This window comes from Lissotriton helveticus, chromosome 11 (assembly GCF_964261635.1).
Source record: "Lissotriton helveticus chromosome 11, aLisHel1.1, whole genome shotgun sequence".
Classification (NCBI taxonomy): domain Eukaryota; kingdom Metazoa; phylum Chordata; class Amphibia; order Caudata; family Salamandridae; genus Lissotriton; species Lissotriton helveticus.
In genome coordinates this window covers 253800810-253944988 of record NC_136072.1, presented here as the reverse complement: position 1 = coordinate 253944988, position 144179 = coordinate 253800810, and positions in this window count along the sequence as shown.

Here is a 144179-nt window from a genome sequence, read left to right as displayed (position 1 = left end):
CTACACATTACTTTTAAGTGAAAGGCTATCGGCCATATTAATCTGGGCACGTTGCGTATTATAATGGTTCTTACATGAAAGAAAATAAAAAAAGGGATGTTAATATACACACACTATCCTTAAAAAAAGTTCTAGCGATTATAGTTCCATTTCATTCACAGCTCATTTGAGATGTCATGAGTGATGTCATGAGTGATATAACTGATTATGTCATGAATGATGACATGTCTGAGGTCATTAGCAGTACATTGCGGGGGCGTAAGTTATAATTAGCTCAGGTAACTATAACCGCTGAATTTCACTGGTTGTGTATGAGTGAAATCTGATTCTAACAATACCGTCCCTGTAATCTTTGTTTTTTTCAGCAAATTTCAATTTTTTTTATAACGATAAGTAAGATGCATTTCACAATGGATGGTGGGGGGTTGGAAGCAGGGCCTGGGGTTGTGCTGCCCCCACCCACGCTTGCTGCTCCTGCCTTCGCTCCTCCTAGCCATCCATTGTCCAAGTCCATGTCCCTGCTCCCTTATTACAGCCCTGTGTGGCTAATGTTCTGCCACTGGCCTTCCCGCCTTCTCTGAACAGTTAGCTTGCTGCCCCATCCACCTCTTCAGAATCCTCTGTTGTCTGAATCCATGGACCAGCCTCCTCCCTCCTGCCATGCATGGTCTGTTGTGCTGTCACTGCCTTCCATTTAGCATGATGTACCAGTCCACTCCTCCTGCCCTCCATTGCCCAATTCTTTGCCCCATCATTGACCTTCTGCTTAACCTCTGTGCTTAGCTTGCTGCCCCTATTCTCCTTCCCCCTGCCCGCCGATGTCTGTGTGCATGCCCCTGCTCCATCCTTTTTGCCCCCCATGTTCCTTGGACCTGTCACTCCTATCTACTCTGAGTGTTCTGTTGAGCTGCCACTTCCCTCCCACCTGCTTAGCATTGTCAGATGACTGTAACCTGTCCTTGCCACCTCCACCCTGCCTGTCCACATTCTATGCCCCTATCCCCTTACTCCTGTCCCCCATGGTCCATTTTACTGCCACACCCTTCTACCCTCCCAGGTCTGTTGTGCTGCACCTTCTCCTCCTGCCTGCCCTGCGTGGTCTGTTGTGAGGCCCCTTCCCCTGAACTCTCTTGTCTGTGCCCAGGTCCTGACCCTCCCTTCTATCCTCCATGATCCTTTGTGCATGCCCCTGCACCCTCCTTCTTGCCCATCATAGCCATTGTGCTGCCACTAACCCTCCCGCTTGCCATGCATGGTCTTCTGTGCTGCCATGACCCCTCCCACCTTCCCTCCATGGTCTGTGGGTATGCCGTTATAGTCTCACTGTTGCTCTCCATGGTGTGTATTGCTTCTCGTGACCATCCTGCCTGACCTCCATGGTCATCTTTCTGCTCCTGCCCTGCCCCCTTGACCCCAGCCCTCTGTTTTCATGTGCAGACCCCTGATGCCCCTGATCCATCCCTCCTGCCCTTTATGGTCCGTTATGCTGCAGCCTTCTCGCCTGTCTGTCCATTATGGTCAGCTAGTTACCAGTGCCCCTTTCCCCTCTTTCTCTGTTGTCCATGTGCATGTCCTGTCCCCTACCTATTCCTTTTGTCATGGATTGTTGTGCTGCACTCCTGTCCCACATGCCCTGTGTGCTGTATTGTGCTGCTGCAAACACTGGTGCCTGCCCTGTAGGGTCAGTTTGGTGCACCTCTCCATGTCCCTCCTGTCCTCTGTTATCCGAGTCCATGTCCCTAACCCAATTCCTCCTGCCTTCCATTATCCAATGTACCATACTTGCTAACATTTTGAACTTGGTAAGAGGGAGATTTTGAAAAAAAACTGGGGTATTGATTTTCCCTTTTGACTTACATTGAAAATGAGGAGGAGATTGTAGACAGGAGACAGATCAAATAAAGCCCATTTGGGCTTAAAAACATTGGATGTTTCCTAGCTGAATTGGGTCTGTTGGCATGTACGGTTGTACTACCACTGCCTCTTCCTTCTGTCCACAATGGTCTATTATATTGCCACAGCTTCTCTTGCCACTCCTGTATTGTTGGTTTGTTGCCCCTGCCCCCCTTCCCACTGCCCTCCATAGTCTGTTGTGCTGCCACTGCCCTTCCTGCCTGCCCAGTGTGGTCAAAGTGTTTCCTCTGTACCCTCCTACCTGCCTTCAATTTTCAGAGTTCGTTCCCCAGGCCTCTGCCTCTCATTAGTATCCTAATGAACAACTAGATTGCTAACATTCTATATTTATTACAAAAGTGTGGAACGCCTGACGTCATCTTGATGTAATCAAAACTGTATTACCTAGATCATTTCCTTTAGAAATTACATAAATGAGAGGGTATCATTTGCATCAAAATTATGGTTAGTGCTCTAAAAAACTAAAATGAGGACATATTTTCTGAGTTTTCCAATAGCAACAAAGCACTTCTAAATTATTTGTTATCTTTATGTTTTTTATTCAGTTGACCACTTGATTAAATGATGCACTTAGGGGAGAGGATGTGGTGTTACTTCCAGAGCTGCACACTTTGCAACTGGGGAACCAGGTTGGAGTTTCTGCTTCAGCTCGACATTTTGTGATTCTGGTCAAATCACTTAATCTCCCCATGTCTAAAACCAAAATAAATTTGTATTTGTGCGATGTAACCAATGCTCATGTAAATCACTCCAATACCTGACAAGTCTGCACTATACAAACCTGCAAAAACACAAAAAATAAAAAATGTTTTGCACACTTCTGTCATTGGGCTACATCTGGGCTACATCTGGGTGATATTTGTGCTGCAGTTGGGCTCTTTTGTCTCTCGTGGCCATCTTGGGAGATTTATTTGTTATGAAGTTTCCTAATTTCCTCATTTACTGCAGTCTCCTTGTTAGGAAAGGCTTTCAGTTGTTTACTTTGATTCCATCAAGAGGGTATTCAGATATGTCCCACATTTGCCATAAATTCTGAATGTTAGCACTCTAGTTGCTCATTAGATCACTGTAGTAAAGCTACTGCTCACCACGGAAGTCTGCTGCTGGTATTAAAAGTGCATGTTTCAGTTTGCATGTCCGAATCTTTTAATGAAATAGAAGAGGATTTGAGAAGTCACTCAAAATGTGCCCTCATTTTTGTTTCTTCAGCACTAATCATAATTTCTATGTCAAAATGAACCCCCTCGTTGTTTTCCTTTTTAAATTAAATGTTTGACGTGTTACCAGTTTATTCCAATTAAGATGGCTTCAGGTGTACCATACTTTTGTCATATGAAAGACAGTAAGCGCTCTGGTTGTTCTTAAGAACACTCTGGGACATTCTGTCATTGAGCTATACTTGGGCTACATCGGGGTGATATTTGTGCTACATTTGGGCTCTTTTGTCTCTGGTGGCCATCTTGGGAGACTTATTTGTTATGAAGTTTCGTAATTTCCTCATTTACTACAGTCTCCTTAGTAGGAAATACTTTCAGTTTTTTACATTGAGTCCATTAAGAAGGCATTCAGATGTGTCACACATTTGCCATAAATTCGGAATGCTAGCACTCTAGTTGCCTATTAGATAACTGTAGTAAAGCTACTGCTCACCAGGGAAGTCTGCTGCTGGTATTGAAAATGCATGTTTTAGTCTGCATGTCAGAATTTTTTATGAAATAGAAGAGGATTTGAGACGTCCCTTAAAATGTGCCCTAACTTTTCTTTCTGCAGCACTAATCATACTTTCTATGGCAAAATGAACCCCCTAATTTTGTTCATTTTTAAATTAAATGTTTTAAGAGTCACCACTTCATTTCAATCAAGATGGCTTCAGGTGTGCAATACGTTTGTCATAAGTAGGACTGTTAGCGCTCTAGTTGCTCTGGGAAGCTGCAGTACAACACAACGGAATCAACTGACGGTCTCTGCCCTTGTTGGATGTGCATGTTTTACTGAGAATGTCAGACTTCATTCTCACATGACTGAGAAAGATAATGTGAATTTACAGAAAATATGCTCTCAGTTTAGCTTATAGGTAACCTTCCTAACTTCTGTGGGAAAAGCATGAGAAAGTAGTTTTCTCTCAAACATGATTCATGATATCCCAGCAGAAGGCTTTTTCATATGGTAAAATCACCTCAGAACACACCACAATTCATAAAATGAGTATGGTACCATCAACAAATGATTTATAATGTGACTAAAGTCTTAAAACCTTCTATAAAATGCAATGCTTTTTAATGAGGTGCTATCATGTATATTGGTCCCAAGATGGCTGCCAACACTTCTTGGATGAAGTGCTGACAGCCAATCAGATCTCACAATGAGATGTGTGGTTAGGCTCCGCCCATATATATATATATATATTTCTTTTTCCATTATTTTTTTTAAAACTACTGAACGGATTTAAACCATTTAACAATAAGGGCTCTTTCTGAACCAAGGGCAACCTTTTGCCAAATTTGGTGTAATTCCGTTCAGCAGTTCAGGCTGTAGCCGTGTCTAAAGTTTCCTATGGAAAATTGCATGGAGAAAACATGTTTTAGGATCCCCCTTTTTTCTCGGCCCCCGCTTGCCAAATCACCCCAAAACTTTTAAGATGGGAGCAGACCGAGCGGTCCATATGTTTTGAAAATTTCGTGAAAATTTGTCAATCGGCGCCAAAGTTATTGGGAATAGAATGTTGTGATTTTCTTATGGTAACTAGGTCCTAACTATAACTACCTACTGGCGACCGCCAGTAGCTAATATGTATATATGATGCATTTCGGCTACTGTTACACTGTTTCGTGCCAAAGACGACATTTTTAAACAAGTCCTCAAAAAGTTACATGATGCGCAAAAGCAAAAAATCAAAGAGGGACCCTTAAACTTTATCATGGGTCCATCTTGGAGCATTTCTCATACAGTTCAATGCTTTATATAATCTGCATTATCGCAGCCTCCTCTCTCATATCGAGTGAAAAGGATTGTGTGTCTGACAATATCAGAAACGTGATAGAACTAGCTCAGCAACATAGTTATCAAGCCGTATATCGGCTTCAGCCGACATTTCATATCCAATAAGCAATTCCTCCATATAAAGAACTTGCCGTATATTTGCCTTGCCCTGATTTCTAAATTGCGCTTAAGTGACCACAAAGCTTTAAAAAATCTCAGATCTAGCATGGAATGTTACGAGAATTACACAAAACTTGTAAATTCATCCATTGTACAAATATTTCAATGTTTCATATGTAGATTAGTCTCCCAGATGTATTGACAGTTCCTCTCCTATATTCTTCCCCTTCGGGGTCCTTGTCTCTAGATCAATAATGTACCTAGATTCAAGTCTGCGCAGCTTTCTGACCCTATCCCTAACCCCTTATACTGGGTGGAATTGTGTCAATTCCATAATACCTTAAAAGTTCCCTGTTACGGCCATGTTTCTCAGCATAGTGCCTCGCCACTGGGTAAGTTGGATCATTCTTGGCGATTGCCCTCATGTGTTCAAGCACCCGCATCTTAATGGAATTAATGGTGCTTCCTATATACTTAAGTCCACAGGGACACACCAGGGACTACTCCACATAAGTGGTGGTACATGTGATGAACTTCTTTATGGTTCTGCGTTGTTTAAGTCCTGTCACTCATATGTACAGGCCTTGCACTTACCGCAAGGATAAAACCCCCTAAGCTCCCTTAGGCCTGTGCTGGTAATAGTGTGAAAGTGACTCTGTACTAGGTTGTCTCTCAAAGATCTTGCTTTTCTATATGTCAGCGTGGGAACAGATGGTATGTCAGGACCTATGACTTAATCAGATTTCAAAATGTTCCAATGCTTTTTCATGATCCGTCTTATGTCATTGGCCTCATTAGAAAAGGTGGTTATCAGCCTGAATTTACTATCACCTTTTTTAGACTTAATATTCTTGTTTTCATCTTTAAGAAGGGTTTCCCTTGAAATATTTTCTACGCTATCAAGGGTTACTTCAAGGAAATCCCCACTATAATCTCGGTTGACAAATCTCTGTAGGCTGGCTAAAGCAGCTACTCTAAAGTCAGAGTTCTGCGTGCTGCGTGCTGTTACGTTTCAGTCTTAAAAATTCCCCATGTGGGATACTTTAAACTAACCTTGTAGGATGGTTACTGGCCGCATGTAGTACCAAATTTCCGGCTGTGGGTTTTCGGTACAGAGACACAATTGGTCTATTATCAATCACACTTATCTTCAGGTCTAAAAAGTTCACCGAACTAGGACAGACTTCACCACTAAATTCTAAACTGACGACGTTGCTATTGAGGTTTTTTATGAACTCATGTGCTGAGTCCTCCGTTCCATTCCAAACAATACACAAGTCATGAATATAGCGGTACCAGGAGACAAACTTACTCATATCAGTACCCCCCTGTGCTGTGGACACCTGCTCCTCCCACCAGCCCACGAACAAGTTCGCGTAACTGGGGGCGAAGCAGGTGCCCATCGCAGTACAAGAGATCTGCCAGTAATAGTCATCTCCATACACAAATATGTTGTTCGTTAAACAAAACTCAGTAAATTGCAGTATCATTTTATTGTTTTCCGTGAACTTCAAAGGTCTTTTATTCAGAAAATGTGCGATTGCTTCCAGTCCATGTTCATGATTAATCCGAGTATAAAGACTCGTGATGTCCAAGACAATTAATTTATACTCATGTTCCCATGTTAACTTCTCAATCCGGTTAAAAAAATCTCGAGAGTCTTTGATGTATGCAGGTAGGTCTTTAAGCAATGGAAAAAGGAAAAAATCAACAAAAATGGATAAATGTTCTGTAAGTCCCCCTTGCGAGGAGACTATAGGTCGCCCTGGTGGTTTTCCACAGTCCTTGTGGATCTTTGGAATGTGGTAAAAAGTAGGTACCATTGGATTCAAACACAGAAGGAACAAAAACAAGCGTTTGCCAACATATATATATATATATATATATCATAACTGATGCATACATTTGTTGAGCAGAACCAAGGAATATCTATGTATGTCTATACCATAAGTAGCATATATATTTGTACAAAAAAATACACATATCTGATTACATACTTATATTCAATTATACACAGGCATATGCTGTACATTTGTGTGGCAGTCATGTAGGAAAGGGCCAACTCTTGAGAAGTATTCTGAATATAAGATAGTTAGTCATGGCTCCCATGTTTGGGGGTAATGAATTCCATATTCTGACAGAGAAAGATGTACCACCAATGGATTTTTTCTTGTATGCTGGGGTTTAGACGCAAGGTGTCAATCTTGAGTGGAGGTTCCTTTGTTTTATGTATTTGGTGATTTTATTCATGATGAAAACTGGTCCTGTTTCATTTATTGCTTTATGGGTGATACAAAGCAGCTTGAAGGTGGATCTTCTGGCAACTGGTAACCAATGTAGGGTCCCCAAGGCAGGTGAGATGTGGGCTTGTGGCTTTATATGTAGGAGTAGTCTGGCAGCACAGTTCTCAATTCATTTTAGTTTTCTCACTATTGCTAAAGATGATACATAGTAGAGGCCATTGGTTTAATCAAGTTTAGACAGTGCAAAAGATAATGTAGCTTGGACCTTGTATGGGCATCCTATGTGCGGGAAGGTGCAGCACAGAGTTTTCATTGTAATGACACTGGATCTTGCTAATATATCCACTTGGGCATTCATTGCTAGTTTGGAGTCCATGGTAACTACAAGGTTTCATACTTCCTTTGATACTTTAGGAGGTGGTCCCAGATGCAGGCCTGGCATGGAGTGGGTCAAATTTGTTCCAGTCACCACATGAGTATTTAATTTTCTTCAAAGCATTCACTTTGAGGTGGCTCCCTGTCCTCCACTGATCAATGGCTCTAAGGCAACCGAAGATTTTTGAATTTCCAATGTCTTTGGGGTTTTCTAGTTTAAGAAGTATTTGTGTGCCATTTGCATAGTTATAGCATGTGAGCTGAAATTCACTGATCATTGCAGGCAATGACTTCATGTAGATGTTGAAATGCATGGGTGAGATGATAGAACCTAGAGGGACCACTGCCCTTTTGAAGTTTAGTTTGAATGAGAAAGGTGGAGTATGGATGACATTTGTCCTGTTTTGAAGGTCGTATGTGATCCAGTCAAGAGCAGTCCCCTCTATGCCGGCTTTGGATTAAAGTGTCATGGTCAACTGTGTCAAAGGCAGCTGAAAGGTTCAAGAGAAGTAGTGCAGCAACTCCTGTTCCAGTCTACTGTGTTTTTAACATCATCCACCATTGCGATGAGGGTAGATTCTGTGTCTCTCCCTGGACGAAATCCTGTTTGGAAGTCAGAAAGAATGAAGTTAACTTCAATTCATTGTGACATCTGAGCGAATGCTGCTCTTTCTACCAGGTTGCCCAGGAAAGGTCCATTTCTAATCGGTCTGTAGTTGTTCGGGTCATGCAGGTCCAGGCTTGTTTTCTTTAATAGGGGTCATCTGTATGCCTTTTTTGCAGTCTCCTGGAAAAATTCCTGTAGTTAAAGAATTATTGAGGATTTTTCATACAGGTGTGGCAGCAGAGGTAGTTAAAAGAATGTTGTTGAAGATTTGTTGTGGACAAGGGTCAGATTGATGGCCATCTAGCCTGCTTGCTTTGACCTGATCCATAAATTCACTTTGTGATAGTTGTTTGAAGAAATGTAGAGGTTGGGTTAACCTACCCTCAGAGGGGATTGTTACAAATGGGCTGGTGCCAGTGGTTTTTCTTAGTTTTAAATAGGAGTCAAACATGTCTGCTTTAGTTGTTTAATAATTTGCCAGTTTGGTAGTAAATTCTTGAGTCATGGGATGAGTTCCTTACAGGTATTTTAGCATTTTGATTTTTTTAATGTTGAGTTATATTGTGTCAAATTTGTGTAGAAGAATTATTTTTGATTATTATTTCATTTGTGACAGATACATTGCCGCTTTTAAATTTGTTGTTTTATCTTTTTAGTTCAACATTCCTCCAAGGTGCTTGTTTTTTGTCTTGTTTTGTTGTTCTTAGTGTTATTGGATGGCCTCCTTTCTTAATGGTCATAGTTTCTATGTTGTGCAGCATCTGCACATCTCCAAAAGCCTTCCACTCTCACAAGGGGTCCTACAGGGCTTAATTCTGAGCCCTACTCTTTTTAATCTTTATATATCAGACCATTGGTAGGGATTGTTGAAAAACATAATGTCACCATTGTTTCCTATGCGGATGATACGCAGCCTATTGTCATCTTATCCCAGAATTCCGAGGAAGCTGCTAACCAGTTCTCCTCCTGTCTGAGTGAACTGGCCACCTGGATTATGAATAACTCCCTTAAATTGAATGATGGCAGCAAGACCGAGGTACTGATCGTGGGAAAGACTCCCTCTATCTGGTCCTCGGCTTTGTGGCCTCAGACTTTGGGTCCTACTCCAACCCCAAAGGAGGAAATGCAAAATCTGGGAGACTGGATTGACCCCAAATTATTCAACGAGACACATATTAGAAAGGACACAGGAAAATGTTTCAAAACCCTGAAAGTTCTTAGAAAAACCCTGCCACTCTCCCTGTATCAGTGAGAAAAACCCTAGTCCACGCCCTCGTAACATCTCAGCTGGAAAACGGAAATTGTCTCAACCTTGGAGTAGCTAAGAAAGGCCTCATAAAGCTGCAACACATCCAGAATGCAGCTGCACATCTGGTCCTCAATCTGCCCAGAAGAGCCTCTTCTGCCAGAGCTCTATCTACTCTTCACAGGCTTCCAGTGGAAAAGGGAATACTCTACAAAGCACTGTGCTACTGTCAGCACAATTTGCAGGGTAAAGGTCCTAGCTATCTCCACCACTAACTCACTCCTCATTATCCAGCCTGCAATTTGAGATCAACCAGAGCTCATCTGGTCAGGATCCCTAAAGTGCAAAGAGCCAGATTGGGTGCACTCTCTTTTGGCTACCTGGCAGCCAGAAAATTGAATTGTCTTCCTTTTTCCCTACGTGCCAAGCCCTCAGAAAGTATTTTCTGTAAGAAACTAAAGGCTTGGCTTTTTTGCCTGTGAATCCTCACTTGACCATGTACTGTCTAGCTTTTTAGGTTTCCCTTTTCTTGTCCTCCAACACGTATTTGGTTTCCAGCGCAGGGATACACCGGTTGGTGTAACAAGGCACTTTATAAATGGAATTATTATTATTAGGATATCTAACACTTCCTAGAAGCACTCAAAGTTTTTCAATGAAATGTATTGTGTCTAGATCTGTGGTGAAAGTTTGTTGTTTTTCCTAGTGTTCAAAATTGAATTTGTTCCACAGTCGACAAGAGGATGCATGTAAGATGGCCTTATTTGTGGTTTTGTGTGTGTTATCAGAAGATGGTCTGACCATGTGACTGGAATATTCCTTTGAAATGAAACTAGTTTTGGATTTTCAACGATTACATCTAGGATGTGTAAAGTGATGTGTGTGGGTTTTTGGATGATCAGATGTAGGTTCAGTGTGTCTAGGCCAGTGATGGTAGTTCTTGGATACAGTATATTGGGTTTGTTAAGCCATGTGTTTATGTGACCAAGGATGCACAGGGTCAAGTGTTGTGTCTTAAGGTTTGAAACAGCATCTAGAATTTGTCTGGGAATGTTGTATTGCTAGGTGGTGGTCAGTAAAGAAGGAGATAGTGGTAAGAGGAAATTGGTGTAGGATTGCATCTGGTCATGAGGTCATGAGGGCCTTACAACCTTGTATTGAAATGTCACAAGTTTTGTTGAGATTTAATCTTTCCTTGAACATAGAAGCTAGTCCACCTCCTCTTTTTTGCCAATGTAATTTTGCGTGACAGCTTGATGGATTGGAGGAATGCCTTGATGCAATACAGGAACCATGCTATCCTCCAACCATGATTCAGATATGATGAGTAAATAAGGTTGTGTGTGATAGAGTAGGTCATACATGTAGTGTTTGGTTTTAGAGAGTGAGCAAGCATTTATTAGTATACAGTCTAGAGTTTGTGTTTCAGTGGTGGTGTGACTTTGTATACTAGAAGAGTAGTACTGGTACTCTTTGAAATTGAAGCAGGTATACTATTAGTGTTGGTATTAACTGCATGAAGATAGGTGTAATGTTGTTTGTCCATATCATAATCCTCGATCAACATGCTTACAAGGCATTTTGTTGGGTATGTGTGTGTAGGTAGAGGAGATGGTGGCTGAGGGTGATTTGGTGGGCTCTGCTGTTTTTCTAGAGTCCCCTTGTGTGATAGACATGGCTGTGCGAGGTCGTGAAGATTCACATGTTGTTTTATTGTTTGCGCCTGTTTCGGGTGGAAGGTGTATGAGTGTATGGGCGGTGGAGCATGTTGGACTTTTTTTAAGGCTGTATATTGTGCAATAGATGAGAGGCAAAGAGAATGAGTGTTGTTGTATTGGGGTTTTTTATGCTTGGTATTGTTGAAGACAAAAGATTTGGGAGTAAAGATGGCTTAGGATCAGCACTATTTGTGTAGTCATGAGGGTGCAAGTGGTTTGTTTCTATTTTGTGACAGAATATAGTATGAAGTTCTATATGTTTGAGATTGTGAGGTACTGCCGTGTGTGTGAGTGTGTGTGTGTGTTATGTTTCCTTTTTGTGTAGAAGTGAGATGAGATATTGATGAAGTGAATTTCTGTGAATGATTTGAATGTAAAGAAGGTGATGAGGTCATTGGAGGAGATCTTATGTGGTGTGTAAGAGAGGATGGAGAGGAGTTAGGAGTTTGTGTTAGATTTGGCAGCAGCAAGAGGCAATATGTGTGTTAGAGTGGAGTGTAAGGATTGTTTGGTTGTCTGTTTTTGGTAGAGAGAGGTGGAAGGTGTTGTTGGAAGATGATATGAGAGAGGTTTGAGTATAGTTTTGGTGATGATAGAAAGAGGTCTGTTAGGAGTAAGTAGAGGATGGAGCAGGGACAGGAAGTGTGTGATTGAATGGATTATGATTATGTATATTGTGAGTCTGTGTTATGTTGGTAATATTTGGATTTGATACTGGTATAGGACAGAGTGGTGTTTTGTGTGAGAGTGAAGATGCCATTGTGTTGCAGTTGGGATAAAAAGGTGTATAACTGAGCTTTGTAGGGATTTGTCGTGGCTGTTGAGACAAGAAAGTGTAGGTAGGGTTTGTTTGTTGTAGATGAGTAGTGTGCAACTGCTGAGAGTGTGTTATTATGTTTGTGTATGTAGATGGGTTCACGTGGTGGCTGGTGAATGGAAAAAAGTGCTTAATTTCTTTCCCTACCCTAAACAGGGCCAAACAGGCAACGTCCCTTCTCTGCTCCACCCCTTAGCCTCAAAGCTCAGGCTGAGATGCCCTGAGCCTTAGAGTTAAATAGCTCTAGGTCAGGTGACCTATTAGAACCGTAGCCCTAAACACTAGGACCAATCGTAGACCTGACCATTTCAACCAATCACAGCCCTAGCAGCCAATTATGACCCAATCACTTAGCACTAGGTCTAATGGAAACCCCAAACCTAAAAAGTAATCAGGACCGTAGCCCTGTAAGCCAATCAGAACTCTAACCTTAAATCCTAAATCCAATAGAAACCACTAGCCCCAAGAAGCAATTCAAACCCTAGACTATCATCCAATCAGAACTCTAAGCATAATCCCTAGGTCAAATAGAAACCCTAACCCTAGGACCAGTTAGAGCACAGATACAACAACCAGTTAGAAATGCATATTAGGGATATTTTCCTTTAAACAAAAAACGATAGGTACAATTAAGATGACAAAAGCTTCAAAATAATGGTAAGTGGAAAGTGGCACCGTTTAAAGAGTAACATACCAGAAAATATTTGTAGTTTTATACCTTACTAAAGACTTGAAAGTATTCTACAAAAAAAATTGCTAGACAAGTGGTAAGTCCCTGGAAAATGTTTTGGTAGCAGTAAGTAGGATTTAACCTTACTCAACCCAGCTCTAGAGGGTGTGTCAGTCCTTGTTCATATATTAAAATGTCTGGAGTTAATTGGTGATAGACCTAACAAATGTCTTCCAAAATGATGATGCAAAAGATGAAGGCATATATTAAAATTGTTTTAATCATGAGGGAAGTAACTGTTAATATTTTATTTGGACATGTCCACATTTATTTTTTAAGTCTGATTTTCAGTCACAAAGAAATATTGGGGGATGCATGTTATGACGTCAAAGTTCAGATTCAAAGTACAGCTGCAGAAGGAATTTTGGATGAGAGTGGACTATCTTTGTCATTCACATACTCTTAAGTGTGCTATACAGTGACGTCATATTAGACCATTCTATTTCAAAACAATAGGACATGTCCTACGTAGAGTAGTGCTAATATGTAAATATATCCATTATGTGTACCTTCCTGGCTTGCCATAAAAATGAGATTCTAAAGATTAGAGAAAATAAATCAAGATGTTCTCAAAGCTGTGAAAGTGCTACCTGATCTTCCTATTACATCTTTAGGATTCAAGAGCCAAAATTCCTGTATTCCTGGCAAGCAGATAGCATTAATGTCTTCCTGACGCTATTTCCTTGCTTGACTTGCTCTATCACTTATCCTTTAGACCTATGTAATAGAGGTATATTAAAATATATCTTATATATATGGGCTCTAGATAGTGCTCTTCTCATTCCATAAATGTGTGGGTTTTGACAGCACAATTGGCAAATTGCCCTATCCATACAAATATATTCATAGAGTGAACTTTTGTGTGGCTGCTTTCTTCCACTGGGTTTATTTACCAAGTCTCTTTCAGCCATGGGCTTGAGACCTTGTCAGTTGCATTTTGGTTTCCCTTTTGGAGCCCTTAACCTTTGTGAATGTTCAAGAAAGTTTGTTGTGGAGAACATCGTTGTCCTTAGGACTACTGCAAAATTTCAAACAAACTTTTAAAAAAATAGTCAACTTTCCTTTATCAACACAGTCCAATATCCTTTAAAAAAATGGTTTATTGTTTCAGAAATCAACCACGCACATGGTGGCCTGTTGGCCCTTTCGGACCGCCATTTCTTAGATTGTGGCCAATCACATTTGGGACCTACCTAGTGATGCGATGCAGCTTAAAAGCTGTATGAAACTATATGACATAAACTGATTTTGAGACATTTCAGATAACACATGAATAAACATTCACAATCTATACGTTAAAGAAACATGAGAAATACATGTAAGAAGAGTTAGTTACTGCGTCATACAAGTTTGCAGATGATTGTGGGATAGAGTAAATCATATTCATTTAAATATTATAGGTTTATATTTTATTAATCAAGCCTTAGCATGATTTCGGCATGTAACAGAATGGTAAAGTGATGTACTCATGTGATATAATGTTCATAAACATCCTTATGGAAATAGTAAATTGTGTGAAGAATTAATTAAATCAAACGTAAATTAAATACTTTGTATGTGATATTGAGGTTTCCGTTCTGAATTTCATCTTCTGACTATGTGAAACTGTGCACAACACCAAATGACAAAAGCCAAAAGTGGTGCTACGCAATCATATTGATGTAAACATCATGAAACCTTTAGATAAAAAACTTCATGTTAGTGCTAATATAGAACACTTGAAACGAGATTGCTATTTTATAATTTGAAATAGTTTTACATGTTGGTACTTTGAAATTGCAGTAAAATGGTATAGCTACATGAAATCTTTCCAAAGAGATTATTAACATCTCTGAATGCTTATAAGTTGAATGACTATTAGAATATTGCTTTACATTTATGAAATGTGTATTTCACTACTTCTATCCTGTATATTCTTAAACTGACTATATTCTAGGCCTGTCTTTTACTATTTTGTATTGTCTTATACTCTTGAGAAGCTTTCTCAAACTTACATTGTGAAGCAAAACTGTTGCCTCCTAGAAGGAGTTCTCACTCGCTCAGAAATAACTTTTGCATCAAAATTGATACTTTTGGAACTTTTGCTATGGCAAACTGACCTCTTGAACTCACTGTTGTGCCTGTTGCTAAAGGATCATTGTTTTACATGTACAGGATGACCTACAGATTACGTGATCAGTACCACCTCTTTTTATAATATGTTTCCGACTTTTTCCCTCTGATGATCATCTTATACGAACTGACCAATAGACTCAGGGGTCTGACATGATGGGGTTACCAAAGAGGTATCACCCCAGAACTAGAGACTATATTATACATAGATCGGGTGAATGATGGAACTCTGAGTCTTACCCTTAGAATTAATTGAATTTCAGTGGTTCTGTCAGTCGGAAGGATCTAGAGAGACTTCTTTTGAATTTCCTACAACTCTCTCTGTTCATACTCATCCCAAACAGGCTCAGCTCGCTCCCGCCTTTTGGACTGATGCATACGCTGTGTGCATATGCCTCTTGTACTCCTTCACCATGTGATACTGCCTATGAACTATTGTGGCTCATGTCTTTTCTGTACCTTCCTGAAACCTTTGTCACCTTATGGCAAGCCCAAGTTAGCTAGACTATTCTGTACTCTTTAGGCAAAGAAATGTTTATTAATAATGTAATGCCTTTTAATTGAAATCCTTTGATAAACTAATTTTAAAGCAGAAACCTGTGTCTAGGGTTTATCATGACATTTCCATTTAAATTTGATTGTGCATTGCTTATTAATGCCAAGGAGTGACCAGCTTAGAGAAATCTCCTAGCATCAAGTACTAATGTATGTTTTTTTGTAGTAGAATTGTTGATTTGCACGATTTTGGTCCAGCTAAACTTGTCAGAAGGTTTAAACTTGCTGTGACAATTCTTTACTTGTATAGTCTGATTTTGAGAGTCATATACATGAACTTAATTATTAGCTTGTAAATAAAACATCCAATTCCTGGTCCTCATTGGATATCTAGAAAATTAATCCCTTATATCCAACTGCTCTTTAGCACAAAACAAGATCCATCGGAGGATCAAGTGAGTCACAATAAATAGATCAGATATGAAAAATTGCCCAGTTCTCGCTGGAATAATAATTTGGTAGCAAGTCTTATAGTTTTGTCCACTGACGTTAGGATCTAGGGAGATCTCTACTGGGATCTCTGTCAAGATCCCCATTTAAAAATTTCCCACCCCAGCGCACGTCCAATGCTCTATGTTCAGCTGAAGAAGATCGAGTATCAGTGGAGTGGAGTCAAGACGATTGTAGCAGTGGTGTGAGTATCAATTGGGTTGCACTTTGCAAATGATTGAGCTTAGATTGCGGTGTTGTGAAATGGTTGTATGATGTTCTGCGAAGTGGCGAAAGTCCATGTTTGAGTGATGAACTTTATGCAAAGAAGTTGGTATAGAGTCCATCATGATCTAAGATCCTAGGATATTCACTTATGGGTGGTCTCAGTGTGGCATTCACTGAGTCACTGAGTAAGTTGTCTGCTGTGTTTTGAAGGTGCTGTTTGTGACGGATCTATGACGTTACGACGCATACTTTTACAACGCCTACCTTTACAGCGCAATTTTTACAACGCAGGATCCTTTACAACGAATGTCTTTACAACGCATGATATTACATCGCAGATGCCTTTACAACGCATGCCATTACAATGTAAGTATGGGTAAGTATATAATATTTTTTAAAAATGTAATTAATTAAATTAAATTTAATTTAATTTAATTTAATTTAATTTTTATTTTGCTTTTATTTTCTTTTTTTTAAATATATTTATATTTTTTTAAAATAATGTAGGTGTTATAAAATAATGGGTGTAATAGTAGGGTAAGTGCTGGATAGTGTAGGGGTAAAAACTACTATTCTAACTCCAGGGGGGTGAAATAGTAAGGTAAGTGCTGGATAGTGTAGGGGTAAAAATTACCCTTCTAACTCCTGGGGGGTGTAATAGTAGGGTAAGTGCTGGATAGTGTAGGGGTAAAAATTACTATTCTAACTCCAGGGGGGTGTAATATTAGGGTAAGTGCTGGATAGTGTAGGGGTAAAAATTACTATTCTAACTCCAGGGGGGTGTAATAGTAGGGTTAGTGCTGGATAGTGTAGGGGTAAAAATTACTATTCTAACTCCAGGGGGGTGAAATAGTAGGGTAAGTGCTGGATAGTGTAGGGGTAAATATTACTATTCTAACTCCAGGGGGGTGTAATAGTAGGGTAAGTGCTGGATAGTGTAGGGGTAAAAATTACTATTCTAACTCCAGGGGGGTGTAATAGTAGGGTAAGTGCTGGATAGTGTAGGGGTAAAATTTACGATTATAACTCCAGGGGGGTGTAATAGTAGGGTAAGTGCTGGATAGTGTAGGGGTAAAAATTTTAATTAATAATAAAATTACGTAATTTTTTTTTAATGATTTTTTTAAACATTTATTAAATAATTAATATTTAAATATATTTTTTTAAAATAATTAAATACATTTTTTATTATAATTATATACTTACCTATACTTACGTTGTAATGGCATGCGTTGTAAAGGCATCTGCGATGTAATATCATGCGTTGTAAAGACATTCGTTGTAAAAGATCCTGCGTTGTAAAAAATGCGTTTTAAAGGTAGTTCGTGGTAAAAGTTGCGTTGAAACCGATGTTTCCCGTTCGTGACACGCGGACAGTACCACCAAGATAAGGGAATGTTTATTTGTGACATTGAGGGTTACGGTTATTACAATTGCTCTCAGTTCATGGGGTGCATTTGGTTCAGCCTGTGTGAGATCACGCTGGTCGAGATTTTCACTTGAAGTGTATGTTGAGATAGATTAGAATATTGTGTGTGACCATATTTTGTTGTGTAAAAGGATCTATAATTTTTTAGTGGAGCAGGCAGAGTTTATTGAAAATAGCTTGCATTGGGTGAGGATTTTGCTTAGAGAAAAAGTGTGCCTGTTGTATTGTAAAGGAGGGACAGCCCAGGAGTGAAATCAATGTTAATGTGTGTCGCAGTGGTATTGGTCGGTTGGTGTAACACCGCGCTGAGATAAGTTGCCTACGTCACAGTCACAAGTAACTATGTTGCCATGCTCTAATAACTGTGTGACCTTTGTAACAATGTAACCTGTAACTATGATCCGATGCTCATGTAAAGCGCTCTGATACCTCCCGGTCTAGCCAGCGCTATATAAAACCTTTAAAATAAATCAATAAAAAATAAGTGTGCAGTGCTGGCATTGGTTGTGAAGGCTGAACAGGGAAGTGTAGGAGAAATTGGATTAGCTGAGAATCATATGAGAAAGACAAAAGAAATCAAGCAAAAATGAAAATCCTGCAGAATTTGAGAAGCTTGATACAGGGAGATGTGCCGTACCTATTAGAGTAGGAATACTGATACCACCTGAGGGTACACCAGCATTGTATTTGATGCAAGAGATAGGATGTCATACATGTACTTGGCTTGAAAATAGGATGAAATACACTGAAAATGATGGTCCCACCGCTATTCCACAGTATGGAGCATTTAATCTCGGAATTCTTGAAACTTTGAGGAGACAATTGTCTGAGATGAAACTGCCAACAAGACCTATGCTATTTGATGCACTTAGTGAGTGGAAGCGCATAGTTTACCAAAAAGAAAAACAGAAATATCAGGGGAGGTATGAGCATAATGTAAATTAATATGAAGAGGCCAGATGGGGCGCACAACAGAAATCCTGGAGAACAGATATAGCAGAGGGAACTAAAATGCACTTAGTGAGTGGAAGCGCATAGTTTACCAAAAAGAAAAACAGAAATATCAGGGGAGGTATGAGCATAATGTAAATTAATCTGCAGAGGCCAGATGGGGCGCACAACAGAAATCTTGGAGAACAGATATAGCAGAGGGAACTAAAATGTATCCTGTAATAATTGCAGAGAAAGAAGTTGGCGGGAAATTAAACGAAAAAACACATTGAGAAGATGAAGGCACAAATTCTAGTCGGAGATAGCGTTAGTACATTTGATGATGAGTTCCTAAATGAGTTACTGTTGAACTGTCCACCACCTTATAACACATTAATATATTGGGAAAATTCCTGATGCACCTGCTATGTCTGTAGATCCAATTCTACATACACCTGTCATTCCAATGGAGGAAATCTGGAAATTCAAATTGGTGCTAATCAGACTGTTCAAAATGCAAAAATGCTTTAACAGTTCTGGTGACTATAGGTCCTGTACTTCCTTTATATCAGCCTGGTAATAGAGGGAGCTATGTACATATGATGGCTGTCCCTACTGGGATTGAAGGTTCAACTTCTACTCCTGCCGAATTTAGATTTAGTCAACCTATGCAGATGCCTTTGGTCCCAACTCCAGTCAATGTTCCTTATGGAGCAAGTGCTGGTTCAGTTATGCGTTCGACACAACAAAATTCCTCAAATAGAAGGTAAGGGCAAACCCAACCTTTCTAAACATCTGGGACTGATGTTGTATCACCATCACAAGTGCCAAGGGAAACACTCTTCACTCGGAAACACCAGATTCTGATGTGTCTCTTTTGCATTCACCACCCCCTTTAGCAAGAGAGGGTCATTATGGAGACTTACATTTGAATACTTCAAAAAAACAAATAGGTCTACTTCTCAGGAATTCGATGACTGGCTCAAGGGTAGAGATACTTCAGTAGATAACAAAGGTGCTGGAATAAGTGAAATGAATGCCCCAAGAATGAACAAAACGAGGTTCCTTGATGTAGCAAGACTCAAAGTGGAGGTGGAAGAAATGATTATAGGAACAATACGTTCGGCTAGAATAGTTGACTATCAGGACAATGAATTATTGTTCATTTGCAAAGACATTACCAAATGTGCTCGAAGCACTCGAGAAATTGTCTGAATTGGCTCAGAAATATAGAGTAGATGTACAAAAGCCAAGAAACATTGCAGAAACCTTACAGAGTAGATTTTTAGGGAGAGAGATATTGAAACCATGACACCTTCAGGAATGAGATTGCAAATAAAAAATGTCTAGCTATCCTTAGGAAATGGGGAAAGCTGAAAATGTGGGAAGGCCGGTGGGCTAAAAAGAAGGAAACAAGAGGGCTGCAATGCATATGCTTCCAGCCATTGGGTGAGGAAGTGAGGATGCTCCCCATTGGGGAAGTACCTGAAAGAGGATACGTCCATGTGCCCTGGACTAGGACAGCCATATCGTCTTTTACAAATGACTTTCCGAAATTGGGAGAAAATCCAGTTGAATGGCACAAACTGGTTGAAAGGTTTGTGAAAGTTTCTAAGATTTTGCTGAAGGATTTAGATACCTTATTTGGCATTGAGGAGGTAGACTTTCCTTCACATGCAGACAGTGCGACGGCTCGTAGTAATTTGTTAATACAGCGGAGCACTGGAAAGTCTACTTCTGTGAAGGAGAGGAGGCTATACCTCATGCGGAGGACACATATAAATGTGATATTGACGGGACCAATGAGTTCGTTCGACCAGTGTATGCATTGATTGTTCACACCATTGCCCTTGTCCTGAAGAGGCCTGAAGAACATCTAAAGCTGAAACGCATCAGCGTCAACACCTATTTAGAAGGAATCTGGAGCATATTAAGAGTGATTCTAATATTGTTTTTTGACACAACAAGAACAAAAAGAAAATAATCTCTCCTGTTTTGCCTTGAATGTCAACTTAGACTACCTCTCTGTGTATCATCCAGAGCAAATGGGGGACACAAGAAAAAATAATTGTTTGGATATTGGAAACGTTAGTTTATTTATTTATTTATTTTTAGAGTTTTCTATAGCGCGAACTTGAACCGATTAGGTTATCAGAGCGCTTTACATAGCACATGTTACATTTATCACCGTTACATGTTATCACAGCAGTTTACATAGAATCAGTTACGTTGCACATTTCAGTAACTTGAACCGATTAGGTTATCAAAGCGCTTTAAATAAGACAGCATTCGATGTCCAGTGCCCTCCTCCGCCGTGTAGCGGGGGACCACTTCCAGCCCTCCGAAGTCGTCGAGCTGTCAAGACTAGGCTCCTGGAGTGTCCAGTGCCCTCCTCCGCCGTGTAGCGGGGGACCTCTTCCAGCCCTTCGAAGTCGTCGAACTGTCGGGACTAGGCTCCTGGAATTTCAGCTGTCCCTTTACAACTACTTTGTTTGAAGTCATGACGGTGGTCTCAATCCCAGCAGCAACCAAGTGAGCTCTCTGTCTCCAAGTTTCTCTCCGCGCTTGGTGATAGTTCCTCAAGGCCATAAATACCCCCAACACAGTTTTTTTTTTTCCATCTTAGTTCTTATGCGTGGAAATAACAGGAAACTGCAGTTCATACGAAATAAACGTCCGGATAGTCCGGCACTGGCAGTGGCCCCAAGCTGGCAACAGGTCGGGAGGCAGGCCACTAGATCAAGAGAGGGCCACAGGATTAGCAGGAGGCCGGGGAAAAGTTGGGGCGAGCCAGTGGAAGCGGCGATCGCCATCAGCAGTCGCCTCCGGCCGCCATCTTAGAGTCAGGCAGGCGCTGGGAGGATTCCCTCGGTGGTGGTCTCCACCGATATAAGGGTAGAGGCAATTATGCCAGTAGCTGCGGCGAGAGTCTCAGCAAGCCGGGGTAGCGCAGGACGCGATCCTACCTCCCAGCGGCGGCCGCAGTCAGCAGAGTCCACGGCGCCGTGCCGCCCGCCATCTTGAGCGCCTCTGCCCTCTCCTCCTTCACCTCGGGAGAACGAGCCTGTCTGCCAACCCCGGAGCGATCTCTGCTGCTCCGCTCCTGCCCCACTCGCTCTGCTTCGTGCTGGACAGAAGAGCGGTCAAAAAGACGGGCTGTAACTGCCCAGGGCCGGGACAGAGCATTTCGTGGACCGGGAGCCGAGACGATCAGCGTCCGCCCGGCTCCCGGCTCCGCCCATAGTTGTTTATAGTTTTTTATTATTTGATTTTGTTTTGACTCACATGTTCTTATTATATGTTGGTATTTGACTAGGTGCCATTGTATATGTGTATCTGTATTAATTAAATCATATGTGTTGAAAAAAACTTGGAGAGGGTAATTAAGTGTGCTCTACTCAAAAATAAAGAATATGTTATCAATTCCTCCCTACCAATTCTTGTTTATATAGATATTATGAGAGATTTGTCCAGGTATTTAAGCAATACAGTGGAATGGAGAGTGTGTAAGAGAAAGATATTGGACACTTCATTTAGCAATTTGTGTATGAACTGAGGCCAAAGATTAGCAGCATGATTCAGCAGGATTTGATTTGTTGGCAAAGCAAACCTGTTGATGAGATTCTTTGCTATGCAAATAAGTGTGAGGATGAAATTGAATTAAAGCACAAGAAACGTAAGGAGAAATTAACAGTTACACAAATGAAAGCTGGTCAGTAAAATCAGAATGGGCGAGGGATTGACAATATGCTTGTTGTACAGGGAGGTTATCAGCAAACTCATATGATGCGAGCTGTGAATGGAGTTCAACAAAAGGGTATGCAACTCCAAGGTAGAGGATGAAGTATTTCAAGTGATGCACTAAAATAGACCAATCTGTGTCACATTTGAGTCAAGCTCTGCATTGAAAGAGCAGATGTCGATATAATCTAGTAGATCAGGGGAATGGAGAGAAAATTCGGAATGTTAGACATGCACAATCACAGGAAAATGGCATGATACCTACCCAATAGGTACACTGACAAATAAATCAAATTCAGAATGCACCCAAAGCGCCAACACCTCAAGCGACTGGCCAAGATCAAAAATATCATTTGAACAAGGATTTAATGCGCATGCAGAATCTTTCATAATCCAGAATCTGACCCAAAAGTATTTTTGGATTCAGCTAGATGATGCAGACTCAGACCTGTCATAAGAAAGGTGCCTGAGACGGGAGAAGGAATGCATGCTTGGAGCATCCTCAGAGGCAGATCAGAGTGGTCCTTATGTGGGTGGCAAGGTAAATGGGAGTCCTATCTCACTCCTTGTTGGCATTGGTGCTACCAGCTCTACTGTGAGAACAGTGGAGGTCCCAAACCTACCCCTCCCAGGAGAGAAAATCCAAGTTGCAGGAGTTGCAAACAGACAAATGTATAGCCAAGTAGCAGAACCCATATCTGTCAAAATAGGTTCATTTGAAGATTTACACAAATGTGTTGTGTGTGATACAAGTCCATTTCATTTACTGGGATGTAATTTGTTGTGTAAACTTAATTGTTCCATCTACTGTAAACCAAATGGAATTGAGTTTCATACAAATGATGAGGATGTTATTTTTAAATTTGCTAAACAAAAATTAGGAACCGAAAGGTTGTTTCCATTACTAACCAGAGATGACTTGTCTCTAAATTGAGGGAAACTGTGTACCCAGATGTCTGGGACTTTACAGGAAAATACATTGTTCCTATTAAGGGAGTTGCTCCAATTAAGATCCCTGTGAATCCTAATGCTGAATTTCCATGAATCCCACAATATAATTTGCTTCCTGAAACCATTGAAGGGATTACTCCCTTGATAAATTTGATGGCAGAGCAAGGAATCCTGAAAGAAATTAAGGGAACTCAGTATAACTATCCTATACCTTATTGTTTGGGATTTACAAAAGGTTAATCAAATTGTGGTTACATGCTGGCCTGTGGTACTTAATTCTTCTGTGATACTATTTCAAAGTCCATGTGAGACTTAGTGGTTATCTGACATTGATTTATGCCAAGCCTTCTTTTCCATTCCCTTGCAAGAAGATAGCCAATTTCTTTTCGCTTTACGATTTGACAGTCTTGTCTTGACATGATGCCAAGTCCCACAAGGGTATATGGAAAGCCCCTCTACATTTAATCAGATTCTGAAGAAAAAATTGGACTCTTTTGTGATGGCAAATCATTCAGTCCTTCTCCAGTACATTGGCAACCTGCTGGTAGCTTCAAAGCTTCAAGTACAATACCTTTGCCTTGCTGAACCATGTAGCTGAGATTGGACATGAAGTGTCCCTGTCTAAGTTGAAATTTTGCAAAAGAGACGTTCTGTATAGCGAACATCACATTGAGAAATGAACAAGTAAAGTGTCCCAACATAGAATAACAACAATTCTAAATATGAGTCCACCCATTACAAAGAAGAAAGGCTGCATGTTTCTGATATTGGTTGGCTACTGTTGTCAATGGATTCCCAACTTTTCTGTGACAGCAAAACCTCTCCAGAGGTTGACACACAAAGATGTGCATGATCTGGTTCCTTGGGATGCCAATTGCATGCACTCTTTTACTGAACTGTGGAAGAGACATGTATAGAGTTCCTGCCTCGGGAATGCCCGATTATAACAAGAGCTTTGCTCTGTTCTGCAGTGAGTGTGAAGGTTACACATTGTCAGTTCTAGATCAAATGCATGGTACTGTGCATAGACCGGTAGTATATTTTTGACTACTCTTGATTCTGGATTTTTGAAAGCTGTTACTGCAACATATGTGAGTTTGGAGCAGAGTGAGAGAATTGTCATTGGACCTCATTGAAACTTCATGTGCTACATTCGGTCAAGGTGGTACTTGCATTCAAACCCAACATTTTACCAGTAGCAGCCTCACCAAGTTTGAACAGATTATTTTGGTAGCAGAGAATGTTACTCTTATGAGATGTACAAGTCTGAATTCTGCAACCTTAATGCCCCTTCCTGGAAATGAGATTGTGATTTTAACAATGTCATTTTTTAATTCAGAATACTTGCATCATTCTTGTAAAATCGTTTTGTTACAGCACATTGTATGCTACAGCCGCAGATCCTCTTAAATTGAAAGGATCTAAATAACACCTTCTGTGATGTCTTAAGGACACCTTAGAATTTGCGTGGACAAATTAAAAAAAAAGAATAAAACTACATACAACTGTATTCCTCTACACCAAGCCAAATGTCAAGAGTGACAAAACAAATGTGCAGGTGCTGCTCACCTTCAGAAAGGCTTCTATACTACCCCAATTTCAAACCAAGCTCATATCAGCAAGAAGAGACACAGACTCATTTTAGTTTGCCTAAGCTTAGCTCAATTGCAATGGATGCATTTACTATCTTGTGGCAGCTGTAAAACCAGTCAAGTGACAAATAAACAGTATGGTTTTAGGAGGGGATGGGAATGGCAGAACAATGTCTTAACTTGTCCCTAATTGTCAGCAAGCACATGAGGTCCAGGAAGAACTCTATCCACTTGGCCTTTATGGACTTATCTAGTGCTTTTGATACTGTTAATTGGAATAAATTGTGGTTGATGATGGAAGACATGGGTGTGGAAAAAGCACTAGTAACCTTTCTGCGTAGACCTCATACAAATACAAAAGTTGCCATACGATTTGGCAGTAAGGGGGAACAACCCAGCCAATTATCTCCACACAGGGGGTTTACCAAGTATGTATTATAGCCAAGTTTTTGTTTTTAATTTATACAAATGGGCTGGAGGCTTTTTGATTAAATAAGGTGATTGACTGCCCCAAAATAGTTAATCAACCTGTCCCACCGCTTTCATACGCAGGCGACACAGTATCTAGATCACAGCAGACAAGCAGGGCTGGAGATGGGTTGTTTTGGTTTGCCTGTAAACTGGGGCACAAACTGGTGAAGGAATTAATAAGTATTTACTGAGCTAAATGCATCCCTATTGCTATATATGGGGCAGGGGATTTGTAGGGTCAATAGAAGCCAAGAGCATCAACTGGTAGAGAATAAATTAGTCAAAAGACTACTAATGGTACCAAAAGGTTCCCCACATTAATTTGCCATGCAGAATTGGGCTAAAAGTTTATAGTAAATCACATTGGCTTTGCCCCTTTGTATTTATGGGCAAAGATTTGGCTCTCAGAAGATCCAGAGTTTTCAAGAGAAGTTATGAAGTGCATTTGCCCTTTGCCCCCTCACAATTTAATTGATCTTTTACTACTAATTCCCAGATTAGATTGTACCTAACTAGGTTCCGACTATGCACAGTGCACTTTTTGTTAGCGTTTCCTCGTCAAGAAGGCTGGAAGGTCAAACTTATGCCTTTCCCATGTGATAATTCTTCTAGGCAAAGCACGTTGCACTTTCATTTATTTTGCACATTATATAAGTCGATGAGAACCAGATTTCTGCTTCCATTATTAAGGAATATTTGTCCTTGCTCATATAATAATGGTTTTAATTAGTAGCATACATTGCCCATCTCTGAAATCTGTGTCGCTGTAGCAAACTTTATAAGGGGCTCCATCTTGATTAGGAAGCGCTATGAGTGAAATTGGCATAGAATTATCAGGATGTGTCTTTGTTATTTCAATATTTTTTAATTGTCTTTGCTGAAATGTTATGAATTATGTTTTTCTAACTTTTCTCTATTGATGTTTTATGAATTGTGAATATTTTACTTTGAAACTTTCGTGGTTCTTTGAACTGAAATAAAGTTATTCTTGACTTGACTTGAGATTGTGATTGATTAAGCTGATCATGATTGTCCAGAAGTGACTGGCCAGTGTACAAATCCTGGTCATGACATACTTGATACACCCTTGCCTGAATCAAATCATGTGCTGTTTGTTGATAGAACTTGCTTGAGAGATGCAAAAGGAAACCTAAAGGCTGCCTTTGCTATTTGCTCAGTAGCAGGTGTGGTGAAGCACCATGGTTGCAAGGAGTTTTTTCAGCACAAGTGGCTGAGTGGGCAGCTCTGACATGAGCTTTTAGCATTTCTGACCAATTGCGAGTCACCATCTTCACCAACAGTCAGTATGGATTTGGAACTGTACATGACTTCGGGCAATTGTGGTCACAGTGGGGGTTCATGACTTCATCTGGTTCTCCTATTAATGTAAAATACTGGCTGATGATGTGTGTCTCTGAAAGTTGGAGAGGCTGCGATTTTGCCTCAACAGGAGCATTGCCATGACCTGAGTTCCGGAGACTGGGTCTTGCTGAAGAAACATGTGCGAAAGTCTTGTTTGGAGCCTCATTGGCTTGGCCAGTCCAGATGATTCTGGTACCCACAACTGCTATTAAATGTGTTGGTCTTCTGTTTTGGGTACACACTGCTCATACTCGCAGAGACCCATATCCTCTTGAAAATACAACACCTGTCTCGGACTTGCTGGTGGTTTCAGATCAGCGAAGCTGTTAAGGACATGCAAGCTAATTGGATTCCATGCACTTGGCCTGAGGGGGTTTTGAAAGAGTTGGCTTTTGTAGGTGCCGAAGGAACACAAGAGAAAAGGCTGACTAGGCATGACATTGGCCCCATCAAAGGGATTAGCACACCTAATGTGCAGGTGGTACCCGGAGACCATTGGCCCAGTAGACTAAAAAGGTTGAGATGCATTCTGACAGAAGGAAGAGTACCACAGACCATCACAGGGATCTCTAGCCACTCTGAACAGAGCAACAATGATGGTGAAGGACCCTCACTGAAAAGGTCCAAAAGAGCTAGAATACCAAGGCAAAGGTATGCAGCACCTGAATGGACTTACTTGGCAATTAATGATTGGGAGAAAGCACATCACACATTTTGCTACAACAATTTTAGTCTGTATGAACAACCCTGAGAAAGTTTTATGCTCCAGTTGAACTTTAAGATTGCTTTTCAAGTAAAAAGACTGAATCAATTTGTGAAGGAAACCTTCAACAATAAGCAAGACCTGTGCATCTGTTAAGGAGTTCCTTTACAAAGGTATAAAAAAAAGGGAACCATGCTATAAAGAGACTTTGTTGAAAAGCATTTGAACTTTGTATGCACTGCTAAACTTTACTAAGCATCTAATCCGAATTTAATCAGGAGTTGCAATGTCTGATTCAACGAAATAATGGATTCAATTCTGAAATCATTGAAATGCAAATATGCATGTATGCTTGCTGTTTTCTCCATAATGATTGTAGTACTTTTAGTTTTGAACTAACCACATCACAAATACCGGTCTAAAACGGAGCCTACTTCTGTGCCTAGAATTCCTTTATCTAGTCACAACAGTCTAGGTGTTTCAGATGAGAAGCTACTGCATAGAGATGTTTCTACCATTGATTATTCAGTGAATGTATTTACAAAAACGAATATGAATATGTAGAGACTACGGATGCTCGTGGCTGTTACGTGCGTATGCAATCGCATTCATCTATGTCTGAGAGAGTAACTTTTCATCACCTTCCTGTGACATATGGGATTTCTTGCAGTGTATTAACAAGCATATTCTATGGCAAAGGACAATTTCAGTATTACTATTCTAACTACAATGTCATCTTTTCTGAAGTACCTGTGAGTAAATACTTAAATTCTGTTCCTGATACTAAAACAGCAGAAACGATGGGAGAATTGTTTAAGCCCACACAAAGCTTAGCCACAGCTTGTGTACATTAACATAACATACCCTGTATTTTGCATAACAAGGGAAAATAATTTGTAGAATCAGTAGAAAATATATGAAGATATTGTGGCCAAAGCTGCCAATCATTCAAAACTACCATCTTGGGTGCTTAATGAACCAGAGATTAAGATAGTGGGAGACCAAGCTGCTTTCACTTTAGATTGTCAACACAGAGGAAAGCTATGTATATTATGGCGTAAGACTGAAGTTACTACAAACTTTGTTGGTTGCAATTGAATGTGACCATACATTCCAAGTTTATGGAAATTGGGGATTATTTATAGGAGGTGTGGATCCTGTGTTTCCTGGGATTTACTACATCTGTGGGAAAAATGCCTATTATAGCTGCCTAAAAAACTGTACAGATCTTGATCACATGGGAATGGTTTTTCCAAAAATTATCATATGGATCAATCTGATGAAACCAATGAAGTGACACAAAAAAAACTTAAACGGAGTGCAAGTATTGGTGAGATAATCATAGACATCTGTGGAGCTATAATACCATCTGTTGGATTGACACTGAATTCTAACAAATGATGAAAGCTCTCTACTGTAGAAGATAAATTATCTATTGACACTGCAGGTGTAATCTTAGCAATAGATACCTGAAAAGAATGCTATAAGATCCATGGGTCTTCAAAATGTCTTGCTTTAGACGCCCTTCTCCCAAAGGAAGGCAGAGTCTGTTGAATGATAAAGGTGCAACATTGTTGTACATACATTCCAGATAAAAGTAAGGACTTCAAAAGATGCATTAAGACCATTACCTATCTTGACAAAGACCTGAAAAATGTAAAGGCTGATGCTGGCTGGGTATCAATCGAGACAGGATTTTCCTCTATAGCTAGATGGTATGCAAACTTAGGAAATGGATTGTTGGTAAAAATCTTGATCCCATCTTGGCAATTGCAATCTCTATAGTAATCTTGATTATAATCTTCAAGATTTATAGACATGTGAAAACAAAAAATGAAACAAGAGGTAAAAAAGGTAAAGCGCTTAGAAAGAATTAGAAGCTATGCAAAATAAATATTATGATGAAATAAAGACCCTAAAATAAACTTTACGTGATACATAAACTGATTTTGAAACATTTCAAATAACACTTGAATAAATGTGCACCATCTGTACATTATAGAAACATTGGAAATAAATCTAAAAAGACTTAGGGTCTCATTAAACTTTCCCCGGACACCGTCTCGGAATCGGTACCGACTGACGTGTGCTGGGCGGTGACTGATGACGATGCAACCAAACGGAGTCCCATTGTTTCCAATGGGAGCTTGTGTTCAGCCCAACAACAGAATCAGGTGTGTGTGTAAAACCCTGCACCCTGTTGTTGGCACCCCACAGTGCCTGCCACACAGTACAGAGTTTTGTAGGGGTGTCCCTAGGTATCCCTCGGCCCCCAACAGAAGGGTCAGGATGAAGGGGGTCCTGCTAGGGTCCTACAAAATCACCTTCCAACACCCTTTCCGTGTCAGACAGGCAGACTCAGGAAGGCTGTTTGAAATCAGCACCGTCATTGGTCAGTCAGAAATGCTGTCCATAGAGGTGTACGATGCTGGTCCGACCGAAACAAATTCTCTGAGAGCCAGTCAGAACCGATTCAGAATGACCGCACGGTTTACAATCCGACCGAGAACATAGTAATTGGTCAAGCGGATTGTAAACCAACAGAGTCATTCAGAAGGGTTTTAACTCGGTCAAGGAGATTCTGACTGTCAGGAGGAGGCTCTCTGCTCAACATCGTAATCGGCCCCTTAGTTATTGCATCGTAAAAGCATGCAGATCATTGTAGGATAGATGAAATCATGTTCATCTGAATAATATAGGTTTATAATTTATTAATCAACCCTCAGCATAATTATTTCAATGTGCAATAGAATTATAAAGTGATGTACTTATGTGTTATAGTGTTCTTAACCATCCTATGGAAATAGTAATCTGTGTGAAGAATTATTAAATGAAACATAAATTAGTTAACTTTTCTTGTGATATTGAGGGTTTCATTCTGAATTCCATCTTCAACCTATGTGAAATTGTGCACCAAATGAGAAAAGCAAAACATGGTGCTTCATAGTCATATTGAATGTAAACATCATGAAAGCCTTAGATAAAAATCTTCACGTATGTGCTAATGTAGAACACTTGAAACAAGATAAATATTTTATAATTTGAATTAGTTTTACACATTGGTATTTTGAAATTGCGGTACGATGGTATAGTTACATGAAATCTTTGCAAACGATTATTAGAATCTCTGAATTCTTATAAGTTGAAATGGTGTATTAGAATATTTCTTTACCTTTATGAATTGTATATTTCACTACTTATATACTGTATATTCTTAAACTGACTATATTCTAGGTCTGCCTTTTACTATTCTGCATTGTCTTATACTTGTGAGAAGTTTCCTCAAACTTACATTGTGAGGCAAATTTGTTGCTTCCAAGAAGGAGCTCTCATTCACTCAGAAACAACAAAATTGACCCTTTGGGAACATTTGCTATGGAAAACTGTCCTCTTGAACTCACTCTTGTGCCTGCTGCTAAAGGATCATTGTTTTGAGGTTTACTTGTACCGATGACCTACAAATTACGTGATCAGTACCACCTCTTTCTATAAGATGTTTCTTCCTTAATACCACATGAAAATCATCTTATATGAACTGACCAATAGGCTGAGATGTCTGATGCGATGAGGCAACCATGTAGGTGTCACCCTGGAACTACAAGACTATATTATACAGTGATCGGATGAATGATTGGACTCTGACTGTTACCCTTTCTTTTCATTAAATGTTGGGGGTTTGGTCGGTAGGACGGATCTAGAGAGACTGCTTTTGGCTTTCCTTCAACTCTTTCCATTCATGCTCATCCCTTATGGGCTCAGCTCGCTCATCCCTTTTGGACTGACACATACACTGAGTGTGCCATATTTGGACTCCTTCTTGATGGGACACTGGCTGAAATGTTGTGGCTCATGTCTTTGCTGAAATTTCCTGAACCCATTGTCACATTATGGCAAGCCCAATCTAACTAGACCATTCTACACTCTTTAGACAAAGAAAGGTTTATTAATAATGTAATGCCCTTTAATTGAAATCCTTTGCAAAACTAATTTTAAAGCAGAAACTTGGGTCTATGATTTGTCATGGCCTTTCCTTTTAAATGTGATTGTGCATTCAGAATTTGTTTATTAATGCCAAGGAGAGTCCAGCTTAGGGAAATCTCCGAGCATCAAGTACTAATGTTATTGTTTTGGACACACCAAGCATATTTATTGGTTTGCATTATTTTAGTTCAGCTAAACTTCTTCAGAATGTTTGGACTTGCGGGGATAATTCTTTACTTGTATAGTCTGGTTTTGAGAGTTATATACATGAGCTTATTTGCAAGCTTGTGAATCGGATAGCCAATTCTTGATCCTCATTGGATATCTGAAAATTGGATCCCTTATATCCAACCACTCACTGGTGCAAAACAGGATCCATCGGAGGATCAAGTAAGTCACAATGAATAGATTAGATATGAAAAAGGGACGAGTTCCCCCTGGAAATCGAACATTAATTAGGTGCATTGGTTTGTGTCTCAGTCCAATTATGTTTTTATGAATTACCCTAATTGTACATTGTAGTGTCGCTCACTAGTTGTTGCACGTCACGTCACGCCGTGACGTGACGTGCGGGCGGCCATCATGGCGGCTGCGTGCGCACCTCGCATGAGAGGCGCAAAAGCCGGCACCGAAGGAGAGATCGGCTCGGCGCTCTTTAGGGCAATAGTTTAAATAAATAACGTTACAACTTCACATTGCTGCAGAGTCTTTATTGAGTAACGAGTAACATTACAATGGCGACGAGGGTGGGATGCTGAACCCCTGCACCCTGGAAAATACGCATAACAGGAAAATACACCGAGGAAGACAGCAGCATACCGGTGAACTCACGCACAAAGCAGGCAACGTGACAGTGAAGCCAGGCAGCCAAGAGAAGCACGCAGTTGATGAGGAGCAAACAAGCTACCACACGAGGTACCATACCCTAAAGAGCGCGGCAGAGCCCAAACCTACCCCGCAGGGAAAACAACCACGCAGGGGGGAGAGAAAGTACCCAGGCGTAGTCAGGAGAGAGCGCGCCAAATCCACACGGCTAAACCAAGAAGGGAAACCGCGCTGGCTACCTTGAAAGAGGGCGAGACGGCTGACACAGATAGTCCCCAGTTACAGGCTGGAAAACAGGAGCCAGAAAACGCTCCAGGTAGTCCCAGAAGCCAAGGGAACACACCATCCACCGTCAAAAGTAAAAGGATGAGCGCGCAAGCGGGATACGCAATGGCGCAGGTTCAATTCCTGCCCAAACCAGGAGAACCACTTATGAAGTGGGAAGATTGGAGGGAGTATATATACAACTTCATAGAAGTCCTAGAAGATGAAAATGAGGAAAAATTCAACCCCAAGAGAAAAAAGCGCATCCTACTACTCAATTTAGGTCCGGAAGGACTCAGAATTTACAAGAGCCTGGTACCCAAACCAAGAGGAAGCAAAGACGACGATGTGTATGCCCATGCCATTGATGACTTGAAAGAACACTACCGGCCGGCAGTGTGTGTATCAGTAGACAGATTTAATTTCCAACAAAGGAAACAACGTCCAGGAGAGTCGGTAGAGGAATACGTGGCGGCCCTGAAGAAACTGGTGGCTAAGCATGAGCGCAAAATCCGCCCCGATCGCGGATTTTGCGGATTTTCGGTAAATCCGCGATCCGCAAACTCTCGCGAATTTACCGAGAATCCGCAATCCGCGATCGGAGCGGATTTTGCGGTCAAAAGTTCAAGCCTAACATAATTTACGATGGCGCCGGCAAGCTGCCAGCGCCATCCTCAAATGGTTACTTAATTAGCTTCGACAGGAAGCTCTAACAGATAAGATAAAGCAGGGGCTCGAGCGCCTGCTTTATTTTATCAGTTGGAGCTTCCTGTTGAAGCTAATTAAGTAACTTTTGCAGGATGGCGCTGGCAGCTTGCCGGCGCCATCGTAAATTATTTAAACGGTGGTGTCTTCTTGAATAAATATGAAGGGCAGGGTTCATTCGGGCACGACGGTCCTGGCACAAAAAATAAACCTCAACAGGAAACACTTCAATCGTGAGCGTTGTGGGGGCTGGGCAGGTGTGCCTTCTTCCCAAATATACCATCGAAAATCCGCTGTGATGCTCGCCAGAGGCATTTGCATCTTTGACTTTCACGAGCGCAATCCCCGTGCTGTTCCTGTGACCAGGAGTTTCTGTCTCTTAATCTGCTGCTCTGATCGGTCTCTGACCTTTTATACACACAAGAGGCATGTGCGCTCGCATGGAAGCCCCGTCCGTTTGGCCCCGCCCACACACTCGAGGTGTGCACCGTCTTCCCGCCATTTACCCACTATGATGGACATTTCACTCAAGGGACCCCTGCGCACTTCGGCGCGATTGCATAGTAACACACACTTGGTCGCTGGAACTAGTTGAAGCGCAAATGCAGTGACTCATTCATCAGCCCAAAAAAAATCGTGAGCGTTGGGAGGCTGGGCAGATGTGCCTTCTTCCCAAATATACCATCGAAAATCCGCTGTGATGCTGGCCAGAGGCATTTGCATCTTTGACTTTGACGAGCGGAATCCCCGTGCTGTTCCTGTGACCAGGGGCTTCTGTCTCTTAATCTGCTGCTCTGATCGGTCTCTGACCTTTTATACACACAAGCGGCATGTGCGCTCGCATGGAAGCCCCGTCCGTTTGGCCCCGCCCACACACTCAAGGAAGCCCCGCCCCCAAATCCGCCGATCCGCATAATCCGCGGATTTTGCGGATCCACGATCCGTGAATCCGCAAATTCGTGAATCGTGGATCCGCAAAATCCGCCCATGCTTACTGGTGGCCACATGTAAATATGGCGCATGGGAAGATGAGTTCATCAAAGATCAAATAGTGATGCACACTACGAGCACGAATGTACAGGGCAAGCTGTGGGCCAGCGGGGAAACCACGCTGAAGGAGGTGATGGTCATTGTGAAAAGGGCAGAATTGGCACGCAGGTGTGCCGATGCTACAAAGAAGGATTCGACACCCAGTTCCATGGTGAACAAAGTGGACGATGAGGAACACCGCAGAGACTATAAATACAAAAGTCTCTCCTCAAAATGAGCAAATAAATGGCAAGACAACCCCGGACCACCAGGAAAACAAATGGGGAACAACAAGAGAGCGTGCTACAGATGCGGAAGCTGGTCCCACGAAGCACATGACACGAAATGCCCAGCGGTCCGAGCCAAATGTAGGTACTGTGGGATAATAGGCCATTATGAGAAGGTGTGCCGGAAGAAATCTTCCAAGAGCATGGTGAAATACATTGGCCAGGATCACGAAGACCAAGAGGGAAGCACAGAGGAAGAAGTCGTCACCGTACTGTGCATATACGACCAGGTGTTGAGTGTGGACGGCAAAAGGACAACCAAACCAGTATTAGAAATGACGATCGGTGGAGTACCGATAAGCGTACTGGCAGACACCGGCTCTCCCTACACCATCGTCCAGAGAGCGGTGTGGAACTAAATTTTCAGGCCACACTTAGGCCCAGAATTGGAGAAACTGGACATCCGACCTGTCACATACAATGGGGACCGCATACCGATAGCTGGATTCCGACCTTTAAAGTTCGAGTTCAGAGGCCGATCCGCATTTTGCAAGCTGTACATATCAGAGAAAGGTCCGTCAGTGTTGGGATGGCGGATCAAGGTGACCTGGGTATCAAACTAGATCCAGGTGGGAAAGAGCAGATACTTCTCACAGAACCAGAAGCATGGCCAGACCTGGACAGGAGGAAAGAAGATTACCCTAAAGTATTCGAAGGCACAGTGGGAAGGCTGGAGAAATTCCTACACAAAATAGAGCTGAAGGATGGAGCCGTACCAGTTGCCCACAAAGTGAGAACATGCACCTAGCGGTGAGAGAAGCCGTTCAAGAAGAACTACAGGACTTAGAGAAAAAAGGAAATATCGAACCAATCACGTGCGCAGAATGGCTCGCGCCACTAGTGGTAGTCATGATGAAGCCCAGTGGTAAGGTCAGGTTATGTGTTGACCTGAGGGAGTTGAACAAGAATATCGTGGTGAAGAAGTTCCCCCTACCAAGAATCGAAGAAATGTTGGCAAAAACCCGAGGAGTCAAGTGGTACTCTACCATCGATCTGACCTCAGCTTACCATCAAATCGTCTTGCACCCTGACAGCAGGAAATTAACATCATTCATCACCCCGTTCGGATGCTATCAGCTTTGTCGCATGCCGTTCGGACTGGCCTCAGCGGCTGCAGTGTTTCAGAAACTACTGCACCAGTTGTTTAGGAATATGGACGGCATCGAGTACTTCCAGGACGACATCCTGGTAATGGGGCGTGGCAAAATGGATCACGACACAAAGCTCAACAAGGTGCTGAAGACCCTGGAGGTCAAAGGCCTCACAGCAGAATGGGCCAAGATCCGGCTGGGCATGGAGTCGGTGACCTACCTAGGCCACGAGATAGGGGTGCAAGGGATCACGCCTAAAACAGAAAACGTAAAAGCCATTTCTGAGGCACCGCCACCCACCAACAAAGAGGAGGTCAGGTCATTTTTGGGCATGGCGGAATTCTATAGTAAATTTGTGCAGCACTTCGCCTCAAAGACACACCACATGAGGATGCTAAAAAGGGAGAGCACTGCGTTCCAGTGGACGGAAGAGGCTCAGAGTGAATTTGAACCCATCAAGAGGGACGTTGCAGGAGCTGTGCCACTCCAGGGATATGACCCCCAGGGCATAACGGTGCTCACAACCGACGCCAGTGACAAGGGGCTGGGTGCAGTACTCATGCAAGAGCGGGGACAAGGAAAAATGGAGACAATCAGCTTCGCGTCCCGCACATTGAGCGACACTGAAAAGAAATACAGTGTTATTGAAAAGGAGATGTTGGCCGTCGTGTGGGCAATGACAAGGTTCAAGCAATTCCTATGGGGCACACGATTCCAGCTGAAGACAGATCACAAGCCCTTACTGAAGGTGTTAACATCCAGCGGACATGCCAGTGCCACGCCCAGGATCTCGAAGATGACCTTGAAATTGCTTGAATTCAGATACGACGTGGAGTACATTCCGGGAAATCGGAACAGAGTAGCAGACTTCCTAAGCAGAGCGGCGGCCAAGGAGCTAGGAGAAGAAGACCAAGCAGAGAAGGAGGAGATGGTAGCACTCACGGAGGACCAAGAGAGAGTCATCTGCAATCAGGAGTGGAGAGAAGCATACGAAGAAGACTGCACCATACAGGAAGTGAAGTTATATATTGTCAAGGGTTGGCCAGACAAGAGACAAACGAACGAGAACCTAAAACCATACCATGAGGTCAGGGAAGAGTTGTCGATGGATGACCGAGGAGTGTTTGTGTACAGAGGAGATAAAGTCATCCCCCGGAAAGCATCATTCCCAAACTACTGAACATACTACATGAGGAAGAAGAAAATAACAGGAGGGGGAGGGAGAGGAAGAAGTGGATTCTGTCTCCCCTAGCAATACGTCTAAACAAAAGGAATCCACTATGGTGGTGTTGGTGATCCCTACAGTGGTGGGGAGCAACCAGTGTTGTTTAAATACCCCTCACACACCAACAGGCCCCTTGGTGTCATGCTTCATCATCGGGGTCTTCGCAAACCTCTATGGGATGCGGCGTGCTACGACTCACGACTACGTAGGAGCACTAAAGGTGAACTATGTGTTGCTGTGTGTCAAATAATTACGTGTGAGTGATGAGGTGAAAAAAGTGAAGGTTAAAAGATACCTGGCTCGTAGGAGAAAATAACAAAATCAAAACCGTCGGAGCCGCGTTAAGGGGAAGACAGCCTACCTGGCCTTGCAGTAACCGTTGCTAGATTGAGCAGGTACAAAAGACACCCCAATACCACGCTTTTGGCTCATGAGGCTATTTAGTCTTTATCCATAAGTCCTGTAAATTATCGCCAATTGGGCGCAACGGACTTTATTCATTATAACACGGATAGGTACATTTCACCTTTATTTTTTGTAGAGGACACTTTGACATCTACATTTTCATGTGAGTAAGGTGAGGATAACTGTGCATATCCTCGTCCTGAAGAAGGAGTCCTTTGACTCCGAAACATGTCGACGCACTTTTGAGGTTGACATACCCTAACCAGTAAAAACAACCTCACCTGCACTTTTTTAATGATACCAGCCGAGGGCTTAATAAAAAGATTTTGTCATTTTCTCCTACAAGCCAGGTATCTTTTAACCTTCACTTTTTTCACCTCACCACTCACACTTAATTATTTCACACACACCAACACATAGTTCACCTTTAGTGCTCCTACGTAGTCGTGAGTCGTAGCACGCCGCATCCCGTAGAGGTTTGCGAAGACGCCGATGATGAAGCATGACACCAAGGGGCCTGTTGGTGTGTGAGGGGTATTTAAACAACACTGGTTGCTCCCCACCACTGTAGGGATCACCGACACCACCATAGTGGATTCCTTTTGTTTAGACATACTACATGAGGGCCATTTGGGGATCGGAAAAATGAAACTATGGACCAAGCAAAATTACTGGTGGCCGGGTATGGACCTACGGGTGGAGAGATATGTCAGAGATTGTATACAGTGCCAGGGAGCAGATAAGACGCTCAAACCCTTGCGTCCAGCATCAGGAAAATTCGACCCTCCGCAAAATCCGTGGGAAGAATTGTCGATAGACATTTTGGGCCCGATTCTCGACGGGCAAGGTGTGCAAAAATACGTATGCGTCCTTATAGACAGATACTCAAAATGGCCAGAAGTAAAAGTAGATGAGGCAATGGATACCGAGAACATTTTAAAGTTTCTGTCGGACATTTCGTGAGAGAGGGCATCCGCAAATCCATCCTGAGTGATAATGGCCCCCAATTTACTTCTGATAAGTGGAACAACTTCATGCAGAGGAATGGCATCCTTACCAAACGCACGTCGATCTACCATCCGGCCGGTAACGGGCTGGTGGAACGATTCAATAGAGTAGTGATGGGAGCAGTGCAGGCAGAGATCTCCAGCAACAAGGACTGGGAAAAAGAGATAGGGCACATGGTGTGGGCGTAAAGGATTACCCCCACCAGGACTGGGTACAGCCCCTTCCATATACTGAGAGGCCGTGAACTATTCACTCGTGATAACCGCGTATGGAAGGAAAAAACCATAACGAGTGAGTGGTCCCCTGCAGTGGTACAAGCCAACTTGGAAAGGGCACAGACCATATATGCAAAACACTACAATAAACGCAGGAATGTGAAGAATACTGAACTGGAAGAAGGCGAGTGGGTGCGAGTAAAGTTGGCAACGTTGCAAAGGAAAGGGGACAGCAAGTACAGTAAACCTATGCAGGTTAAGGAGGTGTACGACAGAGCGGCCTTGCTGAGTGATGGGAATGTGTGGTCCCAAGACCGCATGGCCAGATGCAACAAAGTCTTACGATGGCATCAAGGTGGAGCAGAATTGGAGGACATGGAGGAATCTAACGAGGAGCAGGAACAACCCGGTGCAGAGTTGCAGGAGAGGAGAGGTGAGCAGCACGGGGAGAGAAACCCTGATGGCAGCCAAGAAGCTGCGATGGAGATGGAAGTGAGGAGAACTGATGGAAGCGCGGCGGCGCTGAGAGAGGGGAGGATTAGCACAGAGACCCAGGAGAGGGGGACGTCGTCCACCCCAGCAAAGGTAACCCGGAGAGGAAGAACCGTGGTGAGACCTGCAAGGTTTCGAGACTTTGACATGGACAGCGGACTGTAAGTTAAATGTTCTTTGTTTGGAAAAAAGGGAGATATGTAGTGTCGTGCACTAGTTGTTGCACGTCACGCCGTGACGTGACGTGCGGGCGGCCATCTTGGCAGCTGCGCGCGCACCTCGCATGATAGGCGCGAAAGCCGGCACAGAAGGAGAGATCGGCTCGGCGCTCTTTAGGGCAATAGTTTAAATAAATAACGTTACAACTTCACATTGCTGCAGAGTCTTTATTGAGTAACGAGTAACGTTACATACATTGATCTATATTAAAAAAATATTTACTGGTCAGAAAAATATTGCTCGGCAATTACAGCTAGTACTTTGTGACCAGAATGCAGCAGAAGTGTCCCTTAGTCCCCAGTTTTGAGTAGTGGGAAATAGTGGTTGTGCTTTATGATGCCTGGTAAATATTGTCAACAAATGGTAGAGCGCGACTGTGTATGGAAAATCACTCCTGTTCTGAGATTTCCACAAAGTACTGAGGTATAACATGCGGAAATGGTGTTTACTGCAAAGATGGTTTGCACTTTTCCCTGCCGTTTACGCTGATAAAACTTCGTCAGGTTGTTTGTGCCAAAATCTGTCCATGGAAAGTTCCAGTGGGTGCAAGAAATACTGCACTTCCGAGAATTGTCGTCCATGTAGAAACTGTTGTTCAGGAATACGCATTTACCCCACGAATTGGATTTGAGGCCTTAAAGGGGCTTTCTGTTGAATAATGTCACATTGGGTCAAAAAGCATAAATATAAATCATGAAAAAAAGAACATTCTGGAATGCCAGTTGTAAATGATTGCTAGAGAAGCAGGACTGGGTAAAGCATCTTCTTTTTTCCCTCTACTCCGGATGGTCCCTTAAATATCAAGCGTGTGGACCCATCTTTGCAGTATTCTGACTGTATTAGAACAGCCTCTAGCCCATCCCAAAATCATAAAGTTGTCTTCTTTTAACCTGGGTATGACCTAGTCATGTCTCACGACCTTTTAAAATACGATCTACTGATAGAGTGCATTATCGTCCAGCTAAACACCCAGATGTCACATTCAGAAGCCACTAAAAAGTGCAGAAAAACTAAGGAAACAAAGTGAAAACATTTTAAGGTTCTGAAACACATTAGTAACTTCTATCTCAAAGCAGCAGCGTTCTCAGGTGTATCTCATTGCTCGAATAACCCATCTGAGCTGCGGAACCTTTAATGTGTGTCCTGCTGCAGGTGTTGTTGAGTACTGCCAGGAGGCCGAGCGCTCCAAACCTGCCAGCCTCAGCAAGCAGCAGATGCCACGCCAAGTACATGGCTACAAACATTCATGTACTGTAATTGAGAGATCCCAGCTTCATTGCATTTTTAATGAGACTGCTTAGAAATGAAACAAACCTACTCCAGTACAAATACAATGCATAGAAACAAGCCCATCAAAGAAGGACTGTAAGTAGAGATTTTACAGCAAACAATTCCATCTCTTGTCTCATTGGAAACTTGCTCTCGTATTCAGTAGAAGCGATCCAGTTGGCTGCTAATTGTGCATTGGGATTAACATGTCAAATAAATGTAAACGAATAAATTCAAGTTGGGCAATAAATATTGCATTACATTGTTAATACATCAGCATATATGGCTGGTTGTCAGATTGTGTGTGTTGTGTGTCATCGGTATATCAATCAACCTCGGGGGAGGGTGTTTTACGGCGAGATCGCAGCCCCAGCTGTTGGGGTGCTGTTAACAAAAGTCATATTTGCACGTGTTTCGCTAAGAGTTATGCACGAAGCTGCCATTGCATGGTGACAGACATGTTGTATCGAGTTACAGTCCACCAGACTCTCTCCCTTACACGCATATTCACAACACAATATAGTCTTGCTTGTGAACTCTGATTATATAAACCGACAAAATGGAAGAGGGTGAGGCCGTTTCCGGTGACATGCAAGTCACTTTTTCACGTGACGGCCTGTAAGAGTCAGCCTTTTCTTTTAATCAGATCGGTAAGTTACGCAACCTGTAATTAAGAATTGCAGCCCTTGGAAACGGTAGAATAGGTTTCTTCTTTTTGGAGAAAAATGTGATGGTATAGGGCATATACTGTAAAGAAATCATAATTTTATAATGGTGTTTTACAATACCGTTATGCTCACTAAGAAAGTTGAACGTTGCAGAGAAGTTTTGCTTGTCTACGTTTTTAATTTTATTTTCTGGAAGAACTGAAATACATTAATGTGACTCGTTGACATATTCAACAAAAATAAATAACCCAAGCAACATAGTAGACTATAAGTCTTGTAAATATATTGCTCTTATCTCCAATAGTTTTTCCTCTTCTTTATATGAAGAACATTCTTTGCTATTTATTACCATTGTTTGATGTTTGCTCATGAAAGAGGAAACCTTGAGTGAGTCATGATGACTCAGCACTAGTAAGACAGGGCACATCTGTATATATGGTTTATGTCATCATATTATTGCATGAGTACTCCTTTCAACAAAAGCTATTTAACCAAAACCAGGATACAAGAGGTTAATCTAATCTTTCCTTGGTCTTCACCTTACCCTGTCGGTCCTTAGACAGATCTCTTTTCGTCTCTCCATATTGTCTCTTCCCTTATCCTCCCTTTCTCACCACCCCTGCCTCCTCCACTACCTCTCTCTCTCCTTTCCTAATTGTATTGTCTATTCTTTTTTGGGGATTTATTGTGTAATTGTTGAACTTTTTCTGGTACATTGTTGAATCTGATGTAAAGTGCTCTGGTACCTCCTGGTCTAGCCAGCGCTATATAAAACTCTTTAAATAAATAAATAAATAAAATAAAATCACATCGAACAGACCTAGTGAATATTAGGATATTTCACCTTGAAAAAGTAATGGTTACCTGCAATCTATGAGACAGTAACAAGTGGTTTTCTTCTCGTTAATTTTGCTGCACTGTGGTAAACTCAAATGTTAAACGTGCTAATGATAACAATGTCACATGTTTTCCTCCTAAGGGAACAAACACCATAAACTTAACCATTATCTAATGTTAACAGGGTCAACATTTCATACTAACAGTGCAAAAGTTTCATCCTACAGTAGGACATGATGGTGCTGTTATTCTGGTTAAAAAAGCACATTATTTAGGAATTCATATCTGATTACCCCACATTCATGTAATTCCTCATCCTGATTGTGTTCATGAGGGGTCTTGGATTAATTGTACATTATATATTATGATTCCAATTGTGTTAAAGTTTTTGTTTTATTTCCTTCTCTCACTGATCCTTCCTTCATAACAATGCCCCCCAAAAATCTAAGGTTTTGGATCTCCACCATTTACTGTTTGGTAATACTGTGCTACAGCATAATTAGTGTCCATGTCCGCAATTGCCCATAGATAGTCTAGTATCCTCTTATGAAGTGGACATGTGGTATTTTCATTATACAACATATTGCAAAGAAATTTGAGGATATAAAACACAAAATTACTTTTGCATGTGATTTGTTCAAAAAAGTGTTTCCTATTGATCTTATACTCGATCATTGATATACCGTGTTTACAAGCCTTATACTTAGTGCATTTCCAAAAGCCAGTTTTTTTTTATTTTTGCCTATCCAAGTTGCTTCTTTACTTGTTTTACTTTTTTCAAAAAGATGCATGTAGGCATGGTGGATAAAGATGGAACTCTTTTAAAAGTTAATTGTGGAAATGTACCAATTGTTTCCTTTAAGTCTCAATCCTTTTGTAAAGTATGACAGTGTTTTTTCATTACGACCCTGACCATGTTGGCTTCCTTGTTGTAAGATATTATCATTCTAATATTCTCCTTATCATCTTTTCCACTTCTCTTACTTCTGTTCAACAGTTCTCCCCTTTTTATGATCTTTTTATCATACTGATGCATTCTTCTGCTTTTTCTATCACACTTGCGGGTTATCCACTTGATAGGAAACACCTTTTCATTCAAAGTTCTTCTTCTTTTGAACAATTTCTCTTAATTGTCAGCATTTCACCAAGCGGTATATCCATTTAAACTTTTGGACATGATGACGCGAAACATGCAGTACACAACATATACTAGTTCAGATTTGATCTTTTTCCACATTTGCCAATGTGTGCTCAAACTTTTAAAAGCTCATTTTGTATGTCAACCTGATGTTGTAGGAATTACTTTTTAGACTTTGGAAATACTTTTAAAGTTTGTCTTTATCACCATACCATATTAAAAAAAAAGATTGTCAATGTAAAGCAACCAAATTGCAATATTATTCAAGTAACTTTCATGTGTTCCTGACCAGGCAACCGCTTTCTCACCCCATGGTAAGATTAATGTACCTGAGGGCAAAATAATGTCCCTTAGAACACCCACAGGTTTGGTGGAAAACCTCATTGCTGAAGAGGAAATATTTATTTTTAAGTAAAATATTGATCACTCAAATATCATATTAGTGTGCTCAAATTTATTAATGCTCTCATTTTTTAGAAAGTATCTGCACACTTCCAACCCTAATTCATGGTCAATACAGGTATAGAGTGAGGTTACACCCATTGTTACCAAATGATAGTTGCAATGTCAGGGAAAGTGGTGCAAATTAAAACAAAATATAAAAAAATGGAAAAGTCATGCAAACTATAATATGCACACAAGAGAAATGCTCTTGACCTCACCTTGACAGATGCAACAACAAATGTTGTAAATAATCTTGCAGATTAAATTTCATATTTTATTACACCTACTGTTATGAAAGGGAGAACAATAAGCATAGCATTATTTATTGGTTGAGTAAATATTGTTATTTAAATATATGGTGCGTTTAAGTGCTTCTACCTATTAAAATAGATTTTGTGAGGTCAGAAGCATTACTCTGGATGTGTGAGTTATGGTTTGCATTTCTGTTCGGCAATTTATGGATTACCGGCTTATTACCAACCAAAGCTAGCCATAACTTGTCTACAAAATTTCCCTGCACTTGGAGACGAGTACAATGAACCACTGACGGATGGCAGGCAGTCATTCCCACAAGCACTGCCTCTAGAGCGACCGCAACCTCCTCCTCATCCCTCGGCATGAGGCTTTCCGCTTCCGGCTTCGCAATGCAGACAACAGTGCAGAAAGATGCTGAGAGGCGGAAGTGCTTTGCGTTTTCATGAATAATAGCAGTATTGCAGCACCTCTGTGCCTTGTTTGATATTGGTAATATTTACCTGCAGCTTTTGGATTCTTTCTTTCTTCTTGAACCTCAATTCAGGCGATGGCCCCTTTTTCCCCATTTGGGTTTGCTGAAGCCGCAGGAAAGGTATATTTGCAGGATTTCTCAGAGAAAAGCTGGTGGGAGAGGAAAATAAGTCTCGAGGCTGTTGAACCACTTGGAATGGGGTAAGTGCCATATTCAGGGAGCCCCCTTCGAAATTGGCATTTTTTAACTGCTATAATCTGCCACTGACTGGCTTCGGAGCACAGGGTTCACGGTTCGATACCTGGCTCCGGCGGCAGCTCAGCTCAGCACAATGGGACTCTAGGCAATAGCTCACTTAATTTCAACGACGGCCCACAGCGCCTTGAGACCCTTAAGGGTGTGTACTTTGCGCTTTACAAATATGGATTTATTTATAGGCAGTCATTGGATTGGATTGGACGCTTAACATGGCTATATTGCAGTAGCTGCTGACTTTGACATAAACAACTCAATGGTGTAAGCAGTGGAGATAATGGGATGCAGGGCCCAGATGCTTAATAAGTGACCACGGGCTAGTACTACCCCCAACAAGCAGAAACCCATATCTTTAGTATTAAAAAAAACAACAAAGAAAATCTGAAGTAGTCAAGAGGGAGAATAGCAAATAAAAAAAAGGAGGTGGCATAAAAGGTCTACATCGACAAATTCTCTGACTCTAGAGGTGACACAAGTATTGGATAGGGGTAAAAGGGAGAACCTCCAGATTTCATGCCAGTGATAGACACCCAAGGCAGTTCTCTTCTGACTTGGGTCCTGGAAAGTGGGTCGCTGGGCAGGTTCCCTCTCCTCAACTTTAACAAGAGCCCTAAAATAAAGGGGAACTCTCTATAATGGGGAAGCACTTAAAAATCTCCAACAAGATGGCCGATGTGGATATGGCTGCAGGTCTGAAAGCCAAAACACATACAGCTCATATGAAGTTAGTCTCACCCGCAGCAAGAGCAGAGCGCAGTCTATAGTCACACTGATGGTCACCAGCAATATAAAGCCCATTAAGTTCAGAAGAAGATATAGTAGACCGTGGATTGGTTACTGGTACTGATGGTCCAGTTGTGGAGAGTATCCTGCAAGGGTGGTAGGAAGAGGAAGCAGGGCCAGAGGAAGAGCTAGCCATGTTAAGCATTGAACCGAAAATCTCAAATGTAAGGAGCCAGAGATCAGAAGACAAATAAGAGGGGCCCAAAAAAGGGACAAAGCAAGGCGGGGAGAAAAAATCGCCCCCCACAAGAGGAGACAAATGAAGCAATCATCAATCTGATCCAAGAGATGCCAAAGGAGTACCCATTATTTATCAAATCAAAAATAATATCAACTACATTGCAAGGGATCTCCACTGATATACAATCTGGACTCTCATTAAGTGATCAATCTTCCACCCAGTGTCTGGTTTTATCAGAAGAATAAGGCAAGCACTGATCTCCTATGAAACAGAGCAATGCTTTAATGGACTTACAGTCACTGGTTCAGCCTCCGGCTGGGGGGGAGGGGGACAGCAGTCATGGAGCAGTGAGAACTGGCACAGGTAAAGCATGATGGGCTCTCAGAGAAGCAGGTATTAAAACATCTGCAGGATGAGGGAGCCATTGCGCAATTCGATATAAAGACTGTGCTACATTTTATTTTCGAGGAAATTGGAGAATTAGAGACAATTCAAGCAAGCGGGATAGTATCCCTGCATCATCATCTGTCAAAAATAGAGGCAGCAGTCGGCAGCTTTCCGGCCAGAATACAAGAGGCCGAGGCCAGGATTTCTCAGCTTGAGGACTAGATGAACAATAAGCAGCAGCAGACAAATTTAGCTAGAATGGAGAAATATACACTAGAAAGTAAGCTTGAAGAATTGGAAAACCAGTTGAGGTGCTCCAACCTGCATTTGGTAGGGATCCCAGAATGATGTGAAGACACCCAAGATCTTCAATGGGTTGAGGCATTTATTAAAAAGAATGAATTGCCAGAGTTCTCAGGAGACATTACAATTCCAAGAGCACATAGTGTACCGGCGCAGCCATATCCCAACTCAAAGCTGCCACAGTCAATTCTAGTGTACTTTTTCATGTTAAGGAGCAGATACTTACTGGAGCTATTCAGAAAAAACTATTTTCTACTTTTGACATATCCAGCTGTCTGCTGCAGCACGCTGTCGAAAGGAATTTGTTAAGCTTCTATATGTATTAAAGGCACAGGGCGCACAGGCAGCCATTGCACAGCAGTCTAAGTTGAGGGTCTTAGTGAAAGGGAAATTCCATATGTTTGCAAGCCTGGATAAAGCCCAAGAGCTGCTGCAAAAAATCTCCTCTGAAAAAAAAATAGACAAGAACTAATAGCTAGCTGGTGGGGAAGTTCTTTCTAACATTGTGATTAGGAAGGGGACAAGGATGGGTGGGACAGTCCATTTAGGGTGCAACACTATGGCACCCAGTAGGGGCGATAATCAGCGCTGGGAGGCAAGAGGTAATGTGGGCAATTCCCATTCTCACCAGGGGTTGGCGGTTGATGGTGTGCACGTATAGCAAATAAAAAAAGCAGAATCATAGAGGGAAAGGTAATATTGGATAGCTTTTTGATGCAAAAGGGTCAAAGGCGAAAATAATTTCGCGGAGGGTGGTAGTGCAAATGCGCATAATATCGGTTAATGTTAATGGAGAGTCCAATAATAAAAAATATGGTGGCCTAATAAGATGGATTGACCTTCTCTCCTCAACACCTATTTCTGCAGGAAACTCATTTAAAGACAAATGTCCCTAATGTTTTTATTCCTAACTCCTATTCTAAGGTTTTCTTTGCCTCTCCCGGGATGGCAATAAGGAGGGAAGCCATCTATCGCGGGTGAGGGGTAGACTGGGAGATTACTCAAGTCAGGAGGGACCCCCATGGCAGATGGATCTGGGTCACATCTGGGGTAAAGTTTGTGAAGTATTATACACCAATTATAGATGATCCCAAAGCTATTATGAAGATCAATGATCTAGCAAATGTGGCTATGGGCCCCATAATTTTAGGGGGGGACTTTAATTATATCCAAGACTTGGCAAAGGATACTTCGAATAGAACAAAAAACAATTGAGAAGGGTCCAATTCTGAGGCTGGACGAACCGTAGTCCATCTGACATCAGTTCTAGCACAGCAAGTTGGATGCGACTGAAGCCTGCAATCCTATACCTTACAGTGGGAGCATGCATTCCAAAAATAATGCATGCTCTCATTGTAAAGAGCAGATGTGCAGTTCATCCCTGCACCCGGTGGCAGGCGCCTCAACGTACCTGCCACTGGGTGCAGGGATGAACAAGGGGCACCATAGGTCTCCCATAGGCTGTCATTCAGCTGCCTTGCACCTATGGAGGCCCTGCTGTGGGCCACCAAAGACAGATTCCCAAATCCTTTATGTGTCGGAAAGGCTGGTACAGAAAGGCAGTGGGAATCTGCCTTCATAAACCCTCGGCAAGAAAGAGGCAGCCGAGCGATTACTGAAGGGTTTCCGAATGGCAGGTGTTGGAGGCCATTCGAAATCTAATTTGGATTCCCTTCCGACCGATCCCATCAAAATGGATCGGTCAGAAAGGAATCTGACTAACCGATTACAATGTGGGCCAAAGGGCTCCGACTGACGGTCGGACCTATTTCAGCCTGTATCGTAACCGGCCCCAAAGACGAACAAAGCATTGGATGTAATGAGACAAGACTACAAATTAATTGATCCATGGCACATGGCCAATTTGGAAGCGTCCCAGTATACTTGTTATTCTTATCAGTTTCAGTCTGCATCTCATTTTGATTTCTTTTTAATCTCCCATTCTTTTAAGTGTCTTAATTCAGAAAAAAACAAAAATTAAAATAGATGCGAAAAGAAGAGTAAGGTCCAGGTGGAAATGGATTATCTTCTTCTTTCTAACCAACAATAGATAACTAGTTTAAAAAAAAAAATAATATATTTTTTTCAGGAAAATAAGGGCACCGCAACACTCTTCTCTGTTTAGGGGGCTTTTAAGGCTACGATACGGGGGCAGATGGTGGCTTTTATGACCGCGCAATCAAAGATTCAGGGAACACGCATAGCCGAACTTCAGCTGGCAGTTGACACAGCTATTTTAGGGTAGGATGCTCCAGCAGAGGCGCAATTATCCAAAGCCAAACAGGAGATAAGGAAATGTTTTTATCATAGAGGAAGTATATGAGGAAAGTCAGATGATAGGCAAAGTTCTAGCATGGTCGACAAGGGTATAGCAGGAAGCATCAATAATCACTGATCTGCAGGAACCAGGGACAGGGGCCTTGGTTATCGAAAAGAATAGGATCATAACATCTTTTTAGATCATTATTGCAAGCTGTATGAAACCAAATATATGGGTTCAAAGGACGCAATCCATCAATATTTTCAGAATATCAACCTCTGCAGCTATCAAGGTCTGAGGCAGAGGGAATGGTAGCTGATATTACAATAGTAGAAATCCAGGAGGCCCTTGCCTCAATGCCCTGTGGGAAGGCTTGCGGTAACAATGGCCTTCCAACAGAGTTTTATAAAGCATTTTCAGAAGAGCTAATACCGTTTCCGGCTGAGCTTTTTCGTTTTGTAAAAAAAGGAGGTGAGGTCCCACTAATTATTACAGAATCCACCATCATTAGTTTTGTTAAGAAGGGCAAGCATCCTAGAGATTTCAGCTCATATAAGCTGATCAGTCTGTTAAACTCTGACTATAACATTTTTATGAAAATATGGGCTAATCGATTCATCCCAGTTGCACAGAAGGTGATCCATAAGGATCAGATAGGGTTTGTAGGTGGAAGGTCAATGTCATCCAATACTGGATTTCTAGTACAAGCTCTTGATATCTTTAACACTAATCAAACACACACACTTATATTGGTGATCGATGCTGAGAAAGCACTCGATCTCATGAATTGGGACGCTCTTTTTAACAGCCTCAGGAGGGTGGGTTTTGCCTCTCAAATCATTAACATGCTATAAGATATTTATCAAGGGCACAGGCTCAGGTCTTCATAAACTCCAGCTTAGCAGGGACAGTTGATATAAATAGGGGAACACGACAGGGTTGTCCCCTCCCCCTGTGTTGTTCACTTTCTTTATTGAACCATTGGCCGTCAAGATTAGGGCACATTTGGAACTAGAAGCACCAATAATAGGGATGTCCAAACTGAAATTGTTTATGGACGATATAATTCTTTCTCTTAGACCTGTAAAGCAGAATATTGAGACGCCGTTGACAGAATTTGCCCAGTTCGAATCATTTGGGAGATATAAAATCAATCACAATAAGACAGATATTCTGTTGCTCAATGCGGCTTGTGATGTTCTCCCATGTTATCCTCAACGACAAGGTCTCTCTCCCAACCCGATTCGATATCTGGGGATATATGTTACCAATCGCTATGAGGAAATATATAAATTTAATTATGAGGCAATGTTGAAGAAAATTAAAACCTACTTGAGAGATGGACACTTTTTCCTCTTACATTGATTGGCTGTGTAGCTCTTATAAAAATGTCTATACTACATTTAATGATTTTTCGTTTTACAAAGGTTCCAAATAAAATTAACAAAATATATTTTGAAGAACTGTAAGTCATTTTTTGTCAGTTCAATTGGAATAGGAAGGCTTCCAGGGTAACACTTCTAGTGCTTAACCTGAATATTAAAAAGTGGGGGTTGGCACTCCCCAGGTTCTTACAAATTATGAAGCCTCTTTCTTTGATATTATAGTCTGTTTAATTGATTATAAGGGATCCTTGGATAGTTTCTTTCTCGATAAGATGATACAGGAAGCCGGATCTCAGGTTCCTGTTTTGATAAAGACAGCTAAACTCTGCCAAAAAATTATATATATGACATTACAGGAGTACTGTACCAGACTCAAGGCATTTTATTCCACGAAGGCTCATTCAGCAGGGTATGAGTACTTACAACTCCTAGAATGTAAAAGCCTGGTCCTCCATACCCAGAATAGTCAGTTAAGGTTCTGGAAAGCAAAGTGTTTTAAAGAGCTGGGACATTTTTTTGTGAGAAGGAGATGTATTAATTTGCAGGAAAAACAGGCTACGTGTGGAAATCAGTGCAAGCCTTTCGTTTTGGGGTATCTTCAGATTGCAGATATATTGAAAAAATATTGTCTCCCATCTGGTATAAGTCCAACATGCACAGTTGCAGCTCTTTACAGAACAAAACTAAGAGGGGTGGGATACTGGTACAGACTTTTAGGGAGTCTAAGCGAGTGCCTCTTAGTAAAAAAAATGTTGATAAGATTACTTAGGCAATGCAAAGTGCTATTACTGAGTTGGAGTGGCAGGTGATCTCGCTAATTGACAACAAAGCATTAAGAGCCGCAAATTTGAAAATAATGTCATTTTCTTCAAGCTGGACGGCGTACTATACTCCCAAAGCACTCCATAAAATATATTCAGAAGTAGAGGATAGATGCTTTCGTTGACAGCAACTGGGAGATGTAGGCTGGCTTAATATTTGTTTCACCTGCTCAATGTTAACACATTTTTGGGAGAGAGTTTTCTCTGCTCTTGGCATTGGCCGACAGAGAAGACTTGAACCAGGGATGGCAATAGCGCTTTTTGGATTAGTAAGGCAGAGACAAAATCCACCTTTGCCTAACAGGGCGAAAACATTCATAGCAATTGCCTCTTCAGTGGCACAATCCTTCATCCTCCTGAACTGGAGGACAGTAAAAATACCAGCTTACTTAGAATAGTATAGCAAAATTACGCAAACAAAAAATTGTGAAGAGGCCTACGCTAAAAGGGTTGGTGCCATCGAAAGATTTATGGCTATCTAGAAATATATGGATGAAATAGAAAGCCTACAAGCGTGATAACGAGGTAAAAAATGGGGCTGAAGGAAATGTCCAGTTACAATCGCACTTTATAACAAAAGCTCTCTGCTGCTGAATCAGAGTTGATGCACTCTACCAAGGCTTAGAGTAATTTTATTGGGAGGCAGGGATAAATGCATTTTATGGGAGTCAAAGCATTTGCACTTTAACTATAGCACTTTGACCAGTCCAAAATGTGTGAAAGAAGGTGTTCAATAATGCATGCTTGATTAATGTGAATTCAAAAGACACACAGATGATGGATAGAATGCAGAGCAAATCAAACATTCTCCCCCAAATCAATAGCTCTGGGTTAAATCCATTGTTCTTTTGCTCACCATGCCACACCAGTTTAGACCCAGTCATGACCCTGTGCCTCATGGGAACAGTCCAGACCAAACTGCCAAGCCAGGTCCTCCATGGACCATAAACAAGCATCCTGGGACCAGTTTCGGGGCATTATCCATCATCAGCCAGGCTAGCTTGAATCAAACGGCACATTGAGCCTGGGACCCACATCTGGGCATCCCCAGCGCACTTAAAGTGAGAAAGCAAAAGACACACAGATGACGGACAGAATGCAGAGCAAATCAAACATTCTCCCCCAGTTAATAGATCTGGCTTAAATCCATCTTTCTTTTGCTTGCCATACCCCCCCAGTTTAGACTCAGCCATATGAAAATCAGTCTTGACCCTGTGCCTCATGGGAACAGTCCAGACCGAACTGCCAAACCAGACCCTCCCTGGACCGGAAACAATCATTCTGGGACCGGTTTCAGGGCATTACCCCTCATCAGCATGGCTAGCTTGAACCCAGTGGCAGAGTGAGCCTGGGGCCTATGTCTGGACATACACGGCACACATAAAGCTAGAAAGCAAAAGGCACACAGATGATGGACAGAATGCAGAGCAAATCAAACATTCTCCCCTAGTCAGTAGATCTGGGCTAAATCCATTGTTCTTTTGCTCACCATGCCATCCCAGTTTAGACCCAGCCATATGCAAATCAGTCTTGACCTTGTGCCTAATGGGAAAAGTACAGACCAAACTGGGACTGAAAACAAGCATCCTGGGATGGGTTTCGGGGCATCACCCCTCATCAGCCAGGCTAGCTCGAATCCAGTGGCACAGTGAGCCCGGGACACTGCTGTTTTTACATTGCGGCGGGTGCTGCTGCCAACAGCACCCGCCGCAATGTAAAATATGGGAAGTGCGACCCCCGTGGTGGGGGTCACATTGTAATCAGCCCTGTGGGACCGCCGCCTTGTAGGCAGACAGTCCCACTCCTCAATACGTTGATGGACAGACTGAAGTCCGTCCGTCATCGTAATCAGCTCCCTAATTATGGGAGTGTTAGGATTAATTATGCATATTCACATGAACTAATAAGGGATCGCAGTATATGGCTAGAGATCTGCAATGTGATATAACCTTATGAAGTCTTCTTTAACAAATCGCTTTTAATAATGAATACATTCAGAATTCCAATTATTGCTTGCTGTTAGAACCTAATTTTGTAAGTTATTGCACGAAGTGATTTCTGAATTTAACATTGGTAGAGCCAGGCTGCAAAAGCATACATCATTCATTTATTGGCATTACAGAAGAGCATGGCAACATAATACATTTGAAATAAAATACATAAAAATGCCATATGATTGGGGGAAACAACTTAGAAGGATGCACTTAGAAGGGTGATATACTTTATACAGCATCAGATATACAGTTTGGAGACAACATGAATGATAATTCACAATAGGTCATTATAAATATTCTCATTTCCAAACAGCAGTTTAATAAACATCAAAACATAAACATAATATTGCAAATAACAATATTTATTTTGTTTTCAGTCAGTCCTAGTTTTATTGCATGCCTCTGTAGGAGTGAGCTGGCAAAATATCAACCCTCAAAATAGCGTTATCCTATACTTATAATGGTAAGTACAAAAATATAGATGTAATAAATATTGTTGCATTAATTATCGCTTTTTAAATATATATAAATGAAAATAGTATCTATTAAATATATTAAAAAGTAACATTAATATAAAAAATAGATTTAGTATATATTTTAACAAATATAACAAATACGCTTAATTTAAAATAAGATAAACGCACATATATAATTCATATATATATTTACATATATCTACTTAAAACAAATATTAAACTAATAATTTTAATTTATATTATAATTTCGAAATGTTTTCATTTTTTTAAAATATAACAAAATATATGTATAAATGTGTATATATCTATCTATCTATATATATTCCCACTCTATAACTGCACAAAACTTACCTGCATCTAATACATAACTTTAAAAATTATCAATTTAATAATTAATATCAATTGAAAAATAATTCTTTACTTGAAATGTATTTATTTCTGACCCCATACCCTTACAAAACATGCAACCCAAATTTAAAATCTTTAAAAAAAAGTAATTCCACAAGTAAGATAATTAATTAAATAAATGTTATTCATTAAAAACTAATTATTAAACAATTCAAATTAATTAACTTCCCACACTTGACCACCATAAACCCCACACCCGCACCTAAAATTCATCTTTAAAAAAGTAATTGCACAATTCAAATAATTAGTTGTCAATTAAATGAATTGTGTAATTTTAATTGTTTCATTATTAATTAATTAAAATTACTTTACTCCCCACCCTTTACCCTATAAAACCCACATCCCACAACTAAAACATTTTTTATACAATTAACATAATTAATTGTTAATTAAATAAATAATATTAACAACTAATTATTAGTTGATTAAAAATAAATTACTTCCCACTGTTTACCCCTATAAACCCCACAACACGCACCCAAATAAAAGTATTTACAGAATTAACATAATTTGTTTTCAATTAATTAATTAATATTGATTAACAAATAATTGAAAATACATTTCTTCCCATCCTTACCCCTATATACCCACAACCCGCATATTACATTTACATAAAAAAAGTATAGCACAAATAACATAATTAAATTTCAATTAAATGGATAATATTAAATAAAAAATAATCATTAATGTATTATGATTAAATTACTTCCCACCTATACTCCTATAAACCACTCAACGTGCTGCAGCGCTAAAAATCACAAAAAAGTACTAACAAATATTAAAATGCATAATCAATAATTATGTCAAAAATGTACACATACATTTAAATATATACTAAAATTCATAACACTAATTAAAAAGCAATATTTTAACCAATTATATTCATGCAAACAATATTAATGACTTCGATATTTTTAAATCAATATTACTAACATTAAAATCAATATTATTGACAACGATATACTTGCTGATGATATTCCATATCACAATATTTTGAACACAATAATTTGGTATGGCGATATTTTTCGTTCAATATTTTGTCTGAATACAGGAGGAAGCCTTAGGGGGAAAAAAGCATTAGCTCTGCTTTGCCATTTAGTCTTGCTGTGATTGAGATAACAGGACTGTACAGAATCAGCAATGTCACTCTCCCTTCTCCATTTGTTTTTCCCCTGTAGATTTGAGCTTAAGTGGACAGGCCCAGCAGAAACCACCTAAAAAATCCGCTGGACACTACTATGTTCTGTTTCACAAACTGCATTGACTACTCAATGAGGTTGTTAATTTCTGGGCCTGCTTTGTTTTCCTGTTTTCCTACATTTGGCTTGGATCAAGATACATATGTTTTGTCTCTTTTGCAATCAATTTGCATATGTCATATATTATCATACCCAGTTATATTTAACATTTCAAAGGAACCATCTTCACTCTCGCAATCTATTTTGTCCTGTGCAGTTACTCTTGTGATGCACTCTGCAGCTCCTGATGTAGGTGAGTCTAGATATGCGGAAACCCCTGCACTCAGCTGTACAAGAGCCAATACTGTTCAGAGGTAGATGTTCATCTGTGACACCACCCCTTCCTTTCCTCAGCCTATCCACAGCGTGAGCCTCCATCACTGAAAGCATCCTGTCAGAGGTGCCTACATCATGCCACTGCAAGTCCGCCACTGACTTCACATGCCACTGATCTACTTAGGCATTAAAATAGGCCAAAACATCTTGGTGTAGGGATGCTGAATCATTATATTTGATGTGTATTCCGATACATTTGAATCATACCATGGGTACCCATCATTAAAGAGAGAAAAACTTGTAAGGACTTTTTAATAACTGGCTAGCTCTTTTCCAGAAAACGATTTATCTTGAACTCTCACATTTGGTTGAGTCTTCCAAGGTGGAATTGACCTGCCTTGGGGGAAGGGTCACCTATGAGGAAGCATGCCACAATCAAGTCAGTGAGGATTCTACTTCTAGTATCTATATATTCCTCTAGATATTCACAAGACCCAAGAACAAGTATCTTATTATCCTATGTGCCTTTTGCATTGAGAGGCCTGTAAGATAAATGTCACCGGTAGCCAGCAGCACCATTATGCCACCAACTGCAGTGACAGGGCAAACATGACTACAGGTTTTAACTAAAAATGTAACTTGTTAAAATAACCCCATTGACAGGCTTCAACTCCCCCTCTAAATATTACTAAGTCACCTGAAATAGATCGTATTGGCCCTGAAGCAAGGTGCGTGGTATTTAAAACAATACATTTAAAACTTTATTGTTAAACATGTCCTTAGAGTGAAAAGGCCCAACAGGCTATTTTCACTTTAGCAGCGGTGGCTGTTCTACAAAAAAACAAAGGGAATTAATTTTAGATTTAATATTGCAATCACCATCCAGGAAACAACTATAGAATTCATTCTTGGACTTTTTAAATAATTAGAAATCCAACATATTGGTAAAGTTGAATTTGTAATAAATAATTTAGAACAGTTACATTTAGAAATTGGCCTGTTACTTCCCTAAAGCCTCTATAAGCACACATATGAGCTTCTCACTGTTACACAAGAGCTGAATAGAGCTCCCAGAGTTGTGACAATGACCTTGGATGTGAGGAGTTCAAAATTCTTTGGCAGGCTGACCATTTTGTCAGACTGACCATTTTGTCTCTGCCAAGGAGTGTAATTAACTTCAAAGAGGCCTAACCCATCACTGACAGATGTAACTAATACTTGGGCCTCCTTCATATCTTTGTCGCTGTAGCCAGTTAGGTTCCATGCCCAGTGCAAGAAGAGCTGCCCTTAGATCTGGATTGAACTGATCACAGATGAGCGGCTGCTCATTTGAATGGCCATACCTCTAGTGGCACGTTGCCAGGATAGGCTCAGTTAGAAACGCTAGCATTTACATGCTCAGGTTTCTTAAGTTGCCGTCTCTTTTAAATACTTTGACTTTTGACATACAATTGCATGCCTGACCATGCAGGATAACTGCATTGCTTTCTCTTCCACTTTGTAAGCCCACTATCATGACACCTTGAACATTCAGTACAAGGGATAAAGTTCACGGCACAAATGATATTTATGTTAATGTTCGGTAGGCAATGATGCTATCCAACTAGATTAAATGATTGCAGGCTGACAGGGATTGTGACATGGTCACATGGGTTCTGTTATTATATATACACAGCAGAACTTCCTTTTTTAGGGAAGATGAGCACTCAGCTGACACTGTGAGGTCACTACATGCCGGAATTCCAGCTTAGCTGATTCCTGCTTACCAACATGAGGGATGTCCGACTCTACACCTAGATGGACATCGTGAGGACACCCGCAGGTAATGGGGAGTTAGACCACCTGGGCAGGGATTTGGTAGATCACCCTCCTTAAGCAAGACTAGGTTAGGTAGCGCTATGTAGGAGTAATCAGCCCACTGAACTAAGAAAACTTTAAATGCAGGGCACAAGAACGGAGACGGAGGAGAATCTATAGTTTCGAAGAGAAGAATAAATATCAGCTAGTTATTGAGGAGTATAAAGCAGCAATTGTTTCAGCAAAAACTAAATATTTTACGGAGAAAATTAGTTTGGTTAAAAACTCTACTAGAGAACCCTTCAAAATGGTCATCACTCTTTCAAATTTTGTTCAAAGTTTGTGCCGGATAAATAACTTTGTAATAAACATCTGGAATTCTTTCACAGAAAAGTAGATTGTGTTTATTAGGAGTCCTCAGCTAATCAGAATATAAATCACTTGGTTGATTCTGCTACCTTCATTTTTGAAAAGTCAGATGATAACGTTAGTGAATCATGGAATGGTTTTGACAACTTCCCCCCTTTAACGATGGAAAGAGTAACAAGATTGTAAGAAACCATTAAGGGCCCAATTGCAATGTCGTTAGGAAACTGTCCCAAATGATTTGGTTCCGGACTAGTTGCCAAACGAATCGGCTCCTGCGAGTCCGGATGATCGATTACGATGCTTCCCAACATCGTTTGGTTGGACTCGCATCGACTTCAATGGGAGCTCTGTTCTGAATGAGAACACAGACTCCCATTGAAAAAAGGAGTGGTTGAGGAAAACCTTCCAACTTGTGGCGGGCAGGTGCCACATTGTGCACCATTGGGAAAAGGGGTCCCTTGGGTACCCCCATGGGCTACATTCATATGTCTCCGGATGAAGGGTGGCTCTCAACAGGCCCCCAAAGGCTGATTCCAGACAGTCATTTTGTCTCAGGCAAACCGATTCAGAACGATGTCCAAATCGGTCATCGTAATCGCTCTTCCAGAAACCTTGTCCATAGAGCTGAACGAATTGGCTCTGAAAGACTCTGGCTGTCCAGATGCCTTTCGGAACCAATTCGACTGCTCGAATGGTTTCGGGGCATCGTAATCAGTCATTGGAAAATCTGTACGATTCAGTCAGAAACAAAGGTTCCACTTCGGATAATGTAATACTGAATCCCATCCTGTGCCTTTCCTAACGCCATCCGAATCGGGCCCTAAATTGGGTTGCCCTATGGATCCGTGTCTGCCACATGTACCACAAATTGCTCCCCGCACGATTGCAACTAATCTTGTCGTACTTCTCAAAAAATTGCTTACCTCAGGGCACTTTCCAACAGCATGGAAAAACACTGATATGTCCTGCCTTAAAAAAACTGTTGCAAGATCCTGTGGTGGTTATGAACTATCTGCCTATCTCCTGCCTACTGCTCCCTACAAAAATCTTAGAAAAAGCAGTGAGTGAAGATCTGCTGGCCTTTTTGGAGGCAAAAGATCTGTTGGATGGATCGCAACATGGCTTTAAACCACAGCACTGTACAGAATTAGCGTCAATTGCAGCTTCTGAGGAGATTTAAATGCAGGTGAATAAGGGAAGGAGGGCTGCACTCATCTTGCTGGATCTCCCAGCTGCGTTTGATAGGGTCAACCATCAAGTGCTTGTCAACCGACTGGAGAAACTGGGGATTAATGGTGCAACTCTGACCTTACTCTGTTCTTTTTTTTTGTCAAATAGAGAGCAGGCTGTGGTGTTTGGAGGGCACACCTCCAACTCTTCCTCTCTTCCTTGTGGGATCATCATTTTCCCCAACATTATTTAACATCTATGCCACCCCCTTGGCACAACTCATGCTATCTCACATTGTTTCTGCAATATCCTATGTGGCTGAAACATCAATAGTTGTATGAATTTCACCTGAGGCAGACGGTGTGGCCAAATAATTTAACAACTATCTGGTACACATCACAAGCTGGATGCAGGAAAATTGTCTCAAGTTGAATACTGAGAAAACAGAAGGGATACTCTTTGGAAACAACACCTCTTTTTGGAATGACTCTTAGTGACCGGCCAATTCAGGACTTTCAAAAAGTGAAAAATCTTGGAGTCATGTTCGAGGACCAACTTTGTTTTTCAGAACAGATCAAAAATATTACATCTTCATGTTTTTATCTTATGAAGATGTGAAAAAAGATTTTTCCATTCATTCAATCAGATATGCAAACAATGGTAATACTTGCCTTGGTTCTGTCAAAGATAGTCTTTTGTAATATTCTCTATTTGGGAACACAAAAGTGTCTGCAGTCAAAGCTTCAGTTTCTGCAGAATGCTGCAGCACGCTTACTCTTAAAAAGCCAAACATTCAGTTCCATATCAAAGAGCATTAGGGACCTCCACTGGTTGCATGTTCAGAATAGGGTAACGGTCAAAGCCTTATGGATTGTACATCAGACCCTGCACAGATCTAGGCCTTCCAATTTCCAGAAGTCCCTTAGGTAACATGTCCCTCAACGTCATTTAACATCATCTATAGGCCGGTTGGTGGCTATTCCGAAGGTAAAGAAGGCAAATTGAAGTGGCAGAAGTTTCTTCCATGTGGCGTTTAAGCTGTGTAATTCCATGCCTTTCTCATTGAGGTCTCAAACAAATAGCCTATGTTTTAGAAAGCCCTTGAAGTGTCAAGTAAGTCTCAGCTCTAACCTGATCAGTGATAGCATTGTTAGTGCTAAGACGCCTCGACATTCACGGGCTTTAGAAAAATATTACTTACTTACTGTCTTAGCGCAATGGTGGAAGTATTCACCTTTTTCACTATTCTTGTAACACTAATTACTCTAATATGCTTCATTCTACTGATTTTCACAGTGCATGTATTCTATACAAGAATCGCAATGATAAAATAAATATTGAAACACCTTGCTGAGTATTTTTTATGTATTCCTTAGGGTATGCATGAGAGGCCAAGCAAAAGGGTTCTAGATCTGTTACCATGATTTCCTTGAGGGATCTGAGTTGTCATTTTCTGAAGTTGCACACACATTTGTTACCCTGCAAGGTTAGGGGCGCAGGTGGTGCACTGTTGCCTAGCAGAGATACAGGCCAACATATTCTGAGGGTATGCATGGAATCAGGCTGGCACAATCTTGAAGTTTATGTTGTCCAACAAGCGCACAGTTTTACCAGTGAGGTACAAGCCTTATGACATTGGAGTGTGCACAGGAGCTCTGTACAGGGGAAGAAAGGTTTTGCCCTATTGGTTTTGTGGGGGGGCACACTGTGTGATTGTGTGCAGTAAGGCACACAGGAAGTGTTGTGAATGTGGGTAGGAGTTCCCCATGGAATTTTAAACTCATTGGTTAGAGAGTGGCAAAAAGTTGCCTCCACCCACAGGCTGATTTCAAGCATAAATAATCCACCCAAAGTACTCCCCAGAGAATACTGCTGGACCTGTGTAAGATTTAGGAAATGGTCTGTCCTGTTGTCTTAAGATGAAAAGAAGAATGGACCTGCTCTTGTACCCAGGACTCCAGAAGTGACTCCAAGAGTCAGTTGGCTAACCCAAGCTCATTCTATTCCAACGACATACACAAACAAGGGATTGAAGCAGAAATGGGTCATTGCTCCAATACTCTTCAACCTGTATACGGCAGACCTAGGCTTGACGTCAAAGGGGAATTTGTTTCCGCCAAGGCTTGGACCCCTTAAGCTACCCATTTCTATATACAGATGATCTAGAAATGCTAGCCCATACACGTGTTGGAATGAAGAGGGCTCTGGACGTATTACATAATACAAAGCCTTTCTACCTGCATGGGCAATAGAGGAGAAGTTGGCTAAAACTTAATTTGCTTTAGGAAAACTTCATTACAAACTACAAAGCCCAATGGCAGAAGGGATACGAGCAGTAATCTGTGCCAAATTTCTGCCCACCAGGTATGCTCACAAACACATTGGAATACTATCATACTGTGGCCTATAGGAAATCTTTGAGCTCCCCAAAACAACAAGGCAGACCTTTATGTGGCTGGAGTTTGGGCTGGTGAACATGGATTTTGAATGTAAAAAGGATATAGTAAAGTATGATCATCCAGTAATTAGGGCCGAAGATGGCTCAATGAAAAGTGCCATGTAGGTGATTTTAATGATGTAGGAAATCCTTGGGCAAGAAACGTTCACAGCTCCTTTACAACGTTAAACCTTATTATGGCAAACTTAAACCATCAAGCCCTGACTCTGCCACATCTAAAGAGCATCTTAAAAAAGCAAGGAAAGTTTCTGTCAAAAGAACAAAACTTGTCCATGGTTAGGCATATTCCGGGTTCCTTGGGTCTCCATAATTGTCATGTGGACATCACCTGCCAGCAATATCTGAAAAACATATTGAGTATGCATGACTTTAGGAACATCATACACAGCAGACTTCTGAAACTGACAATCTGCAAAGTTGGAGTGCATTGGAAAACACACATTCTAGAACCGTATCAGTGCAGACTGTGTGCTCACGCCTCGGAATCAGTGATACATTTATTAATATGCTCCCACCTTTGTTGCCCCAGAGGCACCTCTTCCTAAGTCCAATATTTCTGCAGCATGGCCAACGAACGTGTAAGGAGGCAGCGCTTTATGTTTATACATATGTGGTCCCTATGGAACTATCAAGAATCGCCAAGTTTTGTGCAACAGCAAGAAAGTTACTGAGGGACCACACCGCATAATTCCTTAATATTGGAAGGCTAACTGTTCGCATGACATTAGATAGACGCTGTTCTTATGCATTTTAGAGTATTGACTATTAGGCCATTGTTTGATGTATGTAATTATTTGGTAGTTTTTTTCACCTTTAGAGCATTTATTGCTATACATGACACTCTTAAGGTACGGAACGGTCTGGCGAGTGCTACCATGGCTGTGCAATCTGCTTTAAAAGGCCGGCAAAAGGTGAACGCAAAATATCCCCTTAAAGATCTTGTATTGCACATTGCACTTTTCTTGTGTACCGCTTTTAAAGTATGATAACGTCTATTTCTGGTACAATGAAATGCCTTGATCGCCACCCATAATATTTTTTGTTTATGTGATGCTTTGGTATGTGCTTCTGTTGCATTTTAGAATACTGATTGGCAGACATGACACTCTTAAGGTATAGAACGATCAGGCAGGTGTTACTATGGATGTACAAATTGCTTCAAAAGGCCGGCAAGGGGAAAACGCAAAATACCCCATTGGGGCTTCTGTATTGCTCATTGCACTTTTTGTGAAACTGTATTGCACTTTCAGTGAAATCACATTTATATGATTTGTATCAAGAAAGGCTCTCATTATTCTGTTTGTGTGTTGTGATGATATTAAGAAGATTTTAACTAATCATACAATAAACTGAAATTCACTCACTCAGTTGGCTGACCTGTTTGAGGTACAGGGCTATAATAAGTTTCAAGACGTCTTTCTCCTGCAGTTCTACCTGATCAGCTCCAACTGGACCTGCCCTGGACCCTGCTGCTTAGCTCAGCTGGAGTGAGTCTTGATCCTTGAGTGCTCTCCCAGGTTCTGGACCATTGGCTGATGTCAAAGTGTACTCATCCTAAACTTCCCTGGAACCTGAGACTTTGTCAACTTCATGCCCATGAGAAAAAGCGTGGGACTGGGACCAACCTGCAAGCCAATCCCTCAAGGGTGCATTGCCACTGGGATTGAGTTCACTGATGCTCCTGCTACATTTTTGCAACATGACTGCTGTCAACCGGCACCCAATGACCTCACGCCTTCCTCAGCCACAGCCTGCAACCTTGCCCCACTGTGGAAATCTGATGTATAGAAAAGTTTCCAAGTCAGAACGTAGAAAGAGTTATCAGACCAAGGCGCCACCTGCATCTGATCAATGTTGTGGGTTGTTTGGGAATGAACCCTGAACTTTACCCACTCCCACCCTCATCGATAACTTCACTGAGAGATCGGACTCCATCTCTCCATCATTGATGAGGCCAACTTTGGCCACAGCCTGTAGGTTTGCCCCAATGAAAACTTTTGTCTCCTTAAAATATTATAAGTGAAAAGGTAACTTTTTGACTAGGAAGAACCTCGTCCATGTATCCCATCCCTGCTCCATCATGTCGGCGTTATAACTTACCCTTGTCCCTGTCAACGCATTTTTTCACCATTTTTAAATTCAAACTGAAATTCATAACTCCCAGTGCAACCCCCCCGGTACATTGAAGTCGGCTGCCTCCAGCTGCCTCCGGGACCCGGAAAAACCGTCGGACAGGGCAGCTTGATCCGTCGAGAAGGATCGGCTTGAAGGACGTAAGAGTCCTTCACAATCTCCTGGTTCCTGCTCTGGAGTGCCGCCCTGCACCCCCACCCCGCAAGCAGTGAATGCCCCCCCTCTCTTACCTGGGGGTTAAGCAGCAATGGAGAGCCATCCAGAGGCGGTCCCACCGGGACACCCGAGAGCGGTGCTGAGCCGCGAGTGGAAGTGCCCGTAGGCAGTGGCAACGAACGGACGCCTTTGCATCACCCAAGCACCGCCGTCTGACATCGTCGAGAGGCGGCAGACCTCACATCAGAAGGCGGACCACGCGCCGGTCCCGACGAGCATCACCAACAGGGCTGCCTGGCCCCAAGATGGCCGACCGCGCACAACTGCAATCCTGTCAAAGCCACAGGTGAGCCCAAAACCAGAAAAAGGCCCCCGCTCCACGAGACCGCTGCCGCAGCTAGTTGACCCTAGCGTCATCCCACAGGGGCGCCCCCTCCCTTCCCTCCACTCTAATACCTGACATACGCTCTCATTCAGGGCTGCCTGACCTTAATATGGCCGCCACCCGGGACATCACTGTAGCAGAGAAACCAGACATGAATCGCCCGTTCTAACCCCACTCTTGACTTGACTCGACCTAAATATTTGAGCAGGGCTCATGGACCTGCCCTACCCATTTCAGACTCTTAGACCGCTTGCTTTGGCAGCTCCAAGACTATAACTCTAGTGAGCTAAGATCACTCCGGTCAGCTAACTGAGCAGGGAAACCGGTCTGACTAATGCACTAACATCAGTGTATCAATTTCTCACAGCCTAGGGGCCTCAGAGGCCCTAATTGACAGCGCCTCCCACCAGTACCCGCAGCAGACCTCTCACTTGCAACATTCACCCGGCCTCTCTCTCCAAGGGACACCTGTCCCCCACCTAACTCATGCTGACCACCTTTCTCTGACTCCTAATGTTCCCAGGACCCCGGCTTTAACCCCCTACTTCACTGGACAGCCCTCCTCTACCCCCCTCGTGAACACTGACCACACCCCTCGCAACCATCCCCGATACACTATTCCCCTAGCGCATACCCGCTACCTCTACCCCGATTCTACCTCTACACCGATTCCATCAACCCTCCACCCCTCCGTCTTAATCACCCCCCTTTTGTGACCCGGAGGTCTCGCCTCCCCCTCAACCCAGCTAGGATGCCCCCGACCGCACAACTGGACACGCATCTCTGCCCCTCCTCTAACCACCTATCTCCTCAAGGGCAGAACACCTTCGCTATAACATTCCCACGCAGCCTCTCCTTCAAAGCAAAAAAACGCTTCAAACAGAATATAATTAGGCTACACCCCGAAACGCTAGTTGTTGACACTTACCACTGCACTACTAGAGGACAGAGGAAAATGGACTTCATTTTCCACACCAACAGACCTGGCGTTTGGGCAACCATCTTTTACTCATCTCTCCCCGTCTCCAAAACCACCTTCACCGAACATAATCGCAAACTAACTATCGCCCCTCTGATCCAACAGTCTCTGACCGGAGACATCTCCATCACCATCTATGAGAATGGCACCATTCTAATTCAGGCGAAAGACGAGAACCTAGAGATCTTCGACTCTCTCTTCCCCACACTTAAGATGGCTACTAGCCATTACCCCAACAAAATCACCCCCTCCCCACCTATTAGCTCCTTACAAACACCCAGTCCTCAGAGCTTGTCCCCGCCACCCCGACGTCCCCTCACTACTCTACTTAGTCACTCCGCCAATCAGACGACACCATCAGCCCTAGCTCCCTCTATTTCACAACTCCCGTCCTCCACCCTTCACTCCCAACCTCCCACTATTCAGCCACCCTCTCATCCCCAAAGGACCTCCAACTACCCTCTCCCAAGCTCCCAAAGCACCCCTAGCTTCCAATCCTCCGCCCGTAGAGATCCACCCCAGTATCCCCACCCTTCCTTGCTCTTCCACTCTGCCAATCCTATGTCCTCTCCTGCCCCAGCTCCCCCTTTCCCCCTACCCCCGTGCTCCTCCCATCACTCCCTAACTTCCAGTATACAGCCCCCCACACATCCCCAAAGGACCCCCACCCCCCCATTCCCTAGTTCCCAAACCACCACTAGTTCTCAGCCTCCCCCCTTAGAGATCCTCCCCCACAGAGACCCCCTCTCCCCCGCACCCAAGCTGTCGCATCGCCTCGACCTTATTGAAGCGCAGATCACGACCCAGATCCTTGGCCTGAAGGAAACCCTATCTGCCCTAGGGAATCACAAGTTGCCCTCCCTTCCCTCCCCACCACTCCACATCCCTCCTCCTCCCCCTAGGTATGACTATCCCACCACCAACCGGGCTCATCCACACCCAGGTTCCCTGCCTCCTCGCACTAAAGGCCTGACGGAACCACAAACAGTCAATTACAGAAGAATTATAACTTCCCTCTCCCCCCAGGAAGTGAGCGCACTCGTCGCCTCGTACGAACTCCCCCCGAACCAGTCAGCCCAGGCCCCACTCACGAACTCGACTCTCACCTCTTCGATACAAGTCATCACCGGAGTGGTAGAGACCTCCCCCCGTTAGAGCCACTAGACCTCCACTGTTTCTTTTCTCCATACCCAGAGCCAAGCCTGACAAGTTAAAAGTGAAAGAAGACCCCCCATGAACTGTATGCTTATCAACAGCCGGTCCGCAGTCAAACATGCAACGGAAATAGCTGAAGCCATCCTCTCTCATGACCTAGATGTAGCCTTCATCACGGAAACATGGCTAAACACCCTATCCCTCCCCATTCTGGACATGCTGGTCCGACCCGGTTTCTCAATTATCCGCAAAGACAGGCCCTTACTCAAAGGTGGGGGCATAGCAATTATCCACAAAAATGACCTCTCCATCTCCGAAGCTCCCTCCTGCCTGTACAGTTCCTTTGAATGCCTGTCGGTCAACATCAAATCTCACTGTTAGAGCTCACGTCAATGCCATCTCCTATACCATCCCCCAGGCAATTCCAACGAATTTAGAACTCAGCTGTCAGATCTCATCACCCAATCAGCACTTAACAGCGACGACAGTTTAATTCTAGGCGACCTCAACCTCAGATGGAACGAATCCAATAACCCGCTGATTCAATCTCTCAACACCCTTCTGCAAGACAACGATCTGATCCAACACTGCTCAGAGGAAACGCATTACAGAGGAGCGACCCTGGATGCCATCATTGCGAATAAAAATGCAATCTCGATTGATCACATCATCCCGGTGGACTGGTCAGACCACCACATCATTCTCTTTCATATGATTCAGCCGGCCCTATGAAAGCCCACCCACCCAAGCCCCCCCCTAAGTGGGTTAGGAACACTTCCAGAATCCCCCGAGACAAGCTAGAAGAAGGTCTCAGCACACTCCTCCTGAACACGACGGAGTCCCTCTCAACCTCGGATCTCACCTCGCTCTACCATTCCAACCTGGAGCTCGCCCTGGATCAGCTGGCACCTCTGAAACTAAAGAAACCCAGAAGCATCCCCTCTAGGTCTTGGTTCTCGACTGACATTAATGAGGAAAGAAGACATCTAAGATTCTTGGAAAGAACCTGGAGGACCAACCCCACCGCCCTCCATCGGGACCAACTCAAGATAGCACGCAAAAACTATTATACCCTCATCAAAAGCAAAAAGTCATCCTTCTTCAGCTCCGCCCTAGACAATGCCAAAAACCGCCCCAAAGAACTCTTCGACATCATTAGGAACCAAACTTCAATCCCTAAGGCAGCCAACCTAGTAGCATCCAAGACCCTGTGCGAAAACTTTGCAAGCTTTTTCAATGAAAAAATCGCCAAAATTGATCGCTCATTCAGCACGAGTCCTACACACAACCACAACCCCCCAGTAACCCCGTCTATCCACTGGTCATCCTTCCAACCGGTTAAGGAAGAAATGATAAGCAATCTTATCGCCCCGCTAAACCCTCATCTCACTCCCTCGATCAACTTCCCTCGAGACTGACAAAGAATTTGAAGCTCACTCTAGCCCCTATCTGGGCCAAGATCATCAACAGCTCCTTGAACGAGGGCTTCATCCCCGACTGCCTCAAACTAGGTCAAGTCACACCACTTCTAAAAAAACCTGGCCTTGATCTCAAGGACCTGAACAACTTTAGACCGGTCTCGAACCTTCCGTTCCTAGCCAAAATTCTTGAAAGATGCGTGCTTTCACAATTAACCCAACATCTTGAGAATTCTAATCTATTGCACCCATACCAGTCAGGGTTCAGGAAGGGCTGCAGTACTGAAACCGTAATCCTAAATGTCCTAGATGATCTGCACATGTCACTCGACTCCAACCAATGTAGCCTTCTTATCCTCCTTGACCTCTCGGCTGCGTTCGATACTGTGGATCATACCCTCCTACTTAATGCCCTCCGAGAGAGAGCAGGCATCGAAAAGACAGTCTTAAAATGGTTCTCCTCTTTTCTTAACAATTGCACTCAAAAAATAAAGTTCAACAGCTTCGAATCTGACCCCCTCCCCATCAGCAGAGGAGTCCCTCAAGGGTCAGTACTCTCTCCACAACTCTTCAACATCTACATGGAACCCCTCACCTCACTTCTAAGAAACTCCAACATCCCCTTCCACCTTTACGCGGATGACACACAACTCTATTTGAAAACCACTTCGATCGCAGACGTTCACAGACTAAATGCGACACTCATGGATGTCCAACAATGGCTCACAGCCAACCACCTCAAACTGAATGAAGAAAAAGCGGAAGTTCTCCTAATTTCGAACAAAGATGAAAACCCACAAATAGTGGAATGGCTCAATGCCTTAAAAGCCCTCAATGTCTCTCTAATGCCAACGGACTCCGCAAAATCCCTAGGAATCACTCTCGACCCAAAACTGGACATGAACAAACACATCTCTAAAACCGGAAGCGCGTTTCTGAACCTGAAACTTCTATACAAAATTAAACCCTTCCTCCCCTCCAAAGACCTGAAACAGGCCACACAGGTACTTGAGCTTTCCAGAATTGACTATGGCATTGCAGTGCTGACTGGAACTGCGAAGTCGCACCTGGGACCTCTCACCTCCGCCCTCAACGCAGCAGCAAGAATGGTCACAGGAACAAAGAAATTTGACCGCATCTCCCCAGCACTCAAAGAACTGAAATGGCTCCCGATTGACCAACGAGCCAACTTCCGCACAGCTTGCCTCACTCATGAAACCCTGAATACAGGCAAACCGGAATACCTGGCCTCCAAACTCAAAAGGGCGGGTCAGTCCAGGAACCTCCGAAGCTCCAACACACTTCTACTCATCCCTCTGAAATCACAGAAACGCAAAACCTCAAATAAATCCTTTGCGGGGAATGCCCCCAGGATCTCGAACACCATCCCCCCCCATATCAGGATAACCGCCTCCTTCCCGCAATTCAAATCGCTACTCAAAGCCCTCTTCCTTGAACACTCTGGTGCCTAAGGAGAACCCGACGCCTGACAATGGAAGTCCGCTTTCTCTTTGAACCCAGAGCCGGTTGATCCACTCCTGATCTCCATCCCTTATTGTGCTCAAGTTACTGTCATACAGACTCTATTTCCTGCTTGTTGTTCTTGATTCTTTTTTTTTTTTTTTGTGTGCTTATTTTCCTTTGCTGCATATCTGTATTTGCTGTGAAGCGCTCTGATACCCCCGGGTCCAGCTAGCGCTATGCAAAACTTCAATAAATACAAAAAGAAAAAATATGAAAATATTCCCTATTTTTATAAATTGTTTTGCTATTTCTCTTGTGCTGTGCTTTCACTTTATTACTGTTTGAGTACTGCTTAAATACTTTACACATTTCCTCGATATAAGCATGTCTGCCTTGTACCATATCTACCGGGAAGTGGAGCTCAAGTAAATTTGGTGGTTCTTGAGGGTTCACCCTGATCAGAATTGTGGTTCTTATTTGAGATGGGTACTCAACCCCTCAACTACTACCCCCATTTATTATATAGACAGCATGATAAGGCCAATACTGCGACCGACCCTCTCCAGCTGCTGCAGCGGCCCCACTTCTTGGATAGAGAGTGCTAGCCCAACCTGACGTTTCACTCTATAGATACCTCCACAGATTGGTCAAAGCACAAATTTAAGCACCTACTCATTATTTTGCTCTCCTCTAATAACTACTTAATTCTTACATTTTAGACTGATTTATGCAGCATGCAGAGGAAGTGACCAAATAATAATCCGGTACACTACAATGATGTATTTGCATGGATTTTTTTTCTTGACCAGTGTGTAGTCCATCCTGCAGAATGTGATATGTTAGCAAATACAGTTATTTACTTTCCCATCTGGAAGATGCAGTCTTCATAAGTCTATAATATCCTCTTTACCTATGACATTTCTCCAGGTTAAGTTCCATAATTTGGAGGGAATATATTAATTTACCCATAAATAATGTATAGCTAGTAGTGAAGGAAAAACTATCATGAACATTTGATGCATATATGTTCAGAAATGTTATATCTTTCCCATCTGACATTCCATATATCAATATGCACTGTCCATCCAGCTTTAGATTAATTTCTTTCTCTGGAAATGTAAACCCTGGAGCCACCCAAGTCAACATTCTTAGTGAGTACGTTGAAAATATGTTGTCTGCAATTGGCCTCACCATTTTGTATGCAGTTCTTCAGCATCTTAAATGGCTAAGTGTGTTTTCTTCAGTATGCCCATTGCAATGCCATGTAACTTAAAATCAGCTCAGGATAATCATTGAGGTCTCTAACATTTTACGGAACATTTCTTTTGTGGACTTCTGTTCATTTTCTATCTTGCAGCTTGCTCCACCCATTTCAATCAGCAGAGTTCTTGAACTCAGAGTCCAATGTGAATGCCCAGACTCCTTATGACTTAGCTGCCATGTAATGCCCCCATCTATCCTCATGTCTTGCAATGTAACAGACTTTTGCATGACTTTGTATCCTCATTTCACCCACAAGGCATTTTAGCCGTGAACTATATACCACTACTTCAATACCTTGGGTATCAGCCTAGATAAATTTGAAACATACAAGAATACTAACGTGTATTTTTCCAGACAATATTCTCTCGTACTTCGAAATGAATACAGTATAACACCTTTTTAACATATTATTTACATGTGATGACTGTTTTGGAGTATAGCTAAATAATAAACCTACAAATATCATTCTTTCTTGCCTCTCCAAAAATTAACTTTTCAACAAATAGAAACCCACATATTCTCTATCCTTATTGTGACCATTCTGCAGCGGGCAGCCATAAGTAGCTCAAATTTCAAAGCTGGTCATTTTCAAGGTAACAACCACCAGTGGAGTAGCAAGGGGGGGCGGTTCACGCCGGGTGGCAGGAGTTTCACCAGCACCTCCCCCCGCTCTTCAATGAAGCGGTCACTGCAGGGTGGCAAAGGCAGCAGGGTCCGCAATGGGCAGCAAATTGTCCAGCTATGCCACTGGTCACAACATGGTACCACCCAATCTATATAGGTATTGATACTATGTTTCCAGGATTCTGTGTACCAATTATCCTGAGCATTGCAGTCATAGTGCAGCGGAGGTACTCAGGCCTTCTAAGAGCCTGCAGGTATTCGGGTATTATGCCTACCCGCTCAGCAGATCACATTGTCCCAAGTTTCAAGTATTCCCAGATTTTGTTAGAGATGGTAGAGAAATGGGATTAGCCACTTTGCATGACCCTGAGATTTGCCTAGCCAACAGGTACTTTAACTTTCAGTGCACACAGTTTCAGTTTTGCAGCTTTAGAAGTTTTACTAATTTCTTTCAGTTACTTTTATTATCAAGAACGGTGTTAAAAATTGTCGCCTGTTTAGCGGTAGAATTCTGCAGCTAAAGCTGCGATAATGGGCTTGATAATATGCCCTGGAGAATTCCATTAGAAGTCTATGTTCTGGCGATAATTTTAATGCTGTTCTTGATAATATGCCCCAAAGTTTCATAAAGAAGCGTCTTCATGTTGCAATTGTCATACTGTTGAGGGCCCTCCTTTCTGACAAGGTGCAAGATACCATCTGAGTCTCTGCGGTTGAATAAGCAGGCCTGGGTAAAATTTTAATTGTGCTAGCATAATTAGTATAACTTTTGTAATTTTTCTAAATTACATTTTCTGATGATCACTGAAATTACACAATAAGGATATGTAATGTTACAACAATTCTGCTCTCAGAAAATTTGTATCAAGAGAAGTATGTAAAGAATGCAATCGGCATGAGTACAAGCTGTATCTTCCAAATAGAAACAGCAGTTCTTCATTGCAGGAGATCAACACACATTATAGACTGATTTTTTACCCTAGAGGACAGTTCAGGGAATTTTTGGAGCACAAAACTAAATTAAAATCAAAGGTGGCAGTTCTTTTTATATTAGTGACTGGAAAATCCACTCAAAAATGCATTTTGATGTTGAATTTTTACTCACATGGAATATTTGGAGGGCAAAATAAACTTTTCTAGTTTGCTTCTTTTATGAACTGGAAGAAAGTGCTATAAAGACTGGGAGGCTACTGTTCATACAATAGCAGCATTTTATTTCCGTCCAAAAAATACCCCCTTCACTTTGTTCAGCCCTTGGTCATTTTGGATTTGGATAACGGATGAAAGCATCACTCCCTTTTTGTCTGCACTCTCTGCTGTATCCACACCCTTGAAATATTTACTTTTAGGGAAAGTAAGTTCAATACAGTAGCTTGCAAAAAGTTTTTTTGTTTGTGGTAGGGCAAGCACCTCTATTTCTAGTCCCTTTTATTTTTTTGCCGGTTGGTTAGGAGCTATGTCGTATGGACCCAAGTGGGATTACATTTTCTTAAGGGATAATGTTTGCATTTTTTGGGGATGGCGGTGCCCTGGGGGTATAATATATATTTACTCAATTTCCTTGTGTTTGTAATAAAATATGTAAAACATTTATTGTGCCCCACTGTAAGTGTTGAGTGTATTATTGTAATGTTGTTCTCCCTACTGCTGTGCTCATTTAAAGGACTTGTGGATTTTCATGTATTAAAGGCAAAATGTATATACATTTTGTCTGCATGTGGCTGTTGGTGGCTAGGGTTGAGGTGGCTGCTGGAGCAAGGAGCATATATCCAAACATGTTACTTTGTTATCATCTTCCTTCTTCCACTGTTCTTGCCCACCATTTTTGGGAGTTCATGGTACAGGTGACAAGATTGATATTGTGGTTTACTTTCTACTGAATCTTTAAAATGATTTTGGAGGGGTAATCGATGTTGCCTTGGACTGTTTGTGGCTGGGGCATTAATAAAGTTTATTTTCATTTCTAAACATTACTGATTTACTGATGGTGGGTAAAGGGCAGGCTTATTTGTAACCCCATTCAACTTTGCATAAATTATATGTATTTGCAAAATCGTTTCCATGTAATGCTACAAGAGTTCATTTTGGGGGAGTGGTGTCCTATGCATGATAGGGCAATCATGTTCTTGTTCTACATGTTTCCTTTGCTGGCCGTGGAGGCTGGCCATTTTGTGGCAAACAAGATCTCTGGTCGGAGGACTGGTGGCCGTCTGCCCTTGAAACATGCCCTACACCGTCCCCGGTTGCCCGGAATCTGGGGGTCATCATCGACACCGCACTTGCTTTTGACAAACAAGTCAATAGGACTGTCTCCACCTGTTGTGGTGTACTGAGGATCCATAGGAAACTCGTACACTATCTCTCCCCTGACGCCCGGAAACAGGTCTCGGTGGCCCTCATCTCTCCTCGCCTGGACTACTGCAATGCCCTCTACCTTGGCATAAGCAAAAAGATCATCCATCGCCTCCAAGTAGTCCAAAACGCAGCAAGTAGGTTTGTAGTTGATGCCCCCAGACATGCCTCTGGCTCTGGGATTAGGAAAAACCTTCACTGGCTGCCTGTGCAGGCCAGGATTAATTTTAAGGTTCTTGTCCTTACCTACCGTGCTGTACACGGCCTGGGTGCTGAAGACATTGGGTCTCTTTTATCCTTCTATACCCCGGGTAGGGCCCTGCGATCGGCCCACAAAAACCTTCTGTCCATCCCCCGAACCGTCAAGGCTAGGTGGGGAGGGAGGGCCTTTTTCTCCCTTGCCCCTAAACTGTGGAACATGCTTCCAGCTGACCTTAAGGGCCAGCCGTCTCTTGCCCTTTTTCGGAAAGGTCTTAAAACCTGGCTTTTCGCACAGTCCTACCTGTAACCCCCCTCTGTCGGGTGTCACCGTTCACTCAGCTGTTTCCATCAGATGCGCCTTGATGCCTCCGGGTAAAGTCGCACTATACAAATTCCAAATTCATTCATTCATTCATGTGTCTGCATGTGGTTGTCATTTAGGGGCTTAGTACAAGCCCATTGCACTGCCGGTGCATCACTTTTTTGGGCGCACCAGTGTCGCAGTGTGCCTGCTTATGTTTACAAGACAACATAAAGCCACCCTGCGTGACTTTTCATGGCCTTGTAAATATGGCCCCCTTCCACACATTGCTCTGCGTGAAAGGGGCATTCCATGGGTGTTGCTGTGGGTGTTCCCACCATCATCCATGGAACCTGGCACATTCCCAGATTTACAAAGTTTTGCAGCACATATAGAACGAGGAAAACACCTCTTGTGATTGTTTTTGTGCAGGATGGTGTCACTTCCTGCATAAAAACAATCACACCAACAATGCAGACACCCTTGCACCATGGCCCAAGGGTGCCTCCATTGGTGCATGGACGCCCATTGTGCACCAACACAGGGGAAAAGGACAAGAATGCACTGTACCTTGTAGATATGGGATATTCCTGCCCTTTTCTTTTGATACATGGGAGCGTAGCAAGAATGCTTGCTGCCCTGCATCAAAATATTGTACATGAGGCCCTTTGTATTTGTTCACTTTGCCTGCCTATTTGTTGGCCATATGACAAACACCATTTGGTGAATGCTTGTGGGGTGGCCAGTTTTTACTTTGATTTCAATGCATCTTTCTTCACTAGCAATGTGATAGATACAATAGCTACCACCAAGTTGTGCTGCCTGTGTGTGTTCAATACTTTCAGTTTACTTTTAAAAGATATTTTCTAAGAACATCAATACAAGAAGCCTATGATATGTTTGTTTGCGTTCTCTTACTTTTCTAGATACATATTTTTTTTGTGGCTGAATGTAGAGCATAATTATTGTTTTTCATTAATTTATTGCATTTGTGCGTGTCCGATTAAAGGGGCCCCATGGGTTCTGGTGGGACAGCAGCAATTACTCAATTAATTTATTAAAGTTTTTGACTGCGCCCACCTCCTACTAATGGTGTTCCAATGGCCATGGAGGGGCACAAAGGTAGCTCTTTCCTGTGTAATGTCTAGCAAAAAATGGTTGATACAGGAGTACACTATTGTTAAGCATTTGTAATGATGATGATAACTTGTATAACATTGGCTAGATTGTCCAAGTCTCATTGACTTCATACTTTTGTCTGGGTTGCCTGCAGGGGCTCAAGACATCACACACAATACTGAGATGGAGATACACCTGAGAATTAACTGACAGTAACACTAGAGTCTTCTGCTAAGTGCTTCTTTTTGTGCTACGTGTTAGCTGCTAACTGCTAGTGCTAAGATTATGTGCCTTAAAAAGGAGGTTCCTGCCAAGAAAGCGGTAGTGAGGAGAAAAAGAGGTCTTATGTTAATGTCAACCCTGGCAACAAGTTCTCATCCTTTTCTGGAAATGAAACACACTTGCTGCACTTTCCTCTCTGCAGGAGGAGGATCCCCAAGGTTTAATTGTACCACCATCAAAAACAAAGCCTGTGCAACAGTGACTGCAGTCAAGGAGACTAGCAATGAGCTTGACATTGATGTGTTCCAGCAGCAAAGCAAATCTTCAGAAATTCAACACCGAGAACCACTGCCTATAGCACATGATCTTCTGGAAGGAGGAGCAGAGGTGGAAGTTGAAGATGCTGCAGAGGATGATATTGTTGTGGCTGCTCTTCCATGAGACATATTGGTTTGTCAATCTCTGGGAAGGAAAAGAAAGAACACTGCATATCTTTTTGAAGTTCTCCTCTTGAGGATCCTGACATGGATTGGAACCTGACTGAGATCCACCTAAAGAGAATAGGAAAAAGAATGGTTCCCAAAAGTCTTGGAAGTGAGGAAGGTGACGAATAGCTAGTAATTGTCAGTGGGGTGAGTAGCACAGTGGAAGGACAGCTCAGCTCTGTTCAAGATGCTCTGAGCCATGTAGTTCACTGCTTCCATCTTTTCAAGAAGACCCATAAAGCTGCAGTAACCACAACTCCTGTATCAGTCACAGCATGCCCTAGAGCAGGGCCAACACAGTTGTCTAGATCCACCTCAACAAGGTTTTCAGGCTTTGGCACAATAAGAAAGTTATTCTCCTCAATTTGGCACTTTTCTACACTAAGTTCACAAAAGGAGCACATCACAGAATGCTCAATTTGACATAATAACTTTATTGTGGTAAGCCATGTGTGCATTATGGTACTGGGAACCAACTGACCTATCTGAAATTAACATGTAACTGGGTGGAAACAGCACCTCAAAAACATAGGTGTTGGTAGTGAGAGAGAAGAGAATGTTCAACCGACTGAAGGAGATGGGGATGAGGAGTAAGAAGAGAATATCAAGGATTGTAATGTGACAATATCACCAACAGCAGCATCAGAATGGCACAAGGGACAGAGGAATACAGTCGCCTCAAAGTGTCCAAGCTGCCTTTCTGCTCACCGCAGGTCACAAGTGAAGGTGTCACATGTAAAACATTTACGACAACCAACTATCAAGGAAATGTTCACCAAGACATCGCTGCAACACCAAATCCATGAGAAAGTCCATTTACACAATTCGAAGCTGGCCCAAAAATGTGCACATGACCTGCCCCTTTATGATTCATAGAAAGTGAGAATTTTTTACATTTGTAGAGGCACTATGCACAGATATTGAAGGTTCCAAGTCAGGACAATTTTCCTGTGTTGCGGTGCCAATGTTGCACCATTAAGTGCTGTAATTAGTCGTAATGGTATGAAAGAGATGGCTGCTTAGTCTGACCCCCTCACAACAAAAGGTGGACCAGTTGTCAAGCAACAGATTAAATGGACATTATGGCACACTAGATCTCCTTCAAGGAAGTGAAGCAACGGCTAATTTTTTGTATCATTGCCGATGATGCTTTTCAGGGGCATTTAGAGGCATACACCATGTGCAATGTTTGCCACGGAAAAATCAGACACAGATGTCTGCACCTTGGTTTAATTTAACAGTAACACCAAAGTCAATGAAAGGCTTCAACACTTAAGAACTCATCTTTCAATTTGTTCCCACTAACAATGGGAGTAATATTGTCAAATCCCTGGCTGATGATGGATACTTCAGAATCTGTATTAAGCGCATTGTATAAGCCTAATTGTGCTGGACTTCCCAAAAAAAGAAGTTGTCAACAACATACTGGGCACCTTTTGACAAAGATGTACTAATTTTAGTACTATATTCAAAGCCCAGAAGCTGGTGTGGATCATTCAGTCTGCTACTAAAGTATCTGTAAAATCTCTCGTACAGGAGGTGCCTATATGTTGGAACTTAACCACTACAAACTGCAAACACATGTTTAAGCAGTAGGGGCCTTTCAATAAATATGCAAATTTACATGAGAGGGGATGCAGCTGCCAATGCATGTCAACAGATGTGGACAAATGCGAGCTTGTGGAGTACCTAGTTTCTTTTAAGATTATGGCAGGGGAAGTCAGCAAGGAATAGGGTAAAATGAGCAAAGTGATTTGATTAGTGCACCTGGTGTATGAACATTTTCATCAGGTGGAAAAACATTAAGCAATGTCAATGAAGAATAAGTTGCTTTGGGCAACATCTTAATCCTTCACTTCAATATTATCAAAAGCTGCAAAAAGTACACCTGTACCACCTTAATTCCTTCCTCAAAATGTGTTATCTTAATTTACGTGAACTTGATTGTCGGTGTTCCGGTGATCTAGAAGAAGAACTATTACAAATTTGAGACAATGGCAGAATGGAACAGTTTCCTTCAACCTTTGCAGTGTGCAGCGGTGATGACTTTGAGTCCTCCACAAGTATACCTTCACAACTGTAGCAGCATCACCTAACACTGTTTCTGGCTTTTACTAAACCAAGAGATTCACTTCCAACATCTGCAAAGTGTTGGTATCATATGTCAGGACTTCAATCAATTCAATTCTTAGCTTTATTCGATTTTAGTTTTAAATTATAAAAGCGTACAGTTAAAAACAGTCATAGAAAACTTACATACAGAAACACAAAATATCTAAAAGATAAAAAATAAAAAATAAAACATTGGTCCAAACTGTGGGAATAAGTTCCTTAGTTCCATAAGACAATTCATAGTTTTCCATACTTGTGGCCAATGTGCATTGTTACGGGATGATTGAAGGCGAAAAGGCCACTGCCACTCAGTGTGCAGATGCTTTTACCCCTCTGTCTCCGCCTTTGATCTTAGTCAAAGGATGAATGCCATGCTCGGATAAAAATCATGTAGATCCCAGATGGATATAGGGCCGTCACCTTCTCCGGGATGCAAAGTTTGGAGGTAAGGAACAATTAGTCTACTTCTAAATCTTATTAGAACCAGGTCGCCGGCAATGTCTTTTTGTAGGGGACCTAACCAGCCCACCCTTCTAACGGTCATGATTGTACCATCAAGATCTAGAGGTAGGGACCTATTTTTAGTTAGCCAATACGTGAATTTATATAGTAGGTCTTGTTCCCATTCGGTTTTTCCATGTTTGAGTGCTGGCACACCCGCAAGGACACACACGAAGGGTGCAGCCTCCGGAGGTAGCTGTATATGAGTTGTTTTATAAGGCTCTACTCTAGTAGCAGTGTATTTGGATAGACCAGGTTTGGATTGGACTTTTGGGGCAATTGGGGATGATGAGTTAGGGACTAGGGAATGAATTTGATCATTACTGTTTTTTGCAGGTGGCATTGGCACTTCGGTTGTACCAAGTGGGTGGGAACAGTTAGGTGTTACAATTTTTCCGGTGGGAGGTAAGTTGGCCTTAATACTTTTCTCTATTCCCAGCAGCCTATCCTCTAGAGAGGTAATTTTTTCCAACAGCGGTGAAATGATTGATCTGACCAGTTGTTCGATCAGAGACAGAAAAAACAAGTTGGAAGGAGGTACTAGTTGGTCTAATTTTTCCTCCGAAATTAGGGGGGATTAGTTACGGTCAATGGAGGGGTAGAGCACAGTTTTTGTAGTTTAGATTTGTTCCCTATGGGATTAACCCCATCCCACTTCCTTTTACTGGTTGGGGGCTGGGGAAGTACTATATTTTCCGTGTTTGCATTTTTGGGCATTGAAGGATGTTCCAGTTGGCTGACAACTGGGGATGATATACTGGTTCTTTTAGCGGGGCAGGATGGTGGACTTTTAATTTCATTTCTGTCTTCTACAAAGGCATACCTAGTTTTGCAAAGAAAATTTAGGTCATCCAGCAGCGAGAAGTTTAGCGCTGGAGCCTTCGTTAGTACTGGAGATTGCTCGGTGGGTGTGCTATCTGTGAACTGGCTAGGTTCATTCGTGTTAGAGGTGGGCGGGGATGACCTACCATGATCTTGTGACCCAGGACGTGAACCTCTCTGGCTGATAGGTTTCTTGATAGCCCCCTTGCGAGTCATGATTGGATTTGCTGAATGCAGGACAACAAGACAATCTCGTTGATGTAATAGTTCAAGGTAGGTGGCCCGTCCTGTCCTCTTCTGGCCTCTGAGGGCCGTAGAGGGCCCGCCCTTTGCCCCGGCTTAGCCCTGGGCACCCACCCGCGCGTGATCCCACAACGCGGGGGCTGGACTGCTTTTCTAGCGCCTCCTGGCGCGAGATGTCAGTGGGCGGCGTGTCGCGCCGCTATGGCGCCTGGGTAGTGTAGTTTTCAGGAGTCTGTAAGGGCCGGTATACCCCCCCTCGCACGGCGGCCGCAGATGAGGCTTGCGGCGGCTGAGGGGAGGTATGGAAAGAAGATGCCCCCCGCTGGGAACAGCAGCAGCAAAGGTATGAGCCCAAAAGAAAGCGATGTCCCCCGCTCCACCGGGGCTGGACTGCTTTTCAAGCGCCTCCTGGCGCGAGATGTCAGGGGGCTAGTGTAGTTTTCAGGAGTCTGTAAGGGCCGGTATACCCCCCTCGCTCGGCGGCCGCGGATGAGGCTTGCGGCGGCTGAGGGCAGGTATGGAAAGAAGATGCCCCCCGTCGGGAACAGCAGCAGCAAAGGTAGGAGCCCAAAAGAAAGTGATGTCCCCTGCTCCACCGGGGCTGGACTGCTTTTCAAGTGCCTCCTGGCGCGAGATGTCAGTGGGTGGCGTGCCGCGCCTCTATGGCGCCTGGGTAGTGTAGTTTTCAGGAGTCTGTAAGGGCCGGTATACCCCCCTCGCTCGGCGGCCACAGATGAGGCTTGCGGCGGCTGAGGGGAGGTATGGAAAGAAGATGCCCCCCGCCGGGAACAGCAGCAGCAAAGGTATGAGCCCAAAAGAAAGTGATGTCCCCCGCTCCACCGGGGCTGGACTGCTTTTCAAGCGCCTCCTGGCGCGGGATGTCAGTGGGGTAGTGTAGTTTTCAGGAGTCTGTAAGGGCCGGTATACCCCCCCTCGCTCGGCGGCCGCGGATGAGGCTGGCGGCGGCTGAGGGGAGGTATGGAAAGAAGATGCCCCCCACCGGGAACAGCAGCAGCAAAGGTATGAGCTCAAAAGAAAGTGATGTCCCCCGCTCCACCGGGGCTGGACTGCTTTTCAAGCGCCTCCTGGCGTGAGATGTCAGTGGGCGGCGTGTCGCGCCGCTATGGCGCCTGAGTAGTGTAGTTTTCAGGAGTCTGTAAGGGGCAGTATACCCCTCTACGCTCGGCGGCCGCGGATGAGGCTTGCGGCGGCTGAGGGGAGGTATGGAAAGAAGATGCTCCCCGCCGAGAACAGCAGCAGCAAAGGTATGAGCCCAAAAGAAAGTGATGTCAGGACTTAAAAGAAGTGTACAGGTGCAGGCAATGTAGCCACAGCAAGTGGCAGCAACACTGGCATTTGAGAAGATGGCCCATGGCTACCTGGATGACCTAGATGAGGTGTACCTGGATCATAAACCATTGATCTGTTGACATGGGAAGAAAGAACCATGACCATAACTCAGGAGGCTGTCCATAAAGCATCTAACATGTCTAATAGCCTGTGTATTTTAAGAACATGTGTTCAGTGCAGACAGGCCAGTTGACATAGTCAGAAAGACCAGTTTCTCTACTCGAAATGTAGAGAGATTAACAATGATTAAAATGAACAAACACCATACCAACAATTATAACACTCCTGAAGTCACATGATGATGAGGTCTATTTGTCTCACTTCATAAGTGTGGCGAGTGATCATCCTCTAGATGAGGCCTTTGAGTTAGAGAATGAACTCTACTTTCCTGATTTAGAACATAACACAACAACAGATATGACTGTTTAGATAATTTTCACTTATATACGGAAGTAGTAGTAGCAAATCAATACACAGCATATGAGGAATTAGAAATTCTGCTCACTTATCAGGAACACATGAACTAGTTCCCAGGTGCCCTGCCACATACTTTGGAAAATGTCAGACTAGGTCCTCTTAGCAATGAGGGAGCATCATGGGCAGTCCTTGCCGGTTACACATCATATTCAGATATAGTAAACATTACAGACCCAGGGTTAGGAGACCTATACAGAGAATTAGCTACACTCTATAGACAACTAGTAAAATTTATTATGTGAACCATAATGACAACCCACACAGGGCTGCTACAGGTGCACAACCACAATTGGAATTAGTCCAATAACAATAATGGGTACGTTTCCCATTAGATGGGTTGAGATTCCGCTCTGGATACACCTCTAAAATGACTGGGTGATCTGTCACATTGGTGGTAATAATGGCATGGTCCCTTCACTCTACTGTCGCTATTTGTCCCTTTTAACCTCCTAACGTATGTTTGTGTCACTGATGAACAGTCTAGTATTTTATATATGTGTGTGTGTCATAATTATATATGTGTGTGTAATGACTCTGTATACCTTCATTTAGACCGAGTAGCCTTTTCCTGGCCCATGCTGTACCAATGGACAGTTAGATACCAGCACTGTATAAGATCATTTTTCCCAAATCATACACTGTGAGCCCACAGTAAACGCGCCTCTGGCCGCAATTCCCTTATGACTGTCTCCCTCACTTATCCTTACAGGTTGGATCCCCTATCCTACACCGCAACAGTTGCAGTTTTAACCTAATTTGATTGGAAACCCCTTGCCATCTCCTGGGCTCCAATCCTCTGCATGGCTGGTATTAACCTGGTCCTGATGAAATACCACTGACCCTCCAGGCACCAAGGCATGAAACATGTTGACTTCACTCAACACTCACTGAAGCTATCTCAGTACATTATTACCTACAAGGGCTCCCTTGTTTTTACTGTGTCAAGGGAACCACCACTCCATTAAAAAAGGTGTTGGGGAGATCTCTTAGACTCTTTTAACCGCTTGTGCACCACTCTACACATACACTCCTTCACCTGCACTCATCATATGGCATAAGATCAAAAGATTTCTGCTAACGGGCCACCATTAAGGGGCCCGTCACGTTGGGGCCCATCAGGCATTGCGGCGCAGGGTCCATGAGGAGATCCCGATGATAAAACATATTGCCTTTTTGAGTGTGTTAGAGTACTCAAATTTGATCACTCATTTTCCCCCGGGATCCCTCTAGTCACCTCATTTGATCCACCTGCAAGCACTCTCCCCTCCCTTTCTATGAGGAATTGCACCCCTCATTAAACTTTCCTGAGATTAAAGCGAAACATGCCACATATACTGAGGCCTCTGCTTTTGAGGGGAGAGTGGGCTCTGAGCACGCTGGACTGCGAGGGAGAAGTCACAATAGTTCACCAGAATCTAATAGAGTGTCTGGTGGCAGTGACAATGAGTGACAACGTCCAGGTGAAAACACCGGACCAGAGATTGAGTGCCCCTAGTGGATTAAATGAGATGCAACTCCAGTTGTAGGGGAATATACAGAGTACTATCAATGGTCTCTTTGGGAGAACTTGTCATTGGGCTGCAACATTCCGATGGCTGAAAAAGAATGTCTACCAGAGTTTGTTAGGGATCTCACACAAGAAGTAACAGTCATTGTACCTGTTTTTTTTAACCTTGTTTCAAAATTTGTTAAGCACACATACTTCAAGGAATGGGCCCTAGAGCAAGCTCCGGTGTTATACCGCAATCAAGTGGATTGGGGCAGTGGATCTCCTTAAAACATTGTACCTGTAAGGTCCACCCCACAACCACAAAGGCAATGTCCTATTAAACCTGATGCCAAAAAAACAAGTTGGAGAGACACTCATGCAACTTAAATACCAGGGTTTAATGGAATGATGCACCTCACCAGTGAATACTTCCTTGTTTCCAGTAATGAAACAAGACCATTCATATTGTTTAGTATTATGTTACAGACAGTTGAACACAGCTACATGCATACTTGCAGTACAGAAGATCTACAATGCAGCACAAATAAACAATATCGAAAGCACAAAATACAAAACAGCATAAGACATTTCAAATTGGTTGTTCTGCCATAACAGAGTGCCTGAAAGCAGGTACTTGACCACATTCAGGGCTCTCGGTTCTCAAAAACAGATCTGTCAATTGCCCCATGGGTATAAAAATAGTCCTGGTCTGTTTACAGCTCGGACAACAGAACTTTTACAATATTTTGCAGACCAAGAATTGTCCTATGTCAATGACATGTACCTAATGGATGATGACTTAACAGAAGATTTGACCAAAGCAGATCGCATAATTCTGCATTTTGCTCCCAAGGGTTACAAATTTAATTAAGAATCAAAGATCACTCATCTCAGTGTCCTGTTCTTGGGATACGAGCTGTCAAGTGAAGGCAAAAGCCTTGTGTGTGCTACTACTACTACCTCCAAATACATTGAAAAAGCTCCAATTAACCCCTTCCGTGCGGGGCTGTTTCCCCCGCTGTGCTGGGGGGCGGGGGGCGCGTACAGCATCCCGGTGCTCATGATGAGGTCAGCTCGTCATGAGCTACGGCGCTCCGGTGCTCATGACGAGCTGAGCTCATCATGGTCACACCGGTTCCCATGGAAGGCTCAGCACAGCAGGGGAATCAGCCCAGCATGTGAGCGTTCCACGGACCGGCGAGGTCATGACGAGCTCAGCTCGTCATGAGCACCGGAGCGCCGTAGCTCATGACAAGCTGACCTCGTCATGAGTACCCAAGGGGCTAATATTGTGTTTTCTATTTTTGGACGAACCTGCATACTAGAATATGCATAATGGGTAAAACAGTTTTACAACTTGATTCGTCAGGGTATTTAAAACACTCCTTGGACATCTGAACACACACAGATTTTACGTGCAGTAGAAGCTGACATGTTAGCTTCAAAACACTTGCACACATGTGTCAACACCACAAATTTGGTGATCCGTATAATTGCGTGTACATCAGGATACATATTTTTCATATGTAATGAAAGAAACACTTTACCAATTTCATATAAATCACATTTACATACCCATGCAGGAATGCGTTTTGCACCAACAGAAAAGATCTGGACGGTGGTGCAGATAGCTGTAGTTAAAGAAAGTTGATTGGCTCAGGGAAAAATAGTCATTATTGTGACCCCAATTCTGGCCTCAGAGGCTGTAACCACAGACTTCCAAGTGTGAAAGCTTTATATCCAAGATGAATATAATGGGCCAACTTACTAACAGAAAAAGATTAAGATGACATATTTGACTCTACACTGCAAACACAAGCATACCTTCAACACAAACAAAAATATCCTCTGCCCAATAAAATAATGCCTCTAGATCAGGATCATTTTCTAATCTACTCTGATGGTTCTGCCCAGCCTGCAGAAGGGACATAACACTAATACGCTTCCGCTTGCACAGCTGTAGAGGGTAAAATGAGAGGTAGAGAATTTCAAAGTCAGAAAGCATACTCAGAGTCACTTGGTGTTTGCACTGCACATCTGGCAGAACTGAAAGCTCTAATTCTGGCACTAGAGAATACGGATCCTGAATTCCCCACACTCATAGTGTGTGATTTGTATTATTGTGTCCAGCCTTACAATGAGTATTTAAACTACTGAACCAGAATAGATTCAGAGATTCCAAAGGGTACACTATCAAGCATAAGATGCTTTGTGGACAGGTTGCTAACCTTAAACCTATCTTGCCACTGGCTCATGTCATACACATACTGAGCCATCAACATGTAGGAATACATGTTTGCAGGGAATTCAATCGCTGATGAAGCCACAAAAGCAACAGTGCAAACTGCTGCAGTCGTTGCAATCACTTGTTCCAGTTTGAGAATAGATGGAGACATCACGCAGGGGTGGGGGCTACAATTTCACTAATGCAGCAATGCTATTGGTGGCCATGTCTTTATAAATAGACTAAAGACATTGGGCCAGATGTAGGTAATCCCAGATTACCGATTCTTAAATACCAAATCATACCGATTCTGTATTTAAGAACTGGCAATCGGGATTTAGGTAATTTTACTGATTGCATTACCGAATCGGTATGATTCGGTAATTACCGAATCGGTATTTACCGATTCGGTATTTGCCATTCATTCCTATGGGCCTGTAGGCCCATAGGAATGAATGTCAATTACCGAATCGGTAAATACCGATTCGGTAATTGGGGAAAACATTGAAGGGTGGCAGGGTGTCACTTTGACACCCTGTTGCACCCCTCAATTGTGCATGGGTGCACATGTTGCAGACATACATGCCCTTAGGGCATGTATGTCTGCATCATGGCACTGTTTAAAAAGCAAAAAAAATGCTTTTTGAACAGTTTTAATTATTTACCACCAACTTCTAGTTGGTGGTAAATAACGAATTCTTATACCCCTGTAGCACTGATTGCAGTGCTACCTACATGTCAAAATACAGAATCGGTAATTTTACCCATTCGGTATTTTACAGAATCGGTAAAAGTACTGATTCGGTAAAATTACCGAATCTGTATTTTAATATGCCCCTACATCTCCATCTTCATATACCGGTCAGTAACGGCCGAAATCGGCCGTTACCGGCCGGTATTTGCCTTCCTACATCTGGCCCTATGTCTTTAAATGTGGCATTTGCCAGAAAATCAAAGTATCCACCACAGCTCATCCACCACAGACACCTCTTTTGATCTCTGACAAGCCTCTGGCTTGTTGGGTCTTATAAATACATCAGGCTAGCAGTGGATTCCTGCTCTCGATTCGTATGGGAATGACCACAAGGATTAGCTGGTGCTCAAACTGTTATAAAAGGCTTGTAATTCTTTATTGGCACATATGAAGTAGCCACATTCCATTCGGACCACAGTCTGGCGTTCGCCTCCTGGGCTTACAGAGACACTATGGGAACATTTGATGTGACTGTGCAGTATTTCTCCCTCTATCATCCCGAGGGTAGCGCAATAGTGGAGAGGAAAGACTGTGACTTAAAGCAGCATTTATTAGTTTGAGTCTTAGGATCAGGTCGTAGTTTGGTTTAACATCTGTATGGGGTCCAAAGAGCCTTAAACAATCTGCTTAGAAGATGCTTGGGTGGTCAGAGTCCCTATGAAGTCTTTTTCCGGGTTAAGATGTCAATATCCATTTGTAAGCATTTCTAGAGTGCACACTTTCACTCCAAGGAGTGTCCTGGTGCTAATGCAGTAGGAGGCTAGTGAGGGGGTGTAGGGATTAATATCAGTTTTTGTGGAAAACCCATGTTTTGAACTTTGTTCTGAATAAAAGGGTAGCCTAAATGTGTCTAAGTTCTGGGGGAAGTTGATTCCACAGAGAGGGGCCTAAGAAGGAAAAGGATCTTTCCCATGTCCTTGCCTTATTGATGTGCAGAATTTGGGCTTGACAGAGATGTGCTGAGTGCAAATTTCTGGATGGAAAATATAACCTGATTCTAGCTCATAAGTACCCTGGACCAGTCCCATGTAAAGCTTTATGTATGAGTAGTAGGATCTTGAAAATGATCCTCTTTCTCATCGAAAGCCAATGCAGGTCACTAAGAAGTTGAGATACATGAGTATTCTGAGGCAGGCAGAATATTGTTTGAGAGGCTGTGGTCTGAACCAACCGCAGCCTATCAATCAGATAGTCAGACGGGCCCAGATACTGTAAATTGCCGTAGTCCAGTCTTGATGTGCTCAAAGCCTGGATCATCCATTGTCTAGCCCCAAAGACAGGAGATAAAGGAACTTTCCCAGCATAAGTAATAAGGCAAACGAGGTTCCCACCACTGCAGTCACATGCGATTGAAACAAGAGTTGTCCATCAAACTTGATACCTAGATTTTTGACCAATGTGGTTTCCAGATCTGGACAGTCCATGGCAGAAATGCCTTTTGATATCAATGAATGTTTGGATGTTTTACAGGTTCTGAAAGGCTTCAGAGAGCCTCAGAGCAACTCCTGGTTGGATTCCAAAGAACAGGGATATAGTGTGGGAGAAAATATTTGACAAGAAGGAATTCAGGCCTGTGCCTGTCCTAACTGTTAAGGGTACCAGGACTGTACTTTTACAGCCACTTACCAGTATTAAACACAAGCGATTTGTGTCCGTTTATCTCATTAAACCACATCTTGTGTCCGGTTCTACATTGTAGGACAAAAGGGCTCCTGAGTAGTACCCTGCCTCCTCTCGCTACCTTACAGGAAGTCCAATTACAAGCTTTTACCAGTGATGAATTGCCTTCTCCCCATCTGGGGACAGCTAACACTGAAGTATCACTACTTCCTAATACATCGTCAAGTATGAATACACAGACACTCTGCAAGAAGACAGTGATGGGATCTACAATGTATTGCCCTCCACATTTGTTCAAACAACTCTGACTATTTTGTCAACTTTGACGTCTTCTCTTCAGATTCGTCAGACCCACCTCGACAAAGAGGACCACATGAACTTTTTATTTGGCTCAAAAAGAAATATCTTATCCCACCATGGATATACATTTGGATTACAATTTCATTACTTTTCCTTTTCATTTGGATTAGTTTTGTGACTGCTTTTTTTCTTGATTCTGAATGGACACTATCTCCCAGAACGCTTTGCTGTTGAACTGGTAGATAAGGTTTTGAAGTCTCATTCTTCCTCCTGTGTGTAGAGACCTTTTTCTTGTGAACATTTCAGCTGTTCCAGTTCCTGATGGAATTGTTTTGGATGAAGTATCCTATGATACATTTGGACTGACTAAAACTCAATAAGTACCATACATATTCCGTATATCCTTAAATGATGTTATCACTCCTGGTACTATCTCTGATGACGGGACATTAAAAATATGCTTACAGACACAATGTTGATTTATTCTGCAACTTTCATTTTTCAGTTGTCCACAAAAGGGGATACATTTTGGAAAGACAACATAAATGTAAAATCTCTATGGGGAACCAGCGATTGGCAGGTTCAGGGGAACAAGGCTTAATTTAGAGCATGTCTTCTACCACATCAACTGATTTTCCTGGATAAAACTGTGCAGAAAATGCCCTGTTTCGGCTTCACCAAGATAAATGCTCTCAGTACACCAAAAATACACACGTTTGAATGCTTTGTGAATTTTCAGCAATTACCAAAGTACACAGAGGACACATTTGACAACATACTTAGAAATGGATCATGCAATTCTTCATGTTGCAATCCAAAGGGATTTTTAGTGTGGCGGGATGCGAGACACATTTTCTTGACAACACAAGAGGTTTTCGGGATAAATAGGCAAGACCTATGTTATCTGCAGAAGTAACAAGCAGCAGTGGTCACAACATACAGCATTGGAATTGTGTGCCAAGAGCGGCTACAACATTCAATGCTGTCTGAGGTGAAGCAACACATCTCTTCTTTCTGATGGTTTGGTCCTATCAGATTTTTTGTTATGTCCTCTAAAGCGACGATGAACTCACTTTCTGTATGCAATATACAATTAAGTGTGGAAAGTTTCACAGCAGGAGGCTGTTGAGAGACTTCGAAAAACTGACAGAGCACCCCTCTAATCCCATTGTATCTAGATCTTGTGCATAGACAATTGGGCCAGATGATAGGCCACAAATTGATAATGTTTTGGCATCGATTATGGTCGGTTGAAGAGCTAGCCTCCTACCGAGCAGCAGTTATTGACCTCCTGAAATTTCCTCATGTAACATCCATTCCATGGTTTAGACACTTGGAAGACACTTGGAAGACCTACTCAGGACGCTTGGGTTGGAGGGGTATTGGTCTAAACCCTGAAAGTGTGTCTTCAGTACCAAAGGCCAGGATTAAAGGGCTAGATGTAGGTAAATAGGATTTACCGATTCTAAAATACCGAATTTTACCGATTCGGTATTTTAGAATCAGTTAATCCTATGTAGCTAATAATTTGGGGAAATTTACCGAATCGTTAAGATTCGGTATTTACCGAATCGGTATTTACCGATTCGGTAATTGCCATTCATTCCTATGGGCCTGGAGGTACCTAGGAGAATTTAAGTGGATAGCTTTGTGCGTCATAACGGCAATCTTTAACTGAAATTGTGCTTCATAGGGGAGCCAATTTAGAGATTTTAAGACGGGCGATATGTGCTCATTGTGTTTGGTGCCTGTAACCAGTCCAGCAGCAGCATTCAGTGATGCCCTTAGTGGAGTCAGGGTGTATTTGGGAAGGCCACAGAGGGTAGCACTGCCATAATCTAGCCTCGTTAGTTCAAGCGCTTGGACCACCTGCTTGAAATCATTAAGTAGAAGGAAAGGTTTGATAATTCTGAGAGTCCTCATCAAGTGGTTTGCACTCTTGCATATATTGCTGATATGATTTTTCATATTCAGGTGCTTGTCCATGGTGACTCCTAGAGATTTGGCTGAGTCTACGATGAGAGGAGAACAGTTGAAAGCAGTGAGGTGACTCAGCCATAGGTCTATCTTGGGGATGTGGTTCGAAGGAGAGATGAGCAGAAATTCTATTTTTGAGGTGTTGAGCAGGAGATGGTTCTCAGTTAACCACTTTTGAGTATACGTTAGGGCAGTGTTGAGTGAGATGATGTTTTCTGGGGATGAGATTTTCTAATAGAGTTGCTTATCGTTGGCATACATGTGGAAAGATTTCCCGTGGAGTTTAGTGAGTTTGTTAATGGTTCCAGGAAAAGGTTGAAGAGGATAGGAGATAATACAGATCCTTGGGTGACCTCCATGAGAACTGGAGAGGGCTGGGTAAGAGAATGATTTGCCTTGACTCTTTGAGATCTGTGGTGGAGGAAGGACGAGAACCATTGTAGCACCTGATCACAAAAACCCATCCTGTTTTGCAGAATGGATAGGAGGTTGTCATGATTAACCGTGTCAAAAGTGGAGGAAAGGTCAAGGAGGATCAAGAGGCAGGATTTGTTTTGATGGAGCATTTTTAAAATGTCATCCATAACAAGAGTGAGGGCCGATTCAGTGGCTATGGTTTGATTGTGACAACCGCATACCGTGACTGAGGTATATTAAGGATCAATTTACCCTGCTTGGGAGGCTAGATTGCTTCCATAGACCATGTGATATCCATACCTTACCTAAAACACATCTAAAAGCCACATTTCTCTCTATGCAGGGGAGGAGAAGTGAATCTCAAGAGCTTAGTAAAAAGAATGTGGCTGCCTATCAATTTATAATAACACCAGATCATCTGGAGCCCTGTCAGTACTCCATACTGGATCACCATCAGAATTTATATCTGTTTTTATCATCCGAGAAACTGTTAATAATGACTGGTTCTTCAAAGCACTCATCAGTCAAATGTTCTACTTGCATGCCCACTACATAATGGACCTGTGCCACTATCATCATTTCATAGTTCTTTTTACAACATACGCCCTGAACTACAGCTTCTAGATTAATATTATGTGGCCTAATGATCATACCTTCATCAGCTGTGAAGTTTGACATGGAGAAGGAAGATATTGGGGCTGTCGAGGTGGCTTGTATGGCTACCTGTATTAAACTCTTAACATGTGACTCTTGGGCACCTTGAGGCACTAACATGCAGTCTAAAGAGGTTGTTAAATCAATTAGGCCAACTTCTTTTTCATTTTTGTGGAAAACAGCAGAGGTCTAAGATTTACCGAAAACTACTTCAGCCACTATCAGTTTCATATAGCCTTTAATTGTTACCTTTGCCCCTCTTCTCTTTTTAAGACTTTGACTTATCATGCTTTGGCTTTGACATGCCTTTTATAGATTTTTTTTGCACATGACCCTTGATGGCAATATCCTCAGAGGAATCTTGACCATCTGCTCATTGTGTAAACGTATCCTAACATGGCCTATAAAAGTATCACTAAGCTCAGTGAATAATATTATCAAAACCCACAAATGACATTGGCTGAGGTTTGTTTGAGATATTTAACTAATAATCTTTTAAACTGTGAACTCTTCTTAGGAGCTTTTTTCCCCATCCTAAACCCAGGTAGCACAGATCTATAGCTCAGTTGGCTGTGCCTGACGGATTGATGGTTGAAGATTCCAACACAGTAGATCACAATAAAATATGACACCAGTCAGTTATAACTGTTATTTGGATTTACACATAAATCCATAAAAGCTCAAGAAAACACAACGAAAAAAAGACAGCTTGCTTTATAGCCTACAACATGCAATTACATAACACCATTAATAATACAAGGGATTAAAAATGTACAGTTCCGGAAAAAAACACATAAAAAGCTCAAGTCCAAAAACAGAAATGCAAAATACGAGCAGAAATTAATTCAAATGAATAGGCCAAGAATAGGAAATAATGAGACCACAGCATTTTGTCAAAGCCTTAAAATGCGGAGATGCAAGGCCAGATAAATAATCTAAAGACTGAGGCCACGCCACTATCTAAAATGCAGGGTCTTCCTGATACTCATGCAGGCCCAAAAAAACGCAGCAACTGAGCAGCAAATAAAAGGATCTGGGAGAGAGATTTTAGGATATATAATGCTAATCGAGATTGTCTAAAATTATGATTTTTTAAAATTGGAATAATATACTTTGCTCAAGCCAATTTATAAAAAGTGCAAAGAAAAAACATGCGGAGATAAGACAGCTTCGATATCATATGATACAATATGATACACTGTGACACACAGGAGCAGGCGAGAGAGTGTCATCAACTTCCGCTATTTCTCAGTATGCTCAAAGTGGATTTTTCTACCACTGTGATCACATGCTCTGCTGTGCTGCAGGCTGAACTTGACCGCCATCCTACAATGGTTCACCTGCCAAGTAATATGCTATTTAAGCTGTTAGAGAGGCAGGTCTAACAAATAAACCGTTTAGGAGTGTCATGAGTACACAGCTGCCTCCACAATGGGTTATAATCCAAGTGAAGTACAATATGAAACATCGGGCCAGGCAGAAGGAGAGAACGACTATTCGCAGTGGTCCTTATTAAACCACAAGTCAATCAATATTGTTCACAATGCTCCAAATTAGTCATTGATATCCAAAGTCAGTTGATAAGAGTGCAAGCGCCATTCATATAAGAGTGAGTGCCAATTGGGAGGGGAAGGGTAAGCGGTGTAAGCAGTGTGGGGAGACATTAGATAATACAAATGGAAGCTGTAAGGGCACACCAGCCACACCAACCACTCCAATATCCAGACTGAGCACTTCCATCTTCACAAATTGGCCCTTTCCTTGCCTGACAACATCTGACCTCAAGATCTCCCACATGCTATGATCCTCTTCCTCTCTGCAGAATGTTATGGCTCTCCTGCTGCTCGGAGTCCCCCGAAAAACTGGGAGCTGCAAGAAGCTATGGGTTGAGCCTAAGCCAAGGTCAAAATTAGTGCAAGGTGAAAAAGACGAAAAATGAAAAATAAAAAAGCCACAGAGTACCAGGGTGAAGTGGAGCTTGATAGAGCCTGACTGGGTATGCCGGGAAATGGCCTGTGGCAGGGCGGGAAGTGAATGAGGTAGACCCAAGACACACAGGCTACTATGTTGGTCGCTTGTGTGACCTCAACGCTTAGCCTAATGGACTACTATCCTACCTATCATAGCTAGAGTCCCCTGCCCCTGCAGATGTAACTTCCCCCACGGGTTCCTTCGGCCTGGATTCATTTAGACTACATGGAGTGACCCGCTCCCTCAGCTCTCCGCTCTCCTCTGCACGTCCACCAGCACAACTGAGCTTCTAAAAAGTAACAGGATATGACTCGTGATCTGAATTGATGGCCAGTGAAGAGATTAAAATGATCTGCTCAGTTTACCTAGACTAGACTAATACTACATTTCTCTTAATTTTCCTGTTCATCAGGTCAAACTCTTTGACAACAGCCATTATAGAGGCCAGCGCCTATCTACCTCAATGGAAAGGAAAAGGAGTCAAATAACCTAAGTTAAAGGGGCATTGACTAGGAAAATGCAGACTGGTAACTCAATTGGCAAACTCTTGATGGGTGTATTCTGGACAAGTCACCTGATGGACACAGCTACATTTTTAATTATTTAGATGATCAGCCGGGTGCACGCAGATAGCTAGCTGCCTGGTTGTCTGGGCTCTGTGATCAATATGAGAATGGATCTTAGTTAAAGGTACACCACTACGCCCACCTATGCTCTGCCCTCTAACTCTTAATTAAACATTCTCCAATAATGTCATGTTCCTTTTCATTACACAGGCCCTCTGCTATGCAAGGAACCTCAATGGTGCTCCTCCTCAGTGATTCAACCCTGCACCCAAGATGGAGAATGATTGAAGAATGGAGGAATGCCATCCATTTGCAGTGTGAGTCACCATACAAAGGATAGTGAACATAAAATAATTACATAAATAAAACTACATACCTTGCACTTGCAGCATCGCCTACTGCTTTTTTAAGTACCTAAACAATTTAATCACTGTTAGTTACTACACATTTTGAACATAGTTAGAACTTTGCACCAATTGATTGCAGTATACATAGGCGCAGATTTATAAAATAATAGCACAACTCAGCTCAGCAAGCAAAGTTGCTTTGCTGCATTGTGCTAGGGGATGGAGCTTCAGGGAACCCCATTTTCTAAGCTGTGGAGCTCCTGCTCTCTTTCCCAACACTGGTCCACAAAGAGGCTTCTAGCGCCACGCATACTTCTTTGCACCACAGTGCAAAGGTGTGTGCATGATGTATAGTATAGGTTTAACGCTGGATGAGTACTCTGTCAGTTCAAAATTAAAACATTTCTCCTTGTGAATATGTACCTCAAATGGTGCTATTTTGCAAAACAAAGGTGTTAGTACCAATTTAAGTAAATAGGGTCTTACATCACAAACCATGGATGGTTGCGTGGGAACAGTCATGTACTACCCATTAGACAACCCTGTGAAGCAAAATCATTTAAAGCTGCACATGGAACTATTTGCATTACTTTAAGGGCAACATTTTCTTTGTGCTGGAAAGTAATATTCTATGAGGACCGTAAACCTGTTTGCATCACATTGCATAGATTCGCACCGCCCCAAAGTCTTGATGAACATATCCCTTAGTATTTGTAACCTTGTGTTGAAATGTATTGATGGTTGTTTAATCAACTACATAGGTGCTTTTCTGTATTTTTCAGCAAATTATTTGAGAAAAGTGAACACAACCCTTACCATCTGGGTTGATGTATATCATTTTCTAATGGTACTCATGATTGGGAATTCAAAGTCACTTTTACTTTTTATTTAACAGTTATTTGTTGTTTGGCAAGTTAAAGTAAAGGTTGTTGATTTACTTGAGCACTCTTTTTCAATCTATCTTTTGATAGTATTGATTTGCTTAGATTTTCTATACCCAGTTGTGGCCTGTTGGACTTGACACTCTCTGTAGATGCACCCCAAATGTTTTGCCTACACTCTCTTTCTTTGCTGAACCCATTTATGTTAGCTTTTAGGACTCTGGCATTGGTTAGTAGTTAGGTAAAGTGCACATAGGTTTTGTGGTATCTCCCAAAAGCATGGTAAAAGTATCCAACATCTGATTGGTAAATTGCATTTACTTCTAAGCCCCTAGTAAATAATACTACATATTGTCTGGGTCTTTAAATTAAATGCTACTAGTGGACCTGCAGCACACATTGTGCCAGCCGCTAAAGTAGCCTTTTAAAACACGCTCAGGCATGCCACTGCAGTCTGTAGAGTAGTTTTAAACTGCTGTTTCAGCCTGGCAAAAGTAACTTTTTGCCAGGCCTAAACATTCCTTTTTAATATATATAACTCACTCGTAGGGTAGGCCCTAAAAGCCCATAGGGCAGTGTGCATTGTATTTATAAGGTAGGACACATGTTTTACATGTCTTGGCACTTAAAACGTACAACATTTTCTTTTTTCACTACTCTAAGGCTTATCTGTTTCATTGAATAACATTGGGTTGCCTTATTGCATTTAACAAGTGCTAACTTTTGATTGGGAGCAGATAGGCATTTCCAGTTTGGACTCAAAGTAATTGCAATTTAAAATCGTCTTTAATGGTAAAGACTGATTTTGTGCCACGATCCTAAAAGTGCCACTTTTAGAAAGTTGATATTTTCTTGCCCTAACCCTTTGGTGCCTGCTACCAGTGTCATGGGCCACATGACTATGAGTGGCTTAGCTATTTGGCTTAGAAAGGGGATTAGATATTGATAGGATGAACCATCCTGCCAGGATGTTCAGGGTGGTGCTGTTCCCAGCCCCACTTCAAAGGGCTGCCTCCAGAACACACCCAAAGCAACCTGACTCTAGTCTTTTGTTGATGCAGACTTCTTGGAGCCTTGGCTGGGGAAGTGAAAATCTTTCCAGTTCCAGATGAAGGAGTAGGCCAGGGTGTTCCCCCACTTCAAAGGCTGGCAGCAAGTATAAATATTTGACCCTCAGAACACATTTTTAGCACACTCACAGACCTGTGGATTACAGAAGATGGACTGTCTTGTTCCCCAGAGTAACGATGTGTTGCATGAGGCATGCCTTATTCTGCAGAGGACTACCTTGTTGCTTGAGGACAGCACTGCTCTGGAAAGGAAGACTGGACCTTCACCCCAGGCTAACCTGAGAGACTCCAAGGGCCAGTTGGCTAACCTCCTGTTCTGAGGTATAGGGTCACAACCAGCTCCAGAGGCCTCCCTGCAACTGCCCAGCTGCCCTGTTGCAACTGAACCTGCCTGAACCTTCAACTGGACTAGCCTGAGCCCTGCTGGCCTCTGATTGAGTGACTGATCCCCTGCGAGATATCTCCCCAGGTCTCAAATCATTGGCTGCCATCAGAGGACACTCCTCTGAAGAAAAGGAGAAATGCGAATGGGCCAGTTTGCTCAGAGACCCTCCAATTAAAAGCTCTTGTGAATCCTACTCTTAGCACTACAGCAACCACCAGAGACGACTGGCAATGTGAGGTCTGCACTTCACACTACAGCAACAAGATCCTGCAGTGACTGTCACTGCAAAGCCCCATCAATTACCATCCATGACTCCTGAATGGATCTTCATACTACAGCCCTTGCTACCCAGTCTGCTCATCGTTCTACAGCAACAGCTCTCTTGGATGCTCTCGCTGCTCCTCTCTGTCTCCACCATTGCAAACTGGACACCAGACTTGTAGAAGGTAACTTTTTAGGCAGGACAAACCTGGTCTCAGTAACCACTACATTGGGGTTAGCCTGAACTTGTGGCTTTCCCCTGGTCTACCACGAAATGATGTCCGTGAGTGGCGCTATGTGCTTTTAGGTGTTATACTTAACTAAAATGTAGAGATTCAGTGTCTCCAGTTCTACCAATTAGATTTTGCCATACTAGTGTCATTCCATTTAATAAAATTGTCTCTATATTTCTAAATTGGTCGGTGTTGAATTTCCACTTCATTACTTCTTGTGTGCTGAATAAATACTTTACACTTTGCCTCTAATTTAGGCCTGACTGCTTTTGTGCCAAGCTACAAGAGGGTTAATCCTGCATGACTGTGATCTTATTTGGGTCAGCTGTTTGTTGTAGTTGTGCAATTGTTCTCGCTACAACATATGCAGCTTTTATGGGACTGGATCTCCACTTCTCAAATGTATTTAGGAAATCTACATTTTATTGTAATCTCTGTGAAAATGCAAGTGATATAAATCCAAAGTATAATATTTAAGGGTTAAAAGACATTTGTGAATAGTTTATGGGTGAGTAAATGGGTGGGGTCTGGATTAGTATATCATTAAATACTTATAATAAAGCAAAGCGATCTGTTAACAGGTTTGCATGCTTACTTATTATTGTTAACAGTTTTTTGGTTCATTCTTTATTTGAACTCCTTTTTGTGTATTTCTTTGAGTGAAGGATGCTTTCCAACATGTTTCTATTTATTTTAAAATTCCATATCCCTCCCATCTTTGACATAATGTCTATATGGATATATTATTTTAATTTTGGGAAATTATTCAATTTTTAAGTGCTATTTTTATAGATTCTTAAAAAAAAATCAGCTCCTAGTGTGATTGATGTAGTGGTATCAGTGTACTGTTAAAACACAGAAAAGGGAAAAATCATGTTCATTGCATACAAGATATTTGGCAGTGATGTGCATGGTGTCTCTTCATGAAACGTATGAGTTCAATCTTAGAATCTGCTGCAATTAATTCCAGTTCTTCAATGTAAAATCTGCTCTTCCTTGCAAAATGTTGTAATGTTGGAATATTATGGTATTTTCTCTGATATATCCCAAAAACGTGTGTGTTGTAATAGTTTGTATGCTCTTGCATTTTGTTTTAGATCTGTCTATCAGCGAGCATTAGTCTATGATTTTCTATGCATCTAGACTCTTTTCCCCATAATTTCCAGTGCCTGTTTCCACTATTTTTGTTTTTCTTTTCTATTACAAGTTTCCTATTAATGCTTGAGTGAAAGAAAATCTCAACAGTCTATGCAGGCAGTGACGTAAGGGAAGTGCAACACGGCAGAAAGACCCACAACTGAATCAATAAATATATGAAAAAGAAAACAAATCTGAAGCATACTCAAATAGTGCAAGAGGAAAAAGGTAGAGGTGGAAAAATCCATTGGTAATTTATTAAAGTGGTTCAAAAACTTGAACCACTTTAATAAATTACCAATGGATTTTTCCACCTCTACCTTTTTCCTCTTGCACTATTTGAGTATGCTTCAGATTTGTTTTCTTTTTCATATATTTATTGATTCAGTTGTGGGTCTTTCTGCCGTGTTGCACTTCCCTTACGTCACTGCCTGCATAGACTGTTGAGATTTTCTTTCACTCAAGCACAATCCCTTGCTGTGCATTTGTGACCTAGTATATTACAGCCCACTGCTTAGGGCTATACTGGTTTTTAAAGGTTCTTAACCCATGCGGAAAGGGCCTATAATGATGCAGATAGCCTTAAACAACTGTTAGAGCCTGAGGCAGATGGGCTATAAGGTGACTGGAATGTTTTATCCAAAGTAGCTATAATATTCTAAATTAAAAAAGGGAGAAACTGAGGGGCATATTACCAAGCAATAGCGATAATTATCACTATTGCTTGGTTACAGAGAAAATTTTACCGCTGAGCTGCGGCGATTTTTACCGCAAATAAACCTTGGTATTACCAAGGTTTATCGCAAATGCGATAAAAAACGGCCGCAATGCATGAATATCGCTGAAAAGTCAGCGATATTCATGCATTACCGAGCTAATGCTCTTAGCCATGTTATCCACCTCCCATTGGATAACATGGCTAAGAACTGCTCAGAGCAGGTGTTAGCTTTTGGAGATATTCGCGCTTAGCGCGAATATCTCCAAAAGTTGGTAATAGGAGATAGCGATGTTAGCGACTGTTTCCAGTCGCTAACATCTTGGCACGCCCACTTTGCATATCATTAGTGATAAATATCACTGACATGCAAAGTGGGGCCCAAGATGGTCGCTATCTCCTACTAGCTGTAGCTAACTGGTGTTAGCGACAGCTAGGTAATAGGGAGATAATTGTATCTCCGCTTTTAAAGCCAAAAAAGCGGAGATAAACCCCCTTGATAATATGCCCCTAAAAGACTAATATTGGAATGTTGGGGGAGAAGGCTTATACCAGCCATTATTAGTCCATAGCCACTTAAATGTGTTCAATAGAGCTCCCAACATTCCAATGTTCTCAGATACGTTATGCCAATTACTACATCAGCACTTTGAGGCTCTAACTCAATCAAAAAAGAAATATACAGATACGATAAAGGGCGAGGCTAATACATATTCGAGAACGAATTCCCTATAAAGAAACTTTAATTTTCCGAGAATACCATGAAAAAAACGCGAGTATCTCTATCTGCGACATTAACTCATGTTGGATGAAAATAATTCTAGTTCCTTTGGTGTTTTGATAGAAGGATTTATCAAGCTTGCATGTTTTCACTCTGGAGAGCTCAATTCATAAAAAGCAAACGCTGTCTCTCATTCTGCATCTCACAAATAAATGGGATGCTAAACGACAGAGATGAATCCCCGTGGCATTTAACTCTGCCTTTCCACCTGAAGTCACATAAATACAATTTAGCTATAAAACTTTACAAAACACATTTATGTACTAAATAATTTAGGCAAATGCAATAGTTGCAAATTGTCTTTCTTTGCTAGGTTTCTCCCGGAACCTTCCCCATTTATCATGCGGGTACTTCTGTCTTTTTTCTACTCAGAAGCACAGCGTGAAAAAAGTTCATTTCACATTGAAACATCACAATGTGGAACAATGTGATGAAACGAGACACAGGAGGAGAGTTTGTGTTATACTCCGGTAAACAGTTGGTCTGCCGCAATGATAGCATTTTATGCTGTGACTGATATATCAATTGTGAGTTATAAAATATGGCTTGTCTGGGAGCCAGGGTGTCACTTATGATGAACTGTATGCATGTGAAAGATTACGGGCAATGCTGACCCTGCTGTGAGGTTATAACCTACGGTTGATTTGCAAGTTGAGCAGATGGCGGGGCAATGGATTTCAGGGAAAATATACCTAAAATGAAACAGGTTTTACATTATCAATGCCTTTATTTTTCGTAAAAATATTTGACTGTACTTAAAAAAAATCTCCATTTTCATGAAGAGAACTGCACATGCATTTCTTTTTCTTAAAGAGTATTTGACTGTCCTTAAAAAATGTCAGTACTCATGTAGAACATTGCACATCAACGTTGTTGCAAATGTAGTTTTCAAACAGTGGGATTAATGAATTATATGTTCAATATTTGGATTTATTTCATTGCAACTGAGTGTTTTAGGGTTTGCAGTAAACAATTTATAGAAATGCATTTGACATAAATTATATTTATTTTTTATTAGTATTTAAATGACTTTTATTTTCCTCACTAAAACATTATTGTTTTTTTATGGAAGATTTAAAACCACAGCACATGATGTAAACTGAGCTGATCTGTAATCATAATGTGAACGAGAAACTCTCATTTTTGTAGGCAAAATTATATTTAGAATAAATATGCCATGTTTGCTCTGAGGACTGATTTTGTATTTTCCTTCCTGGAGATGATGATAGGTAACTTCTGGACAGTAGCATCCTAGGTCTTAGAAATCAGTAGAGCTGATTTAGTGAGTCAAATGTCGTGCCATCTGGAGAAAGCACAAACATACGCGGTGATCCATCGAGGTGCAGGATTTAAGCTTTGATGGATATGGCAACCTGCTCAGGGTTACATTTGCCCACTGCAGCGTGGTGAACAGCAGACGTCCACGGCGCAGCTATTACCCGGTAGGTAATGAGCAAGGCTTTTCTGATGGAGTCACTGGCGCTTCGTGAACAGAAAGAATTACTGATGGATAAAATGGGGCAGGTATTCTGTAAAGACCTTGCAATTCAGCAGCTCATTGGACGGGGTAGGCGATGAGATTTGTGCAGCCAACACAATGAGAATGCAGAGGCATTTCTTTTTTAAAAGTACTAGAATGATACGCTGAAGGAAATGTGAAGTTATCTCCACGATTTTAAGCAATTCACTGACATTAAATTATGCTTTGGATGCAAGGCGTCTGGCATTTGTGCAGGGCGTGGTTTTCTCTGCGATTATGTGATGTAACAACACGATCAAAATGATCGTGGTATGTTACATCGCAGTTTTTACAACGCAAGTCGTTACAACATCTTGCACTGGAGGGCGCTAGACTTAGGAATAGTAGGATTCACTATTCCAACACCAGTCTACATACAGTAGGGAAGGTGTTGGAATAGTAAACCTTACTATTCCTTAGGTTATAGCGCCGTCCAGCGCAAATCGATATAACGACTTGCGTTGTAACGGCATCGTTGTACTCACCGCGATGTAAAGGATGTTTCCCATTCTCCACATGGAATTATATGAGTCAAGGGTGTCATATTTGCAAAACCCAATTGCTATCAGAATGGACAGCACAACCTCTTTGCACTTATGACATAGTAGGAAGTGATATCCGACCTCACGTTGCTCTATGGATGGAATATTGTAAGTATTTCTTAAAATATGGATTGAAAATTCAGAGTTGGAGCATAGAAAAGTGATTGTCAGCCAAATGAAACAAGTATTGCCAATGCCAATAGGTCTGGCTTTTGAATGAAAGTGCCTTTGTGTAATTGTTGGATTTGGGAACTAAGTAAGTCATCATACATGCACTCTGTCACTCGTCTTTGCACTCATGCATACATTCATTCATTCACTGAATCATTCGTGTATTCTCCTTCCACAGTAACACACACACACTTAACAACATATGGAGGGTAAATTAAAAAAATACAATCAGAAAACAGAAAAATATATGACAGTTATACACATAGGGCACATGCTTTAAAGAAATAAACTAAATATACCAGTGTGATTCTGTCTTGAAGAAGTATTGTACATTTCTATCGTTGTTTCAAGGTTCCAGCATGGCCACCACATTTCGAACAAATGTGTTGGCCATCTTGGAATGGTAGAAGAATAATACACTCTGGGCAACAGCATTTTGTAATGGTTGCCTGGTTTAGTGGAAGTGGCTAAGTGGGATGGTGCACACTGCAGATGAAATGAACACCAAATGAGTATCCTTTTAGCGCTGCCTACAGAGCTGTCGTATCCTCTTAAGAAAATGATGTCCAAAAAATATGAACAAAGAGGAGAAGCAAGGCAATTGGCTACCTATCCACAAAGGGATCCACTTTAAGGCCATGTTTCTGGCTTTCAAGGCCCTCCGCGGCATAGGCGCTGTGTACATCAGGAAGAGAGTCCAGTTGTATTGCCCTCACCGTACATTAAGGACCTCATCTCTTCAGCTCGCACATACCACCAAATATGAACAAGCGCTAATAGGGGGACGTTCCTTTCAGGTACAAGTGGCTCAACTATGGAATAATCTGCCAATGGAACTAAGATTGATGCAGGACCTTCTTGCATTTAGGAAGTCATTGAAAACATGTATTTTCCAGCAATAAAATTCAACCTGGCTCTTAGAACAAAGTAAATGTCATTAGCATGCCTCAGCACCGGGACACTCAATTGAGTAGCTGTGCACTTTAGAAATATCCCTAAGTTGCCTTTCGTTCCTTTATTTTATCTAGTATTCATTTTTCCACACATAATATATAGTGCTTCTCCCCATTTACATAGCCTCATATATTTTACATTGCTAGCCTCATTTTCTTGCTCCTTCCCTACAATCTTCACTTTTGGATAATTATTGTTGTAACCTAATTTACCTTCTTTATGAACGATATTGTATCTCATTTCGTTTGTTGTAATGACACCTCTGTTATACTACTAAAAAAATTTTTGGAACTTAAAAAAAAATAAAATAAAGAAATATCCATTTAGCATAACGTAACAAATGAAAGCGGGACTATAGGAGGTGAACATTGAAGACTAACTTGCCACTTGAGCTCAATTTTTGTTTATCACATAAGGTCCGACAACAGTTGGTCTGTCAAGGCATACCTAAAAATGCCAATGAATTACAGTAGTCCTGGGCATCTCTTCCTGCTGTCAAACACACAACTGCACACTGAAGTCGGACATTGATGATGGAATAGGAAGAGGATATCTGCTGTTAAAAGAGAAAAACAAGCACCATAATGTATCTAATTATCTAAGACACTTAAATAGTTCTATACAAGCTTCTTAAAGGTCAAGCCCATCCCATTGTAAGCATGATAAGGTATATGTGTTAATGACCCTTTACTAGGCAGCAGTACTACTACTGGCTCATGCACTAGGGCAAACAAACAAAATAATCACAGATATGTGGAGGGGAAGAACTATTTCTGTGGAAGCACACAAGGTCTGCCTAAACAAAACATGCTACCCTGTTCACCAACGTATGGGTGGAGCCTAACACCCTCTTTGCAGCACTGCTGAGAGATATTTTTTGTTTGATCACATGAAGTCTAGTGATGGCTTAGCTGTCAAGCTAGACCTAAAAAGCAGCTGTTAAAACTAGTAAAGCCAAAAGTAATATCCACTTTTAAGCTTATTAGATGTTAGTTTCCTGTCCTCTTGACTACCTCTGTACTCAGGACAATACAGAGTTTACTTTTAGTCAGAGAGAGGAAAGAAAATTAATGGGGTTCTCATAATTGTATTTATTGCATTGTGCAAATGCCCAAGGCGCCAATTTGTGAAATCAGGTATGCAGGGAATCCTAATGATGTATCACAGAAGGTCTGTGATCAGCAAGACAAAATCCACCGTTGTGCACCAGGGAATATATACAGGGAAGAGTCACAAGGTACAGGGCTGAAACCTCCCAGTACCAAAAATGAATGTCACCCACCAAATCTATCCATGAGGGGTTGTGAAATTCCACTCAACACCAGAGAAATAAGAACTGGAGGAAGCATCACCCTGGCATAGGGGCTGAATCAACCCAAAGCCAAAGATTACTCTAGACCTAAACCTAGCATTTGTGAATAGTGGACTGAGCCTGTCCCGCTATCAGTCTGACCCCCACCCTTGCTCACCACCCTAGGAGGGATAAATCCACTGGACACCAGGGACACAAGAAATAGGGTTTGGTCCTACTAGCAAAGAGGCAGAATCTCTAGGACAAACATTTACCTTTGGCTTCCTGTATCCCAGTAGGGCAGATGGATGATTAACCTCCAATTTCTCATTAGAGGTAGGAAAAGTTCACAGGACATCTGACCACCAGGGATAGAGAAAGGGGGCAGAGGCCCACTCATTAAGGTGCCAGGGTATTGCAGATTCTGGTTGGTTAACTCACAAATTACTACCCTTTGGGGAAGGAAAGGTCACGGGACACCAACATTGGAAGACATCAAAAGGACCCTCTGGCATAGGGCCCAGGCCAAGCAGAGGAAATCTGAACTGAGCCTAGGGAAGTTTTGGAATAAATCATACCCTCTGGCACAGGTATAATTTCCACTCAACATGGCAGGCCTCAATAGCTGCATTCTCCCCTAAGTGGAACAATATGGGGTTAGCTACTATTCTACCCTGGGGATTAATAGAAAGACATTTAAGGGCAACACCCTCAATTTGCTCCGCTTGGTAGAGAAGAAATTCAGATGGTGTGAAGAGTAAAAATAGAGGCACACTTTGTGTTAGGAAGCCCAGTCATCGACTTCATTTCTACTTTTTGATTTAACTAGAAATAATCCTTGGTGCACATCAAGTATTTCAGGTCCTTTGGGGAGATGGGGGAGTAATGCCCTTAATCACACAGGGCAGTTGAAATGCAGTTGGAGTTCAACGAGAGGTACATCTTGTGCAAGGATTCACTGCTCCCAACTGTTTATATGCTTTTGCTTGACCAAAAATGTGGAATGTTATACTCAAATCTGCACCCTAGTGTAGCTCAGACCCAATCACTACAGCTGATTACTTGTTTTCTACAATTTGGAAATTTACAGGACATGTGCAAGATGGCTACTCTCTGGTCTCCCTGTGCCCCTCAAATGGATGGCCCTATACCACCCTCTCAAAATCAGGTGGGCAATATTTAACAACGACAGAAGCTTCTCCACAAACAATATTAATTAGTTCATTGCAATCCGTCCACGATACATAAACTGTTCCAATACAGACCAGTGGTTTTTCAAATTTAATAGCAAAAAGTATGCAAATATATTTGTGTCATTTTTTTTCTTTTTATATACATATATTCATTTGTGCATAAAGATTGTGAGACCGAGACATTTGGAAAAACATTTTGATATGAGACAATTAAGAGCACGACTAGCAACTCTAAAGAAAAGCACTGATTTACCAAACATGGAATAAAACAAGAAATACATAAGACAACTAACAACACATCTGTGAACTAACACAATATCAAAGCAAGGGAACAATAGACATATATAATAAAAGAAGATATTCACAAACAATACAAACAACAATTGTCAATTCAATATTTTGTGTTTGAATTAATCAAATATTCATTGATGCTTATATCAAGCAGAAGTGCACCGGAAAAAGCTAAAGAGTTAGCATTTCCTTCACCAGGGGGCGCTGTATAAATGCATCATATTCAGTGGTAAGAGACCCTCTGCATTGAATGTGTTCTCCCACATTGGAATACTGTCCAGGGTGCTCAAGTTCAACCAATGGTTAGTAGGTCACGTACTCCAACCTTAATAGGAAACAGGCACAAAGTAGATGTACTTCAGGGTAATTTGGGCACAGTACTGACGCAAATACCTCATCCAGCGTACAATCTATATGCAGTCACAGTATGATAGGACCTAAACTGTAGGTCTCAAGGATATACGAAGCCACAGTCCCATGAGTATAGAGAAAATCAATGCATCTTGGAGGGACGCAACCATTTGGGACTGCCAAAAATCATGTGCTAAAGGTAATACATGCGCACTAGGGGCCAGAAGAGTACTGCCCTGGTTGAGCTAAGAGAAGTCTGTTCAGTTGACTAGATACCGGGGTCTACATCCAAGTGGCGGTCACACAGTCCAAAACAGTATTGGTGATTACTTGTTTCTACAACTTGGAAATTTACAGGACATGTGCAAGATGGCTACTCTCTGGCCTCCCTCTGCCCCTGAAATGGATGGCCCATATACCACTCTGTCAAAATCAGGTGGGCATACAGCGGCAGAAAGGAACAAACAAAAACTGCATCAATGTTTTGAGTACTTCAGATGCATTGATTGTCACTGAGAATTAAAAAATAGGTGTGCAGAAAGAATCGGCCTGTGTGTTTGCACAATAGCCAAAAATCCCTACCTCCCCACATATTGTATGAAATCCAGACAGAAAGATCTATGTAGGTGTGAAGTGAATGCATTGGACAAAACTGCTTTGCCAATAATGCATTGCAAATGTCAAATAATGGAAAAAACATTTGCCCCAGCACAGATATTCACTGCCAATTGCTGAAGTCCTACCATCCAGCATTCTCACACTTCCACTGATAAAACTGGGTGCCATTTGTGTATACGCCTCTTTTAAATCAGAGGAAAAAATTATAAAATTATAGAAGCACATCATTGGAGGTGTAGCACATGGGAATTCCTCTACTTTCTTCCTATCAAAAATGCCCTACAGAGTTAATGTTAGGGATACATAACTCACAAAATCCTCATCATTCCTTTAAGAAATGGTTGATGTGTTTCGGTTGAGGGTCGAGCTTCACCCAAAGACACCTAAGTAAAGTGCATTGTGGTTATTTCATTGTTTTTTCCTGCTCTGAAAACCCTGTAGTATTTCCTCATATTTAGGTGATGTAAAATACTAGAATTTATGACCACTGATAAAAGTCCTATCATCATCAACATTCCAATAATACTTCTAATGACAAAGGAGAGACGAAGGAGATTGTGCAACTTTGGCAATATGCTGACATAAAGTAGGGGTAGACCAGAACTAATCCTCAAACTCTCACTGACGTTTCTCATTGCATTGAATAAAACATCTTCCACTAGGACCATCCTGATGTACGTAATTATAGATGGGTGATATTGAAATTTTCTTTGGCAAAGTCTGACAAAATTTGTCAACTTTACTCTTCTGTCAGGAAGTGCAAAGGGGTCAAATTCGCTTGTCTTCGGGTGTGAGGGCACGTATGGAGTTCTGGTCTTCACTAGGCCTGGGCGGTAGATTTCGTTCCGCTCGCGTAAATTGCGATAATTTGACATTTTCGCGTTCTTCGGAGAGCGTGAAAATGTCAAAACTTTCACAATCTGCTGCGAAACGGAAGTTTTTTCTTGCTCGCGCTTTATAAATGCATTCTCGCGCGCACGCTAGCGTCCCTGCATTCGCCGACGAGTTTCCTATGTTGGATTGTTGGTAGCCGGTCGCGCTATCCCGCGTGAGTTTGCGATCGCGAACATGTCATTCGAGACCCCAAACAGGAAATAAGCATCACGAGCAGGCGGGACAAGTGAAAACAAGATGGCGACCGAATGGGCAAGTTGGCGAGACATTTTTCAACGCGATCACGCAGAAAATATCGTGTACTGGCGGGGGAAAAAAACGTATGCGTCTTCGCGATATTTCCGCGTGTTTGCGGAGATTTTTGACATTTTCGCAATAATTTGCAAAAGTGAATTTTGCAAATTCCGCCCACCCCTAGTCTTCACTTCCTTTGTCCGTGATTGGTAGAGTTGCCATTTTGAAAATGGTGGAGTAACCACGGCTGCTTTGTTTTTTTGTGATCTTCCCAGTATGGACACCTGCGGGTGTATTCCGAGACCTCCGCTTATTGATAATTGGATTTATCTGCGGGTCAGGCAGGTGCAGACTGGAACTGTTAACAATGCAGAGACTCGTAGCAGAGGGTGGCCTATCCCACCCCGACTTTGACTGTTATTACCTGGCAGCACAATTCAAGTGAATGACGCAGTGGGTGGCAGGGAGAGTCCAACGAACAGGAAGTTTAGGTTCCTGTGTGCCAGATCTTTGTTGTCCATCCCCCTTTGTGCTGTGATTACCAACCCCTGGGAAAACAGATAGCGCTGACTTTAGAGTGCTCAATAAGTGTTGGACCAGGAACTTACAGAGGTTAAAAACTAAGTGGCCTAATACCCCAGAGATTCCACTGGAATTTCTGCTTGATCTCCCGCATGGAGGAAACTGCCATGGGTTAAGCAAATGGGTGGCTGCAGGCACAACCATGGTGGGGGTTTTGTATGAGAATGGAACGTTGTCATCATTTGAAGACTTTAGGGAGCGTTATGATCTACTGCCAGGTAACCTTCTCTTACATATGGTGCTCACGGCTTTGATTCATAGGCACTGGAGTTCGGTACTATCGGAACTGCCACTGGCAGAAGAGTATCAATATATAGTACTTTCCTCAGGAATGTACAAGGAGGTCACCTGTCTACATCTGCGGCTCTGGGATGAAGGGCTGGCACTGCTGGATGACTTAAGATTCGCTGGGAAGAAGACCTGGGAGATCCCATAGACAGGAATGTATGGGAGGGTCTGCGCTCCTGCATCCCAGGGTGTCTCAGTAAACCAGATTCAAACTGATCAAGTGCTATGTCCTTCATAGGGCATACCTCACCTCGGGACAAATAAAGCATTATTTTAGGATGATGGAGGCTAAATGCCCCCGCTGTGAAGAACCAGGAACCAAATTCCTACACATATTTTGGAGATGCCCAGTGCAGGGTGACTATTGGAAGTTGGTGATGGACATTTTGTCCGAGGTGATAGTTACAGGGGTGCATTGCACACAGGGACACTGTCTCCTTCATTGGTTCCCGCACACTGCCAAGACTAAAGTTACTACCAATTTCCAGGACCTGGTGTTCTCCTGGCAAAAAGGGAGATCTCCAGGAACTAGAAGACTCCAAGAGGTCCCAGTATCAAAGGATGGAAAAGGGAAGTCCTGCATTGGTCGGATTATGAGGGAGCTGCTAGAAGGGGTTGTGGGTCTCTTGAAGCTGCCAGGACATTGGAGGTTTTAGAAAAATAGATTAAACACCCAGATATACCTGTGCTCAAATGAGCCACCACACACCCTCTGATTTCCTAGACAACACGTTAGACCAGTAGGTGGGTTCTTGGTCCTACAAACAAGTCGAATTCACCAATATGAGGGCTCAGGGGTAACCTCCTTCTCAGTGCGGCAACGTCACGGTGAGGCTTTGGCTGACCCTTCATGTCTCCACGATAAGGGAAAGCATTAAAACATCCCCTTAACCGTGGTTAACAGGCCCAGCCAGAGGCAGACTGGAACAGGGGCAGGGGGAGGTAGCGGAGGGGGTTAAGAAGTCTGCAGTATGTTAACCAGGGAACCCTCGACACGAGCGGGGATTATATGTTCGAGACAGAAATGTCCCTAGCCTTAAAATTTCCCTATTGAATGTTGAGATATTGCCTGGCAATCTAGAGATCTGCTGTGCGGGATGGGGTACGGGTTCTCAAGTAATGGGAATTTTATGGCAGATTGAATGTTTAGTGATTTATTGTTGTGTTGAGAACTTGGCTATACGTGTAAACAATGAAAATTGTTTTTAAAAAAATGCATTCATGTCCATCTTTCTCTTGATGTTAGTGGCACACATGAATTAATGATGAGGGGAAGGGCATATTGTGATTAGAAGATTCGGAGCCATTATTGTATGCACTGTTTATGAGAAACCACATTAAGAAATGATTCACATTACAGTACACAAAGTTAATTGTGCTTCATTTAGAACAGCCTTATGCCATTCTGGGTGGTTTGGCATTAAAGGCAAGGTAATCCTTTGAAAAAGTTTATATATATAAATTGCTTAGAAATCCACAACCTCAAAACACAATATAGAATAAGGACCATCACTGTGCATTAATCATAACAACAAAATGAATCAAAATGTAATCAGAGAGAATTAAGCCAAATAAAAAATTAACAGAAACCCAAAACGATGCAAAATATCTCCAGCAACAAAAACTCTTAAGAGCTGTGCATCCCCAACCCACCAAAGAGCCAAAAAATGTAATGATAAGCTTTCAAATTAATCAGAAACCAATAAGCAACAGAAATATCCCAAACGAAAGGCTATAGAAGCTACTTTTTCCATTGCTGATAAACGAACAAAATACAGAAAAATAGTGACAAATGATACCAATCATCATCAATGGTAAGATGTTAGCAGTAAAATTCGGCAAAAGCAACCATCATTATGAATATTTGCACTGAGGAATGATAATAAACTAAATGACATAAAAATTAATTGAAAATCCAAAGACTTCAACAAGGTAGACTGGGACCCAAACAACCCCTATAGTTGACTCTAGAGCAGTGGTTCCCAAACTTTTGACTTCTGAGGACCCTCATTGAGTCACCAGTGGAAGCCGGGGACCCCCAAGCAATTTGTATGAGTTAAATTTCAAATATTAAAACAGTAATTCGAAAAAAATACACACGTGTGCACACAAAACAAATACTCAAAGTACTAAGGATTTTGGGGCCAGATGTACGACCATTTCATTTAGCGCCTCGCAATTGGCAACACATTGCGAGTGGCAAATTGCGAGTCGCTAAATGAAATGTACAACACTTTGGGATTCCCAATGGGGTCGCAAATTGCGAGGTTCATTAATATTAATGAGCCTCTTGCAATTTGCGAGCCCATTGGGAATGCCAGCCCTCCCAGGGATGGTGGCCTGCTGGGCTCTGCAGGCCACCAGGTCTGGGACTGCTTTTAAATAAAGCAGTTTTAAAAAAAAATGCAGCCCGTTATCATGCATTTAAAAAAAAAGAAAATTAATCGTTTTGGTTTAATTTTCTACGGGCAGGCAGAGTTCCCTGGGACCACTGCCTGCCCTTACAAAATATTTTTGCATGCATTTGCAAAGGGGAAGGGGTCCCCTGGGGACCCCTTCCCATTTGCGAATGCATTACCATCTACTTGAAGTAGGTGGTAATTGCGACTGTTTTGCCAACGCAAAACATTTGTACATGGTTTTGAGACTCGCTATTTGGAAGGGAATGCCCCTTCCAAATAGCAAGTTGCAAAACCTATTTAGCGAGTCGCAAACAAATTGCGACTCGCGAAATAGGCTATGTACATGGCCCAATAGGTTTTTGCATGCACAAACGGGTTCGCGAACCTTTTTGCGCATATAAAAACGGATCGTACACTGGCCCTTAGTATTTTATATTGAAGTAATAGCCCCTCTGTCACATTTATTTCATTTGTTTTATAGCATCTCTCATACCATTGTAGGATGTCAGAGCACTTTACATCACACACATATAGAGACATTGAATCATACATGTAAATCAGTGTGTATATAAAATGTTTAAAGAGTGCTTGGTCTGGAAAAGCACAAACTCAGTATTCAGAACATAACACAGTGTCTAGCACTGACTTTAACATTAAAAATGTATTTCCACCCAAATAAATCTTTTTAGCAGCATCAGGATAATGAATAACTGGGAAAAAATATAAGTTACTAACTGGTACCATGCAGTTTGCAAGCAGCTCTTTAAACAGTTTATAGGCCCCTCTGCTAGATTACGATTGTCACTTATGAAGTGCACAGTAACGAAAGAATCTCTGAGACAACAGCAGTAACCACAAAACTATGCTCATATAATACTGCTTTTTAAAATGCATGTTACACGTTCTTTGCAGTAGGCACATTAACCCTCTGTGCTACATTAGTTAAATCAAAGCTGCCACTGAACAAAACTCTACTCACGCCCCAGCAGGTACATTAATCACTGGCATTATCTTGACACTTTTATTGTTGCTGGAAAGCTGCTAATTATACAGGAAACTTTTCTGTGCTTTTAAAACTGTTGCCTAAGGACCCCCTGGTAATGTGTCACGGACCCCTGGGGGTCCGCGGACCCCAGTTTGGGAAACACTGGTCTAGAGCATTCAAGGATAGCAACAAGATGCTAGCTTCACCTGGTGAAAAAGACCAGTACCACACTTTTACCTTTTATATAGCCAAATATATTTAGTTTGACAAACCTTAAAAACTGGAATTGATTTTATGTCCAGGTTACCATGTGCACTATGCGAAAGTGCTGAGGTCCCCGAGTTGAAAAGCTTCTAGGAGGTTTTCTTAAATACTTTAGTATGTAATCATTATTGATCAAAGTGATTAATAATGACATTAGACAAATAAGAGATCAAATGGTGTATGCACCTTCATTTTATTAGATCTATCAGCAGTGTTTGACACCATTTCAAATTCCATGCTGATTAAATGCCTTCATGATCTTGGCATTGAGGGGAGGTGCTTAAGTGTTTCACCGCCCTTTGCAGGACCATTCTTAGATAGTGAGGCTATCTGAGTTTGTCATCTCCTAAACATATTTCCTCTAGTGTGTCTCAAGGCTCAGTATTACGCTCTAGCGTGTTCAAGTTGTGCAGCACAGCTAACAGAATCCTTCGAGATTGCATTCTTTACCTATGCTGATGACACTCAGATCACCGTCAGATTAGATGACAATGCTGGGCAGGTGGATCCAAACCTTAATAACTGTCCACAGTCATTGGCCAGCTGGATAGAGACTAACTCCCCGACCCTCAATGGAGGTAAGACAGAAGTGGTGTTTTTTGGCCCTGATGTCGCTTGGTCAGCAGAGTGGCGGCTGCATAAATTATGGACTTTGCCAGTTCCTGTGACCCATGCATGGTATTTTGAGTTTATACTAGACATAGATCTGAACTGTGATGTTCATGTTAAAATTATCTGTGCTACTGGCTTCAGATCACTTTATATCCTCAAAAAACCTTCCTCTTTAACCCAATGCCAGAGAGTAGAGGCGTGGTTCAACAGCTTGTCATTTCGCAGATGAACACTTGTAATGCCCTTCTGATAGGCACATCAAAATAACCGATTCATCACCTACAGTTACTGCAGAACATGGCTCCATGACTGATCCTGGGGTTAAGGAGAGACACTCCCATATCAATACATTGATACCATTTGAGTTAGCCTACCAGAGGCAAGAGATGTAGATATAAAGCACTATGCCTGTGCCACATAACAGTGTTCTATAATGGTCTAAACCTGTGAATTAATGTAATCTATTCTAGTTATTTATTTATTTACGGTTTTATATAGCGCTAGCTAGACTCTGAGGTATCAGAGCGCTTTACAGAGTCGAGAGCAAGGCAATATTCAGTCACTGAGCATATGACAAGCAATAATCATAGGTTCAAGTAAACATAACATATAGACAAGAGAAGTATAGTTAGGCAGGACGAGAGGAGCACACTAATATATATACACAGAGAAAAAAAAAAGACTTCAGTTATAGAATTAAGATCCAAACACACTGGCTTAATGGTCAACCCCAGGTTTAGGAAAGCGAGGCTCAGTGGGTGAACGCCTTGCAGTCACCACTGCTCGGATTTGAAATGCTTTGCCCTCATCGATTCGGCTCGAGACGAATCTGTTGTGTTGAGGCATCAATTAAATACGTACTTATTTGCCCAATAGATGGGACCGTCAGCTATCTTTGCCGAGCAGGGTGAGAGCTTGGTTTTTAAACAAGAAGTTTCAAACTTCCAGTCCCTCGAGCGCCTGGCCACTTCTTAGGCGTGAGCTGTTTTGTGGTATTAAAATACCTAAACAAATGTAATCAAAGTTGAACATTTTCTTAGATGTGTTTACTTATTTTTAAAGCACATCAGTGCTTATTGACTTGCTTGACACTTCCCTTTAAGATGTTGGAACTGTCACTTTTCATTTGTTAGAATTGTGTCAGATAAATCATGCTTCCAAAAAAGAAGTTTGCAGTTGTCACCACCAACATGAATTATTGGGAATAATATCTTAGAAGAGGCTTGCCTGAGAGTGGAAAGATCGGCAACCCTGTGAGTGTCAAAAGTGACACTATGGGGTCGATTCCGATCCGGTAAAATGCGCTCCGAATCGTCGTACGGAGTGTTTTTTCCCGTACGAATCGTACCTGTAAACGTCCCGTAGGTACGCCGAAGTACGATTCGTACCAGGAGCCGTACTCCGTACGAGTCGTACAAGACACCGTACGACTCTAATCTCCGTACGATTCTCCCTCGGAACCCGCTGTACGCAACATCTGTACGGTTCGCGGCTGGTTATTACGACCCAGCAAGTACGATACGTGTCGGGTACGCACCGTATGACCCTTTTTCTACGGGAGCTGAAAACAGCCATAAAAGCAGAGTTCGCGCCTCGGTGTACGAGCCGTACCCCCATTGTACGATCGGTGTACAAGCCGTACCCCATGTACGATCGGTGTACGAGCCGTACCCCCATTGTACGATCGGTGTACGAGCTGTACCCCCATTGTACGATCGGTGTACGATGGGGGTACGGCTCGTACACCGATCGTACAATGGGGGTACGGCTCGTACACCGATCGTACATGGGGTACGGCTCGTACACCGATCGTACAATGGGGGTACGGCTCGTACACCGATCGTACATGGGGTACGGCTCGTACACCGATCGTACAATGGGAGTACGGCTCGTACACTGATCGTACAATGGGGGTACGGCTCGTACACCGATTGAACAATGGGGTACGGCTCGTACACCGATCGTACATCGTACATGGGGTACGGCTCGTACACCGATCGTACAATGGGGGTACGGCTCGTACACCGATCGTACCTGGGGTACGGCTCATACACTGATCGTACAATGGGGGTACGGCTCGTACACCGATCGTACAATGGGGTACGGCTCGTACACCGATCGTACAATGGGGGTACGGCTCGTACACCGATCGTACAATGGGGGTACGGCTCGTACACCGATCGTACATGCTGTACGGCTCATACACCGATCATACATGAGGTACGGCTCGTACACCAATCGTGCAATGGGGGTACGGCTCGTACACCCCATGATCGCAGGGGTACGGTGCGTACCCCTGCGAATTTGGGGGGTACGGACCGTACGGTGTGTATGTGTTTGTGTGCTTTTCCGTACGACTCGCCCTTACCTGACGTGGACCATACGAATCGCGTCCTCATACCCCGGTCCGGACCGTACTCGTCGGGTGGTACGGCATGTGTACGAGTCGTACGGTATGTGTACGAGTCGTACAGTTCACAGTTTCAGCCTTGCAATACGTACGGATCGTGACGATTCGGACGGATTCACGGAATACAGATCGTACTTCGCGACTCGGACGGACGGGTACGATTCGTACGGAGAGGGCTCCGGATACAAATCGTACAGACGATTTTTTTTCCCGAATCGGAATCGACCCCTATGAGTATAGCTATGGGGAAGTATTACACACATGACCGACAGGAGTGACACTTTATGTGGACTTTCAGTTTACAGTGTAATTAAAATTATTATTTCACACCTATTAGTGACAACATCCATATCTAACAAGTGTCAGGACAGTGGCTTGTTAGGATGGCGCCACCGTATGAGACAAGTAAGTCACTTTATATCGAACATGCGCCCAAGAGAAACGTCCGCTCATCCAACCTCTCCCTAGCCATGGTCCCAAGCTTCCACAGGACCAGATCAGGGGATGGTCCTTCTCCTACCTCACAGCCAAGACCTGGAACGATCTCCCTCTTCACCTCGCACGAAGCCCGACACTGCACCAATTCAGGAAAGACCTCAAGACCTGGCTCTTCAAATGACCCCAACAGATCTGCTCACACCCTCTCTTCAGCGCCTTGAGAGCCTAACGGGTGAGTAGTGTACTTTACAAAACTCTGATTGATTGATTGATTGATTGACTGAACATAAAGAGTTCAACATCTGCTCAGCATGCCTAAGCAGTCCTCTACAGCTAGAATTTCAAAAATATAAAAAAGGGAGTACAAAGTGGGCAAGTGAAGTTTCTTAATTGTAAGGAATAAAATTATTTTATGCTATATTGTTGGTGCTTTCCAATCAGCCACGCTTTGTCTATCTCACATCTGGAGCTAACATACTCACAGCCCCCACAGAGGGTATACACGCTGGTGTTACAGTACGGAAAGGCGCTGAACGTTCTTCCCCCATAAGATTCTGAAAAATATTCATCGGGGAAGGCAAAGTACTGGATACTGGGTACTCTTCCTATGTCCAACATCAAACCTAGGTAGTTGAGACATATCAAGTTATAAAACACATAAACAAAGGGCCCTATTCACAAAGGACCTCCACACTTATAGTGGAGGCATGCAGTGGTGGCAGGGGGGTTCCACTAGTGGATGGAACATTGCAATGAGACACTGCACTGCGGAGGTCTCATCACGAGTGCCTGGCCCCTGCCACGACTGCGGCATCAACTCCATTAGTGCGGAGGCCCCTTGTGAATCGGGCCCAAAATATCCTCATGAAAAAATCTATCAAGTTAATTGTACCAACAACTCAGTTATGATAAATCTATAACATATAACTAGAAATATAAGCATAGACAATTAGCCCAATCCCCCAATTCATTTCTCCAATGTGACAGCTACATTTTTACAATTATTCTCAACAAAACAGGCATACAATGGATTTAGCAGCAAAATATTAAGAAAAGTCAGTCTGACTGTTCTGTGACCTGGCAAAGTCAATAACGGCTCATGAAATTATGTTTCAGGAGCAGTAATACATTTACAGAATAAGAAAAAGTGTTTGTGGATTGTAAGGAGGCATCATCATGAAGGAATGGAAAGCACTTGTTCTCAAGTGCTAATTTTTGGAAGACAAATCAAACTAGTCAACTGACTTACACTAAAGTATGTCAAAGGAGTTTATTGAAGGGAACAGAGACCTACTGCAAATGCAACTTGAACCCCTTGCTTTATTTTAATGACTCATTATTGACAGTAGGATTCAAAAGTTTCAAATCTATTTTTGTAGGTTTTTATTTAAAAGGATATATACGGCTAAGTTTATCAGAGGGTACAAACCCGGAAGGATAATCAACAACAACCGCAGCCATTGCAGGTAAGAGCGATGGGGCGGGGCGGGTGGGGGATAAAAAATTAATTTTCCCTCATCATCGTCCGTTGAAATCCAGACCCCTACTCCGCCCCACCGCCCCACCGCTCCATCGCTCTTACCAGCACAGGCCGCGGTTGATCAACAACCATATCCCAATTTAATTGATAAGCTAAATAAAGAAGCAATGACAGTGGAACCTCCAGTCTAGCAGCACCTAACCCTATCCTATTGCTCTATTCGTAAATTCCTCACTGTATTAATTGATAAGCTGTTTTACACAAATAGTCAGACCATGGGATAACATGCTTCAGCTTCAAACTGTCAAAGTTAGTCAAAGAGCAGTGAGGCCAATGGATTTTCTCTGATGGTGGTCCTCAGATCCGAAGGGCCCCACTTTCTCCTATCTGCTATATATAGAAGGGCAACGTCCTCGCAAATTCTGCTGTACATACACGAAAACTTAAAAAAAGACAACTCTATACAGATATCTGATCATTAAAAGGTAACATAGTTTAGAAATTCCCAAGCTAATTTACAAATACACTTTGATACATTTACAAATAAAATTTAAAGGAGCTAGTTTACCAAAATATCAACACATTAAAAAGCAAAATAGAACCTAAATCTGTGCCTTAAAAGTTAGAACCAGTGTTACTGCTCTGGATTAAATCCGCATGAGCTATTTTGTGTAATAAAGTGCGCTCCATACCAATATAATTTCCAATACAATTTAAGTAAAATGAGACGATAGCAGGAAGATGATATTTTATATTGAATGAATTTCATGATAGTTAAGAATTATCCTCCCAAAGGAACGCTTTTATTGCACAAGCTATGAACACTACTGTTTAATGTACACTCATGCTCCATCTGCCTCCACTTTCATTATTCCAATCTCCTAACCAGTTTCTCATGCACACTTTGCAGCTCCACGCTGTGTTTTTCTATTTATTGAATACATTTCTCACTCGAGCATTTTTCCACCTGAGCTGGCAGTTGTGGCTTTTATGGATGTAAACATGCAGGTCTCCCAAGATTAGGAACTTCATATGTTTTCATTTGCCTCATGCTTCAGTTCTCAAGCTTAGCAGGCCCTAAAATGTGCAAATTGAGAGTTGTTTCGAAGTAACCGGTGCTACTCTAGGCCATTGACTTGTCATCAATTAGATTAAAACATTGGTTTGCAAAAATAAATGTTTCCTCTTTACTTCATAAAAAATAAAACACTGGAAAAAGGGAACCCAGCTGTGCTAAGAGGCAAATTACTTTATGTGAGTAAGCAAACATTTTCTGGTCAGGGCGACAATCTATTATTCAGGTCCATTTTACTACATCAGTTTTGAGGTAATGTGAATGTTATGTTTTGTTATTAAAGGAAATTGAAAAAAGTCATAAGAGTGAAGTGCATTATTTTGAAAACCACGCGGCCATATTTGTTTTATCAATCTGAAGCGCAACCACTTCAAGGGCATGTCGCTGAGCTCACTGTCGCGCTCTCCAGGCTTTATGCAACGAGGACATACATTGAATGCATACTTACCATGACTATGTACACCGCCAACCGAATATAAAAATAACAGTATATCGTTTTGAGTATGATTTTATAAAGATATAGATTTACTTCGCTATTGTTTTAACATATAATTGTACATCATCATGTTTCTCATTGTTTTTCCATTTTTTGTGCAGAATTTTGCTTATCCAAACCACACTTTGAATGCACCTTCTTATTTTTTCATCAAACATCGAAAAAAGCCAAGGAGTTAATTAAAAAGTGCGAATATGATGTTGGCATTAGTCATTTTGCTATTTTTATTGATATAGCTTTTCATAAGTTAAGGAATCAATGCACGTTGGCATTTTAATGCGTATGAAAATGTAGCTCAGTGGGATATTTTCGCCATTTTCCATTTTTGTTCAGCATAATTACTGTGCCAAATGAGAACCAATAATAACTGTTTCTCACAAACTGTTCCCTGCCAACCTGGGACGCAGTGGTACAAAGACGTTAATGCCTTATAGAGTTAAAATTAGACTTGTATTCATAGATCAAACAGCAAGTCTTGAAAGCATTGAATTCACAAAGTAAAACATGCTCAGAGCTCACTCTTGCAAAGTTTGTTATATATATTTAGAGCAAAAACAGTGGCAGTGAAATCTCGTTTCAAAGAGCATCAAGTCAATATATACTCATACATTAGAAGAATATGAGACAAAGCAAAGCATTACCAAATACAAAGAGTAAATCACATTTGCGATATTTGGGGGGGAAGCACAAGTTCCCCTGAATACCAGAATTGGCCAGTCACAGTTAATTGTGCCATCAGAAATTACCAGGTCTGCGGTAAGCAGTACTTAATTTATAAAAGAATAAGTGCCGGCGCCCACAGTTTCTCTAAGGCGCTGCTGCATGTGGGAGGTGCCAAATATTAAGGGGCTTAATTTTAATTCTACTATTTACCTGGTTCATCCACCGTCCTACACTTCTACCCCTTTATAACACTCCTGCAGGCATGTTTTCAATCCTCCTTTCCAGTGCTTAATTTGTACCACTGCTTTCCGGTGCTCTGCACCAGCACTTAATTGACAGCACGGGGGTTTATGACTGTCTGCCACATGGTAGTGGTGTCTGCCAATTTAGGTACGAGCACAACAAATTCTGTTTATTATTTCAATTTCAATTTCCATTTATTAGTGTTTGCCTCCAAAGCCATTCTTATAGCTTTGGGTGGCTGTCGTATTAGGAATTGTCACACTTTAAAGAGTGTGATGATTAGTTGTGTTTTGGGGCTGTCATTGGCAGTGTTGCCAGGGCCAACGGATGGTGAAAGCTCTAGTGTCCTCCTGTAGAGGACCCCGGCACTAAGGTTTTTTTATTTTACAAATTAAGCACTGCTCCTTTCTCCCTGTTTCCAGGCCTTTCCCTTCTATCTTCTTTCCCCCTTTCCTGCCTGTCTGTCTCCTTTTCTGGGTCAATGAGGAATGATTAAAAAAAGAAGTCCCTGACTCCATAAAGGAGTGCTCGTGGGCCTCACCTGCAACCACCGGCTAGCATTAACCAATGATCTACAGTAAGCAGCTATCACATTATGTTGTGTACCTCACAAACCTACAAGTGGATGTCACTCACTCCAAGGTTGTTAATTGTCAAACGCAACAGACACAACAGATTTCTTATTGTCACATGGTAATTGTGCATCCACCCATATAAGGAATCCCACTCAGAGCAGTTAATTGGTCACAAATCTGAGTTGCATACCTTCACACAATAGGTGTATAGAAAGCATGCATGTTTTATATCTTGAGCACTGCCTTCCTTTAAGCTGGGGTGTGTATTAGTCATACAGTACGCTGCACATCCGTGCTATGTATTAGTGGCTGAGAGCAGTGGTAGAAGAGCATTAAAAAAATATGGGACCTGGGAAGCTGCGCACAATAGGATAGGGTGAGTGAGCGTGTGGGCAAGTTTCAGTCTTTCACCCAGTACCGGCTCGCACAGACAAGAGTAGACCGGCAGGGGTGGGTTGGGGGTTGGTGGAATATGATAAGATGACGGGAAAAGTAATATTAAATAAATAAAACCACTTACTTTGCGTTCGCTGCATCGCCGCACAGACGATGCAGCAAGCACAAAGTAGGTGGTTTTATTTATTTATTTAATATTACTTATCTTGTCGTCCATCAAAATCCACCACCCCCCAGCCGCTACTGCTTTCAACTTCCAGTAACTACATATAAATTAATGTACAGCTTAAATGAACACTAAATATAAGTTATGTTTATCAGTGGGAAATGCCCTATTGAAACCTCTTTTAGCTAATGCGCAGCCGCAGTCGGCAGTAGGAGTTCCTGCAGGGCGGTGACGCGGGGAGGGGGAGGGGCAGGGTGGGGGGTAGTAATGTATGGATTACAGAGTTTAACAGGTAAGTAAACATATAAATAAATAAAACAAATTTTGTTGCGCGCACTGCATCGCATTTATTTATTGATATGTTTACTTACCTGTTAAACTCCGTAATCCATACATTACTACCACCCACCCTGCCCCTCCCCACGTCACCGCCCTGCAGGAACTCCTACTGCTGACCGTGGCTGCTAATGCACTGCACCAGGGTACCACAGAACTGAATCCTGGTTAGTGCAGTGAAGAATAGTGATAGTTTTTTTTTTGCAGAGTTTTATATAGCGCGAACTAGACCCGAACTGAATCAGGTATCAGAGCGCTTTACATAGCACCAGTTACGTTACATGAGGACACGCATTCTTTTTAGGCACGGGGAGATTAAGTGATTTGCCCAGAATCACAGGAGGTTTTTGGCGTCGTTACCGAGGCTCGAACCCAGATCCCCAGGTCCGAAGTCGAGCGCCCTAGACGTTAGGCCAGCCCCTCCCCCCTAAACATTGTTGTATGTTTAGTGCTACATTGTTCCAGTCTGTGACTGAAAGTCCTGTGCACATATACGTCATTATTATAAATTTGCATACACAGTATACGATAGACTGCTACAGAATGCACAAAAAGCTTTAAGATAAAAATGTATTTTCAAAATGTAGATTTTTCAGGCTGAATGTGCAGTTTTTTTTATAACTGTCTCTTAAAAGCACACACTTCACAACTTAGCTCATAGCTCCCTTACAATACCATAAAAATGAGTAAATATGTCTCATCATGAAGCAATATTTTTTAGTAAATGTCTTTTATAAGCCCACACTTCATGTTAGCTGGAAGCTCAGTTAAAATACCTCTCAAAAAGAATAAATGTGTGTAACCAGAAAGTGTCAAGTGATTCCATCATTTAAAGCCAATACGGGCTTCCAGGCCCCCCCTACATTTGCAGATTGGTCTGCTATGCACATTTCCACTTCTTTCAGGCCAGCAGGCACCCTAGCATGAAGACATTTTTTAGCTGTCTGCCCCTCCCTCGGTTTCACAGCACAGGAGAGTCTCTGCCTTAAACTTCAGCTGAAGCATTTCAGCTGTCGGAATTAACCATCCCGGGACCGTTGTCTGTTGACGAAAAGTAGAGGAACTGTTCTTCTAAAGTTAAAAAAGTATGGGTATGTCATGTCCCTCAGATCCCCCCACTTCGACCACTGGGCAGCCGCGGCCGGCAGTGGGAGTAAATGCAAGGCGGTGATGTGGGGAGGGGGAGGGGCAGGGTGGGGGATAGTTTACAGGTAAGTAAACATTTAAATAAATAAAATAAATTTCGTTGCACGCACCGCATCGCATTTTGGGATGCCGTGTACTCAACAAAATTTGTTTTATTTATTTAAATGTTTACTTACCTGTAAAACTCCGTAATTCATACATTACTACCCCACACCCTGTTCCTCCCCTTCCCCACGTCACCACCCTGCATTTACTCCCACTGCCGGCCGCGGCTGCCACTGGGTGAGAGTACCATGACGTCCCACCCCAAATAACAATGTGGACACCCCCATCATTTGCAGCATAACTACCACTATGCCTCACAATATAAGCTTTTCATGTAGCACCAATTTGTGTAACTCTTACAACCAGGACTGTTTTTGCATACTGTAATATCCACTTTTTACATTTTCATTTCTTATTTTTCTGTAATGACCACACAGTCAGGCTTCCTATTTCAGACTAAAGGTCAGGAAAAAGGACAGATTATCAGGCTTCTTGAATTCCTGGTTTTCAAGAGCCCCCTTCACATACAGCTAAGCTGGGACTGCTAGTGATTTCACTAGTGAATTCACACACATATTACATTAAAATTGTCTTTTTCAAGTAGAAGAGTAGTGTGAGAACAACGGTCTTTATAAAGGGTCACAGATGACTTTGATGTTTTCCGTGTGAGCCACCAGGACCTTGCTTAACATGGACGAAATACAACCGGATGTGAAGGAGACTTGGTGGAAGGAAAGCAAGATTTTCAAAGACACAAAAGCAGAACTTAAAACTTGACTTGTACACTGGGCAAATGGCATCCTGCATCAGAGAAGCCAGTTAAGAAGTGAAATTAAACATTCTGATGTGTTCACCTCAAAATAGGACAAGCAGGGCCACGAAGTGGTGGATTTACGCATGTGCCAGTGTTGAGGATTAAGTGCCAGTGCCAAGCACCAGCAAACACTGGTTCAAATAAGCACCGATGGTAAACCACCAGCCATGATACTTTTCAATGCAGGCCTCTAGCTGCTGAAAGCCGCCTATATTCTCGGGTGAAACAGTACGAATTAGGAATCGAATCCTGAATTAGGAAGTCCCACTGTAATTTCTCATGTCTCAGGGGCTCTATCTGCAATCCCTGCTAACCCTAGCATTCGGAGTATCCAATGCAACTGGTATTGGTAACTTCTGAAGGCTTTCTTAACAGGGGTGTTAGTGGGACCTTTCAGTAAGATCCTAAATGTGATAAATAAAATACAATTGAATATTGTGAATAGCAATATAGTACTGTTTTATCAAAGTGGTTCTACTAGAGTATACAAGAAACGTGAAATGCAATAAGTAAACTCCCTAATTAAAATAAAAGGAAATGTATACAAAAGAATACAAAAACAACTGCTAGTATTGCTCGAGCATCATATTCAGAGATGTCAGAAATTGCAATTAAATGCCTTTTTTTGTGACCCTCATATATATCACGGGGAGCATACTTGGGGAAATCTAGCCGCCTCAAATGCCTCTGTAAAGGGGGTGATTTCATAATCCCTGGGCTCCAAGGATAATAAACTCAGACATGCAGCTGTACTTCCAAACATATATGGTGAACAAACATCTTGTGGAAATGTGGTTCTGTGCTTACTTAACACACAACTAAACTGGTTTATTTTCACCCTCTTAAAATCCTTATATCTATCACAGTTCACAACTAGAAACAACAATATGCCATATTTGCTTATTTGTTGCTGCTGGTATATTTTCAAATATTTGTGGAATTTATTTACCATTATTTTAGTTGTGTTGGTGTTAAAAAAACAATTGATAATCTGCAGCCTTTTCTTATCACATTCGGTAACCTGGGAGGAATGTCACTTTGATGTCAAAATACTATAAGAAACCAGACACAAACCCCACAGAAACCTTGACCAAACAAATAGGAATCGTGGTCAACAAAGCATTATCCAATGGATGAATCTCGAGAAACTAAGCGGACTTCCTGGTAAAAACCACACCTATCACCCCGTACTTTTACATTCTGCCCAAAATCCAGAAGAACATACAACCACCCCGCGGCAGACCCATCGTGTACAACATCAATTCCCTACTGGAACCCCTCAGCCAGTACCTATATATGGCCCATTTTAAATCATAGATTCAAAAATGTGTCTAATAATCCCATATACTGTCAGATACCAACCCATACTTGAATGAGATCAAACAATGGAAGCACTATATCGACCACATCCTGATCTTAATATATAGTGAATTCCATAACTGGATCAACAGTCAGAATCCCTTCCTCAAGTTTACACTATCAACATCCACCAAGGAGCTCCCCTTCCTGGATCTGCTCATCATACTGGGCAATGGGAACCTCATGACTAAGACATAGAAGAAAACCAACTGTTTTCAACAGCCTCCTCACCTTCAATAGTTATCACTCCAAAAGAACTTAGGGAGAACCTTCCCTAAAGACAATTCCTAAGACTGAGAAGGAATTGCAGCAACGTCTATGACTATGAGATACAAGCAGATACCATCAGACAGAACCTCCAGAGAAAGAACTACCCCAGACAAGTCATCAGAAACACAAGGAAGAGAGCACGCAATAATCACCGCGATGCACTGTTAAAAACCAACACCAGCACACAAAAAGGGGAAACATCCTTTACAACGCAACTTTTACCACGCAGTGCTATTGCATCGCAGGTTTTACAACGAAAACCATTACAACGCATTTCGCTGGGGGGCGCTCTAGGATAGGGAATAGATTTAATTTACTATCCAACACCTTCCCTAGTGTCCACGGGGACTGGAGTTGGAATAGTAAATTAAACTATTCACTATCCAGCACCCCAAAGCGCTATGCGTTGTAATGGTATGCATTGTAAAAACTGCGTTGTAACAGCATGCGTGGTAAAAGCATGCGTTATAATGTCATACATCCCACAAAAAGATATCATAACATGTGTAACTACATTCCCCCCACCTCCAAAAAAGTGAGAAACATCGTTCTCAAACACTGGCATATTATAAATATAGGGGACCTGCACCTGGAATGCCCCAGATTTGCATTCAAGAGGACACAGAACCTAAGAGATTTGCTAGTCCATAACAGACCTCAAATGAGTCAATCAACCAACCAGACAACAGTGTGGGACCTCCCATCAGTGAAAGGGCATTACCCATGTGGCAACTGCAATGTATGTACCTCCACTAGCCACACCAAGGATCTCCAACTGGGCACCCTCACAAGGACTGAACGGAAACACAATAACTGTAACACAAAAAACTGTGCATACCTAATCAGGTGCCCATGCAGCCTTCTCTACATGGGCATGACTACCAGACAAGTCAGAACTCGAATAAATGAACATAAAATTAACATCCGCTGCGGGCGCAGCACAACAAAAATGAGCACCCATTTTATAGAACACAAACACACCACAGACCAACTCCAATAGACCATCCTGTAAGCTAATACAGTTTGGAACACCTCTACCCAGTTACGTAAAGAACAACTGTGGGTGTTCAAACTATATTCCAATGTAAATGGACTGAATGATGAGATTCCTTAGATTGAATTACAGACTTGAACTATCTATCCTTAGCAACCTCTCACACTTTGTAATGATACATGTCACAATAGCGATACTGATACTCCAAGAAGACATGGACTACATTACTTTTTGCCTACTCTTAACTTCCTACTAATGTTCTACCTTTGCCCATAGTCCTCTGCAGCCAGGCATCCACTTACCTACACTATAGCTCAAAGGCCTCATAACCTTTTCACTCGACACACCAGTCTCCCGCTATACAACCTTACACCTGCTATGCCAAGTTCGTGACATTATGTTTCTCCAACCTAGCGCATACTGCGCACTATCATATAAGTGTACCGCTCTAACATTCATTAACCACAAGGGCAACACTTCTTTTAAACAACCCTCCCACAGTTTTCAGGGGGCTGCTGTGTCACTCAACATTCTTAACTATGATACCTACTCACCCGATGTTACTCCTATCACCTTACTCTATACACCACCATCCGACCAGGACCGTTTTGAGGCACACATCATCCTCAATATGTCCCCCAAGATACTGGTCCAGTTCGCTTTTTTAACCATCATGACCTGCGCCACCCTTACAGAGCATCACACCGCTGTTTGTCTGCTCCCATGGCAACTCATAGGACCACTACATAATTGCCGGTCACATGACCCCTGTGACCTTGCTATTTACACATGTGAGTCCATTTGCAGTAGCATCCTCCCAGGGCTGTGCTGCTCGGGGTGCACACCATCCCCTACCCTGCGGGGCACCTTTAGTCCAGAAATGTACAACTTCCTTCCTTCCCTGCGTTTACATACAGTGTAACCCAGCCTAAGATGACGCTTACTTTTTGGACGTGCATATGTGACTCTCAAGTCACGCGCCAGTTGCGCACGGACACACCCTGCAACCACCAGCTGACACACAGCACAAATACAGAGGGAGCCGGAATGAACACCCTAAGGAGGTGGCGACATATCGTGAAGGTTAGCAGACCTGCAGATCCTACGAAACTGTAAGGATAGTCCTTTCCCCACCCCCTGTCCCTACGCATTCAGCCGCATGCTACTCTGTACGCATTGAAGTATCTAACGCAATGAATTATTGCATAGTATCTGAGGATTCCCTCAGCTGTACCTCATGGGACACTAATCCCATTTTGTATAGGTAAGCGTATGCTTTGCTAGTAACCCAATTTGAGCACAGTAACCTGAGGTCTTGCCATCAATGGTCTACCTTGAATAATTATATGTTTTCGCTCACAATACAGCAATATCTTACCACAATACCAATCTAGTTGGGTGATACTCACTGGCTGATATACCAGTGTGACCTGCCCTTGACTTTAATCTTTGGCTTAACTTAGTGCATTTATATGTTTTTTTGTCTATGCCAGCTGTTAGACCTGACATCATTGGCGCGAGTCCCCCTTCCATTTTTTACGGATTGCCTCCTCAGTTTTCATATGTTTTTGCTGGATTTATGCTTTGGGCACTGTGACACTGCTAATCAGTGCCACAGTGCAAGTGCTCCCTATGTTAAATTGATATACTGATTGGATTCCATGATAGGGTTATTTGATTTATCTATCAGCCCCTAGTACAGTGCACCATGTGTGCCCAGGGCTTGTAAATCAAATGCTGCTGGTGGGCTTGCAGCACTGGTTGTGCCACCCACAGAAGCAGCTTGTAAAGTGTGTCTCAGGCCTGCCATTGCAAGGCCTGTGTGCAGTCTAGCACTGCCATGTCGACTTGGCCGAGTGCACCCACTTGCCAGTCCCTAAACCTTCCCTTTGCTACATATTAGACACCCCTATGGTGGGCGCAAGGGCAGGGTGCATTGTAAGTATAAGGTAGGACATGCTCTGATGTGTGTAGTATGTTCTAATAGTGAATTACAGCCATTTTTGTTTTTCACTATTGAAGGCTACCTGTTATCATAGGCCAGAATGGGCAGTGAAGATTATTACATTCTTATAATCCTAACTGACTCAGGAAACATGGTAGAAATTTAAATTTAGTATGCCTGAACTCAGAATATTAAAATACATCTTTTAGTAAAGTTTATTTTAATATTCTGTGTTTGCAAATACCACTTTTAGAAAGTAGGTAATTGCTTGCCTAACCATTTGCGCCCGCCTCTGCTGGGGAAATTACAGGAGACAGTCTGGGACAGCCCAGTGGTGAATAGAGAGATTTACATCCAGATGGGAGGGGAGAGTGCACCTGGGACCTGAATAGGGCTGGGCCTTCCCTCTACAAAGCTGGCTCCACCCCCTGTTTGATGTCTCTGCCCTGCACAGTGAAATGAGAAGAGGAATCCTGTCAACAGAGTGCTCCAGAGCTGGATCTGCCCTCCCCTGTGCTGGCTCCACCTCCTGTGGGGCGTCTGATGTTTCTGCCCTGCACAGTGAAAGGAAGAGAAGAGTCATGTCAAATGCTCAGGAACTGGTTTGAACTAGACAGAGGCCTCTCTGCCTTCAGAGAACAAAGGATTTTGGGGTAAAAATATTGGGACCCAGTCCCACAGACTTTAGATCACTTCTGGAACCAGTAACCTTTCTGCCAAGGAGAAGAACCAAGGAAGCTGCAGGAGTTTGGACTGCCCCTCTGCCAGTGTGCTGTTTGCTGGGTTGGCCTGCAGTGGTTGCTTCATTGCCAAGGGAAAGGAGAAGGAACTTTGTAAGGACTTTCATCTCCAGAATATTCTCCAAGGGCTTGAACTGTGCTTGCCTCCTGCTGAAGTCTCAGGACCAAAAGACTTCACCTCCAGCTCCCTCCTGAATTTCCTTGCTGGGAATTCTGACTCCATTCACTTGCGTGCCGCTGGGAGCTGGAAGCGCGACGCATTGAGAAGAAGCGTGTCGCCGCCGCAGCCGAAATCGTCGCAAAACCGGAGAAGCAAGCCTTCGTCGCATCTCCCTGGAAGCGTGTGTTCATCGAAGATGTCTGCTGTCGCATCACCGGAGAAGCGTGACGCCATCGCGAGAGTCGCCATCGCATCACCGGAGAAGCATGTCGCAGGGCCTGTCGCGGCTCCAAAGTACAGAGTCGTCGCAAGGCTGCCAGGGCGTCATCGCTTTGCCGCATCAAGGGCGCCATCTTCTCGCATCACAACTGGATCATTGCTTCGCATCGAGGCGCCATCTTGCGCATCGCAACGGGCCCACAAGCCGAGAATCTACGCATCACCTCCGCCGGTAAGGCTCACGACGAGTCCCCTACTCTGCGCAAGCATTGAGGCAGGACGCAACCGTTCCCCTGTATCACGGAACCGACGCATCTCCCCTTTTGCAAGCCTTTTGTTCACTTTGCGTTACGCATCCAGGTATTTTGTTGAGAACTTTGTCGCATTTAACAGCAACTTGATCTAAGAGACTTTAATCATCTTTTTAAGTAATCTTAAGCGTAGAATTGTGGATTTTTATCGTTTGTGGTCTTGTGGTTAAGTCTATATAAAGAATACTTATTTTTTTTAAACCTGTGTTGTGTCCATCTGTAGTGTTATCACTGTATTACTGTGTATATTCACAAATGCTTAACACACTGCCTCTGGAATAAGCCTGTCTGCTCGTGCCAAGCTACCAAGGGGGTGAGCAGGGGTTATCAAGGAGTGTAATCCCCTTATCCTGACTTAGAAGTAAGGGTCCCTATTTGGACAAAGGTGATAACCATTGCCAACTAGAGACCCCAGATCTAACACCAGCACATCAGCATCTCGTCATGGTTTTAACCGACAATCTTCTATGTTTACATGTCTGTTCGTCCACCTGAGATTCACCATCACACTATATGTTGATAGCTTACCACCTGCTAAATAACATGCCAAGTGATTACAGTAGTTGGTAAATACCACGAGCACACGTCGACCAATGGGGACCTTAGCTCCTCTCTCTACCCAGACCCTTTTAAAAGGGTTTATACATGCTATTACTTTTATTCTATTCCTTTTATTTTGTCTTTCTTGTCATTCCAGATTATTTTATTCAAACAAATGGCCCCACGTCTAAATGAGAGGCCACTACACTACACTAGCACTAACTGCACCCTTTTTATTGGTCCTGAAGAAGCGCAAGGGATCTCCTCCTGAGACCACGAACTGCTCGAAACATGTCGACCTTCAACATGCCCAATATGGGTATGATACTTGTCTTGCTACCAAGGGCCATTACCACCCTCAAGCAGCACAACCTTTTGGTTTTTTATTGATGACAGAGGGGCTATTTACTATTTAATTTACTAGTCATCCCTCCATCCATCTTTTAAATTCACACTAGGACATTACTGCCACTCAGAACCACACACACCCTCACACCTTTATTACTAAATATCGCCAATAAAGTGACCCTTTGGGGTACCCGTAGGGCGTTGCTGCGCCAGCCCGATGAGGAGCATTTCCCAATGATGAAGCATGACATCCTTTGGGGTGTGTGAGGGTACCAAGTCAAGGACACACTGTCCCCAGGTACTATAATTTAAGAACGACTTTACCTTCCCACCTCCTACTCTACTTATTTCTAACACTGTGACTTCCACAAGCTACGGCAAAACTAAAGTAAACACCCTCTGTTTTGAATGATTAGCAAATGCTACTAGAAAAAAAATGGAAGGCCCTTTTATTGATCATTCTCCTTTTGAACTTGTGCAAGGCTTTTCTGGTGGTGCTGCAACACCCCCTGTACCCCTAACTCCAAAACCCCTGTTACCAAGTAATGTATGCTTTCAGCTCTTCATTAAGTCCAAAGAGCAATTCCTTAATCTTAGCCCAGACATCCAGTAATGGGAGAACTTTGCACTAGCTTGTGCACATGATCATCCCCTTATCTTAGACTAGCAGCCCGTCCCGACCTTGTCCGGGTGCAACAGGCTTCCCTTCCCTGACCCCCGCCCGCCCTGACATTGTGCAGCAGCCCGGGCCCCCGCCCGGCCCGTCCCCCGCCTGCCCTGACCCCTGCCTGCCCCGACCCCTTCCTGCCCTGACCCCTGCCTGCCCTGACATGGGTGCCCTTACCTGAGCCGCCGCTCCTCCCGCCTGTCCGCTGTTCGCACCGCCGCTGGCCTGTCCGCTGCTCCTCACGTCACCGCTCCTCCCCCGTGCCATGTCCGCTGCTCCCTTACCTCAGCCGCCGCTCCTCCAGCCTGTCCGCTGCTCGCACCACCGCACCCTTACCTCAGCCGCCGCTCCTCCAGCCTGTCCGCTGCTCGCACCGCCGCTGGCCTGTCCGCTGCTCCTCAGGTCACCGGTCCTCCCTCGCACCATGTCTGCCACTCCTCGTCGTGCTCCTGGACGCCGCTCCTCCCCGCGCTCCTGACGTGAGCACGCATGTCGCGGCCGGCGCTACTTCGGAGGGACTACTTTTTTTATTACTGTAAATTTTTTAAATTACTTTTTTTATTTTATTTATATGGCCTATAACCATCTACACACCCTAATGATTCCAACGGTGTATCGGGTGTGTGGATTGGCGCTGTGATTCCTGAGTTTACCCGCCTCAAATTTATTATAGTAGTATAGATATACAGCTCCTCTGTGAGTCAGTGTTAAGAAAAACTGTCAATTATATTTTGCAGCAGCTAATATTTCGCCATTAAGTATATAATTAAAAAGGAAAAAGCATTAGACAATTTTGGGTCCACTTAATTTTTCCGTTTTCATTTACACTCACAGGTTTCATGAGCAGGGAATGTATTTTCTATAGACCTATATGCCACACTTCTGCCATTTCTATCCACTGTAAATAAGAAATGTTAATATTAACACTACTAAAGAATGGTAGATTGAGTAGGATATCTAGGGTTTTAGTTTGTAACTTGCAAATCACCAGTGCTTAGCATTAAATTTGATGAGAACTTCTGTTGGCAATTAATGAATTTCATATTTTGCTTTATTCACTTTGAACAACTGACCAGCTACAGATTATTACTGTTGGGACCTGAGTTTGATCATAATGACATAAAGTCCTACGGTCTGTCTCCATCAATTTAGGCCCGACTCCATCTTAGTTCATGGATACCGCCATTTTCCCTAACTTCAACTCTGGAAGACATCATATTCACTGATTTATGCAGAATCGTTGTCATGTCTCCTTTTTAACGCAGATGTCGCCGAACCATATCTTTCTAAGAATTTGTGATGTCATGAAATTCTTCGAATAATGACATAGATACATTATCTAATGTGACATTTGTCTTGGTCAAATGTCTCCTCATCACCATCTCAAGGTTAAAGAAAAGCACAGACAGACATAAAATCAAAATAATATAGTCTGAATTGACATCTTTTTGCCTGCTATGTTAATAAGGAAACTTCTGGTATCCTTGATGCACATAATCTATCTCAGACATTCCTAAACTTATGTCAGAGAACTCCAATTTCTGAAAAGGTTTAGTATATAACAACCATTTGTCAGGAGATGTCCTGTACCCAGATTATCATCCAAGATTCTGTCACAAACCGTCTCACCTGCTGCCAGCATACTTCAGAGATGCATCTCACCTGAAGACTGAAGCTGATAAAGTCAAGTCCTGGAGGAAGACAAACTGACTGCTACCACAGTGGATGTTTGCCCTTCATCGGGAACACAGTCTTCATGCCTCGGCTGATAAAGACAGCACTTACTGTCAACAAGGTAAGCAGTGCGTCTCATCTTCCTAAGAAACTCTAGACTGCAAGTTGCTCTGCCTTTCATGCTCCCATAGTATAGCGCATAGAAGTAGCCATTAGGGTGTTAGGTACTAGATAGAAATTTAGCAATGCTGTAATGGTCATGTTGTTCTCATTATTTATACCATGTCTTCTTGTTCTTTTTATAGTTTTTTGTGCAGTTGTTTAAGATGCACTGAGAAACAGATTGTTCCTGTATTATTAAATACCTTTAACCTTAAAGTGTTCATTCTTCTTAGAACAGTGTGTATGATACTGTGAATAATGAAATGAGAGTTGTTGCTGTTTCTACTGTGCCCCTGATCCCTTTATGGGATTGTGAGTAGCCCAATGGCAATATTACTATGTCAACTACACATTGAATAGTGTCTTGCAAGGCAACAATAACTTGTCTTTCACATTCATCAATGGTGCGTTGAACCAAGTTTACCTGTGTTGATCATGGGTGGGATTATCACAAGTTACACACTTACTTTAAAATCATAACTTAAATAACAGTTGGCGCACAATGTGGGGCACTTATCTTATGGCTATGCCTTGAATATGTTACACTTATCACACACATTTGAAACAGTATTACCTCATTTAAGAGACATCCATAGTACTCATGGTTACCTCCTGTTGAGGAATAAGGGCACACCTATTTCTGTAGGCATGTGAAGCTTGACTATTAAAAGGTTATTTTCCATTCTGTGGGTTTTCTAATTCTTTGATTCCAAATCACCAATGGAATCCATTCATCATGGCAACACCTATTGCTATAGGGGCCCATGGCAGAGAAGCAGTTACTCATCACCTCAAAGCTTGAGGTGTACCCCGATGAGAGAAGGCCAGTTACTTTCATAAAAGCTGCACATCCAGCCTATGCCATTGAGACTTTTTACTCCTAGGTGGAGTTTGAGCCTATTTACGCAGCCTCAGGGCAGTTTCATGACAGGACAGTGGTGGATCCACCTGGGCATTGCAGGGCTTACCAAGATTTGGAGATCCTTCTAACTTTTCAATAACACCAAATTTGGTTTGGTAGTCAGTTACCCTCCAGACATGTTCATTTGGGCCTCTGAGCAATGACAGGCTAGTTTTGGCTGTTTACCCTCCCCTTCCTCTAGCTGAAACTTTATCTCAAGCGGCATTAGTAGGGGTATTAAATTACACAGTCGCCTTATACAGGAGACAGTTTTTTGCAATATACTTTGAGCTCCTGACCTGCTTTCCCAGTAGGACCAGATGCTCTCGTACAAATACAATCCATCAGCATACAGATTTTTAATGCTGTTATGGGAAAAGTACCCATGAAGCGTGATGAAATGGCTATCTGGATTGCTTGCAAAAAACCAGTTAGAAGCAGTGTATCCATCCACTACCCCCCCAATACACACATGGTATGCTGACTATTTGTTTTAGTTTTGTAATGGTGACTCTGTTAGAGGAGTGTAACTCCTGCAGGAGCATCTTTGCGTGCATTTATACTAGAACGCATGTTACGCCTTCATTGGTGGTTCTCCCTGATGTACTTAGACAAGTACAAAGCGAGCACAGGTATGTCCCAGCTCTGAATTGAGGAATTAAGTTGATGGGAAATGTCACTACAGCTACATCTATCACTCTAAGTAACATAAAGGGAGAAGCTTCAGTTCTTTCTATACATCAGAGACTGGAAGCAGTTCCGGTTCAGAACTGTGAACAAGAACTGCCCAAAATAATCAGAGAAATGCGTACCTCTGTAGGTAGAGATACCCTAGGTACTCATCCCATTAAACCACACTGTCGCAGGGATTCTGCTCCCACACAGAACTGTGCACAGAGACCCAGGACCTCAGTGAATTGTGGTGTACCAAAAAACTCACCTTAGTGCCTAGAAACCCCAACCAGCTAGCACCAGTGTCACATTAGCTCTTCGTCCTATAGCAAAGGAACCAATGATTAGACAACCCAGAACATGCAACTTAGGTTATACTCAGGAATGGTGGGAAATAAGAACACTCTTTCGTTATACTCTCATACCAGTCCACAACAGGAGTAAAAAAGAGACACGGGTGAGGTTAAAATATTTATTTTAACGACGTGCTCCAAGATGTAGTATCTTTGCTAACATAAGCAGACATATGTTTAGAAATAATATGATCAGCATTGTTACAATTCCATAAAACACAAAAGGAGAAATCATATTACAATGATGGTGAAAATAGGTCCTATAGCACCTAGTAAGTCACCCTCCCTAGGTAGGATCTATTTTTTATAAAATATAGAAGGTATCTTAGGCTTGTACGGGGGACCTCATACCTCTAGAATCAGCAGGAATGGATCACATCAAGATCTGCAAAAGCTATCTGTCTCTCTGGAAAAACAGGCTTCTTCCAAGTGTCTTAAATCATGCTTACAGTGTGATATTAAAGGTGCCAGAATCACGTTGGCTGCATCTGCATTTGTGTTATGTCTAAAAACGTGAGCCAATCAGATCGGACAACAGCTACTTAGTTATGATGACCTTGGAGGCTTTAGAACTCAGTGTGCAGACTAGAGTCACGATGCAAGTCTAGGGATGCTGAAAACAAGCCATTCTCATGTGAAGCATTTCACGCAGCCTAACTTACAACAACAGTTATATGCAGTGTTGTGTGCAAAAGCGGCAAAAGGTAAAATGGCGTTTAAACTTCTAATAAGTCCATGCTAACTTAACAATATGCGCAACAAGGCCCAGCCCACACTACAACACTTAATACCTAAAAATGACTTTGAGGGAGAAATCTGCAATGGAAGGGAAGAAAAAACAAAAATCCAAAGATAAAATATAGACTGGGTCACCAGCTTCTCAGGAATCCGATAGGGGTGGTTATAACATAAGAGATTGTGAAAAAGCAGTGGCAGGGCTTTCTAAAATGTATGCCGATCCAGCTACCGGTCTTTCTGAGATACAAGACTTGGACAAGAGCTTCTTCTAGATAGCACCACAGAAGTCACAATAGTACATCACACACTTCAGAGGTTTCTCAATGCAAATTCAACTGATGACTTCATATAGATCAAGACTCCAGATCAACATTAAAATCCTCCTGATAGGATTTACAGCCTGAAAATACAAATTGAAGGAGCCATACCACATATAATCAAAGCAGTCTTTTGATTATGACATCATCCTAGCAAAAGAAGACTGGCCTCTAGCTTTCATTACGGAAGCATCCCGGGAAAGGAACTCATAAGCCTTCTCCCCATAGTACTTGAAGATATCAGGAAAATTATGCCAGTGAATGGGCTGTGAGACAGTCTTCATTCTTAAAAAGAAATCAAGTGGGGTGGGACGATCATTCTAGTCCACATGTTATTACCCTATGAAGTGGCCCACAAGCACAACACCCTTTAAAACAGAAGCAAAATATGGTATCAAAGCAATATTAAACAAATTGCACTATCAGGTATAATAATGCCTTGCCTCTCACCTATGAACATACCCCTACAGCCCATCTCCAAATGTGCCAATCCCTATAGAATAATTTTAGACTATAGAAATCTGAACTCGCACACCCAAACATATGCAGTGCAAATTGCACACCGCACAAGTTTAATGACGAACTTGATGCGGAGAAGACACAAAATTACCCTGGATATTTCCAAAGAGTTTTTCAGTCAAAATATATTGCCTGAAAGTGAGTACCCGCTTTCAGTTTTGACAGGGAGCAGTTTTATTCCAATAATTGCCCGTGGGCTATAAAAACTGTCCTGGCTTGTTTTCAGCATGAATCATGGAGTTGTTACAACAACATCCTGAGATATTGTTGTACATTGATGATATCTACTTAACTGATGATGACTGAAATCTACAACTTACTAGGGTAGACAGAGTAGTGACTATGTTGACATCATATGGTTACAACATTCATTTTTAAAAATCGAAGTTCGCCTACCTGACGGTGACCTTTCTTGGATATGAATTATCCAGTAAAGGCAAAGGTCTAGCTCCAAAATCCCTCCAGAAATGTGCTACTTTTCTGCCTCCAGACACACTGAAAAGCATTCCCTGTTGGGGTTTCTCGACTTTACATGTCTTATCAGTGTGGATACTTGTTCCTATATGGAGAGGGTAAAGAAAACATTAAAGAAAAGGTGGGGTTGGAATATATGATTCCAGGGAGATCTTTCTTATTTGGAAGTGTTGCTCTCACACACCCTTGTGGGTGTCCTGCTTCATCATTGGTTGTTTTATGCCTCATAGGACCGGCGCTGCAATGCCTCACTAGCCCCTCTACTGTATAACTACCAGGGATTGAGTAGAATAGTACTCTAGATACCCACCCTAATTCAGGGGTAGGGAACATATCTTTTGGTCCTGAAGAAACATTAGGGTTCCAATACTGGACCAATATAGCGTGAAACATGTTGACCTGAAGAGTGAAACCACGACAGTTCACTACAACACACTCACTGACTGGTAGCGTATCATAACCTTGTACACACTACTGCATCTTAGTTTGTAACCTTACTGAAGGGTCTCTGAATACAAATTGATCTCCTTTAGATAATTTTAAGATTACACTCTCCACCATACACAGTATACCCCACGCAAACAGCTGCAGAGCGTATATACTGACATCTTGTGCACTCTACATGCAGACAGGCTTGAGACAAAATATTTACAAACTAGGGAGAATAAAACCAACCTAATTATAAGTCATACCCAGTCACTATGATTACACCTATGACATCTACAATGAAGGACAGACCGTCTCCATTTCCCACAAGTCTCACTTGTATTCCCTGACTGAAGCACGATTTGCTTCAATTGAAAAAACCCTGATGGTTGTATAAAAAGATATTCAAAAGTAACGCCCTTTGGCACAGGGAACACATACCATTATGTTTCTTCCGTACCTGCACTAGAGATAGCTGCAAAGGCAAATATTTCTAATACTCTTGCCCTAAACCCAAGATGGGTATTGTGGGACTCTTCTTTAAGTGCTGGGGATGTATAGTTTTAGTATGAGTCCTCTCTTCGTACACAAGCTTTTCTTCAATATAAATAGGCTACTGGTCTGACTCTAAGCACTTTACTGTTGAGTTCCACCACAGCATCTTTTACACAGATAGCTGTATCCAACCTACGGTAGGCACTAAATGTAAGTACACTGCAGCCAGCCGCGGCAGTTCAAGGTGTAGTAAAGGATGGTGAGTTCATCCCACAATACACCCACACCAAACTCTTAGGTGATAGTACTGCACAACATACAGAATTACAAGCACTGCTACTTGCATTAGAAAAGATTGATTTATCAGTTCCCACACTCCCAGTGTCCAACTCAGCTTTCTGTGTGCAAGATTGCAATGATGATTTGCACCACTCGTGGTTGAATAGGTTCGAGGATTCAAAGGGAACTCCTGTAAAGAATTAGCAGCTTTGGGGAAAGGTGGCTCTCTAACAAGACAAGCTTCCATTGTTCCATGTGAGGCAGGCACACTCTGGGTCATCAGCCTAGTGGTATTCACGCTAGAGGGAACTGTGCAGCTGAACAGGCAGCAAAAGCAGCAATTCAAATTGTCCGAGTAACAGTCCTAACTGGATCTCAAACAAAGATCGACACAGATATTTTGACAGCCATAAACGCAACTAAGCAAGCTGGGAACCCCTCCCGTAGGTTTTCCTCCCAAATACTCCTACTCCCCGGTAGAGGTGCCTCAGATGAATAACCAATTGCTTGTCCATTTAGTACACCAATTATCAACTAGGAACATGCTCTGTATGGATTTCCCAAAGGCCACACATATTATGATGATGACATGTCCTGTGATGAGGAGTGAACTCAACAAGTAAGTCGACCATTGAATCTTGACCTATCCACCATATGTGCCACAAAGCCTATACAAACTAAGAACTGAAATGAAAATCTTTTTTTTCTTTTTAATGAACATTTACTTTTTAGACAGCTTATTTTTAAATTGGTGTATCTATATCATCACAGGTATGTTTTGTTGCCAACACGCACAACAAGCTCTGGATGGATAGCTTTAACACAAGGATGACAAATATTCTTGCTTTGCTATGTGAATCATTTATTATCACATGTTTTATTTGTCTTTCATGCACTTATGTCTTTTATATTATTACAAGTATATTACATATGTTTTACACATTTTATACATGTATATTATTGTAGATAATTGTAGATGGTAACTTGAGAGCATGAATTTCTCAAGACATTACTCAAATTCCAATTGGTTAGGCATGTCCCTATGATGTCACATTCAGATGTACAAGCTGAGGATGATGTAAAGTTCTAAGATCCGACTCCATCTTATGTAGGCCCAACTCAATCTTAGTTCATGGAGATGGCATCTTCCCTAATTTCAAAACTGGAAGTCGCCATATCCCTGATTTATGCAGAATCATTGTCATGTTTCACCGGATCTCTTTATGGGATTGCTAGTAATCCAAAAGCAATACTTCTGTGTCAATTACACTACAATAACTTGTTTTTCACATTCATCAATGGTGCATTGAACTACGTTCACCCATGTCACCTGTCGGTGGGAGAGCACACCTTGTAGAGTTATGCCAAAGTTGTAACTTACCCAACAATAAAAGCATATTATCTTTTAATACAAACCTTTTAGATGTATTTGGGTTTGGATAGGGATAGTTTTCCAAACAGCTCAGTCAACTCTGTCAGAAATGGGATTCCTAAGTCACCTGAGGGGTCTGTGGTCAGTCTGAATCAGGAAGTGAGTGCCAAACAGGTATGGCCTCAACTTCTTCAATGCCTAGAATACAGCAAAAGCTTCTCTCTCAATAGCACTCCACCTCTGTTCCCTGGGGAGTAACCTCATGGATATGAAGGCTGCAGGTTGGTCTAGGCCCTCCTCATTAAGTTGAGCTAGTACTGCCCCATGCCATGCTCTTAATCATCATCTGAACGATAAACTCCTCTGAGAAATCAGGCGCCTTGTGCACCAGTACTGTGCACATGGCTTGCTTCAGGGAGTCAAAAGCAGTTTGCCATTCCTCTGTCCAAATTACATTCCTGGGCTACTTCTTTGTAGTCAGCTCAGTCAAGGGGCTTGGTGCTATATCACTTGGGGGTAGAGGATGTAGCATAACGGTTAGGGCGCTGGGCTTCAAATCTGAGGAACGGGGTTCAAGTCTCGGCAACAACGCTCAACATCCTGTGATTATGGGCAAATCACTTAATCTCCCCGTGCCTAACAAAAATGAATGTGTCCTCATGTAACGCAACTGCTGCTAATGTAAAGCACTCTGATACCTGATTTCGCGTCAAGTTCGCGCTACATAAAACTTCGAGAAAAACATTTAAAAAACATGGCAAACCTCCTATAGTACTCAGTGAGGCATAAGAATGCCCTGATCTCAGGCTGGGTTTTCGGGGGCTGCCAAGCCATGATGGGTTCTATCTTGGCCTGAAGGGGTTGCACATTCCCCTAACCAGTCAATCAGCTCATAAACCTGGGGAATGGGGGGAGCATCAGTCTTAGTAACAACATTTAGCCCTCTGTAATCCACACATAACCACAGTTCAGGTGTGGTGTTCATTGGAAAGGCTTTTGGTACCAAAACCACAGGACTTGACCAGGGGCTACTGGAGGCTTCCATCACCCACAACCCCAGCATTTTGGACACTTCACCTTAATGTTAGACCTCACCTTATCTGACAACGTGTAAAATGTTTACTTAACAGAGAAGTTGTCCCCTGTGTCCACATCATGGGTACACAGGTAGGTAGTCCCAGGGAAAAGGGAGTACAGAGAAGAGCATTGCCCCAACACTTGGTGTCATTCTCTCTGTTGTTCTGGAGTTAGATTGGGGGGAAAGGATTACTCCTTTCACGGACCGATCCTTCTCCTTGGAGTCCAAGAGGTCAGGGAGTGGTTCCCTCTCCTCTTCCTCTTCTCCATTAGTCACCAATAACATGGTGAGCTCAGTCCTCTCAAAGTGTGGTTTAAGGCGATTTACATACAGCACCCTTTGGTGTTGCCTATAGGTTTTGAGGTCCACTAGGTATGTAGACTCACCCTTTCATTCAATCACCTCATATGGCCCATTTCAGTGGTCCTGGAGGGCCCTGAGCTCTACCGGCTCAGTCACTCTCACCCTTTGACCAGGTTGAAATTCCACAGTGCAGTAGACTTTATTTCATACCACTCCTTCATGCCTTCCTAACTAGCTTCAAGGTTACTGGAAACTTACTTCCATAACTTAGCCATATGGCTTCTGAAGGCCAGCATGTAGCTCACTACATCCTGGGGTAGCTTCCCAGGACATTGCTCCCACCCTTCTTTCAGCAGACTCAGAAGTCGTCCTACTGGGTAAGCATACAACAGCTCAAAAGTACTGAAATCCACTCCTCTTTGAAGGGCCACACAGTAAGTAAACAACTGGCATGGTGAGGAGATAAGCCACGTTTTATCAGGGCCTCAGCCAGGTCTCAGATCATGCCTTTCAGGCTATTTTTGAACCTCTCAAACAGCCCATTGGTTTGTGGGTGGTAAGGGGTGGAGAACATGTATGCTACCCCACAATCCTTCAACATTGACTGCATGCAAGCTGACATGAAGTTTGTGCCTCTGTCAGACATATCTTTCTTGGGAAACCCACTCAGGTAAAAATCCCCATAAGCCCCTTTGTCATTGCAGGAGCGGTAGTAGTCCTCAGATGGATTGGCTCTGGGTACCTAGTGGCATAACCACCATAACCAGGATGAACCTGATGCAGTCTGAGGGTCCATAGGCCCTACAATGTTGATGCCCCCACTCTCAAAGGAGGTGCTAATGACAGGCAGCGGGATAAAGGGGCTTTCAGCCTCTGCCCTATGTTCCAAAACGCCTGGCAAGTTACACTACAGAAAACATATGAGGAAGTCTTGATCCTAGGCAAATAGATGTGGGGGCAAGACTTGCAAAGGTCTCGTCTTTGCCTAGGTGTCCTGCCAGGGGATTCTCATGAGCCAGCTCCAGTAGGAAGGCCCTGAAGCTGTCGTGCATGGTCTGTTAACAGCCTTGTTGTCTCAGGAGCGTCACAGGATCAGGAAGCTAGACCCCAACTTCACCCTATCACCATCACATGACAGGTTTTAAGATACTGATGCATGCACTGGTGACCAAGGGGAAAGAGGGAAACAAAACAAGGCTAGGAAGGGGAATAAGAAGTAATGCTTTAGTCTTCTCAATGGCTGGATTCATGTAGATCTTCAGAAAGGCAGTAAAGGCTGTATAAAAGAGAAAACAAATGATGAACAACAATCTCTCTCTATAGTGTCTGTGACTATCTATGTATCTATGGGAAAGGTACCTTATCTTGATATAGATCTTTCCTTGCTTCCCTCTACAAATAAGCGTAGGCCCAGTTTAATCAGTGTATGCAGAAGTGTTAGCTCTGAAAAACAGAGGACAAATAATTAATGGTAAGGAATATGTCTAGCCTTAAAGTAGATTCGTGCTTTCCGCTCTGTCTCTCCTTGTGTTTAGAAATCTGGCAGAATAAATACTGGGCTCCAAAATATGTATAATATATATATACTAGACTCCAAATGTACACAAAAACGCTATAAACTGTGTTACCAATGAGGTCTGTTTAACATCACAGACTTTAACGAAATATCAATATCATGAATCAGAATGCTACTCATAAACATTCTCTGACATTCTTCTCTGAGCACTTGCGGCCAGATTCATCAATGTCCCGTTTTGCGAGTCCTTAATAGCGATTATTAAGGAATCGCTATTAAAGACTCGCAAAAAGGGATTCATGTAGAAATTGCAAAACAAATTGCGATTTCTACAGCTTTCTTATTTGCGATTAGCAAATTGCTAAGCGCAAATAAGGAATAACTCCCCATTCATTCCTATGGGCCTAAAGGCCCATAGGAATGAATGGGGAGTCATTCCTTATTTGCGATTAGAAATTTGCTAATCGCAAATAAGGATGCGATTTCAAGGGTGCCACGGGTGTCCCAAGGACACCCTGTAGCACCCCTGAAATGAAAATGTAGACTGATGTTGCGCACACACATGTCCAAAGGACATGTGTGTGTGTAACATACAACTTGGAAAAATGCACTAAAGTGCATTTTTCTAAGTTTTCGCTATTTACCACGAAGTCAGACTTCACGGCAAATAGCGGCCAAAAATTGCGAATTCGCAATTCTAAAATGGATCATGAATTGCATTTAAGGAATCTCAAATAGAGATTCCTTAAATGCAATTCCTCGCAATATAGCGATTTCGCATTTTGCGATTTTTGCATTTGGGATGATGAATACCAAATGCAAAAATTGAGCTCGCAAAGGGCCAGATTCTCAGAATCTGGCCCTTTGCGAGCCGATTTTCCCTTGATGAATCTGGCTGATACTGATGTATCAAGACAAAACATGCCGAAATCCTACCGGCAATATCCTGGAGGATTCGAATTCAGGTTTTCCCCCAATAAAGGAGTAACTAACAAAAGAGTAGACCGAAACAATAACATGTAGTTTCAAAAGTTCAGAACGTTCAAAAGAGCGTAAGAACAGACTATAGGCGGCTCGAATAGATAGTACTCACGAGCAGCGATATCCTAAAACACCGCGCCGAGCACCTATCTCCTCGGACGCCCACCACCGTGACCCGGAAACGGAAACTGGAACCTGGCTAGAACGCGAAGCAGTTCCGGAGGCGCTGGGCGGGCTTAAATTCTTGACTATACTTCCTGCGCATGCTCGAGCTCTTGTGCACGCGCCTCATGAGGAATACAGCGATTTTGCCAACCATTCTCCATGTCATGTTGCCAACCCCGAGTACAGGCATGACAGAAGCATTGAGGGACTACAAGGGCCCTTGATGTCCCATGCCCAGGAGCCTTATGCTTACTGTACAGGAGTTAGTCCTCCCAGTTAAATGTGGTGACTTCCAGAGGCATCACCTGCTGCTTAGGCTTCATCCTGTTGCCTCACTGCAACAAGGGTTTGGCGCTACCTTTGTCCCCTACAGATCTCCTCTTTGGCGGGACCTCCGTCCACATAGCATCCAGCAATCTCAGGCAGGTCATCAAGGGAAGCAATGTCCTCCTAAGTGAAGTCCGAGGTGCCCACCACAGGTGCCCCATCCATCTCATTGGAGGTACATTCAGGGGCTGGATTACCACACACTCTGCCTTCCCCTTCGTGTAAAGAATATGTTTTATTTTAGTTTCACTCTACGCATTCCACATATCACTATCTAATATACTAATGTTAACCACAACACTGTTCAAGGTATTCCAAGACAGTGATAGAAAATAAGAAATTTACTGAAAGGTTCATAAAATAGACATAAGCGTTATAAGACAGTAAACAATTGTATACAATGTGGCTGTTTTTTGTGAAAAGAGTAATAAAACTCCCACAAAAGTAGTAAGTGTATGATTAAGAAATTAGGCAGAACATGTTAGTTAAAGCCTCGTTGTGGGATGCCCCTAACATCTCTTAATTGCTAAGGTAATAAAAACAGTTTGCAGAAACTCTACCAGGTGTTTTATGGGGGTAGGGCGGTTCACACAACTTGTTGCTCAATGTCTCCTTGGCCTCGGGCTACCCCATGCTCTCCCCTACGCATCCTCTGCTAACTTTGGTTCTCTGCCTCAGACCTGGCATGTTTGGTGGTGGGTTGTCTGTCTCCGTAGAGAATTTGGACAAGGCTTTCCATGGGAGTATATAGTGATAATAAAGTATTTGAAACAGTGGTTATCGATATTTCACAGCTATTTTAACATATATTCTCAATATCTGTACTTTTGTTTTAAATAGTGTTGGTGTTCCAAATTTTTGAATGACTATACTTTTCTAATCACACTTTTCGTATTTGTATAGTTTAAGGAAGCCAAATGTACGATTATCAATGCTTTTCCACAATATTTTCAAGCCATGATATTTTGTATTCGATATTCTGTCATACAAGCTAATTTCCCATTATTAGCTTTGTGTAGCAGAGATGGAGACTTCCACATGTAGGCATAGATCAGAAATTCAATCATAAAGTAACTTTACAGTCATCAATTCTGTATTAAAATATATCCACCCTCCTCGTGTAAGGGGATGGCAACTTTTAAATCCTATTAATGGGTGGGGTTTTCTACACAGAATGAGTGGAGATCTCTATCCAGTAGTAGGCAGAATTCTATCAGAGTGTAGATCTCGGCACGTGGATTTTCGTTTGTGAATCGGCCCAACTGAAAATAGAGAGAGGAGTAAAATACTGTGTAAGCCAATCAAACACAGGTCAACGCCATCCTTCAAAACATCTGAAATTTCCCCCACTGAAATTGCCCAATGTGCTAAAAACGCACAAAGCCTGAAACTGAGGCAAAATTGCACTATTACTGTGCACACAATCAGAATGTGACCTGTGAGGTTAAAACCTATTATTGAAGCATACTTCAAAGGGATCACTGTCCTTTCAGGCTTTTTTTCTGCAGACAAATAGCAAGATGACTTGTTTGGATTTATTGGCTAGCAACAGTACAGCAAAACGTGATATTGTCAACAGCTGCTGGTGCGTTTGTGCTCTGTCAAATTAGAAGCTAAATCGAAGCATTAAAGAATATCAAAGACTTAATTTAATTCAAAAACAAGTACTCCGACTGTATCTATATTACAGTGAATTAATAATGCAGATTTAGACAGAACGCTGTGAGTGCTTTGCTTCCATAGGACCCAAAGAGACATTTTCTCACAAATATGAAATCTACCCTATTTTCTTAATGTTATGCAAATGTTGCCATTTAGCAGAAAACGAATTGTTGTAATTTCTTGTTAGACAAACAATTACCATAAATGTGCAAATGCAATGTTTTTGATGCGGAGCGGAATAAATATTTGCTTAGCTCAAAAGTAAATATGATGAGCATTGTATTCAGACGTTTTCTTTGTTTATTGTTGGTAACATCCGGTGGGCCGACACTTTAACTCGAGCAGATGCCAAAGTAAATTTTGAAGCATACACGTTTTTGTTGCTTTCTAAAAATACCGATTTTTTTTCTTGAATTCAGTGCTGTTGTATAATCACGCTCCCTTCACGATCAATGAAAAATGAATGCGTTTTGCTCAGAAGAATTAAGTGAAAATGCAATTACAACACACGCCCCAGACCAGCCGGCCACCTGCGAGCTGACTGCTGTCGGA